This window comes from Oncorhynchus clarkii, chromosome 23 (genome assembly GCF_045791955.1).
Source record: "Oncorhynchus clarkii lewisi isolate Uvic-CL-2024 chromosome 23, UVic_Ocla_1.0, whole genome shotgun sequence".
In the NCBI taxonomy this organism is placed as follows: domain Eukaryota; kingdom Metazoa; phylum Chordata; class Actinopteri; order Salmoniformes; family Salmonidae; genus Oncorhynchus; species Oncorhynchus clarkii.
The window spans coordinates 2,281,878-2,391,484 of NC_092169.1; the positions used below are offsets into that span (position 1 = coordinate 2,281,878).

At 41.4% G+C, this 109,607-nt stretch overlaps 2 protein-coding genes across 5 annotated transcripts; both read right to left on the reverse strand.

The window, feature by feature from the left end:
• Window positions 1–19,267: 19,267 nt before the first annotated feature.
• On the reverse strand, window positions 19,268–31,912 carry LOC139381560 (PDZ and LIM domain protein 1-like). Its single transcript, XM_071125195.1, has 7 exons — window positions 31,820–31,912; window positions 29,675–29,826; window positions 25,270–25,354; window positions 24,196–24,383; window positions 23,474–23,610; window positions 22,037–22,151; window positions 19,268–21,109 (listed from the first exon to the last, which is right to left on the reverse strand). The coding sequence occupies exons 1-7, from the start codon at window positions 31,910–31,912 to the stop codon at window positions 21,025–21,027; spliced, it is 855 nt and encodes a 284-aa protein (XP_070981296.1). The 3' UTR covers window positions 19,268–21,024.
• Window positions 31,913–37,374: 5,462 nt separating this feature from the next.
• LOC139381175 (sorbin and SH3 domain-containing protein 1) lies at window positions 37,375–107,753 on the reverse strand. Of its 4 annotated transcripts, XM_071124566.1 has the most exons (26): window positions 107,620–107,753; window positions 82,728–82,770; window positions 81,309–81,404; window positions 80,502–80,618; window positions 79,330–79,439; window positions 78,849–78,993; window positions 77,713–77,867; window positions 77,251–77,311; window positions 77,019–77,096; window positions 75,306–75,341; window positions 74,986–75,082; window positions 73,528–73,642; window positions 71,851–71,934; window positions 64,489–64,538; window positions 61,093–61,268; window positions 54,115–54,191; window positions 53,643–53,816; window positions 49,112–49,158; window positions 48,593–48,707; window positions 48,023–48,148; window positions 47,582–47,776; window positions 46,786–47,343; window positions 45,871–45,969; window positions 45,036–45,232; window positions 44,596–44,702; window positions 37,375–42,368 (listed from the first exon to the last, which is right to left on the reverse strand). In XM_071124566.1, the coding sequence occupies exons 3-26, from the start codon at window positions 81,340–81,342 to the stop codon at window positions 42,301–42,303; spliced, it is 3,021 nt and encodes a 1,006-aa protein (XP_070980667.1). In that variant the 5' UTR covers window positions 81,343–81,404; window positions 82,728–82,770; window positions 107,620–107,753; the 3' UTR covers window positions 37,375–42,300. The 4 variants fall into 4 exon arrangements, with proteins under 4 accessions (XP_070980667.1, XP_070980668.1, XP_070980669.1 ...); XM_071124567.1 differs by lacking the exon at window positions 71,851–71,934; XM_071124568.1 differs by lacking the exons at window positions 82,728–82,770; window positions 107,620–107,753 and adding an exon at window positions 55,564–57,087 and having other exon boundaries at window positions 81,309–81,629.
• Window positions 107,754–109,607: the final 1,854 nt, after the last annotated feature.

Genomic DNA, 109,607 nt, shown 5'->3' on the forward strand with positions numbered 1-109,607 from the left:
ATGAGTCAAGCTAACTTGTAAAATATGGTTGAGTTTGGCTACATTGTGGCGCTGTTGGACAGGAAAAACCATTCATGCAAGCTCATTGGCTCACAGCAGCCATATTGTTTCAGCTAGAGTCTTGGAAAATAGCATGTTTAAAGATGTCCATTCATAGATGCTGTATACCACATTTTGTTCCAATCGGCCCAGCGGTTTTGGAGAAGCTGACGTTTGAAGTAGTTAACATCATTGAAATGGTCCAACATACATCAAAAGCATATTATACTGCATCAACAGTTTGAGTTCTGATGAGTTCTGATGTATCTTTTTGATGTTGAGTTCTGAGATTTGGCTGGCGTGGTAAACAGTACAGAAGTAGCTCATCCTAGACCAATGTGTCCAATTTGTCCTGATCGTGGCACAGTGGGCACACAGCTGAACCCAGCTGCTTGCAGCTTCAATTATTATTATTATACCAGTTCTTGCGAAGAAAATTAACATGCACATTTCTGTGAGATGGTAAGGCCGTGGAGGGTGGAACTTGACATGATGGTAAAGGCCGAAAGTCCACACCCTCTCATGCAATGCCATGCCAATTGGCCAAAAGGTGGCGCAATAAAAGGTGATTCAAATTGCAAACTTTGAAAGATCACAACCCTCAACCCATATGACCTAAAGTCCTGAAATTCAGCGCATAGGTCCCTCTTCTCACAAGGAATACATTTGCCTTATGGACCCAGGTCTGTCATATTGGATTTTCCACCATTTAGAATTTTGTGAATAACACTTAATTAAGGATTCGCTTAAAATGACATACCCAAATCTAACTGTCTGTAGCTCAGGTCCTGAAACAAGGATATGCCCATTCTTGATACCATTTGAAAGGAAACACTTTGAAGTTTGTGGAAACGTAAAATGAATGTAGGAGAATATAACACATTAGATCTGGTAAAAGTTAATACAAAGAAAAAACTATGCATTTATAAAAACAAATTGTACCATCATCTTTGAAATGCAAGAGAAAGGCCCAGCCCAGGTACAATTTAGATGTTGGTCACTAGAGGGCAGCAGTGTATGTGCAAAATTTTAGACTGATCCAATGAACCATTGCATTTCTGTTCAAAATTTAGTATCAAGACTGCCCAAATGTGCCTAATTGGTTCATTAATACATTTTCAAGTTCATAACTGTGCACTCTCCTCAAACAATAACATCGTATTATTTCACTGCAATAGCTACTGTAAATTGGACAGTGCAGTTAGATTAACAAGAATTTAAGCTTTTTGCCAATATCAGATATGTCTATGTCCTGGAAAATGTTCTTGTTACTTACAACCTCATGCTAATCACATTAGCCTATGTTAGCTCAAACGTCCTGCAGGGGACCCACCGATCTTGTAGAGATTTTAAATGACATCTCCGGAACCACTGGGCCAATCCGGATGAGCATTGACATATGACATCCATGGTCCAAGGTCTCTCAATACAATATCTTCCAGACTAGTATGTCAAACAACATGGCTGCTACTGACCAATAAACATTAATGTGGGCATGGTCTGGTACGTTAATGCATATAAATCAGACACAGATATTTGTATTGTAACCAAACTTGGTACACATGTTCCAACACTGTCAAGGCTCAACATATTTAAGCATATTTCGAGAACATGTTTATATCTCTTGATCTGTATGACTCAGAGTGATTACATTTGGCTCACATGCTAAGGGATATGACTCTAGCTAATCTGTAAAATATGGTTAAGTTTGGCTGCATGGGGGCGTTGTTGGATAGGAAAAATCATTCCATTTGCATGTTGCGGCCATATTGCTTGAGCAAGAGTCTTGGAAAATTTAGTGCCGATAGGTCCTGGAGAAGAAGATATTTAAAGCAGTCAACGTTATAACATGTTTTCCAAAATACGCATATTGCATGATCTGTTTAATTTTGAGTTGTGATATTTGGCAAACTTGGTAAGGAGTACAGAAGTAGCTCCTCCTAGGGCGATGTGTCCAATTTGTCCTGATGGTGACACAGTGGGCCCACAGCTTGAACCCCAACATTGCTGCTGGCAGCTATATTTACTATTGTTCCTGTTCTTCAATCACGGAAAATTAACATGCAAATTCCTCTGAGATGGTAACGTTTAGGAGGGTGTAACTAGGCATGATGTTAAATACCCATAGTCCACACGCTCTCAGGCAATGCCATGCCAATTAGCCACATGGTGGGGCTATAACAAGCAATTGTAAATGCAAACTCACCCTGCGTGACCTAGAGTCATGAAATTCGGTACATAGGTCTAGGCCTCACATGAAAAATATTTGCCTAAAGGACTATAAAGTCTGCCATGATGGAGTTTCAACCATTTTTAATTTTGTGAAAAACACTTAAAACGCTACTCCTCTGGCACTGAATGACCGATCTGCAGGAAACTTGATATATAGCATCTATGGACCAAGGCAACATTTTCCAGGCTGGCTTCTCCAATAATATGGCAGCTATTGACCAATAAACATTTACATGGGTGTAGTCTGGCACACAAATGCATGTAAATCAGACACGGTTATTCAAATCATAACAGAACTTGATGTACGTTCAAAACACTGTACTACATAAAGCCATGAATACATGGAATCTATTCCGCATCATGTAACTCATGCAAGAAATAAAATTAGGAAACAAAAACTGAGAAAAATACACCTTAATGTAACAGCGGGGACTGTGAAGCAACACAAACATAGGCACAGACACATGCATACAAACACACGATAACATACGCAATATACACACACGTACACATGGTTTTGTGTTGTAGATATGTGGTAGTAGAATAGGGGCCTGAGGGCACACAACTAATGTGTTGGGGGAGATGTCGCAGGAATACTATCCACCGGTCCTGGGATTCATCATTACGCATAACTGGCACTCATCATTACGTGCACCTGTTAATCATTATGTTTCACACCTGGTCTTCGTTACCTTCATCATTTCCTCCCCTTTATACGGTTGAAGTCGGAAGTTTACATACACCTTAGCCAAATGCATTTAAACTCAGTTTTTCCCAATTCATGACATTCAATCCTAGTAAAAATGCCCTGTCTTAGTTCAGTTAGGATCACCACTTTATTTTAAGAATGTGAAATGTCAGAATAATAGTAGAGAGAATGATTTATTTCAGATTTGATTTCTTTCATCACATTCCCAGTGGGTCAGAAGTTTACATACACTCAATTAGTATTTGCTAGCATTGCCTTTAAATTGTTTAACTTGGGTCAAACATTTCGGCTAGCCTTCCACAAGCTTCCCAAAATACATTGTGTGATTTTTGGCCCATTCCTCCTGACAGAGCTGGTGTAACTGAGCCAGGTTTGTAGGCCTCCTTGCTCGCACATGATTTATCAGTTCTGCCCACAAATTTTGTATAGGATGGAGGTCAGGGCTTTGTGATGGACACTCCAATACCTTGACTTTGTTGTCCTTAAGCCATTTTGCCACAACTTTGGAAGTATGCTTGGGGTCATTGTCCATTTGGAAGACTCATTTGCGACCAAGCTTTAACTTCCTGACTGATGTCTTGAGATGTTGCTTCAATATATCCACTATAATTTTCCTACCTCATGATGCCATCTCTTTTGTGAAGTCCACCAGTCCCTCCTGCAGCAAAGCACCACCACAACATGATGATGCCACCCCCGTGCTTCATGAGTTGGGATGGTGTTCTTCGGCTTGCAAGCATCCCCTTTTATCCTCCAAACATAACGATGGTCATTATGGCCAAACAGTTCTATATTTGTTTCATCAGACCAGAGGACATTTCTCCAAAAAGTACAATATTTGTCCCCATGTGCAGTTGCAAACCATAGTCTGGCTTTTTTATGGTGGTGCACTTACATGCACTACACAAAAACATGATCCCACAAAGCTCAAAGGGGAAATGGCTTCCTAAATATGACCTCCAATCAGAGAATGATAAACAGCTGCCTCTGATTGGGAACCATACCAGGCCAACATAGAAATATAATTACCTAGATGACCCACCCTAGTCACACCCCGACCTAACCAACATAGAGAATAAAAAGCTCTCTATGGTCAGGGTGTCACAGTACCCCCCCAAAGGTGCGGACTCCGACCGCAAAACCTGACTCAATAGGGGAGGATCCGGGTGGGCATCTACCGTCGGGGGCGGCTCCGGTGCAGGGCGAAGTACCTGGGCTGTAGATCGGCGCCGGAGGCTCCGGACCGGGAACCTTCGCCGGAGGCTCTGGACCGCAGACCGTCGCCGGAGGCTCTGGACCACAGACCGTCGCTAGAGGCTCTGGACCGAAGACCGTCGTTGGAGGCTCCGGACCGCCGACCGTCTCTGGAGGTTCCGGACCCGTGGACAGTCTCAGGAGGTTCCGGACCGTGGACCGTCTCAGGAGGTTCCAGACTGTGGACCGTCGTTGGAGAACTGGAACTGTCGCCGGGAGCTCTGGACTGGGAACTGTCGCCGGAAGCTCTGGGCTGGGAACTGTCGCCGGAAGCTGTGGACTTTCAATTGTCTTGGGGCACAGTAATTCACTTAATTTACTGCCAATGTGCGGCTGCCTGCTGGAATAATGCAGTAGCCAATTGATTTTGTGGGAATGCTCACAGCACATCAATTGTTTTTGCTGCTGGTGTTATGTTAAACTATGCTGGGTTTCATAACATGGGGAGTTATACTATTCCCAGAATAGTATTGGCCTGATAGGAGCATTTATATGACACCATAGAGGCCTACATGACCTTTCAATGTGTGCCATCCCAATGTAGGCTATCTGCCACTGTTCTCTGACGTTGATATCCTGAGCCATGTTCAAGAGGAACAACAATAATGCCACCTACTGGCCTTACTAACACCATTACAGCAACTTGATAGTAAATAGTCTCCCATGAGAGTAAACAACCAAGCCAGGCCATATTGCTAGAGACGCAGAGAAGTACAGGCTATTGATTCCATAACAAATCATTAGCAATAAAAATATACCCAATTAAATCTATTTGCATTTTTTTTCCTGGTTATTTGAATTTGCAGGATTTGGTTACAAAAGCAACGAAAGTTTGGATTTTACAGTCATAATGATTAAGTCCTTTTCACAGTCGCCCTTATCCTAGTTTGATTTGGTAGGACTACAGCTCAGTCAATTTCAAGGCATATCAAGCATAATCCATAAACATTTCAGATGTACAGTACCAGTCAAAAGTTTGGACACACCTACTCATTCCATGGGTTTTCTTTATTTTTACTATTTTCTACATTGTAGAATAATAGTGAAGACATCAAAACAATGAAATAACACATTTGGAATCATGTAGTAACCAAAAAAGTGTTAAACAAATCAAAATATATTTTATATTTGAGATTCTTCAAAGTAGCTACCCTTCGCCTTAATGACAGCTTTGCATACTCTTGGCATTCTCTCAACAAGCGTCATGAGGTAGTCACCTGGAATGCATTTCAATTAACAGGTGTGCCTTGTTAAAAGTTTATTTGTGGAATTTCTTCTGAGCCAGTCGGTTGTGTTAGGACAAGGTAGGGTTGGTACTGTATACAGAAGATAGCCCTATTTGGTAAAAGACCAAGTCTATATTAAGGCAAGAACAGCTCAAATAAGCAAAGAGAAACAACAGTCAATCATTACTTAAGACATCAGTCAGTTAATCTGGAAAATGTCAAGAACTTTGAAAGGTTCTTCAAGTGCAGTCTCAAAAACCATCAAGCGCTATGATGAAACTGGCTCTCACGAGGACAATCACAGGAAAGGAAGACCCAGAGTTACCTCTGCTGCAAAGGAAATATTCATTAGAGTTACCAGCCTCAGAAATTGCAGCTCAAATAAATGCTTCACAGAGTTCAAATAACAGACACATCTGAACATCAACTGTTCAGAGGAAACTGCGTGAATCAGGCCTTCATGGGCGAATTGCTGCAAAGAAAACACTACTGAAGGACACCAATAAGAACAAGAGCCTTTCTTGGCTCAAGAAACACGAGCAATGGACATTAGACTGGTGGAAATCTGTCCTTTCGTCTGATGAGTCCAAATTTTAGGTTTTTGGTTCCAACCGCCTTGTTTTTGTGAGACGCGGAGTAGGTGAACAGATGATCTCTGCATGTGTGGTTCCCAACGTGAAGCATGGAGGAAGAGGTGTGAAGGTGTGGGTGTGCTTTGCTGGTGACACTATCGTTGATTTATTTAGAATTCAAGGCACACTTAGCCAGCATGGCTACCACAGCATTCTGCAGCGATACGTCATCCCATCTGGTTTGCGGGACTATTTTTTTGTTTTTCAACAGGACAATGACCTAACACACCTCCAGGCTGTGTAAGGGCAACAGTATTTGACCAAGAAGGAGAGTGATGGAGTGGTGCATCAGATGACCTGGCCTCCACAATCACCTGACCTCAACCCAATTGAGATGGTTTGGGATGAGTTGGACCGCTGAGTGAAGCAAAAGCAGCTGACAAGTGCTCAGAATATGTGGGAACTCCTTCAAGACTGCTGGAAAAGCATTCCAGGTGAAGCTGGTTGAGAGAATACCAAGAGTCTGCAAAGCTTCCATCAAGGCACAGGGTGGCTACTTTGAAGAATTGATTTGTTTAACACTTTTTTGGTTACTACATAATTCCACGTGTTAATTCATAGTTTTGATGTCTTCACTATTATTCTACAGTGTAGAAAATACTCCAAATAAAGAAAAACATTTGAATGAGTAGGTGTGTCCAAACTTTTGACTGGTACTGTAAATAGAATAGAGAGACTATTATTACAGCTATATCAAATTTACTGTAATGGAACACTTTTGTTGTGTAGAAAGTCTAACAAAATCGTCGTTGTTTTTTTTACGTTGTATGTTTTTGTCCATCGACTATGGACAAAACCCCATGATAAAGATCGACCAGTATTCGTCAAAACACTATTCCATTTAGATTTCAAACCGCAGGGCCTCAAACCTGTACAAGCAGACAAAATAACTGTATTCATTTGACCCTGAGACCACAAAGAACATGTTCAAGTCGGTTTGCTATTCCTCTATAATTGGTGTATTGTCATCAAAAGCTATAGGTATTGGAACACATTAAATAGCATGTGAAAATAAATCTCCAAAGCACATCAAAACCGAATTACTTCTTGCGATAAGTGTGCTCAGGGTCATTCTGGTCAAGATGCGCACACCTCTCCAAAAGCGCACGCGTCTCCAAAGGCGCACATACTACTTTCTAAAGGAGAGACATTGTTAGAATATACACAAAAAGGTGTACATATGGCCTCCGGGTTGTAATTAAATGTTTTTTTAAAGTTGTTTTTCTTTCTTAGGGATGTTTCTCTTTTTTCTCTATATGCAGCCCCTTTTCGTGTCTGAACAAGAGGGGACAAATTAAATTGGTTCGCCGCGAGTTTGTACCAAATGGATGGCAACAATCTGGTCAGCGAGTTTTTAGACTTTGATTGCCCTCTCCAAAGGTCCTTCAAACAAAAGCTTAAGACGAAAATAAAGCCCCACCTGGTACTTCTGTTTGCTAAAATAATAATAAATAGATTTCGTTTAATAAATAATTACAACAGATGTAAAGTGAAGTAGTAGAAGTGTTAATCACGAGACTGGGGCAGGTATCACCTGCTCTCGAGCTAGCTTAGTTTATTGTTAAATATTGTTAAATCACTTTCGTACCAACTCTTTCCCGATATCTCCCATTTCCACAGCAACTGGGCTGTCTATGTTTGCCTATACTTTGCATAACAAGCAAGACACTACACAACACTGATAAAAATCAAGGGGGAAGACTGACAGCTCACACCTGTCCATTGTATCCGAATATGGATTTGGCATCAATGATTATTTGTAAAGCGGTAATATTTAGTTTACTTTGGACTTTTCGTGCCTTTTATAACAGCAAGGCAACATCTCCTATCTACTTGGCATATTTGTCCATTTTATTGAAAGCATATGGTTATCAGAGTGCTCCCAAAATACATATTTAGATAGAAAGTTAAGGTTTGCTTTTGTGTTCACTTGTAGGCAATCTAAAATGATAGCCTATACTGTTTGTCTTACAGGGCTACCAAACGCTTTCTCTATATCATTCACAGAATGGGGAACATATATCTTGATAATGAAGATACAATTGAAGTATGTTTTAATTTTAAAATGTATTTTTATTTTATAAAAATAGAATGCGCTCTAGATTTTCAGGTGATACAGTTTTTTTTGGCGATGTCAAAGCGCACAGAATCACTACCACGTCAAAGCATACACAACGCTTTTATGGACTAGACAAAGAGATAGAACCTTTGTCTTGTCACCACAGACCAAACGTTTCACTCCTTCAATAATTGTTTGTGACGTAAGCCTCCGCGTAATGTCGCGCAGCACAACACCTGTCCAAGCGCAATCTCCTTCAAAATGTAAATATTCGAAAGCACATTTGTGGATTAATTCTTTGTGGGCACACATGCCGTATCATATAGATTATTGTGAATGTGCATTTTTTTTGTCATTTTTGTAAGCGCCAAATTGTTCGAAAAATAAATCAGAACTGCTAGAGGAAAGCTGTTGTTTGTCACGGTTCAACTAAAGTGCCAAATAGTTTGGCGCACGGCCCCTAGTGTCTCCAAGCAAACCCAGTGATCAAATGTGAAGGGTTTAATGATGTTTGAGATTTTTGGGGAATTATACAAGAAATTACAGTGAAAATCTGAGAACGGTTGTGCTGTATATTAATCAAACAAATGATTATGAATAAATCACCATGTATAGGCATATGTAGGCTACCCATCTGTGTCCAATTGATCCAAACTGAATGAAATGATATGGTGTGGATGATATTTGAATAGCAATTATGTTCTACACTCACAGATAAAATCACGAAAATGTGCTGAAACTCGAAATTAACGATGGCATAGCAGAGGGAATACTCTTATTTTGCTTTGGTCGTGTGCGTATTAGGAGGAAAAACACTTACCATCAGTTTGTATCCAAGTGGAGTAATTAAATATATCACTTTATTGGAACATAAATAATTGTATTGGTCACATACACATATTTAGCAGATGTTATTGTGGGTGTAGCGAAATGCTCGTGTTCCTAGCTCCAACAGTGCAGTACTATCTAACAGTATTTACTGGTTTTAGATTAAGAACCACCCGAAAACGTTGCTAAATAGCTGCTTAAACTCATTTTTAGATGTATCATTAGGGAAATGCTTTATACATCTCCAAGCAATGCAAATTAGGCTACTTGGCAAACTTGGCAATTTAGGGTACTTGGCAAATTATGCACTTGGCAGCTGCTGTTGATCCAGGCGCACTCTATACAGACAGATAAGATAAAGGGGACATAAAATGGCAGAGTTGCGCATCAACTCTCCATTGTCCGCAGCACTTATATAGCCTACAGAAGGCACAGAAGAACCCTGAGATGAGAGAACGGACGCCTGTCACAAATTAATACAGCCAGGCAGTGCATCAACAAAGTGAAGCCAAAAGACACCCGACTCCTTCCCACTCAACCCAAGCTGTATCTGTCATAGGTAAGTGATGTATTACATCAGGGCACATATGCATTTTTCCTCATTAGTATTTGGGATTTTGTTGATAAACACTTCCATTTATTTTAGTAATAATTTAATGTAGGCCTAATCTCATTATTTTCATGATCTCGTTTCAATGCCATATCATGATTTTATTTTGCAGAATGTCACCCAAATTGCTGTACGACTCTGTTAAGCGGTGCCTAACTAAAGAAGCAGTGACGGCTGACGTAAGTTCTCCAGAGGACAAGCCAGAAGAAGAATTCACTGTGGTAAACATCAGTAACTACAGGAAAAAAATGACACATCATGGGGAAAAATACAAAAATCGAATGAAATCAAAAACGGGGTTAAAACTTCCCAGACAGAGGGTAAATCGCAGGACTAAAGCAAACAACAGGGAAAGGCATCGCATGCACCGTCTTAACTCCGCATTGGATGTTCTGAGAAGCATCCTTCCTGCTCTGCCGGACGATGCTCAACTGACCAAGATTGAAACGTTGCGTCTTGCGCACAACTACATTTGGGCACTGACTGAGACTTTGCGCATGGCTGATCACTTCGGTGAAATTCCTGACTACCTTCTCCACCACCATGAGGCGTACTTACCCGTATCACAGGTTTGCATGGAACATATGGGGAGTCCAACAAGCGTGAGCTCACCTGAGTGCGATTCAACATCCACATCGTCCACTTGGCATGGGAATTCAGCGGACACGTGGGTGGATTTCAACCATCGAGAACATAATAAACAATATTGGGATGAGTCAAACGGTTTTTACAAGGAGGAATCCAGCGTTTTTCCTTTTGCATTTTAGCTCACAATTTTAGCTCACAATCAATGATCGATGAAAGACAATGGCATCTAATCAAACCAAAGCTTGATTTAATCTTTAATTGTAATAATTTTAATTTTAAAGCTTGATTTAATTGTAATTATATATATTTGATTAGCACTTAAATTACCAATATTTTTGTACTTGTTAGTGTTAGTCTCTCTTGCACTTAGCAGAGGTAAATTGGTTGTAGCCTAGAAATGAATCTGGACAGAAATACCTTATAACGCATGTAAGCCCTAGCCTTGGTAAGTAAATACCTTACATAAGATCATTAAAAACTCTACAGGATCTGTCCACCCCCCCCCCCCGGACTGATAAGCTAATGGATAATGTCATTAGCATGAGGTTGTAAGTAACACGAACATTTCTCAGGACAATTCGTGTTAATTTAATTGCACTGTCCAATTTACAGTAGCTATTGCAGTGAAATAATACCATGCTATTGTATGAGGAGAGTGCACAATTATGAACTTGAAAATGTATTAATAAACCAATTAGGCACATTTGGGCATTCTTGATACAGCATTTTGAACAGAAATGGATCAGTCTAACACTTTGTACATACACTGCTGCTATTTAGTGGCCAAAATCTAAATCAGGCCTGGGCTGGAATAATACATTATGGCCTTTCTCTTGCATTTAAAAGATTATGGTATAAAAAAACAAACAAAGAAACATGTTTTTTTCTTTGTATTGTCTTTTACCATATCTAATGTGTTATATTCTCCTAAATTAATTTCACATTTCCACAAACGTAAAATAGTTTCCTTTCTTTTTTTATATATATTATATATATATATATATAATATGTTTATTATTTTACAATAAAAAATCAAATAAAAAAGACAGCAATACTAACAATGACATTCATTGTACTGTTGAATGGGATGGCCAATTTAAAGGCCATGTATAGGAAGACAGCATATAGTCATTACAAGCAGTGTAGTTAAGCCAAAAATAAATATTGAGTGGAGTACAGCACAGAGTAGCAGCAGATCGTCAACCCAGTTATGAAGCGGGACTAGACCATTTATCCAGTATCGGCTGCCATATTCTATAAAACATTGGACTTCTATTGGAGGTATTGTATCGAATCTTTTCCATATGTATTACATTTCCTAAATCCTGTAACCACATTTCAAAGGTAGGTACAGTCTCCAGTTTCCAAAATTGCAATATGAGCCTTTTGGCTAATAGAGTACAAAGAGAGACAGCTTTCCCTTCGTGATTATTCCCATCAACTGTGCCAAACAGAGCGGTCAATGGGTCTGGGGCTAGAACTCTATCAAAGGCTCTAGATAAATAATCAAAAATGAGAGACCAGTAAACATGTAACTTAGGACATGTCCAGAATAAGTGGGTCAACGTCCCCTCATCCTGCTTGCACCTCTCACACAGTGGTGAGGTGTCCGGGAATATTTTATGCAGTTTTACTTTTGAGTAATGTAACCTGTGTATCACCTTAAACTGTACAAGGTTGTGTCTGGCATTCACTGAACTGTGGTTTATATTCCTGAGAGCTTCTACCCAGTCCTCATCTGACATTTCTGAGCCAAGTTCTTGTTCCCAAGCCCTTTTAATGGTGTCTGTGGATACCTCTATGTGGGCTTGTAGCACATCATACAGTCTAGAGACCGACCCTTTTGAATGGGGTTTGACAAGGATCAAGCTATCTAATGTAGGACTATTTGGCTTCATGCCATACTGTGGGATATGTGTCCTTACGAAATTCCTGATTTGGAGGTATCTGAAAAAATGTGTTGTTGGCATGTTGAACTTTCCCTGTAATTGTTGAAATGAAGCTAACTGACCATCTATGTATAGATTACCAATTGTTGTGAGCCCCTTCTCCCTCCACTGTGAAAACACCACATCATCCAATGCGGGGTAGAAAGCATGATTCAGGCAAATCGGGCTGTCAATGTATACAGTGGGTATGTTAAGAAAATACCTAATTTGTTTCCAGATCCTAAGCGTATGACAAATGACTGGGTTAGAGTCATAAGTGGATATTTTCACATATGATGGGCTATTAACAAGTGCAGGGAGTGAGGAACGTTGACAGGAGGCCTGCTCAATCAAAAGCCATGCAGGCATATCCTTCTGTCTCATCGCAGGTAAGCTTTCCCTCCAGAAAGACACAATGTTCAGATTAGCAGCCCAATAATACAGTTTAAAGTGAGGAAGGCCAAAGCCCCCCTCTATTTTGTACTTGCATAAATGCTTCTTTGAAATTCTGTCTGCCTTGTTATCCCATAAAAATGGAGTTACTATTGAATCCAGCTTCTTAAAATAGCTTTGTGGTATGAAATTGGGTAGACATTGGAAGAGGTAAAGAAACCTGGGTAAGACAACCATTTTAATAGCGTTTATACAACCAACCAAGGAGATAGGCAGAGTTTTCCAAAAATCTACATTTTGTTTAAGCTGATATATTTTCATGTCCCAATTCGCTTTCAATAGCTGATCAAGGTCTCCTGTCACTACAATGCCAAGGCTTGTGAACTTGTCCATCACTGTTCTAAACGGGGTAGATTGCAGAAATTGCATATCCACAGGCCGTGATATTGGCATCAACTCACTTTTTTGCCAGTTTATCTTGTAGCCAGAGAAGGAGCCAAATGTGTTTATCAAGTTAAGTAAGGGTGGAATAGAAGTTTTAGGCTTGGACAAAAACAAAAGAACATCGTCTGCATATAGGGAAATTTTGTGCTGTGGGTCCTTTATTTTAACAGAAGCTATATCGGCACATGCCCGAATGCGAGTAGCAAGGGGTTCCATGGCTATAGCGAAGAGAGCAGGCGAAATAGGGCACCCCTGTCGGTACCCCTTGAACAAGCGGAATGACTGCGACATTTCAAAATAGTTTCCTTTCAAATGGTATCAAGAATATGCATATCCTTGCTTCTGGTCCTGAGCTACAGGCAGTTATATTTGGGTATGTTATTTTAGGCGAAAATGGTGGAAAAAAGGGCCGGATTAAGGAACTTGTCTGTTGGCCCTGCATTAAAAAACAAAATTGGTTAAAGAAAATTGTGATAAATAAAAAAAGTATACAAGTTTCGTTTAAGGATGAAACATTTTACAGCTGTGCCATATAGAGTGCAAAATAGTTGGGAAGAGATTTTCGATGTACCGATTATATGGCACATGGTTTATGAACTGATACACAAAACAAAACTGGATTGATAACTTAGAATTTTCAATTGAAATCATTACACAAAATTCTTGCAACCAATAGAATGTTATATACAGAATGGGGGATACAACCATCCCAGCTCTGCAGATTTTGCTGTGAAGAGCCGGAACCATTAGGTAATTTGTTTTGGTACTGTCCATATCAAGCTTGTTTTTGGTCGCAGGTCCAGGAATGGTTGAAGAAGTGCAACATTTACCTGGAGCTAACTCTGCAGATAGCACTACTAGGTGTTTTGAAGAGTCAATTGATCAATAATATAATAACACTTTTAGCAAAAACAATTATCTTTAATTTACAATCTGTAAACTTTTGTGAACTTTTGTGAACATCACAGCACACAGTTGAAAAATATATGGCAAATAGAAGATGGATGGTGTTACGAGATAGATGGGAGTGGTTGAGTTAGCTGAAGGATGGGATTAAAACCAAAAATATAATTAAATGTAAAATATACTGTGACATTAAAATGTACATACAGTGCCTTGCGAAAGTATTCGGCCCCCTTGAACTTTGCGACCTTTTGCCACATTTCAGGCTTCAAACAAAGATATAAAACTGTATTTTTTTGTGAAGAATCAACAACAAGTGGGACACAATCATGAAGTGGAACAACATTTATTGGATATTTCAAACTTTTTTAACAAATCAAAAACTGAAAAATTGGGCGTGCAAAATTATTCAGCCCCCTTAAGTTAATACTTTGTAGCGCCACCTTTTGCTGCGATTACAGCTGTAAGTCGCTTGGGGTATGTTTCTATCAGTTTTGCACATCGAGAGACTGACATTTTTTCCCATTCCTCCTTGCAAAACAGCTCGAGCTCAGTGAGGTTGGATGGAGAGCGTTTGTGAACAGCAGTTTTCAGTTCTTTCCACAGATTCTCGATTGGATTTAGGTCTGGACTTTGACTTGGCCATTCTAACACCTGGATATGTTTATTTTTGAACCATTCCATTGTAGATTTTGCTTTATGTTTTGGATCATTGTCTTGTTGGAAGACAAATCTCCGTCCCAGTCTCAGGTCTTTTGCAGACTCCATCAGGTTTTCTTCCAGAATGGTCCTGTATTTGGCTCCACCCATCTTCCCATCAATTTTAACCATCTTCCCTGTCCCTGCTGAAGAAAAGCAGGCCCAAACCATGATGCTGCCACCACCATGTTTGACAGTGGGGATGGTGTGTTCAGGGTGATGAGCTGTGTTGCTTTTACGCCAAACATAACGTTTTGCATTGTTGCCAAAAAGTTCAATTTTGGTTTCATCTGACCAGAGCACCTTCTTCCACATGTTTGGTGTGTCTCCCAGGTGGCTTGTGGCAAACTTTAAACAACACTTTTTATGGATATCTTTAAGAAATGGCTTTCTTCTTGCCACTCTTCCATAAAGGCCAGATTTGTGCAATATACGACTGACTGATTGTTGTCCTATGGACAGAGTCTCCCACCTCAGCTGTAGATCTCTGCAGTTCATCCAGAGTGATCATGGGCCTCTTGGCTGCATCTCTGATCAGTCTTCTCCTTGTATGAGCTGAAAGTTTAGAGGGACGGCCAGGTCTTGGTAGATTTGCAGTGGTCTGATACTCCTTCCATTTCAATATTATCGCTTGCACAGTGCTCCTTGGGATGTTTAAAGCTTGGGAAATCTTTTTGTATCCAAATCCGGCTTTAAACTTCTTCACAACAGTATCTCGGACCTGCCTGGTGTGTTCCTTGTTCTTCATGATGCTCTCTGCGCTTTTGACGGACCTCTGAGACTATCACAGTGCAGGTGCATTTATACGGAGACTTGATTACACACAGGTGGATTGTATTTATCATCATTAGTCATTTAGGTCAACATTGGATCATTCAGAGATCCTCACTGAACTTCTGGAGAGAGTTTGCTGCACTGAAAGTAAAGGGGCTGAATAATTTTGCAGTTTTTGATTTGTTAAAAAAGTTTGAAATATCCAATAAATGTCGTTCCACTTCATGATTGTGTCCCACTTGTTGTTGATTCTTCACAAAAAAATGCAGTTTTATATCTTTATGTTTGAAGCCTGAAATGTGGCAAAAGGTCGCAAAGTTCAAGGGGGCCGAATACTTTCGCAAGGCACTGTACACAGTGCATTTAGAAACTATTCAGACCGCTTGACTTTTTCTACATTTTGTTACGTTACAGCCTTATTCTAAAATGGATTAAATCATGTTTCTTTCCTCAATCTACACACAACACCCCATAATGACAAAGCAAAAACAGGTTTTTAAAAATAAAAAACAGAAATAGCTTATTTACATAAGTATTCAGACCCTTTCCTATGAGACTCGAAATTGAGATCGGGTGCATCCTGTTTCCATTGTTAATCCTTGAGATGTTTCTACAACTTGATTGGAGTCCACCTAGGGTATATTCAATTGATTGGACATAACTTGGAAAGACACACACCTGCCTATATAAGGTCCCACAGTTGACAGTGCATGTCAGAGCAAAAACCAAGCCATGAGGTCAAAGGAATTGTCGTAGAGCTCCGAGACAGGATTGTGTCAAGGCTCAGATCTGGGGAAAGGTACCAACACATTTCTGCAGCATTGAAGGTCCCCAAGAACACAGTGTCCTCCATCATTCTCAAATGGAAGAAGTTTGGAACCACCAAGACTCTTCCTAGAGCTGGCCGCAGTCCAAACTGAGCAATCTTGGGAGAAGGGTCTTGGTCAGGGAGGTGACCACGAACCTGATGGTCACTCTGGAAAAGCTCCAGAGTGCCTCTGTGTAGATGGTGGAACCTTCCCGAAGGACAACCATCTCTGCAGCACCCCACCAATCAGCCTTTCATGGTAGAGTGGCCAGATGGAAGCCACTCCTCAGTAAAAGGCACAGCCCACTTGGAGTTTGCCAAAAGGCTCGCTCAGTCTGCGCAAAATTATTACCTCAGAATTTCTCAACAAGGACAGTGTTTCTGATGGTGACAACCTGCTGACTACATGCTGCTTCAGAGGACCAAAAAGGCTGGAAAGAGAACAATTTCTTTACCATGTATTTGTCTTTATATGAGTACATATTGTTAAATAGGAATAAATAATTGAAGCTGTTGTTACATTGACGTTGCTAGCTACTGTACTTAGTTATATACCACAGCCTGCCTAGTCAGCTAGCCAGCACAGTAGTTAGCCAGAGTTGTATTTAGCTAATGTTAGCTAGCAAGCAAGCTACAGTGACTGCTTTTGCAGCTTTCTGTTTGTATGTAGCTGGCACTTCAATGGCATCCCTCGAGGAGATTCTTCTTTTCTCTTTCCAACCAGGCAAAGTACTATGAAGATGTAATGGAATTGTAATGTTTGTGCGTTTCTTTTAACTAATTTCTGTATTCTATTCATGTGCTGTTCTAATAACCAATTTATTTGTTCATGCAAGTGGCTGACTGTACAAATCCTCACTTATCAGTAGCAGTACGCCCAGACCTTGTTTTGAGAACAAACTAAATATATCTCAGTTTCAAGGTCTCAGCTTAGAGAGAAAGAAGCCCTGTGAGGTATGTGAGGAGGTATGTGAGGTATTGGTCTGTCACATGGATGAAACAAAATGATAATGATTCATTAATTATGCCAAATCATGCAAATATAACTTGTCTGTGTATCTTCGTATGTAAGACAACTGCTGGGACTGCCCAAAGAGAGCTCCTGATTGACATGTGTACTATGGTGCATTGAGTTGGTTAGAAACACCCCAGCGGGCTGACAATAAACAATGATTCATTTAAGATTGACTTCGAGTGTCCCTGTGTAAGAATTTCCACGACAAAGACATAACTGATCTCGACAAGAGGCGCAACATTCAGAGAAATTCACAATTCAGGGTAACATTAAGCAGTTAACTTCAATTAGGTAACTGGACAACCATTTTTCAACAATCATTTTCCAGATAACGCTAGCTAGTTGCAAGCTGTCATATTGACGTGTCTAGCTATAAGTTAAACCTGATCAATCAAATGGATAGGTGTAAGCAATTATGGTAATTCAAAATGCCCTTAACGAGTTGTCTTCGCCAGACAGACATGGGGGGGAGGAGGGGTATTGATGAAGAGGAGAAGGAGGCAGTGCTGACCGAGATGCATGCTGGCCATTTCGAAGCGCATGATTGCCTTAATCAACCTATGCTTCATCTGATGGGGAATTGTCAAGGAGGTGGACAGCTGGGCAAGTGAATTAACCTTTTGTTTATCAATCACATTCTATTATATCTGCAATGATTATGATTTCAATGAATGTCATATCAGTTTTTGCTTAAAGGTCAGTACCCTGTCTAGCCTGCCAGAAGTTTAAGATGGCGAAGACTGTGAAGTCGGAGTTGAAGCCCATCAAAGTTGTTTCACTATGGAACATGATCAGTAAGTGTCCCAATTCAAATTATGCCCTGATAAGTTGTTTTGTAATGGTTTCTTTATTTGACCACAGCAGGGTTCAATATTATAGAATGTGTGTTTGTGTCAGTATCCTTACAATTATGAAAACCTGCATACTGTATGACACAGATACGGGTCGACCACTGGAAGCTCTGAGGCCTTACACATCAGTGAAGCCCAGTAGACAAAGTAAGTTAAGCTTTGGTTGACATCTGAGGAAGCAAGAAATGGGAGTTACGCTAAGGTTATAAAAATGTACCTCTTCAATTTTCCTCTCCAAATGACTTTTGGACCATCGACTGTCCGAGCCCCCCCAGGAGGTAACCCGTCCGTTCACCAGAACCAGTGAGTTCAGATCAGTCTGATTCTCTGTGCTCTGAGTCAGAGGGGGGCCAGCTTGAGGTAGGCTATACCTTCCAAAAGGGTTGAAAAGTACATACCTCCCATTTATAACACTGCACTAATCCATCAAACTCTCTCACAGTAAAGTGTGTTTGCTTGTTTGCGTCTCTGTCTCCTACCCTGTTCCCTTTAACTCTGCTCCTGTTCTTCAGGACCTAGGGGTTCTACCCAACACCCAGACATGGATCCACCTGATGTCCTCCATCACCAATCACCCTCCAACTTTTCATTACATCATCTACAGCTACTGTTGTCATTATCTGTTCAGAATGTTTTCTTGCTATATCATACCGGGCACATAATATGTGAGACACACAGATGAGCTAAAAACACTAGCACTGCAAACACTCAGAACAAAGAGAGCAGCAGTAACTGGACTTTGCAGTCTCCTCTTCAAGTCCCCCTTCTGAGACTGGCTGTCTGTCGAATTTTCTTTTTCTTTTTTGGCTGATTGCTCCCAACTCATAGGAATCCCCACCCAGTTGGCTTTTTTTAAATGGTTGAAGCCCTCAATGGCAACTTCCATGCTAAAATGGATTATATCCACGATGAGTCCTCTATCTCTATGACAACAGGCACAACTCATATATAAAGTTTTTTAAAGTTTCCGAAACACCACGTGAGATCACAGTGAGCTCAAAAAGTATTGGGACAATTACACTTTTTTGTTGTTGTTTTGGCTTTGTACTCCAGCACTTTGGATTTTAAATTATACAATGACTATGAGGTTAAAGTTCAGACTGTCAGCTTTCATTTGAGGGTGTTTTCCATCCATTTCGGGTGAACTATCGGGTAAACCGTTTAGAAATTATAGAACTTTTTGTACTTAGATCCATCTCCCCCATTTTATTGGACCAAATTTGCTTATGTGTATTAGAGTAGGAAAAAGTTAAGTATTTGGTCCCATATTCATAGCACACAATGACTATATTAAGCTTTTGACACTACACATTTGTTGGTTGCATTTGCTGTTTGTTTTGGTTGTGTTTCAGATTATTTTGTGCCCAAAGAAATGAATGGTAAATAATGTATTGTGTCATTCTGGAGTCACTTTTATTGTAAATAAGAATAATATGTTTCTAAACACTTCTACATTAATGTGGATACCTCCATTATTACAGATAATCCTGAATGAATCGTGAATAATGAGTGAGAAAGTTAGAAATATCACACACCCCAAACAATGCTAACCTCTACTGTTATTGTAGTGGTGAGAGGTTAGCATGTCTTGGGGGTATGATATTTGTGCATTAATAAACAATACCATGCTGAGGGGTGATAACATTCAAATAAAATCCAGCCCTGAAATGACATCTGGGTTGAAAATGTATACATTCTTTAAAAATGATAATGTCATATCATAGGAAGACACCACATTCACACAGATTTGCATGAAGTGGGAAGTTCAGATGTCACTTCAAGTCCAAATATATCATACTTTGACTAAAACAATGACTCGACTTAAGTCGTTGTGCAACATCATGGGTAAGCTCTGGCCATCGTCTTTCAGCTCTAAAAAGTGGATATCTACTGGTGTGGGTGTTGAAGTAGGATGGGATATGTGGTGTATTGAGGTTGTGCCGCAGAGCATCATGGGGCTTGGAGGTGTAGAGATGAGCGCGTTCAGATAAATGGTTGAACTAATTCCTGTATCCCATCCATCATTATTGTTTGTTATAAAACCCACGAGACAAAGGCACAAACCTGTTGTGACTATCACCATGCTTACATGATAGAATGAATGTCCTGTAACCTGATGTTATAAGTGACTTAACCAAGTGGCCAATCTGTTACCGTTATCAATGCAGTGTGTTTACATATATTTTTATGTACATATTCTTTATCCCTTTACACTTGTGTGTATAAGGTAGTAGTTTTGGAATTGTTAGGTTAGATTACTCGTTGGTTATTACTGCATGGTCGGAACTAGAAGCACAAGCATTTCGCTACACTCGCATTAACATCTGCTAACCATGTGTATGTGACAAATACATTTGATTTGATTACCTTCAATTCACATTTCCACTTCAAAGTGTTTCCTTTCAAATGTCACCAAGAATATGCATATCCTTGCTTCAGGGTCTGAGCTACAGATATTAGTTATATGTGGGTATGTCATTTTAGGCAAAAATTGAAAAAAAAGGGAGGTATCCCTATTAACGGCAGATCATGTGCAAAAAAAACCACTTCAGAGCAACAACAAAAAAAAATCTGATCTGAGCATTCAGATTGAGGTCGCATATGAAACGAAGGAATTGCATCAGGTTTGAGAACCACATTGAATGTGGAATAAATCGCAACGCAAAAGATCAGATTCCATGTGGTTTTTGCTGTTTACACATTTGGGGAAAGAAAATATCAAATATGCCAATAAATCAGAATTGGCTGCCTGTGTAAACGCAGCGTATGCGACAGGGAGCTCTATTTTAACAAACCTAACACAATGGTAAATCTAATCACTGTCGGTCTAAGTACTGGTGGTAGCGATATAGGTTCGGGGGTGTGTCAGAAATATTTTTGCTATTTTCACAGCCGGTATTGGAAGCGCAATAGCTGGCGCTAGAGTGAAAGTGCTGGGTTTTGATGAATAAACAAGTTGTAGGTGTGACAAGGGCTTGGCCACTCACTGGCCTATCAAGGCACTCCATGGCTTAATACTGCATTTGTTCATCTCAAGTTCGGTAGGTTATTGACAGTCTTTGCACGGTCATCAACTCCAATTCTGCTGGGGGCATGGAATAGTCTTGTCCTAGTCCACTGTGGATGATACTACAGTTTAATAAATGGCATAGGCTACATTAACGAGTGATCGCAACAGTAATAATACAATTTAAAAAATCATCCAGTGTTTGCTTGGTGTTGACAGTCAACATTGAAATTGGCTTGAACCAGCCTTCATTAAAGTAGGGTAAGTGTAGCCTACCACCCTTACCTACAGGAAAATAACACATGTATCTAAATTCGAGAGTCACCGAAGATGTCCACTCACTGTTTTGTTGCTGCCAAACTTGAGCTTTTAATAAAGCTTTGATGATTAAGATTTATTTCAAAAGGGGTCTCACAAGCCAAACCCATTATCAACCGTCTTGGCGAATGCATTGGGCAACAGCCCTTCTTGAGAAGAGAGGAGGCTTTGCTTGTTTTTTTAATCCATTGAAATGGGGACTAAACAAGTCATGTTTCTAAATACGAGGTTTACGGGCACTAAATCTCTCGTTCCATGTGCATTATGCATCACTGCTGGATAGGCCGTGCTTCCGCTGTCAACATCCATGCAATAACTAAATGCGTTACCGCTAAGATCAGCTTTCAGTTGGTCTGAAATATCCCACCAGTGCATACTGAAATTGGCACTTTGGCACACGTTTTTAAGGACACACCTCAGATATGCCCACCACAGCGCAAGCAAGTATGTAACACAGGTAAATGACCCATCCTGGCGCTAGCGATTGAAACTAGAAGAGCGCCGGCTTTAACAGGACGAAATTGCAAAGGAGCCTGTGTTTGACAATTATGCGGGCTTCACGCCAGCCGAAAGTAGAGCCCAGGGCCTGTGTTCAAAAAGCATCTTAGAGTAGGAGTGCTGATCTTTGAACTCCTCGTCAAATCACTGTGAGCAAAATGAAAAGTTTACAACATTATCATGAGATCACGATTGTTTGACTAATCATACGTTATGCTTACACAATCCCTGATCCACATTTGTCACAGATTGGTAACTTGTCTGCATGTCTCACTGTTGAACCAATTTTTGTGGCAGGCGCTTTCACACTCTTAAAACCAGAGGTCTTATCAGGATCTGCAATCAAGAGAAGACACACATTATCATGTTTTGTTAAGCCACAACACTGCCATTAAATATTTGGAAAACCCTGTAAAATATGACAAAAGCTCTTTTAAGAAAGAAGATTCTCTGGTCTGATGAAACCAAGATTGAACTCTTTGGCCTGAATACCAAGCGTCACATCTGGAGGAAACCAGGCACCGCTCATCACCTGGCCAATACTATGCCTACGGTGCAGCATGGTGGTGGCAGCATCATGCTATGGGGATGAACAGAGCAAAATAATAACAGATCCTTGAAAACCTGCTCCAAAGTGCTCAGGACCTCAGATTGGGGCAAGGTTCACATTCCAACAGGACAACAACCCTAAGCACATAGCCAATACAATGCAGGAGTGGCTTCAGGACAAGTCTCTGAATGTCCTTGAGTGGCCCAGCCAGAGCCTGGACTTGAACGAGATCAAACGTCTCTGGAAAGACCTGAAAATAGCTGTGTAGCGGCGCTCCCCATCCAACCTGAGAGCTTGAGAGGATCTGCAGAGAAAATGGGAGATACTCTCCAAATACAGGTGTGACAAGCTTGTAGCGTCATACCCAAGAAGACTTGAGGCTGTATTCGCTGCCAAAGGTGCTTTACTGAGTAAAGGGTCTGATTACTTATGTAAATATGATTTCAGTTATTTTGTTTGTCATTATGGGGTATTGTGCAATGATTGATGGGGGGGGGGGGGGGGGACGACGACTATTCAAACCATTTTAGAATAAGGCTGTAACGTAACCAAATGTGGAAAAAGTCAAGGAGTCTGAATACTTTCCAAATGCACATGCAATCCCCCTTTTCCCTCAGAACAGCCTCAATTTGTTTGGGCATGGACTCTACAAGGCATCGAAAGCATTACACTGGGATGCTGGACCATGTTGACTCCAATGCATCCCACAGTTGTGTCAGGTTGGCTGGATGTCCTGTGGGTGGTGGACCATGCTTGATACACACCGGGAACGGTGTGAAAAATTCACCAGCGTTGCAATTCTTGGCGCAAACCGGTGCGCCTGGCACTTACTACCATACCTTGTTTAAAAGGCACTTAAATATTTTGTTTTGCCCCTTCACCCTCTCTGAATGGCACAAACTATCCAGTGTTTCAAGGCTTAAAAATCATTTTTTATCTTGTCTTCTCCCCTTCATCTACACTGATTGGTGGATTTAAGTGACATCAATAAGGGATCATAGCTTACAACTGGATTCACCTGGTCAGTCTGTCATGGAAAGAGCAGGTGTCCTTAATGTTTTGGACACTCGGTGTAAAATATCAGCTGCATGTGTGTGTGAATAAGTACCTGACTCCAGAATATCCTGCAGCACTTTGAATGAAGCTGACTGTCGAGGAGGCTCATCAGCCTCTTGGTTTTCCTGCAGCATTTTGTAGACCTCAGAGTCTGCCACTATTGGTGGTAGAATACCGGACGGATCTGAGCTGAAAAACAAATGGCCACAATCAATACAATGAGTCCAATAGTACACAAGCATAGTCAAATCAAGGACGAACAAATGATGATGGCGATGGGGCCTCACACATCGCTATGTTTCCTTGAGCCACAGCTGAAGTTCAGTTCGACTTACTGTAACACATACCGTAAGCATTTAACAAGTGAAAGTGCAGTACGTTCTGCGACAGTAAGACACATGTCACTTGAAAAACAATACCCAGCGGGTAAAACCAATAGCTCCCTGAAATATCAGCATTGACCCTTTTCGCACTAATCTCTTTTGACTCATCACATATGTTGCCGTTACGGTTTATAATCCATCCAGTTGCCTAGTCACTTTATCCCTACCTACATATCTACCTTGTATCCCTGCACATTGACTCTGTACTGGTACCCCGTGTATATAGCAAAGTTATCTTTACTCATTGTGTATTTATTGCTTTTTTTTTTCTCTCTGCATTGTTGGAAAGAGCCCATACGTAAGCATTTCACTGTTAGTCTACACCAATTGTTTACGAAGCATGCGACAAATACAAAAGACGTTATTATAACCAGCTGGGATAGATCCTTACACGGTGCTGGGCTCATTAGCAGCAGTGCCGATGGTTTTCACGCCATCCACAGTCGCGTTGAAGTCCTTGATATTCTCTGAGGAGTACAGACCGGCAGGGTTGTTGTACTGATTGGTTACCACCTTGGGGCCGAACCCAGCGAATGGCAGGGCGCTCCTGTTGTGGGCGGAACCTATGCGTTTCACCTCCTGCAAGTTGTAGCCGGGGATACAGAAAGTAACGCGTACTGGGAAAAAAATTTTATATTCTAAATATAACTCAACTTTCAATGCCATCGCTCACACACATGCCTTGATAAAAATAGTATGACAGTTACTTGACTAATTTGTGGATATTAGAGGTAAAGAATAGCATTGTCAAAAGGTTATTTTGGGTAACCCCTCAAAATCATAATAGTGGTAAACAAGGGGCCGCCCGAGACAAAATATGGTGACATGCAAGCACACCATTACCGTACGCAGTCAGTGAAAACAAAATACCTTCAAATCTAGCTCATGCTCCATGCATATTTTCACAAAGACATAACAAAAGAAAAAAAAACTGGCAATTTGGCACACTGGCTCCACACAACAAATAAATGCATCACACTGCTTATCCAATGAAATTATTTAGAGGGGCGAGTTACCCGAAAGCTTTGTAGCACACCAGTGCTTTATTTGCCATGTTTTGCTAATTCACTCACACATCGTTACTCTCACATCTCAGGGGTGTGTGGCTGGGTTGTCAATAAAGAGAGAAATAAAGTGGGCCATTACATAGGCCATTACATTCTGGAAACTCACCCCATTTAAAACAGCTTGAATGCATATTTTTTTTTATTTTATGTATTCTGTGATCAAAATGCACTAGGTTTGACAAAGCACATGCTTCCTACATTAATTCACACTGGTCTCAATTTTCCATTCAGTACAGCAGGAACTGAGTCTTGCATCAGAACTTGGCTGATAAAACTATGGTCTCCTAGGAAATAATCTGTTGAGAAGTAAACAATGACAGGGACATACCCATAAGTCAACTTAATGCCTAATTTCCTAATGCTATCTTTGAGTGAGGTAGGATGTAAGGCAGACATACCTGCGGCTCAGATGCAAGATTCATCTTGTAAGAGTTGGTCTTTCCTTCCTCAGAAGAGAGCGGTGACCACATTTTAGATTCGGATCTAAAAAGACAGTCAAACACAGTATTCAGACCTGCAATAAACAATATTCAGACAATGAATAGAGATATCCAAAATATAATAAAAATGAGTACGGGGCAGTCCTCAAACGTGTTGATGGGACAACAACCATTTCTAAATAACCTATTTTGAGAAAGCACCACTTCACAACAGAGTTATGCCATGTTATAAAACTACGTTTGGTTGATAGCCGTTAGTTATTCACGATAATTAACTCCAAAATGCCATGATGTCATAATTACATTTCAAGTATCAACTCCAACTCCCCCAGAAAAAAAGCATCTCGACATTATTTCCCCATGTTTCTTGCCTAGTATTTTGTTTGGTTAATATAATCCTCTTGCTGTGTGCCTATCCAGCATGTTTCAAGTTTTATTTGCATGCATACGAACGTGACGAGACTGACAGCTTCTCTTCTCGAATGTATTTCTCGGGATCATTATAATGGAAATGAAGGTAAGAAAAAAAGGAAGCGCACATACTTTGCTATCATTTCAGCTGCTTAATGCGATTGTGTTTGCTTGATAACTAGCCAACTAAAGCTAAGGAGAAGTAATGTTAGTTTAGCTATCCTCCATAAATATTTTATTGACAATCAGCTGGTTGTTTCCCATTTATACATTTATTAAATCTTTAATTAAGTTCTTGTCTGCCATCATTGAACCTCTACTAGCTAGCTACATGCCAATGATTTGTTTAGCATTGCAATATGGAATTAATAGAATGAACAACTGGTGGAAGGATCAAATAAAACAAATGTACTCATTCAAATAATGCTAATGAAAACATGTTTTTTTATTGTGTTGCCAACCATTTTATAAAAGCAATAGATGGGTTAGCTGACAAGTCACGATAACGATGTGTGCGTTTCCATGGGGCAGATGTCAGCATGTTTTTGTGATTCTGGATGGCCAGATTGCTAGCAAAAATGCCAAGAAACTGATTTGTGGGGAATCGTCAGTGGCTCATTTCAGAACGTTTCATCTTGTTCTTTATAACATGTCTTGTTTTGAAGTGTTTTGACTGATTTCATGTCAATGCTAATATGGCCATTTTTTTTAATTTTATTTGCTAGCTAGCTAACCAACGACTAATGATGTATTTGAGAGACAATGCTCATTGTGCAAATGTATGTTTTCAATAAACATTGGGAGACGAAATAACTAACATGTTGTCAACAATTTAAGCCAACCCAGTCTGATTTGCCCCATCGTAGCGCATGCATCAGATTTGTCGCTAAACAACCAACCCATCTATAAAGGGATGAGAACCTGGGAATTATCGTGTGATGACTCCCTCCAGGAAGATAGCGCTGATGAAGATGGCAGCATCGCAACTAGCATCTAGGAATCTTTGCAGTATTTTCTTTTTTTTATGTACCACCCACCGCTTCCGAGTAGATTATTCGCTAATGTTCAGTCTTTGGATAACAAAGTTGATGAGCTTAGAGTAGGAATTTCATTCCAGAGACACATCGGGGCCTGTAAGATACTTTGTTTCATGAAAACATGGCTCTCTCGGGATACTCTGTCGGAGTCGGTAAAGCCAGCAGGATTCTCTGTACATCTCGCAGACAGGAATAAATATCTCTCCGGGAAACAGAAGGGCATGTTTCATGATTAACGACTCATGGTGCAATTCTAGGAACTCAAGTTATTTTGTTCACCCAACCTAGAACACCTCACAATCAAATGCTGACCATATTATCGCCCAAGAGAATTCTCCTCCGTCATTGCCACAGCCGTTTTACACCCCCCCCCCCCCCTCAAGCCGATACCACGACGGCCCTAAAAATAACTTTTGTGGACTTTATGCAAACTGGAAACCACATATCAGGAGGCTGCATTTATTGTAGCTGGGGATTTTAACTAAGCAAATTTGAGGACTAGGCTGCCAAAGTTCTATCAACAGATCGACTGTACTACTCGTGCTGCTAAGACTCTTGTAAGCACTTCCCGAATGCTTACAAGGCCCTCCCCCGCCCGCATTTCGGCAAATTTCATCACGACTTCATCTTGTTCATCCCTTCCCATTAGGCAGAACCTCAAACAGGAAGTACCCGTGCTAAGAACTATTCAACGCTGGTCGGACCTATCGGAATCCACACTTCAGGATTGTTTTGATCACGTGGACTGGGATATGTTCCGGGGTAGCTTGCGAAAATAATCTAGACGCATACACGGATACAGTGACTGAGTTAATAAGGAAGTGTATAGAAGATGTAGTACCCACTGTGACAATTAAAACCTACCTTAACCAGAAACCGTGGATAGGTGGTAGCATTCACACCAAAACTGAAAGAACGAAACACCGCATTTAACCATGGCAAGGTGACTGGGAATATGGCAGAATATAAACAGTGTAGTTTAGTAGGCATATTCAATCTCTCCTTATCCCAGTCTGCTGTCCCCACATGCTTCAAGACGACCACTATTGTTCCTGTCCCCAAGAAGGCAGAGGTAACTGAATTTAATGACAATCGCCCCGTAGCACTCACCACTGTCATCATGAAGTGCTTTGAGACTAGTCAAGGATCATATCACCTCTACCTTACCTGCCATCCTAGACCCACTTCAATTTGCTTACCGCCCCAATATATCCACAGACGACGCAATCGCCATCAATCTGCACACTGCCCTATCCCATCTGGACAAGAGAAATACCTATGTAAGAATGCTGTTTATTGACTATAACTCCGCATTCAACACCTTAGTACCCTCCAAGCTCATGATTAAGCTCGAGGCCCTGGGTCTGAATCCCACCCTGTGTAACTGGGTCCTGGACTTCCTGACGGGCCACCACCAGGTGGTGAACATAGGAAACATCACCTCCACACTGACCCTCAACACTGGGGCCCCAACAAGGCTGCGTGCTCAGCCCCCTCCTGTACTCCCTGTTCACCCATGACTCCGTGGCCAAGCATGCCTCCAACTCAATCATCAAGTTTACAGATGACAACAGTAGTAGTTGATTACCAACGATGATGAGACAGCCTACAGGGATGAGGCGAGGGCTCTGGGAGTGTGGTGCCTGGAAAACAACCTCTCACTCATCAACAAAACAAAAGTAGATGATTGTGGACTTCAGGTAACAGAGGGTGCACTCCCCCCCCCCCCCCCCATCTACATAAATAAAACCGCAGTGGAGAAGGTGGAAATCTTCAAGTTCCTCGTCATACACATCACTGACAAACTGAAATGGACCACCCACACAGAGACAGTGTGGTGAAGAAGGCGCAACAGAGCCTCTTCATCCTCAGGAGGCTAAAGAAATTTGGCTTGTCACCCAAAACGCTCAAACTTTTACAGATGCACAATTGAAAGCATCCTGTCGGAGTGTATCACCGCCTGGCACGGCAACTGCACCTCCCGCAACCACAAGGCTCTCCAGAGGGTGGTACGGTCTGGCCAACGCATTACCGGGGGCAAACTACCCACCCTCCAGGACACCTACAGCACCCAATGTCACAGGAAGGCCAAAAAGATTATCAAGGACATCAACCACCCGAGCCACTGCCTGTTCACCCTGTTATCATCCAGAATGTGATGTCCGTACAGCTGCATCAAAGCTGGGACCGAGAGACTGAAAAACAGCTTCTATCACAAGGCCATCAGACTGTTAAACAGCCATCACTAGCACATTAGAGGCTGCTGCCTATAGGCATAGACTAGAAATCACTGGCCACTTTAAGGATTGGAACACTAGTCACTTAACAATGTTTACATATCTGGTATTACTCATCTCATATGTATATACTGTATTTCGCTCTGACATCGCTCGTCCATATCTGTATCTCGTCTTAATTCATTCCTACTTAGATTTGTGTGTATTGGCTATATGTTGTGTAATTTGTTAGATTCATTACTTGTTAGATATTACTGCACTGTCGGACCTAGAAGCCCAAGCATTTCACTGCATCAGAAATAACATCTGCTAATCATGTGTATGTGACCAATAAAATGTGATTTGATTTCCTAAAGGCTGTTACCCACTTTTGCCTCAGGTTTAAGAACAGCTCTTAGGCGTTAGATATCACACGATAATCCCCGGGTTCTCATGCCTTATTGCTTAAAACACATACATGAAGTTGGTACATCAATATTTAAGCTCAGACCTAAACAAATCCAAGGTGGGCCCTCCCTCCCCCTTCAACAATTTGAACCACAGAAATCTGTATCCCTTACATAGAACTACATCAGGTGTAAAAGATTCTGTACTTTTGCTGAGTTGGTCCATGACTCAGTGCTTTTTAAACCCATCTGAGTCTATGGAAAACTGCAACATGTCCATGCAACTCCCTACCTGTCAATAGAAAGGACCATTTCCTCTAAGCAGCCCTTGATCTTGTTCTGTGCCTGCAGGTGAGTCATGTTCTCGGTGGGCTCTCCATCTACGGCCAGGATCTGATCCCCGATACACAGATTGGCCTGTGCAGCCATACTGCCATGAGTGACCTGAAACATACAGTACATCATAATCATCAGCATCAACATACTTATCAAATTTGGAACGGAGTATTCTGGGATTAATCTACGACATTTCAGGAGGACAAGGATCCTTTGTCCCATGGCAGGTTGTTATGTGGTAAACATGGGTGCAGTTGTCAGAAATAATTTGTAACACATGATAAGTATCATGGTGACTAAGAATTCAAAAGGATGTCTATGAGAAATTTAAGAAATAGCAAGAATCTGTTTCACAAACACACCCATGGTTGGGTAGGTTAGGTTATTTTCTAAATGTAATCCGTTACTAGTTTCCTGTCCAAAATACTAATCATAAATGTTACTTTAGTATTACCCAAACGTTTGCATTACTTTTCCTATAAGAGGCATTTGAAGACGACAAAAATAATCCATCAAACGTGTTTGGTTTTGGCGTTTTTCTTCATGAATCTTGTTCTGGAGGCAGCTCTGCAGTGGTCACTAGCTGGCACAGCCACAAATTCATAAAATCTGCTTTTAAACCTAACCCCACTGCTAACCCTAATGCCTAACCTTAGAATGATACCAAAAAGCTTTTTTTATTTAGCCAATTTTGACTTTCCAACTGACCGATCTGGTGGAAATCGCTCAGTTCTGCCTCAAGAACAAGACTCATCCCAATAAACGTCAACCTGTGAGTCATCATAGTGGACTGATTTGTGGCCAGACTTGCTTGCTCAGGTAGAAAAAAATTACATTTGCGCTATTTTTTCAATACTGAATGTCATTGACAAAACAGGTGTCATAATGTATTTTTCTGCAAAATTCTTTCAGAATTCAAAAGTAATACAATAAATAATCAAAAATGTTCAAAAGTATCAATAATCTGATTACAATATGTTTTGCTGGTAAATTAACGATTAAATCATACTTTTTTGTAATCAGATTACATGTAATCAGTTACTCCCCAAACTTGAACACACCTAACCATATTGTTTGTGGTCAAAGATAAGAGTTTGCATAGCTGTCATTCATTTGGTTACATCTACAACACTTCAAAGGGTTCATGTCCTTTATACTTAAACCCTCAATACACTTTGCCAGTGTTTCTTCAATATGTACTTCTGAGACAACCATGTGCCCAACGTTGAGAACAAATATTGACATTTTAGTCATTTATCAGACAGAGTGATTTACAGGATCAATTAGGATTAAGTGCCTTGCTCAATGGCACAGTGGCAGATGTGTCACATAGTCTGCCCAGGGATTCGAACCAGCAACCTTAACTGCTAGCCTACCTGCCACCCAAATATTATTTAGGTTGGGGAAGAAAATCTAGGAGAAACACTGCAGTCTCAAGGGATGTGATGTCAAGCTCTTCAGTTTTTCTGTGGGTGTCAGAGTAGACAATCCATAGGTTAAGGCTGTACATTGCAATATGAATGCCAATATGCACAATAGGCTGGACAGTGAGGTAATTTCCCACAGTCAAAGTAAGAGCTACAACGCTAATATTTGTGTAAACTCTTTAAAGTTATGTTCTGTTGGTGTCACGGAGTAGACTGATACCACATTTCATTCATCCACAAACATAGTAACCGGATGGTTGCAAGTTCAAACCCCCGAGCTGTCAAGGTACAAATCTTTCGTTCTGCCCCTGAACAGGCCGTTAACCAACTGTTCATAGGCCGTCATTGAAAATAAGAATTTGTTATTTAACTGACTTGCCTAGTTAAATAAAAGGTCAAATAAATAAAATGTAGGCTATTCGTGCGCTCTAACCAGCAGACAGCACTGTTGGCTAGAACGCACTTGGCAAAACACCAACTATATGATTCAATAACAAAAACATGTGGGGAAAAAAAACATCAATAGAGTTAAATGTGATGGAAACACCTTCAAATTAGATTATTTTCTTTCGGTACATGAGAATTTAACCGCAAAATGTATGTATATGCACCACCGGACAAGGTCAGATGCAGTTACATTGTAACAAAAGTGACAGATTCGCTGAAACACTTACCCGCGAGATAGTCAAGGGTTGTTCAAAATCTTTCCCACCAACTAGACGGAATCCCCAAGGTCCAGGACCTTGCACGACAACTCGTAGAGGCATAGCCTACTTCCAAACTGGCCGAAACCGACTAATAAAATAAAAATTGTTACAGCCTGTCAGATATGATATTTGTTATCAAAATGAACACACTTCGAGGAGGCTACTTTGTAGCTAGAAGGAACCGTGGCAAAGCCGAGCGAATAGTTTTGGAAGTTTCCACGCTGATAAGTGCGGATCTCCTAAATTTGTTCAAGGATGCACGATAACGTCGTCACACTATATGCAATTGTACCATTTATGGTTGAGCCATATCACAGGATGTGGGATGTGCCACTCCCATAATTTGAATTCCTGCCATTCGCTCCACTTAGTAGGCTACTGCCGACAAACTGAAACATGTCCCCGTGAGTGTAGGCCTATTCTAGACTGTTACATTGTAAGTCATCAACAATGTGAGAACATCATTATATAGTCCAAGTAATACCTGCCAAATTGAAGGTGATATGTTAACTTTTTTATGAAAGCATGGAACTTGGTACACTTGCTGCTTTTTGACTTAAGTGTTACACTGGCGCGAACGGAGAAAATGTAATGGCATCAAACGCATGGAAACCGTAGCTGGTTCGAATAGTCATACTCGCTAGTATGCTTATTGGTCATAGTATGAATATAGTTAGTATGCCAAAACTTCCCAGGTGGCATACTAAATTCACCAAAATACGAAGTATTCATGCAGTAGACGCTATTTCTGTGCTTTTAGGGCCCTAAATGCAATTCTTCAGAAAATGGGCGTGACTTCATAACTTTTCAGATATGAAGAAAATGGCGGAAAATATGCAGGCGAAGTCCGAGGATGGGATACACATTCATTGCTTTGGCCGGTAGGGATATCCTTGCCTCATCGCGCACCAGCGACTCCTGTGGCGGGCCGGGAGCAGTGCACGCCAACCAGGTCGCCAGGTGCACAGTGTTTCCTCCGACACATTGGTGCAGCTGGCTTCCGGGTTGGATGCGCCCTGTGCTAAGAAGCAGTGCAGCTTGGTTGGGTTATGTTTCGGAGGACCTTTGACCTTCGTCTCTCCTGAGCCTGGACGGGAGTTGTAGCAATGAGACAAGATAGTAACTAGTAACAATTGGATACCACGAAAAAGGTTGGTAAAATTCAACATGTGCAGTTGCAAACTGTAGACTGGCTTTTTTATGCCGGTTTTGGAGCAGTGGCTTCTTCCTTGCTGAGCGACCAATCAGGCTATGTCGATATAGGACTTGTTTTACTGTGGATATAGATACTTTTGTACCTGTTTCCTCCGTTATCTTCACATGGTCCTTTGATTAGCACTTTTCGCACCAAAGTACATTCCTCTCTAGGAGACAGAACGTGTCTCCTTCCTGAGCGGTATGACGGCTGCATGGTGTTTATACTTGCGTACTACTGTTTGTACAAATGAACGTGGTACCTTCAGGCATTTGTACATTGCTCCCAAGGATGAACCAGACTTGTGGAGGTCTACAATTGGTTTTCTGAGGTCTTGGCTGATTTCTTTTGATTTTCCCATGATGTCAAGCAATGAGGCACTGAGTTTGAAGGTAGGCCTTGAAATACGGCCACAGGTACACCTCCAATTGACTCAAATGATGTCAATTAGCCTATCAGAAGCTTCTAAAGCCATGACAATTTTCTGGATTTTTCCAAGCTGTTTAAATGCACAGTCAACTTAGTGTATGTAAACTTCTGACCCACTGGAATTGTGATACAGTGAATTATAAGTGAAACAATTGCAAATGATTGTTGGAAAAATGACTTGTGTCATGCACAAAGTAGATGTCCTAACCGACTTGCCAAAACTACAGTTTGTTAACAAGACATTTTTGGAGTGGTTGAAAAATGAGTTTTAATGACTCCAACTTAAGTTTGCAAACTTCCGACTTCAACTGTATGTAGTATACAGTGGGTTAGTATGGATTTTCAAACATGTATTGGACACCATTCCACCCATTCCCGCTCCTGCCATTACCACGAGCCCCTGTGGTTTCCATAGGGGTAGATGGGAGGCCAAATGTAAGATCAGAGCCAGTTTGATAGATGTGTGGCAGAAGAGATGAGACTGAGCACAAGGGCCGGCATTTAACGCCCCATAGCTCTCACTTCTGTCATCATGAAGTGCTTTCAGAGTCTACCTTACCTGACACCATAGACCCACTTAAATTTCCTTACTGTCCCAATAGATCCACAGATGATGCAATTGACATTGCACTGCACACTGCCCTATCCCACCTGGACAAGAGGAATACTTATGTAAGAATGCTGTTCATTGACTATAGCTCAGCCTTCAACACCATCATACCCTCCAAGCTTATCAGCGCAACAGTGCCTCTTCAACTTCAGGAGGCTGAAGAAATTTGTCTTGGCCCCTAAGACCCTCACAAACTTTTACAGCTGCACAATTGAAAGCATCCTGTCGGGCTCTATCCCAGCCTGGTACGGCAACTGCACCACCTACAACCGCAGGACTCTCCAGAGGGTGGTGCGGTCTGCCCAACGCGTCACCGGGGGCACACTGCCTGCCCTCCAGGACACCTACAGCACCCAATGTCACAGGAAGCCCCAAAAAACCACCAAGGACTCAACCACCCGAGCCACGGCCTGTTTACCCCGATATCATCCAGAAGGCGAGGTCAGTACAGGTGCATCAAAGCTGGGACAAAGAGACTGAAAAACAGCTTCTATCTCAAGGCCATCAAACTGTTAAATAGCCATCACTAGCCGGCTACCACCCGGTTACTCAAGCCTGCACCTTAGAGGCTGCTGCCCTATATACAAAGACATGGAATCACTAGTCACTTTAATAATAGAACACTAGTAACTTTAATAATGTTTACATACTGCTTTACTCATTTCATATGTATACTGTATTCTACTTTACTGTATTTTAGTCAATGCCACTCCGATATTACTCGTCCTAATATTTATATATTAAAATAAAATGTTATTTGTCATATGCACCAAATACAACAGGTAAATGCTTGCTTACAAGCCCTTAATCAACAATGCAGTTTTGAGAAAAATACACACAAAAAAAGAAATAAAGTAACAAATAATTAAAGAGCAGCAGTAAAATAACAATAGCAAGGCTATATACAGGGGGTACCGGTACAGAGTAGGAAAAGGCACCACCGGTTAGTCGAGGTGATTGAGGTAATATATAATATATATAATATATCATATATGTGGGTTGAGTATTTAAAGGGACTTAAGCATAGATAGTAACAGAGAATAGTAGCAGCATAAAAGAGGGGGGCAATGCAAGTAGTCTGGGAAACCATTTGATTAGATGAACAATAGTCTTATGGCTTGGGGGTAGAAGCTGTTTAGAAGCCTCTTGGACCTAGATTTGTCGCTCTGGTACCTCTTGCCATGCGGTAGCAGAGAGAATAGTCTATGACTAGGGTGGCTGGAGTCTTTGACAATTTTTAGGCACTTCCTCTTACACCGCCTGGTATAGAGGTCCTGGATGGCAGGACGCTTGGCCCCAGTGATGTACTGGGCCGTACACACTACCCTCTGTAGTGCCTTGCGGTCAGAGGCCGAGCTGTTGCCATACCGGGCAGTGATGCAACCAGTCAGAATGCTCTCGATGGTGCAGCTGTAGAACCTTTTGAGGATCTCAGGACCCATGCCCATCAAGAGACTATGACTCCGATGGCTTAGCCACAATGTTACACAGAAGGCCCCAACACACCCAGTGACTATTGTTTGTGCTTTTTTATTTCTATGGACTTATGTCCCAATATGGATAAAGTTGATCTTTGCCGGCATATGTGGACTCTCTGGCTAGAGGGTCTTGTACACTCTGATCTACTACGACCCTGATAGTCATCCATGCCTTGAATCTTGGTGACATACTGTATACTAGACCATACTATCTTGCCTAAATTGACCATTTGTCTGGCCTAGATGGTCATATGCACTCCAACCTTCTACTCGGTACAGCTAAAAGGGTTTCCGTCCATCTTTTCTTTGTTTCTCCTTTGCTGCTGCTGCTTGCTCTTTGGGGGTTTAAGCTGGGTTGTTGTTAAGGACTCCATGACAATCGTTGTGAAAAGGGCTATAAAAAGAACATTTGTATTCCTTGATTTTGATGTGCTGCACCAATGCATCATTTGTGGAAGGATTTTCTCCTTTTCTGTTCCTTTATTCATGATCTCAAAATGAGCTTGATTGATGTTGTCTAGACTGTTACTACAATCATAAACGAGAATTGTGAATTGCTCCAAAATGGAAATGTTCTCTTCTGAAATATAATTTGAGGATTGGTGAGTGGCATTTGGCACCCACAAGCACTTGAGGTACACTGTACGTGCCCATGATATCACCAAGTCCCTGGGTCCAGACAATTTCAAAGGCCTTTCTGTGTTCCATGAATTTACAGTGTCATGTCACACAGTCTCTACATTCACAGCCAGGGGAAAGACGACAGCAGTAGACTGTATGGCACAGAAATAATAATCGGAACTGTTTATGATGTTGTACATGGCACCGTTGTAATCATTGACCATCAAAACGTAGACATGACATTTTCTATGTTATAATGTTTGGTTCAGGAGATATGATGCAAAATACATTATTTGGTAATGGTGGAAAATGTGTCGTTTCTTTTGCGATGGCTCCATATTTGAAAATGTTCAGGGCCCCAAACTGTGCAAGTGTAACAAGTTTCATGATTTAATGAAAAAGTTTACATGTTCACATATTGGACTATATAAGAGTAAGATAGGAGACAAGCAAATGAATGTAGGCCCTACACAGAAACTGTCCTACTAGGCCTACTGTATCGGGGCCTCTCAGTGCATGATCGAGTAGGCCTAACAAAGCAATATAAATCATTTGAACTGTATTGATCACTTTCAAATCAGAGGTTCAATTGGGATGTTGTTGGTGGTGTCGGACTCACTGTAGCCAAAATTGTTTACTTTTCCATGATCATTGATGTGAAACATACGGCCCACAGATCGGATCCGGCCCACTAAGGGGTCCAATATATTCAATATACTTTATTAGAATGACTAAAACTAAACTGTGTAGGAATGATAATGGACCTACATTTAAACAGTTTCTTGACTGTGTCCAGCTGGCTAATAATCATCCCAAAAAAATAAATATAGACAGTCGGGGAGTATTGAAAATTCCATAAACGATGGATAGAGCACTACAGTTTCCAAATTGTGACAGCGAGGAAATATAAAAAACATTTCAGTGCGGCCCTTCGGACCTCGTGGAAGACCGAATGCGGCCCCCGCGGCAAAATGAGTTTGTGCTGTCTCCTATCTAGCACTGATTATATAATCAGCGTTATCCATGACATCTCAGGTTCTCAGAAGTATACCTGCGTCTGTGAGTCTGTTGTGTACAGTATGGGCTTTTGAGAAAATGATCAGAATAAGCTTAGTCAAACAACATTAAATACAACTGAACCCTTCAGTTGTTTGAAAGTTAGACCTATTAAATGACATGAGACACATGGTACTTCAGGATGCTTTATATAGTTTTATTAAATATGGCATAATACCGAAATCACAGCAGTAAATAGTGTTGTCTTCATTTTAATATTGACACTGAAACAGCACTGCAAAAAAAAAAGAAAAAAAAAAGAAAACAAACAGGTTGCAGGTTGTGCATCTTGGCAAACTAAAGAAAACAAAATATATATAGTATTGTCACACACCGGATAGGTGCAGTGAAATGTGTTGTTTTACAGGGTCAACCATAGTAGTACGGCACCGCTGGAGCAAATGAGGGTTAAGTGCCTTGATCATTAATAATATCTTTGAAGCAGTGTCACACTTTAGTCAAGGTACTGGTACAGTAGTGGTACCTAGTACATCTATTCTCCCATCAAGGACTAAATCTCATGGTATAAACAATAGTAATATCCTTAAATATGACATATGGATACATTTCTGTGATCATCAATAAAAGCAAATGAAAATTAGGCACAATTTGTATCTGAAATAAGGCATTACGATCCTCACAAAAATGGCAGCGTAATGTTACTTCATATGCATCAAACTGTCTGTGCTAAATAACTCTTCACTCTGTGCTTTGCCCCCCAAAAAATCATTCAGGTAAATAAGCCGGAACAACTGATAGAGCTTTATGTGACTTTTCCCATCACTTGGATTCCATACTTCTTTATTATACATATTTACAATCCTTATTGTGCCAGGCTGTTTTAATGGTTTACATGTTAATTCAAGCTGAAAGCACGGATCCTTTTTACATAATGTGTGTATACAGTACTCCACAATCATACATTCATACATCCTGCGATGTTTCATGGAGCACATTATCACATCAACATTCTACACTGACTTGTAAAGGCTATAATACGATAGCACAAGAAGAGCGATTGCTTGTTGCCAAAGTCTATCATACAGCCAGTTTGACATGGAACAGACCTTTCCTTATTAAATTGTCCCTGGATCTTATAAGCTTTGTTTTGACTTCGGATGTCTGTGTTGGAGAAGGGTAATATCTATAGTGCAAGTGCTAGCATGGGGGAACCACATAATTAAATAGAACACATTGTGTTATACTGTATCTCTATGTGGTAAACAGCTCACAGCGGAGTCATAATACAACCACCACTCAGGTTATCCTTCAGAAACATAAGTTATGGCCGTTATGTACAGCAGACCAAGGGGAAATGTAAGAAACACTACTTACAAACACATGAATGGCCATACAGTCGGACCACATTAGGCTGCTGAGGGGATGACGGCTCATAATAATGGTTGGAATGGAGTAAACGGACTGGTATTAAACACATGAGAACCATATGATTGATGTGTTCGATATGACTCCATTGATTCCGTTCCAGCCATTACTACAGCCCGTCCTTCCCAATTAAGTTACCGCCTGTGAGTAGAACACCTCATCTATGCTTCACTGTTGCCGCAAAATACTTCTTGATAGTCATATGAATGATTTAGAGACAAACTCAGCACAATGTAACTGGTTTGGTAAGAACAACTGTCACACAAGACTATTCTCATCAATGTTGGATGTTGGCTGTAAAAAAGCTAGGGATAAACGATGTCGGATGTTTGAGTGTTGTATCGTCTCATGTCAATGACAAACATTGTAACAGCTTGACAGAATGAAGCTTTCTATTCCTTTCAAGTACAACAGACAAATTAGTAAACAGGCAGAGCTGTACTTCATTGTAGAATACATATCTCACAAGGTAACATGATAGGGGGTAGCCACTTAATAACTCCAGACCATGTCCCAATTTGGTCAATGCTAATCATCACTGCACTACTGTAGCTAACTTCATCAAGTGGATAAATAAAGATATGTAACATATAAATAATCTTAATCAGTATCACTCCAGGAACTAGATTAGTATTACTACTGTAAAAAAGGTAATAATACTGGTTAGATGTTGATAGTCTAACTGATATACTCTAATTTCAATTATACTGCCTAGTGAACCTAGACTGTCACTCATGACATTTAGGATTCCGCTGAAGAACACATAGATAGCAGTTAGTCATAAAGAGGAAGAATTTGATATGAGTTAAGAGAGAAGAAAGGAGAGCTGCCACAACATAAGGCGTCCTTTTTTTCAATCTACCAAGTTTTCAGAATATACAGTATTCTGACATGGTGCATGCCTTTTACCAGTTTACAAATCTGATGAAGCTTTGAAATTGGGGACCTCTGTCCTCACAAGAAGACTACTTCGATGCTTTGATATCCGATTTCAAAGCAATCTTCCTCAAGGGAGTAGTCCAGCTCAAAGATAATTAGTCATGTTTTTCTTGTTGTGCCTAGACCTCAAAATAATGACGGCACTAACCTTTTTAACGCGAAGAAAATTACATGTCGGATAAAATTAAAAATAATTTGTCGGTAAACTTTCCAATGTTTTTTTGTTGTTGTCAGTCAAATTAATTATGCAAGAAATGGCGGTGGAAATACCTTTAGTAAGAAAATATTGATATAATATCATATTGAAGTTAACTTGGGAGTCATGTGATATGTTGTGTGGTTGTCCCACTACAACTCGGGAAAACATGCAGTTTATTAAGCTATAGATTGAATAAGTTATCATAAACTTCACAGGGTGGTGAAAGTGCAAGGAGATGAGCTTAATGCTCCATTCCAATAAATATTCTCGTGACATGATAATTGATGCTTAGCTGCTGTTTGACAATTCAAATAATCACATAATGTAGGCTAGCCTACCCGCACTCTATCTGTGAACTGTTGGCTAAAAGCGCACGTGCCAAGACCAAAGTGGGCATATTCTCTATATAACACAACATTCTTGTGACAAAACCATCAGTAGCGTTGAAAATGCGATGGAAACACATTTCACTTTTTTGGGGCATGGGAATTTGACCGCAAAAAAGTTATATTTATGTGCACTACGTCATCACGCAGAGCCTTTTCTCCACAACAAGTCCATTTGATTCAAACACATCCCTGGTGGGGAAATGTGCATATTGTTTTCATGCGGATTGTCGAATATTCGCATTCAAATCTATCGCCAATTAGATGGAAACCTAGCTATTAATACAGTTAAGTGCTTAAAAAAATAGGTGGCATACCACGCCTTGTCCTGTGGTTCCACTGGAGCCAGTCTAGTTTAGGCAGCTGTCTGCCACCAGCTACCTCACAGGAATCACAGAAGATCACGCACACTCACCCATTAGCTCATACACACACACACACACGCAAGCTATCTTCATCAGGTACATACATAGCACAGCCAGTCTTCCTGATTGCATTCATTACTTCATCTGACAGAAAGCTTAGCTAATATGTTTGATCATTGGGATTTCTATCATGCAGATGAACGTGCTCGAATTATAGTACAGACCTTGAATAGAAACCAGAGGCAATACTAAAATGGCATTGGAAGCTTTTGGACTACACCGAGGTAAGAGTGTTCTGCTATTTTGTATAAAGACTACAAGCCTAACATTGTCACAAACATAGCTTTCTAACTTTTAGTGCCTTCTGAGCTAACAAAATCAAGCCATTCCATGATGATACACATTATAGCAGGCCTATAAATTTGTTGCTTTAAGTTCGCTGTCAGGTCAATGGGTTTTTGATATTTAAACCCAAGGAATATGGTCTGTTGGACACGGTCCAAGTATGTGCCATCACATACAGGCTGGTACCTTCATGGTATGTCCAACCAAACACTACATGGGTTTTCCTAGAAAAAAAAAATGTATTCTAGACAGCTTAGCAAGTCATGTCAACCTTCAAATATATCTGCATTCAACGTTAAATAAAACAACTTTTCCCAACATAGGTCCTGGAAGGTACATACAATGAATAACAGCTCCTATTTCTCTAGTGCAGCAACTACACATTTGAGCCCTCCTGATCCATCATGGAGGTTGTAAGAACCGCTCTCTTGATCCATAAACTGCTCTGCTACTGCCCCCTCATATAGATAGACATTCATGTGCTTCAAAAATACTTTGTATAGTAGTTAACAAATCACAAGGACACACCGCAAGTACTATACCTACTGTATAAGAATATACAGTGTACAAAACATTAGGAAAACCTGCTCTTTCCATGACAGACTGACCAGGTGAATCCAGGTAAAACCTATGATCCCTTATGTCACTTGTTGAATCCACTTTAAATCAGTGTAGATGAAGGGGATCAGACAGGTTAAAGAAAGATTTTTAAGCCTTGAGACAGTTGAGATATGGATTGTGTATGTGTGCTATTCAGGGGGTGAATGGGAAAGACAAAAGATTTAAGTGCCTTTGAACGGGGTATGGTAGTAGGTTCCAGGCGCACCGGTTTGAGTGTGTCAAGAACTGCAACAATGGTGGGTTTTTCAAGCTCAACAGTTTCCTGTGTGTATCAAGCATAGTCCACCACCCAGTAGACATCCAGCCAACTTGACACACTTGTGGGAAGCATTGGAGTCAACATGGGCCAGCATTCCTGTGGAACGCTTTTGACACTTTTGAGTCCATGCCCCGATGAATTAAGGCTGTTTTGAGGGTAAAGGGGGGTGCAACTCAATATTAGGAAGGTGTTCCTAATGTTTTGTACACTCAGTGTATGCTGCAGTTTGTGACATTGAATTGTTTTACTAAAAATTCCATTGTTAGAATATCATATGATAAATTCAGCCATGTACTGTGCAGGACGTGGTTAGGGTATGTGTACACCACACTGACGATTGGGCAGAGGGTCAACAGCTAGCTTTCTCCTATTGTCACCTCATGCACCTTAACATACCTCAGACCAAACTGATCACTTACATTAGACAAACGTATTCACTTGACTAAATAACTGTCCTAATTTAAAGAGTCAAGAGTAACAGTAATTATTTCCCAACACTCAACAGGCAACCAAGGGTTAGAGCTAGGTTCTCCTCACACTATAAATGTTTGTTGACAGGTTATAAGTTGACCTCTTTTACGTAATTTCCTGGAAACGTGCCAAACTGTTTTGTCCTCTTCGAGGTACCTGAGAACAAAACAACAACAACATTTGTTAGTCTTTGCAATCAAATGTGCCTACTTATGTGACATAATAGCAACCACTACTATTGAGTACATAAACATAAACACATGTTTTGAACTCTACGGGCTCTATTTTTTAGGCCAAACGCACGCTCATTGGCAATTCCCGAGTTGTTAAAAACCAGCGCTTTGCTATATATATCAGCTCGCTTGCGCCGAGGTGGAAGGGGTGGAAATATTTGATGTGTGTCATTAAAAACGTGCCAATTTCAAGTAGCGCTACTGGTGATATTTAAGACTCACTAAAATCTGGTTTAGCAGTAATCCAATTGGTTATGGCATCGATTTTGTCAGCGGAGGCACACAGTAGCCTAATCAGTAGCCTAATCAGTAGCCTAATCAGTAGCCTAATCAGTAGCCTAATCAGTAGCCTAATCAGTAGCCTAATCAGTAGCCTAATCAGTAGCCTAATCAGTAGCCTAATCAGTAGCCTAATCAGTAGCCTAATCAGTAGCCTATAACCAATGTTTTATTAAAATATCTTCCGCAGCAAAAGAGTCAACTGCCATTACCGTATTTCTTTATATTGGACATTATTATTGTCCATGCAGCTTCTGGGAAAAGTTAGGACTCAATAGGCCTATGTGAGATACCCATCGAATGAAAGGTGCCAGTGACTGTAGGAAGTCTGTTTAGAAACATCATGTCATTACAATAGACTGTTTATTGTTTTTCCTTTGTAATTTTGTTAAAACAATTGTATCTTACACTTTCATCTCTTGGACCTAACTGTCCAATCGCAGGAATTCCAATCGCTGTGCTTGGTGCAGAATCTGCTTGTAGCCTAGGCTATTTGCCTGTTCATTTGCTTACCTTCCACGTGGCAAAGCCACTAACAGGCTATATCAACGGCAATGGTAGGCTAATCTTATTATAATGGTTGGGCAATATTCATTTGTCCATGGCTCGAACATGCAGTGCATTTTTGAAATGCAAATGCAATGTGTGTAGATAAATATTTGAAGCTCGTGGAAACATGTAATTAATGAATTTGATACCGTTCCACCTTTTCCGCTCCGGCCATTACCACGAGCCCGCCCTCCCCAATTCAGGTGCCAACAACCTCCTGTGGTTGGTTGGTTTGCTTTATGTTCATGGAACAAGAGATGCGATTTATGACATCATGCTTCTGACCCGATCCTATTTAGAAATATTGTTGTTGTTGAAAAAAAACCAAACAGATGAATTGCTTTTCATTTCATTTGATTAAAAACCAAACTTATTATAAAGATTCAACGACAATGGGTTTATGTTGAGAATGTACATGGCTATTTCTGGAGAAGTGCAAGTATGATCAGTAAGATGGCCCCATGACGTTTATAAAACGTTACATTTGGGAGCAGATTAACAGTGAGAGTGGACATTCCCCCTTTCTCTTTATATTCAATCTTTGTCCAGCTCCTGTGAAAAGTTTGGATGTGCGTAAAACCCCCCCATTGTCTAAGTTGCCTTGTCTGTATTATAAGCCCACGGGGAGTAATTATGGTGCCTGTAACTATTTAGACAGCCCCATTTTTATTCGAATTATACACTGCCTTTTTAGGCCTCATCAATAGCCTAGTGAATTTAATCTTGCTTATTGACTACGTTTGGCATGTCCATGTCCAATATACAGTAGGCCTATCCCCTACAGCCCCTACAAAACAATGTATTTCTATATTGAAGCAACGCAATTAGAACAATGTGGACTGCAAACATATTCAACGTATTTAGCAAATATGGGGGAGGCTATTTAACGACTAGGAGTTGATGACAACGCAATACATAAAAGACCGTAAATACACAACTTAAAGTGACCACATATTTAGCCATGGAGCACGTTCTGATTGGCCAGTGAGGTGTCAAGCCGCGACGCACCCACAACTTCTTTATTCATCAAGACCCAGCTACCGCCTGCTACTGCGCCACTAATTCCGGTTGTGAAAATAGCTCAAATATTTTTGACACCTGTAGCGCTACTGCCAGCGCTAAGATTGACCATTGTGTTAGGTTTGAGAAAATAGAGCCCGATGTGTTTGAACCTCCTCTATATGCCAATTTCTGAGAAACTACCCACATGGCAGTTTTACCCTCTGCTGTCACTCTGCTGTCACTCTGCTGTAACCCTATATGGATGAATGTGACTATGACCATATCTTTGGGGAATCCATCCTGAGCCCCCAGGCACATACCAACAAACCAGCCATCATCGCACTTCTCCATGACACTGACAAGATCTCCCTCCTGCAGCTCCAGCTCATCTTCATTCTGTGGCACATAACTGTACAAAGCCTGGAAACTGTAGGATAACATTACATGAAGTTAGAACTACAACCACAAAAGGACTTGATAGACATAGTATCAGAAACGAAATATGAGACGTATTTACATGACCAGGGTAGTGTTCAGTAGGCACCAAATGGTTTAAAACCAACTGAAACAGGGAGCGACTACTGGGACTCATTTTCGTTTTCTATTTGCAAAGCATTTTAAAATCTTTTCCGTGGCATGCCCTAATGAACATGACTCGGTTGAACTGGGGCCTTAAGTCAGAGTACAACAGTAAAACAGAAACCAGAGTATCCAGGGCTCAGACTAGACGTAGGGACAGACGTCAGACGGCCATACTCACATTCCACAGCTGAGACGGCTTGGCTCCGGGCTGCTGCTGTGGGACTGGGGTTGCTGGGAAATGATGAGAGATTGTTTACTGGGGTGAAGGGGGGGCAGGAGTCTGTGGAGGACAGAGTCATTGGGGTGGGGGGAGAGGGTGCTGCAGTACCTCACCGAGGTCTCGGCTATATTCATGATCTCATTACACACCGCCTCCTAGTGACAGTGGTCAGGTCAGAAGTCAGTCAGAGAAAGAATTCCCAGTCAGCCCAGAAGGAGAGATGAAGGAGTTGGGTAGAGGGGCAGGGCAGGGAGTTAGAGGGTGCACAGGAAGAAGGAAGGTAGGAGGTCCAGTGAGTAGCAAGGCAGAAAGGGAGGGATCCGTTAGAAACCAGGCAAAACCAGGAAAGTCGTGAAACACCAGAAGAGATGGTGGTGGAGTCCGGCCGAGGGGTAAGCATGGAAGAGCAAGACACTAGAGTGAGTGGCATATAGAATGAACACAGTCACAATGAACTATTAGTTCACGTCTGACACTATTCAAAAGATGATATGCACAATTAGTGGGGAGGAAAAGATGACAGCAAGGTCATGCAAGAATGCTGTCATCTTCATCTTATTGACTTGTTCTTCACAGAAACTCAGAGTAGCAGTCTAAAGCTGAGATGTGGGGTTCAGGATAAACGATTAGTTAAGTGAGGAAGTTCAGCTAAATGAACAGTGACGAGTTAAAGCAAGCGACCATCATAGATCATGATAGATAAATCCCCACCACATATTTCTTATCCAGAAATACCAGACATATTCATTTTCAAACATTATTGTCGCCCACAAAAGGCAAATCAGCACCTTACCGTGAATGAGTTAGCATTCATGTTGTTGTCCTGGATGTCAAACAACATGACAGGGCTTCTGGAGGTTCTTCCATGGTAGTCACTGTCATTCTTCAGCAGCTGTAAGAGGAACACACACATTAGACTCTATGGCTCACAAATAGGAGTTCCCCACTGGGCACAGATGTCAATTCAACGTCTATTCTACGTTGGTTCCATGTAATTTCATTGAAATTAGACGGTAAGACACAGAAACAACGTTGATTCAACCAGTGTGTACCCAGTGGGTGATGTCTGGAAGATGCGATTCATTTCCAACAGCGTGCCATAAACACAATCGTAGTGGAAGTCAATTTACACAGTTAGAAAAATCCATAGACCTATCTCTCAAACAAAAGTTATTTTCTATAAAAACATTCATACATTTGTTTCAGATTGTTCACAAACCAGTCTTAATCCTCAAATAGTAATCAAATTGGCTTCTCTATGACAATATTTTCCAATCTGATGGTATAATTGTGGGGGTCAAGAATCTGCAACCCCTCTGAATCATTCAACACATTAAAAAAAATACAATGATTTAATCATGCACGGTCACATGGTTTTCATTCCAAACACCTGAGATAAATCTTCATATGAAAACTCAATTCAACACTCAAACATGTGCATGTTAGTAGCGCACACACAAACAAAAAAAACATGCAGACCAAAATATGACACATGAGTCGTGTAAGCTCTGCTGACTGCATTGGAGGAAGGTCAACTTTAGGTCAACATTACAGTTAGTTGTCATTCACTATCTATTGCACAATTATCTATCTAGAGGCAGCAACAACGGAAACATCCTATTATTGTGGCTCATGGAGGGAAGAACTCCAGTTCTAACCACAGTGAGCCCGAGATGCAACACTGCACACCATGCAGTTGATCAGATACCTCTGCAGGGCTATTTCGCCAGCTGCCCAGGGCTTCGCGGCCAGTGCCCCTGTCTCCCTCTGCCCCCTCCCCCTCCATCAACTCCCTCTCCAGGATGCTCAAGGGGCTGGCCCCTGTCAACCAGCTCTCCAGGCCTGCCCCTCCACAGGGGCTCAGGCTGCGGGACAGACGAGGAGAGGGAGGGGAAAGAAGGAAGTCCTCCCCCTGGGGCGGGGTGAAGGTGAGGAAAGGGGTGGCCGAGCCAGGGCGGGGCGGGTAGGGCGGGGGCAGGGGGGAGGCAGAGGGGGAGGCCATGGGAGAGATGCAATAGGGGCTGCCGCAGATGGGGGGCACGGGGCTGGCAGACTTGGAGGGGGGCAGGTACTCGCCCCAGCGGTAAGACACAGAGGGGAGCGGGGGTAGAGGAGGGGTGGGGGCAGTGGGGGGGCTGGCACCCCCTATGGTCAGGGAGATCCACTCAGAGGAGATGGCATGGACCTCGGGGGATACAGAGCGGCGGGGGGAGCGGGGGAGGGGCAGGGGGGCTGTGGTGAGCCGGTTGTTACGGACACGGTTCAGCTTATAGACCAAAATGACCATCCAGAGAGAGGGGAGGACGAGGGACATAAACGGAAAGATTAAACATTACACATGAGTATGAATAAACAAAACACAAATAATAAAGTTAAAATAAATAGCAATACTAGGCCACAAAAGTAAACAAAAAAAACTGAGGCAAACTTGAAGTGTACAGGTTGTTGTATTCCTGGACAGACAGCTATACCAGAGAGTGTGTGTGTGTGGAGCGTGTCATTACCTGAGGGGAAGCATTGAGGCTGCGGTGAGGTGATTGGCCAATGGGGGGGTCTGGGTAATCCAATCCATTCTTTACTCTGGGTCGTTTGTGCACCTCTATGTAGGTGACTGGGAATATACCCTGGCGATTGGTGCCAGAGACTTTGCCCTCGTACCAGTTCTCATCGACCCTGCGAATCAGGATGATCCTCTCTCCCTGTAGACATACATCGGCATCCCAAACCATTATATAAGATAACATAGTATAACATTAAAGCAAGCACAAACTAAACACCATCAGCTCACACAAGATTTCTGATAAGCATACTGTATTTCCTGTATCCTGAAACTATGATGGTACTATGTTGCAATACTTGTGATTTCCATCTGTATTACGTAAAAAGAGGAACAAATGTTACAGCTGCTCCGAACCTCAAAACCCTTAACACCTAGTTCTTTTTACCTTTCTGAATGACATCTCCACCACCGTGTCCCCTGTAAAGTTGAAGCGTGCAATGGCCTCTCCATACTCCAGCACCTGCACTGGGGCACTCTTCTTTGGCTGGGCCTTCTCCGTGGGGGGAAGGAGCTGGAGAAAACATACACGCAAAGCCCAAAATACAAATCGGTCAATGTCAATGCTAGGATCTAGTGTCAAGTTCAGGAGGCAATCAGTCAAAGTCAATGATAGGTACTGTAACAGTGTCACATTCACGAGGGCACACTGTAGTACAACATTTTGCAACAGGAAACAAATATCTGTGCTTTTCCATGGACAAGGTGGCACCTCCCTGTTTCAAAACAGTTTCTTCCTACTGAACACGACTCCAGTGAATACCAATACTGGGCCTCTTCCACTGTTGAACTTTTCAACTGACTGGTGTCATAACCCTGAAGAATTGACTTGTGTCGTAATAACACTGCAATGACTGGTCAATTTGGCACATCAGTCTGTACCGTACTGTAGTGAGTTCCATTTTGTAACGAAAAGGTCAGAGTTCATTTTCAGCTACAATATTGTAACGGTCTGTACCTCAACATAACTCCGCGGGAAGATGCCGACTCTGCCGTGATGCTCTCCTTCAAACCAATTATTATCCACCTGTCGAATGATGTACACAATGTCTCCCTTTTGAAATGGTAACTCCCTGAAAAAGAGAGCAACAACAAACATATATGTTAGCTGTTGGATTCCACAATATGCCAAGTTAAAAATAGGAGCATTCTGTCAAAAGGCATATGAGCAATATGACAAAGGCAGAAATATGACCACACATCAACCACATGAAACATTTCACTATGAGACTCAGAATGAGGTCTACCCACATGGAAATTGCTATGTGAGAGTGGAGATGAATATAAACCACCAGCCAGCCAGCCAGCCAGCCAGCCAGCCAGCCAGCCAGTCAGTCAGTCAGTCACACGAATGCCTATATGGTACAGTAACATGATGATTACAACACACCAATGCTTATATTTTGCTTCAGCTTAACATATTTTGTGCATGTTCTTGAAATCACTCGTGAGATGTGCGTCAATGCGTTTTACCCACTTTAGAGTCTCCGCTCTGAAGTCAAACCGAGCCAGGGCTGGAGTTCTCTGTAAAACAAACAAAGCAGGGACTGTTAGAAAATAAGGATGGATAAAGGAGCCTGGACTCCCATGCCCTGTGGCATGTACTGAACATTGGTTATTCAGTTCAGGCTGGCCTTGCAGGCCAGGTTCACACAAAACTATCTTTTAATTTATCTGCACGTGAATTACTGCTGGTGGTTACAGTATATCTTTATACCCTGTAGTAAGACATAATTTATTCATAAAAGTTGAGGCACATGTCAGGCTGCAATAAACATTTGTGTTCTTCTCAAACTAACAATAACATGATAACATAATATGATTCCCGAATGTATAAAAACATAAACACTATAATCCAGAGTAACAATTTGTACTGGTCGGTAATTAGTTCAAATGCTTAAATGTTTTTGAGTGCTACATTTAACTTCTGAGCTCATCTGGTTGTTAGTTGTGCCCTTTCAGTGTCCCTGATCCACTGAGAATATTCTAGTAATGACAGGAATGAAACGACTCATGTGACTGTTTCTGTGCGGTGGTGGTAAATACTGAGCTACTGTGGACTGCAGTCAAACAGATGCCAAAAGAGCAGGCAGGCCAATCAAAATGCAGTAAATGTGTGTGTCAGGGAAAACAGAGTGAAAGGCTAGGATCATGATGATATACAGTATTTTGGGCAGATTTATTTAGCTGGTCCCTGAAAATAGAGTAGAGTAGAAAGCATACTCTTTGTTGTCCGGGTTTGGCCGGAGTAGGCCATCATTGTAAATAAGAATTTGTTCTCAACTGACGTGCCTAGTTAAATAAAAGGTTTTTAAAATTATAATTGGAAGTGTATGGTATTGTAAAAAGGTATGTTGAAACGATAAATCACAAACATATTGGGTGAAAAAAACTGTAGAACCTATATTGTGCTAACCTGTACAAAGCGTTATGTTGAACCTTGGAATGTGTTTATAGCTACAACTACTATCCCAATAGCTTCATTCATCCATATTCAGGCAAGCAAGGTCAAATCATGATGTAAGTACATTTAAATCGTTGTAGTCAGAGGAGTCATGCTCATAGGGGGCACAGGGGCACATGCCCCTCAGATTTGTACGGTTTAAAAAATTCAAACTACCCAAAAATATTTGGGGTTGTTGTTATTTCTCTGTAATACTACTAGCCATCTAGCAATTTTATGAAGTTGGCTTTAGCTCACCCAGATAGGTTCCCAATCTCCCAACCTCATAATTACAGTGCCTTCAGAAAGTATTCACACCCCTTGACTTTTTCCACATTTTGTTGTTACAAGTGGGATTAAAATGGATTTGTCATTTTTTTGTTGTCAAACTGTAACTCGGCCACTCAGGAACATTCACTGTATTCTTGGTAAGCAACTCCAGTGTAGATTTGGCCTTGTGTTTTAGGTTATTGTTCTGCTGAAAGGTGAATTCACCTCACAGTGTCTGGTGGAAAGCAGACTCAAATCAAAATGCTTGGTAAACAACAGGTGTAGACTAACAGTGAAATGCTTACTTTACAGGCCCTTCCCAACAATGCAGAAAAAAAATACAAAAACAGAAAAAGTGGAATGAACCAGGTTTTTCCTGCAGGATTTTGCCTGTGCTTAGCTCCATTCCGTTCCCAGTCCTTAACAATTACAAGCATACCCATAACATGATGCAGCCACCACTATGGTTGAAAATACAGAGAGTGGTACTCAGTAATGTGTTGTATTGGATTTAACCTAAACATACACTTTGTATTCAGGACAGAAAGTGAATTGCTTTGCCACATTTTTTGCAGTATTACTTTAATGCCTTAATGCCTTATTCTGTACCTGCTTCCTTCTTTTCACTCTGTCAATTAGGTTAGTATTGTGGAATAACTACCATGTTGATCCATCCTCAGTTTTCTCCTAGCACAGCCATTAAACTCTCTTAAAGTCACCCATTGGCCTCACGGTGAAATCCCTGAGCGATTTCCGATTTCCCTGAGCGATTTCCTTTCCAGCAACTGAGTTAGTGGAAGGACGCCTGTATCTTTGTAGTGACTGGGTGTATTGATACAGTGCTCAAATGGATATGCCAATGTCTGCTCTTTCTATTTTTACCCATCTACCAATAGGTGCCCTTCTTTGCGAAGCATTGGAAAACCTCCCTGGTCTTTGTGGTTGAATCTGTGTTTGCAATTCACTCCTCGACTGAGGGACCTTACAGATAATTGTGTGTGTGGAGTAGAGAGATTGAGGTAGTCATTCAAAAATGTTGTTAAATACTATTATTGCCAAGAGTGAGTCCATGCAACTTATTATGTAACTTGTTAAGCACATTTTAACTCCTGAACTGATTTAGGCTTGCCATTACAAATGGGTTGAATACTTATTGACTCAAGACATTTCAGCTTTTCATTTTTTATGAATTAGTTTATTAGTTATTGTTCAATTGAATCCATTTTAAAATCAGGCAGTAACACAACAAGATGTGGAAAAAGTCAAGGGTTGTGAATACTTTCTGAAGGCACTGTAGCGACCTACCAAGAAGCCATTCCAGGCTATCAATCAAGTTAAAGAAGCTATACTGAACAAAAATACTGAACAAAAATATAAATGTAAAGTGTTGGTCCCAGGTTTCATGAGCTGAAATAAAAGATCCCAGAAATCTTCCATATGCACAAAAAGCTTATTTCTCTCAAACGTTGTGCAGAAATAAGTTTACATCCCTGTTCGAGAGCCTTTCTCCTTTGCCAAGCTAATCCAGGCACCTAACAGGTGTGGCATATGAATAAACTGATTAAACAGCATGGCACAGGTGCACCTTGTGCTGGGGACAATAGAAGGCCACTCAAATGAGCAATTTTGTCACACAACACAATGCTACAGATGTCTCAAGTTGAGGGAGGGCGCGTGCAATTTCGCCCTTTTGTGGGGAAAAGCTTATTCTGATTGGCTAGGCCTGGCTCCTCAGTGGGTGGGCTTGGGCCCATGCCCTCCCAGACCCACCTATGGCTGGCACCTGCCTAGTCATGTGAAATCCATAGATTAGGGCCTAATTTATTTATTTCAAATGACTGATTTCCTTATATGAACTAACTCAGTAAAATCGTTGAAATTGTTGTATGTTGCGTTTATATTTTTTGTTCAGTATAGCTTGTCTAATTATCTTAGCTGGCATGCCTGCTAGCAAGGCTGGTATACTTAAAAAAAATGACCACCATAGACAGCTCATGATGTATGCTTAGATATGCAGAAAAATACTTATTTTTTTGACATAGAATTAAGCATAACGATTATGGCTCTAGATTGCAGGAAAAAGCTATTTCAGGTGTTTGAAAAATATTTTTGGGGTGCATGACACCCCTGGTTATAGTCATCATGGGTGTTGACCCATGTTGAACGTAATAAGCAGTAAAAAGGCAGAACAATGATTCAAGTCAGAGTTACTAATGCCCTAATCACCGTAACATCTGACTCAAATGTACAACGTTTGCTTCAACCCTTTGAAGTCTGGTTACAGCTGACAAAACCATCTGTGAAAGCAGGAACCCGACTGTCTCTCCTCCCTTCACACACAGTACAGTACACTACACACACTGGTGGATTTAGGTATAGGCGAAATGGGTAGCCTCCCAGGGCGGTATCTTGCCGGGGGCGGCACGGGGCGCCCGCACAAAATAAAAAATCGGAACGGTGACATTTGCGAGATTGGTTTTCTATAGCTCATTTGCACATCATTTCAATGATATCATATCACCATGTGGGACTGTGGGTCAATTAACCATGTCGGAGTGGGTGCCCTGATTCTAGTTTGTGAGCTAGGCAGGCTGCTGCCTGGGAAGGTCTCCCACTCAGAAGTACAAGATGGGAGGGGGGCTGGGGTAGGTAGACCTCAGGTCTCTCCACTGGAAGCCCGAGGTAGGGGGAGCGGGGGAGTCTATCAAATAGCGCACCTCTAACTTGGATTTTACTAATTGCATTAGTACTGTACAGTCACTCTACGAAATGCTACCAAATACACCACAATTCATTCATAATACTGTGAATATATTGTTTCACAGACATATTGTTGCATTTCTTTCTGGTTTGTGCGAAGTCGTTCAGAATAATATAAAACCAGTCTGCACACCACCAAGGTGAATTGGTTTAGTCTTGACTCTTGGTTGACAGTGTTGGGGGATGGGTAATGTAGTTTTGACTCTTGGTTGACAGTGTTGGGGGATCGGTAATGTATTGATGCTCGAGTGACAAATCGACACACATTTGTTTCTTGTTCTTGTTGTCTTTGTTACTTCTTTTTGATATTTGAGTCTTGTTTTTTGTAAATGTTTTTAAATGTCATGATTATTTATTTTAGTTGTTCCAAATGTCGGAATAAAAAATTACAGTTAGTGCAGAATGTTTTTTGAGTGTTTTTTTGTGGTGGGGGCTGAAGGTGGGGTTCGCCATACAAGCTAGATCCGCCACTGCGCACACACACACCAAAATAGCTGTCATTTTTTACAATGAGAGGGATGGTACTGTGTTGTACCTCTGATCCGGATTTCCTCTTGTCTGCGTCATTGATGTTGATGTTGAGCAGGTCTCCGAAACGTTCGTTAGTGATGAACTGATGGTGGGTGGGAACAATTCCCGTGTGTCGCCTCGATGCTGTGTCAGCCTCCTCCTGCTCCCTCTTCAGCCGCCGTTGCTCTTCCAAAATTTTCTGCCAGGAAACATACCATTATCTGTCATTTATTTAGCGTTTTACTTGTTTTTGAATGGCACATGAAAAGTTCTAAGGACCACAGACACTCCAAGATGGAGGATGGAAATGATAGGTAAAAGCAATTTGAATATTGGGGAAATATTTCACAGTTTTAGTATACGCTGAACAGTTTTTAGTAATATTTATTGTTCAAAAGGAGAGCGAAGCCCTATCAGATTTTGTTGAGAGAGGACAACAAAAGAAATGTTGCAGAAACAATAAACAAACCATAAAACAAACAATAAAGAAACATTACCTCTTTATCTCCATGGCGTCTCCTGACCACCTCATCCAGGCCGTCACCAAGGTCTCCTTGGGTCAAGGACTCTGAATCTAATACAAAATAAATACATCAATTATGTCCTGAAATTCTCCGAAGGCATTCAACATTTTCCCATAACAGAGTTCATCAATAGTGCTGCTTTCAATATCTATAATATTTCAATTAAAAAAAAAGAAATGTCTCTAACCCTATTGCAATACCACTATTACAATAGAGCTGTACAACGTATTTTGACAATGCAAGGGAACACTGTAAAATATAGAGCTAGACATGCTCCGAAGAAAAGGTGTCCATTGCAGTATGACAAAGGAAAGATACACACACCGAAGGGGAAAAAAAACATATTCCCACATGCACAAAAACAATAAACACAGTATGACACAGCTTTATTTAGCCTGTTTTTATGAAAAAAATACTAGAGGTGGATGGCTATAGAGAAAACAAAATACTGTACAAAACATTCAGATCAACAACAAAAAAAGTGACTTATGATATGGTTGATGTACAATGTAAATGCATATCACCCATCACCAATGAGTCATCTGATTTCCACACTGACATGTTTAATTACTTCATCCCAGTTATCCCTAACTCTATCCCTAAACTCATCTTGCTTGCCAGGCAGCCATTAGCAATAGACATTTCACCATTCCTCAAACCAAACACCATAAGAAAACCCCTATAATTACCAACCTCTGAGACATAAATCCATGTATTATTACACAGAATATACACAGGAAGTACCAATACCAGCTATAAGGAAATAAGAGGGAAGCACATAGTCTCTCTACTTGAAATTCCAGTCTTGTCAGAATGATAAAATGGAGGATGACAGACGAAAACAGACCCCTGACACAGCACATTTGCTTATGCCAAAGCTGACAAAAAACCGAAAGCACATAGCCTTGTAAAAGATATGGCAACGCATTACTTCAGGGTGTATACTGTATGCCATATGCATTGCCATAACAATAGCCTACACCAACAGTACATGGCATTTTACATGAAGATCAATACATTTTTATCTAAATGAATCCCTTTCAGCCAATCTACTTTAACACAATTCAGAGAAGTGTCATGTAGGCCTCGGACATGTATAACTCCTTAAGACGTGTCACTGAATAAATGCATTACCAAAAGTTGTCAGAATGCACTAAAGTTACAAGTGTTTTGCGATGGGTTGATGGAAAATAATGTTTGTCAGGCAAGACAATTTAACCAAACACCGCATTGTTACTGTGACACACCACACAGACAAAAAAATATATGGAAGGTGGTAGCATCACGTTGTGAAAAATACAGATAGAATGCAAAGAAGAAAAGCTTGGAGAAAAAAAAAAACACAATGAGTGGCCATAGAGATCGGCACGGGTGTGTGGGAGAAGGGACACTCAGGTGAAAATATGGAGAGGAGATAGCCACCTCTGCGGTGAGCTGCTAGCGGCTGCAGAAGATTCCCATTGGCGTCCAAGACTCCCCTATTAGTCAGGTTGTTGTCACTGTCGGACGCTGCACCTTCCCCGTTGCCCAGCTTCTCCAGCAACTCCAAGGAAGAGAGGCGCGGTGGAATGAGGGGCCTGGGATCATAGACATTTGTCTGTGACGTTTGACCTGCCATCACCTTAGTGGCTGAGAGAGTCTTTTTGGCCTGGTGAGACCGAAGAGGCCTCTTCACCCTGAACGGTGCAGGGCCCATGAGGAAGAGGTTCGAGGGGAGAGTGGAGAAGTTCTTTATTTTCTCCTGGGTAGACAGTTTGTCCTGCTGGGCCGTAGCCTGCTGCTGCCTCTCGTGCCTCCGGATAGTGGTAAAGCGGGTATAGGAGGCAGGGCAGGAGCCTTTGCACTTGCTGCTGGGTTTATGGTGGTGGTGGTTGTGGTGGTGGTGGTTGTGGAGGTGGTGGTTGTGGATGTGGTGGTTGTTTGGGGAAGCGGACGGGGTGACTGGTGCTGGGGGACTGTTTGAGGTTCTGGAGATAGTGACCTTTGGGGGTTTCTCTGTTGGTACTGGGGCTTTCTCTGTTGGTACTGGGGCTTTCTCTGTGGGGCCGTGCTGCTCTGTCTCTGACTCAGTCCCAGAGAGGGACTCGGCTCTCAGTGTGTCACTGTACTCAGAGGATCCCACCATCTCGCTGCCTGACAGAAAGGCCTTGTCTCGGGCTGCCTTGCCGTCTGTGTCCTCGAGAGGGCAGCCCTCTGTCTGCCCAGTGTGCCCTGGGACAGTGACAAGCAGCGACTCAGCCGAGACAGCGGACGCCATGAAGAGGTCGGCGGGGCTGTGGTTGTGGGTGAGGCTCTGGCCTGTGGGTAGTGTTGGCATGGAGGAGGAGCGTGTGGGAGACGGGCTGGAGCGCTGGATGATCAGCTCAAACTCTGACACCCGCGAAGACACGGTGTCCCGTCTGGGAATGTTCTCCCCTGCCTCATCCCCCTCCCCATCAGTTCCATTGACCCCCACCTTCTCGAACAGGGAGGTCAGGCTACGGACACTCCCGTGGGGGCTGGAGCCCACTGAGCAGGATGGCCTCTGGATGCTGTGCATGTTCCGGTACAGGGTGGAGAACTCAGATGTGCTCCTTCTAGTCGCAGGGCTGCCATTATTTAAACCAGCCTCAGAGTCAAGGGGGAAACCATTAGAGTTTTTGTGTGTGTTTGAGTTTAGTCCGCTCTCCTGGGCCTCTGCGCCTGTGCTCCCTGTGTATATATCCTCACAGCTGTGTGCCTTTGGGTGCCTGGCAGGCGCAGTCCTCCTGTCCTGGCTGTCAACACTAGGGGGTATCAGCTTAGGTTTGAACTTAGAGGGGAGGATTTGGGGTATGCAGGCTTTGGCAGCAGATAAGGGCTTCTTATTCTTACACTGGTAACCTAGGGCATTACTGGCAAGAACTGATCGACTATTTACAGAAGAGCATGGTGAAATTATATAGCCATTCCCACCTTGATAATCCACTGGCAAGCATGCAGGACAACAGAATAAACAGCATATTAGGTTAATGGTCACAAATTCACACACACTGAAAATAACACAGGGTCAACACATTTCTACAGTAAAGACAACGTTCATCAAAAGTTGATGAGGGAGAAAAGAACGTGATGCATTTCACATCAAGTAACAAAATGACTTTGTTATACTATTAGTAATGCCACTTGTTAAATGCTTCGTTTTAAGTGGAGAAGTGAACATGTTGATTCTGAATAGTGCTAGAAATGCATGTTAAGTGTCTTGTAATTTTCACTGGATCACTGGATGTTAATTCAATCACAATTATTCATAATTAAATGATTAGTGATCGTAAAGCAGTAACATAAAAGAAGTGAAACAACAGAAAGGGCAAAGAGCAGGGCAGTATGTCATGCATGAAATGCTATGTGATGTAATGTTGGTAAGCTTGCTGTTCGAACATCAAATTAAATAACAGATTACATTTTCAGATTACATTTTCACAGTAGCTTTGATATCAGTATAAACTAAAATGATGCAATAAAAGAGCTCATAAGAGTTCATAAGAAACACAAACTACTCTATAAGCCACCGTTGCCCATCTACGCACTACTTACGAACTAGGCCTCAGCATTGAGGATTTGGAATGCCCTTAACTTTTTGCAGCTAACCCAGAAAGCCCTTCCAACACCAGGGTCCATCACAGGACAGTCTCAAATAGAACTGTCAAAACAGCAAGGTCATACACGCCCCTGTGAGCGACTACAACATAATATTCTGGAAGACACACCTGCTGGGATGAGTAGTCATGGTTGACTCTCACCTCTGAGTAAGATATGTGCTAGTAATTCCACATACTGTATGCGCTAGTCCTACCACAGTAAAGAATGACACAACCCAGTAGGGAATGATGACACACAACCGCCACCAGCTGTTGTGATAGCAACTCTACAGGGATGTTGCCTACAGCAGTAAATGCTCATTTACATTATGCTAATGAGGCTGTCTTTTTTGGCTCAGTCACATCTACCCTCAGTATCCTGTTTAAGCAACTCCTCACTGTATAAGTTGAATACTAATGTTATTTCCATGAATATGTCATTATAGGGTGGCTTGCGAAAGTATTCACCCCCTTGGCATTTGTCCTATTTTGTTGCCTTACAACATGGAAATAAAATAGATTTTTGGACCGGTTGTATCATTTGATTTACGCAACATGCCTACCAATTTGACGATGCAAAATATTTTTTTATTGTGAAACAAACAAGAAATAAGACAAAAAAACAGAAAACTTCTGCCTGCATAACTATCCCCCACTAAAGTCAATACTTTGTAGAGTCAACTTTTGCAGCAATTTCAGATGCAAGTCTCTTGGGGTATGTCTCTATAAGCTTGGCACATCTAGCCACTGGGATTTTTGCCCATTCTTCAAGGCAAAACTGCTCCAGCTCCTTCAAGTTGGATGTGTTCCGCTGGTGTAGAGCAATCTTTAAGTCATATCACAGATGCTCAATTGGATTGAGGTCTGGGCTTTGACTAGGCCATTCTAAGACATTTAAATGTTTCCTCTTAAAAAAGTTGAGTATTGCTTTAGCAGTATGCTTAGGGTCATTGTCCTGCTGGAAGTCCCAGTCTCAAATCTCTTGAAGACTGAAACATGTTTCCCTCAGGAATTTCCCTGTATTTAGCGGCATCCATCATTCCTTCAATTCCCACCAATTTTCCAGTCCCTGTTGATGAAAAACATACCCACAGCATGATTCTGACACCACCATGCGTCACTGTGGGGATGATATTCTCTGGGTGACGAGAAGTGTTGGGTTTGCACCAGACATAGAGTTTTCCTTGATGGCCAAAAAGCTCAATTTTAGTTTAATCTAACCAGAGCACCTTCTTCCATATGTTTGGAAGAAGTCTTCCACATACCTTATTTTTTTCTTTCAGCAATGTCTTTTTTCTGGCCACTCTTCTGTAAAGCCCAGCTCTGTGGAGTGTACGGCTTAAAGTAGTCGTATGGACAGATACTCCAATCTCCACTGTGGAGCGTTGCAGCTCCTTCAGGGTTATCTTTGGTCTCTTTGTTGCCTATGATTAATGCCCTCCTTGTCTGGGCCGTGAGTTGTGGTGGGCGGCCCTCTCTTGGCAGGTTTGTTGTGGTGCCATATTCTTACCATTTTTTAAATAATGGATTTAATGGTGCTCCGTGGGATGTTCAAAGTTTCGGGTATTTTTTATAATCCAGCCCTGATCTGTACTTCTCCACAACTTTGTCCCTGACCTGTTTGGAGAGCTCCTTGGTCTTCATGGTGCCGCTTGCTTGGTGGTGCCCCTTGCTTAGTGGTGTTGCAGACTCTGGGGCCTTTCAGAACAGGTGTATATGTACTGAGATCATGTGACAGATCATGTGACACTTAGATTGCACACAGGTGGACTTTATTATGAACTAATTATGTGACTTATGAAGGTAATTGGTTGCACCAGATCTTATTTAGGTCCTTCATCGCACCACTTTTCAATTTTTTCTTTAACAAGTTATTTTTTAAATTTCACTTCACCAATTTGGACTATTTTGTGTATGTCCATTACATGAAATACAAATACAAATACATTTTAAATTATAGGTTGTAATGCAACAAAATAGGAAAAATGCCAAGGGAGGTGAATACTTTTGCAAGGCACTGTAAGGGGACGTTACAATTATAGCCACTAGAAAGGCCTGCAGGAAGCAAAGTTCTGCGACAACAAAGTGTGCCATTATTGTTTTAAAGAGCATGAAGCAGGACCACATGATGAAGCTCTCTCTGCACTTTATCTTGCTCTGTTGTAATGTACTGTAACGGAGTATCCACAGAGCTGAGGTGGTGTGTCTCTGGTAGGCCATAATGAGAGAGCGTGCTAGTCAGTTGACTTTGGCTCAAGATGACTCTGGGCAGAATTCCCTTTATAGCAGTTTCCACATTTTATGGAAAAGGGACTTCAGTCAAGACTTTTATAGGATAGGGATTTGAACTTCAGTCAAGTTATCTGGTATCTTTGTTTCACGATACAGTACTTGACAATCTAAAATAATTCTGTAGAGAACAAATATTTATTACTAATTGAGGAGCGCAGACAGCTTACATAAACTAATAATACCTCTACAAACAATACATTTGTGCATCTGGCAAAAACAAAAACAAACTCTAAACGGACTGGCGCAAAGGTTAATTCTCTTACTTTTAGACTTCAGGACTAGGCCTTGCTTGGCCAGTTGGAATTCTGGTTATGTATTGGGGCAACATTGCCACACGGTGCCCGATCTGTCCCTTCCTTTCTCCTCCCCTTCCCTCCTTTCCTCTCCCCTCCCTCACATTTCTCTCCCCTGGTCATGTGCGCAGGAATTCCATCCTCTGACCTCCCTTTGACAGCTGACTTCCCCATGCCTAACCACCCTGCTGTGTCCCTCTTGTTTATCTCACCCCTGTCTGGCCCAGCCTAGAAAACCAGAGCCCTGTTAACCCCCCCTTTCCTCCCCATTAGTCCCCTCGCCTGGACCTTTGCTCCCTGGCTTTAGAACACTCTGGAGCCCTGCCCCTAAGCCTCTCCAACGAATGCCTGGTCTGCAGAGGCAGATAACTGTAGGGTGAGGGCACAACCCAAGGTTAGCTTGATAGTCTCCATTGATTTAGCAGGAAAACCTTCAGCAGCCTAACTCTCGATGGATTTCCAAGCGGATATGGACAGTTTGGTGAAACATCCATGATATCAATGATTTAAAGAATAAACGGCTGAGAAAAGATTTATGCTGAAAGATGATTGGCCTCTGGTGTGATAACCTGAAGCAGAAACACATGTGGATTTCAACACATAGTCAAAAGGAAACACATGTATCCCTAACAGATGCTTTTAGAATCCAACATCCCAATAAGTCATTTGGTTCCATCTGAGTGGTAAAAAACCCCTTTCAGAGTCCCACTGTGAAGCCAGTTCAGTACCCCCTCTTCACTGGCAGCATGTGTGGAGTGGAATCCTACCTTTGGAGGAGGTGCTGGCATGGCGCTTGTTGATGGCCCGCAGACCTTGCAGGGGAATGTCGCCGCCCTCCAGGACGCTCTTGTAAACATGGCGGTCACATTCTGGAGCCGCTGGCTCGCCGCTGGATGATCCTTCGTCCTTCTCCACCTCGCTGTGTCCGGCCTTACACCCGGAGCTAGAGCAAAACATTGGAGAAAATATTCAACCTAAAAACAGCTTGACTCAGAAAGCCTGATTTAGGACGAGACGATATGTTCACACAGCCAGCTAGCTAGAAGAAAGCATGCAGTAATTACATGCCAGTGTTGGTAATTAAGTGCAGTTTAATTGAGTAAAACAATTAAGAGTAACATGCATTTTATGAAAAGACTTTTGTGAGTTGCCGTAGGGTTAGACTTATCTTACACATTCTGCGGTTGATTACTTGTTGATTCGGCCGTTTTGTTCATTTTTATTAGGGGAACATGAGGAGTGTAACGACTTGGACCTAGACGTAAAATAAAACAGCACTCCACTGCCCTTAACTTTGCACTCCACGGAGGCCAATGGGAGAGATTTCAAATATTATTGTCTGAACGTTCCTACATGTTACTCTGCTATGCATCTGTACTTTTTTTTTTAGGGTTACTCTACTTCAAATGCCACTGTCTCAGGAGAGGGTTTGGTGCCTCCCTGTCGTTATATTTATGCTGCCATGCATGAGTGGAGGCCATTTAAACTAACAACAATTTCCAGTAACGTAGTACATGTGGAAAAATTTAACAAAGACTGAAAACAAAGTTTTTGAGCGGAGTAAATTCAGCACAGTGAATTACTCCACCCACCCACAGTATCTCTACAGGGTAACACAACAGTAGTCTATAGTCCCATTGCAGGATATTCCACTTTCCTGTGCTGTAAATTAACAATAAAAAAACATTTGCAGACACAATAGACATCTTTGAGACCAGAAGTGAAGTACAGCGAGGCGTGAGGAGAGTAGCAGGTTTTCCCCAAATGAGTTTGGCCCTCTGACATAATGCCTGGTTTAAGTGTAGTTCCTGCAGTTGAACAATCAGAAGCACCCTCTAGTGGCCTAATGGGTGAAATGTTATGTTCATAATTAATCAACATTATTTAAAAAATGACAAAATCCAGTGTTTCTATATCAAATGGTTGTTATATTGGGATGCAAACTCAAAATTGAATACATTTCAGCTCTATACTGACATGGTACTAGTCTTATTTAAAAAAATTTAAAAAAAAACATTTACCCATAACCATGTTAAAACGACCATGTTTAAGGCCAAGAAACACTCTGTGTGACCCTGATTTAGCCCACTGCAGTAAAACATTAAGAGAAAGAGCCATGCCTCCTTTTTTTTGTTTATTTAACCCCCTCAACAATAACCTTTTTCATAGTTCTCAGAATAACCAGCCATTTGGGCTACTGCATTCATACTCAATAATAACCTGTACTTTATAGGGTACATGCAGGTATTCAAATAAGGTACCCCGTATAACACCTTGGAACCATCTCAGATGGTTTCCTGGGAAGAGTCTATGTGAGGTCATAAGACATCCCATTGCCTGAGAGGGAGCCAGTGGCCCCACAAGTAGGCTATGGAGCCTAGCTTCAGTTGCATAAGTTGCATAACTTCAGTTCTTATCTGAAGATGGTCTTACCCAACTGCATCTAACCAGCAGGCATCAATGTGATACAAACGTATTGGGGAAGAGAGTTTGATCATTAATGATGGATAATATTGCAAGGCTAAGAATAGTTTGATAGTAGCTTACCCTGTTTGTAAATGGCAATATTGGAAATATAAGCCTACTCCTGATACTATTCACATTTGATTGAGATGCTAACAATTGAATACTGTCTGTACACATGTCTGTTGCTAGCCTATCTTGAACTCAGCCAAAAATATATATGTTGGTCCCTTGTTTATACACGTCTGTATACAGTAAGCAATGTGGTATACGACAATGAGGTAAATGTGTACTAGAAAGTTCTTGAATGTAGACTAGGCGTTTCATTTCAAAGAAACCCCAGTAAACTCTCACCCCTAAACATGTGTCTCGTAACCCTTTGAGGGAAGCCTGTGGGACTTATGGCTTCATCCCAGGAGTTTACCATTTTAAACACATTTCTTAAACAGATGATAGGATTTGTACACAAGCTGCTGTGATGCAATACTTGCATCATAAACATGAATAAACATTATCAAATCAAAACCAGTTTGGGCCAATGAAGCAGTCTGATTATTTTGTAGAAAAAACATTAAAGTCATGTGCAAATGTGAATGGATGTTAACCAGAAACAGTTTTAGCATATTTTAAATGCCCATAACAACTTGGTGGCAGATGATGCGACAAGTTACTAAACACATTTCTTAGACTTTTACAAATAAATGTACAAAAAGAAAAGGGAAAAAAGTCTTTAGACTGATTTAATGCTTTCAGAAATCCATCTAGACTATTGAAATAAGTTCAAACATGCAGCATTCATAAACATTATGACATAATATAATAAGTGCACAGACAGACGTATCTGTTAATGAACTCATTCCAATACAGTGCATGGCATTATCAGTAACCTGTGTTACTTAATATCCAATGAGCTGGCCACAATTGAACGACGTCAAAGATCCTTGAGAAAATAAACTACTTAAAAAGAGTTAGGGAATATCATGCTGTGTAATCCAAATAGAAGTTTCGGGAGAGATGGGAAAGTTCCAAACAGAAATGGTGGGAGAACTTTCTGCCATTGGACCACAAGAAAATTCGCCATGGCTAGGGCTAGGATTCCTTACGTTTAATTCCAGAAACAAAATGAGCGCAAATAAATCTCTGCTGACAAAAAAACCCCAAAGAGATCAAAGTCGTAACGCTGCTGGTTTGCTTATTGATCGAACACCCACTTTCATACCAAAGTTATTCTTGCTATAAGATACAGGCTGGCGTCACACACCCACTCTGGGAGATAACGGATAAAATTACGTAGCTGTAGGGTGGAATAGAGCGGAGTTCCCTGTCTCTCTCCACTCACAAATGTCATCCAGGTTTGACTCTGGGGCTGTTTGCTTTCAGCTTGAAATAAATCGCCATATAGTAGCCATATCCCCACCACCACTACCTCCCAAAACCTCTCCAGACAGAGGACACACTGTACTGGCAGCTTTTACACTCGTTAATAGGAACCTCTCTCTTTCACTGTCCCCCCTCTCAGGAAGCAGCAGGAGTTTCCCCCCTTTCCCTAAAATGGGGAAATCTCCACAGGGTGTAAAAATGCTTAAAATCCCCTGCTGACAACACTCCTAAAAACGTGCCCTAAAACACAGACAAACACACATTTTTGGAATGGATAAGCACAAGACAGAAGCATAGAGGTAAGAGAAGCATGGACTTACTACTGCTGTAGTTCGGCGGGTGTTTCCAAGGGGCTGAAAGAGGGGGCACTCTGCAACAGACCAAACAAAGAAGTCATTGATAAATCCACAGGAAGGTCTCTTCCGACTAGAATAGAAGCAGGAGCATTAGCTGTGGTGACTGGCTCTCTTTTCTCTTTCTCGAAGTGTCTGTCTGAAGTGTCTCCAAAGCCTGGGATTGTTAGCTCTGCTGAACGAAGCTTTTACATGGAGGAGCAAGCGTGTGTTTTGGCACGCTTGCAAGTTGGAGAAAACAAGCGGCAGTGAGGAGGGGGGGGCGTGCATCGGTCAGGGGCGCCCATGCGGGGAGGGGGCTGTCACTAGGCTCAGCCAATGAGCTGGTGTCCCTCACAGAGGGCCTCTCTTCTGTCTGGTATTGAGTCATTATCATTACCACTGGACTAGACCAGGGGACAATTAACCAGCTGGTGGTGCAAGCAGGCCAAATTACACACACACACACAAATATCATCACAGTATGATGCTGATAACAACAATCCCAAAACACAATAAAAGCCTTTGAGAAACACAGTCAGAGGCATTACAATATCACACCAATGAAGTAAAACTGACACAATGCCATGTAGTATAAGCACAGGCCGACATACACAAACAAACAAGGAAAGGGTGAGTGAATACGTTTGTTTACAGGACTTTGCCGTGCGAGCTGACAAAACACATAGTTATCTAATTTGATGTTATTCTAGGGCGGTTCCTAAAACACAGAAGAGCCATTCGCTGGTGGGGCAGCACCCGCTAGGCACTTTGAATGGTTTAGAGCTGGCTAATTTTAGACCACTGTTTCTGTTGCTTTTCTCCAAGCGGACATCACAGAGTGTAAAAATAACAGACATGACAGGCAGGCTATGAATAAAAGCATAAGTGTTGTTTGCAAATAAGATTACACAATCCCAAGCTCCAGCCTGGCCCTTCTAAAAGCACCTCTCCCCCAACCATACATGTCCACCCCTGCCCCATCCCAAACAGATGACCATACCAGACCAGTAGCATACCGCACGCACAAGCTCATTTCCCACAACATGCCTTCCCTCTGGTTGCCAGGGAAGGAGGATCATTAATAACCTTTCAAAATGAATGCCTATCTTTATAAGATCAGAATTCAGCCTGGCAGGTATATAGACTAATCTATTTATAAAGCCAAATGTTCCACAGGCGCCTTACCCCTTCTTCGAGAACATGCCACCGCCACTGAATTATCTGTGCCTTTTCACTCTCTTGTCTTCCTATCCCTCTCTGTCTGACAGAACTGGGTTCAAAAACTTTTGGAAAACATTTCAAATACACTAGCTGGGCTCCATTGAGCTTGCCTGGCGTAATGGAGCCAATATAATAGTTGCAAATCTGCAAACCCCACACATCTGGCACTACAAGAAGGCTAAAGTAAACACTACAAGTATTTGAAAGACCATAAATAATATTTGAACCCAGGTCTGCTGACTGATCTCCCGGCCCCTCTCGACAGGGGATGAAATGGATGGTGTCCCCTGGTACTTGTGAGCAACTGAGCTGCCACTACACTGCTCGGATGGAAAATAATTGTGACATAGGAGTGAGAGACTTATCTGAACTAAAGGAAGGGGGATCTCATTCTGATTATTTACAAGAGATCTACAAGCCTGAGCCAGCGATCTTCATTACATGTATGGGATATGTGTTTAGTGTATGTCAGGGGAAATAACAATTACAAGCTGAAAAGATGTCATGCAAAGGTTCACTCATATCCTTGGGGTGGAAAATATGATTTATTCTTCAATGTTAAACATTCCATATGAAGTGGGGCACAAAATCATATTACTAACGTGCATGAACAATTGTCACTAGCATGCCAAGATCCCTGAAGTCAAACAAGGACTTCAGACAGATATTGCCGACATCTGATGTCTCTTTGTGTGCAATTGTGTGGTTTCACTGGAAATGAAGGGACACGTAACATATTTAAAGCTGTTTACGAATCTAGGCGGATGAAGGTGCTGTGAATTCCTTTCTCTTGACCCGTCAGTGGAACACTGCGTTAACAACGTTTGCACATTTTCCAAACAGGTGTCTGTGATGACTTTGCTGCAAGGTGATATATATAGGCCAACATTGCAGGTTGGGGATCTGGGTGCTTTGTTTATTCACATTCAAAAATAGGAATCATGAGTGTAATGGGAGCCTTTCCCTTCCAAAAGTAAATGCTTATTTGTTTAGACAAGTTCATATAACAAAAAAATCCGCTCCCCTAGCATGTTGTTACTGTTATAGCTATATCTTTATCCCCTCAGCAAGGTTAAGTCTATAACTGAGGTTAAATATGAAAACAATGAGCTGAGGGGATTATGGGTTACTTCCGGTCGAACATTAAAGTCACGGAGAGGTTCATAATGGGCGCGTCCCACATGGCACCCTAGTCCCTATATAGTGCACTACTTTTGACCAGGGCCGCCGTTTGGGATGCCCAGCCATTCAGTGTATGAATCCATACAGAGACTGTGGTCAGAGTCCGACACTGTATTAATGACCCCACATGCAGCTGCCCTCTCAGTGACAGCTTACGCCAGACAGACTAGTCACTGACGCAGTCACTCAGTCGGGACACAGAAGGCCAAAAGTTTCTTCCTAACCATAGATATGTATGGTATTTTGCTTCCGTTTCACCTTGTATGTCCATGGAGCTGTGATTGAATGTGACTGTAATCATGTGAATTTCCAGGCCTTTGACTGTGAGCTCGTGCATAAGTCGTGACCTTTGTGAAGTATTAATATGGTTGAAGTGATTAAACAAGAATGACAATGCATCGATCTGGTTATGACCATGATTTTGGAGCGACAAGGATTGTGGTCATAAGACAATGCACTACAAGTATAACAGGTCAGAAAACCGCTTTATCTATTGTTATCTATTGTTAGATACGCTGTCAAGAAACCATTAAGCTCCTGGACATAGGCAAAATAATAATAACAAAACAAATATATATATATATATACACAGAACCAATCAAAAGTTTGGCCACACCTACTCATTCAAGGGTTTTTCTTTATTTGTACTACTTTGTAGTAGTATGTATGTAGTAATGTAGTAATGTATGTATGTAGTACATACAAATCAAATAAGTGTTAAACAAATCAAAATATGTTATATTTGAGATTTGTCATCGAGGCAAAGTAGCCACCCTTTGCCTCGATGACAGCTTTGCACACTCTTGGCATTATCTCAAACAGCTTCACCTGGAATGCTTTTCCAACCGTCTTGAAGGAGTTCCCACATATGCTGAGCACTTGTTGGCTGCTTTTCCTTCACTCTGCGGTCCAACTCATCCCAAACCATCTCAATTGGGTTGAGGTCGGGTGATTGTGGAGACCAGGTCATCTGATGTAGCACTCCATCACTCTCCTTACACAGCCGGGAGGTGTGTTGGGTCATTGTCCTGTTGAAAAACAAAAGATAGCACATTTGGACTCATCAGACCAAAGCACCGATTTCTACCAGTCTAATGTCCATTGTTCGTGTTTCTTGGCCCAAGCAAGTCTCTTCTTATTATTGTTGTCCTTTAGTAGTGGTTTCTTTGTGGCAATTTACCATGAAGGCCTGATTCACGCAGTCTCCTCTGAACAGTTGATGTTGAGATGTGTCTGTTACTTGAATTCTGTGATGCATTTATTTGGGCTGCAATTTCTGAGGCTGGTAACTCTAATGAACTTATCCTCTGCAGCAGAGGTAACTCTGGGTCTTCCTTTCCTGTGACGGTCCTCATGAGAGCCAGTTTGATCAGGCTTTTGCGACATCACTTGAAGAAACGTTCAAAGTTCTTGGCATTTTCCGTATTGACTAACCTTCATGTCTTAAAGTAATGACGAACTGTCATTTCTCTTTGGATATGGACTTGGTATTTTACCAAATAGGGCTGTCTGCTGTATACCACCCCTACCTTGTAACAACACAACTGATTGGCTCAAACGCATTAAGAAGGAAATAAATTACACAGATTAACTTTTAATAAGTCACACTTGTTGAGAGAATGCCAAGAGTGTGCAAAGCTGTCGTCAAGGCAAAAGGTAGCTACTTAGAAGAATCTCAAATATAAAATATATTTTGATTTGTTGAACACTTTTTTGGTTACAACATGATTCAACATGATATGTGTTATTTCATAGTTTTGATGTCTATTATTATTATTATTATTATACTATTATTGTACAATGTATTAAAATAGTAAAAATGAAGAAAAACCTTTGAATGAGTAGGTGTGTACAAACTTTTTTACTGGTACTGTATATACTGTGAAAGAATACTCAGGTTTCCTCCTGAGGTTGATCGTCATGTGTTACATGGACATACATGGAGTCACTAGACCTTCTAAGAAGGAGTCATCATCCCATGAGCACTAAGAACTCATAGAGGTTACAAGCAGCCTGTAGAGTCACCATAACCAAGAAGAGATAAAGATATGCCAATCAAACCCCAATGTGCCGGGATGTCTAGCCCAACCCTTGAGGGTCAAATACTACACATACCAGGTGTAGCAGGAGCTTTGAGTTAGTCAGACATCAAATTGAGCTCATCTGGAAACCATCCTACTCGGAGGCCAAGTTTTTAGTACTACCCCCTCCTATTCCTAATATAACCAACCAGGAGTTGCAGGACAGGAGTTGCTGGAGTCTGAGTCAGACAATACTTTCCATGGATAACACTGACTTAAAGACAACGTTGGGAAGATGAGAGATTCTTAAGCCTGCCCTGTGTTCAGCTGACGTGAGAATATGATCTCATGTAGTCAGTGGTTCCGCATCATATGATCCAGGGTGTGGTTTCCAGGCAGACTCCGCTGCGGAGGTTGGCCCTGACTGACTTACAAAGCAGAAGGCAAGGAGACAGAACATCTGTTTGTGGGCAGCCAGTGAGTCTGAATACTTGTCTGGTGCCAACTGGAGCCCAAGGCACGTAGCCTAGCGGTATTTGTCAAGCTGCCTACTGTATATCAAACTTAGTATTCAACTTTGACAACATGCCCTCACTTGGAAAAGGAACTATAGTAAATACAGTGCATTCAGAAAGTATTGAGACCCATTTGACCTTTACCAGATTTTGCTAGGTTACAGCTTTATTCTAAAATGTATTAAATTAAATGTTTTCCTCATCAATCTACACACAATACCCCATAATAACAAAGCGAAAACAGGTTTTTAGACATTTTTGCAAATGTATTAAAAATAAAACACAGAAATACCTTATTTACATAAGTATTCAGACGCTTTGCTATGAGACTCGAAATTGAGCTCAGGTGCATCCTGTTTACATTGATCGTCCTCGAGATGTTTCTACAACTTGATTGGAGTCCACCTGTGGTAAATTCAATTGATTGGACATGATTTGGAAAGACACACACCTGTCTATATAAGGTCTCACAGTTGACAGTGCATGTCAGAGCAAAAACCAAGCCATGAGGTCAAAGAAATTGTCCGTAGAGCTCCGAGACAGGTGCGGTAGGGTACCAAGAAGGGTACCAAAAAATGAATCAAAGAACACAGTGGCCTCCATCATTCTTAAATGGAAGAAGTTTGTAACCACCAAGACTCTTCCTAGAGCTGGCCGCCCAGCCAAACTGAGCAATCGGGGAGAAGGGCCTTGGTCAGGGAGGTGACCAAGAACCCGCTGGTCACTCTGACAGAGCTCCAGAGAAGCATGATGGTGGCAGCATCATGCTGTGGGGATGTTTTTCAGCGGCAGGGACTGGGAGACCAGTTAGGATTGAGGGAAAGATGAACGGTGCAAAGTACAGAGAGATCCTTGATGAAAACCTGCTCTAGAGCGCTCAGGATCTCAGACTGGGGTGAAGATTCACCTTCCAACAGGACAACGACCCTAAGCACACAGCCAACACAATGCAGGAGTGGCTTCGGGACAAGTCTCTGAATGTCCTCGAATAGCCAAGCCAGAGCCCAGACATTAACCCGATCGAACATCCCTGGAGAGACCTGAAAATAGCTGTGCAGCGACGCTCCCCATCCAACCTGACAGAGCCTGAGTGGATCTGCAGAGAAGAATGGGTGTGCCAAGCTTGTAGCGTCATACCCAATAATACTTTTTTAGAATAAGGCTGTAACGTAACAAAATGGAGGAAAGGTCAAGAGGTCTGAATACTTTCCGAATGCACTGTAAACCAGACTAGACAGCACTCCTTGATTCAATAAGGCCTGTCATGTAATGATTGTGTGGGCACTGTAATACTCTTTTCACACTACCGGGTTGAGCCAAGCAGAGCCAAGCTGTATTGTGCTGGCCTGGTTTTATCTACTATAGTTGTCAGAGACTCTAATGGAAATGACCACGTGAAAGGAAAATATCTGAGCCAGCACAATACGGTTCGTGTCAGCATGAATGTGTGAAAAGGGTATAACAGTCTTGAACTAAAGTATTACCCACAGTTGAATCACCTTGCCCAGTCCCGCTGGGGTATGCTATGTGTCCTCATTTGCAGGGTGCCCATAAATGCTACAACAAAAAGAGTTCCACATGGGTGCTGAGTTAATGACATGGCACAGGCGGCATGGTGCCAGTGTTGGCATAGCCTTGAGGATCCTGTTGTAAGGGACAAAATGCAACGATGGCCAACTGCACCGACAACAGCTGTAGCATTCATTCATTATTCTTTATCATCATAGACAGTAGCAGTAGGACACCTAACCCAAATTGGGTATATAATTAGCCTAACATATGGTCAATGTTCAAAAATGTAAATCATCTAATGACCGGACAGGAGACACTTCTACTGTAGTTCGCCATACAATGCTCAGCTGCCAGCATAGTTGATATAGCTAAGTTACAATCCAAACACAGCAAGCCTCACAGATGAAGAGCAGTCACCAAGATACACAGCATGGAAGGGGATTTTTAAAAATATAAGACAGCATACTTCCAGGGGTTATTGAAGTGGAGAGATGGAGTTGGTATTCAATGAATAAAACGTGCCAAATTAAAATAACTAGCAATGATAGCATAACAAAACAATTAACTGCATTTCGTTGCCACAGACCCACTCCCGACTGATAGTAGAAAGAAAAACATAACAATGGGTTGTGTATACAATGATAGAGCTATATCTAGAGTTGATTGACTACCTAGAGCTGGGAAAAGAGATAGCAAGCAATAACTCAAGGTAAAGGCTCCATTACGCAGGTTTTTAGGAGGGGATAACGTTTTGGTTAATGTTGAGTCAAGGTTTGCAAAAGTTGTTGGAGTAGTCCTTACGGACAGACATAGTTTGTTTAGGCATTTAAACATGGATGTTATTACCACATTGCATTGTTTAAATACACCGTCGCTTCAAGACTGTGACCACTTACCGCTTCATCAAAATCCATCTCTGAAAAGAATCTATACCAAGGCTCATTCTCTAAATGTACATCTTCTGGACTTATGTCCTGAGTCTACAGGGCCATGGCAACAAGGAAAAGAGGAGAAAGACAAAGAGAAGACAGTTCAGACAGCACATCGTTTACAGACACAGGCAATGAGGCTATGACACATTCTTGAGGTGATCCAGACAACATTCCCGACATAATGAATTTCTAAACAAGAGTTCACAATCAGAAATAATTCCTAAAGATTTGTCTTTATGTGCCCGGTGAATTATCCAAGGTGATAAAAAAGAAGGACATTTTGGAATTAGGATCATATACTTGAGGATCTTGTTCTCTCTAATTAGGATCTTGTTCTCGAATGTATAAAGACATAGAAGGCACATAACATGTGACTTCAACAAATAATATGAAGCAGTCAGCTGAATCGTACTCAACTGTAGTGTGCAGTGTGTGCATACGTGTAAGAGAAGATAAGCAGGTGTAATACTACATATTTTGATGGGTCCCATCTGCTTTTGTATTCTTATTTGTGAAATAGTCTTATTTTACTTATTCTAAATGTCAATATAAATAGTCTACTAGCATGTCAATTTGATTTCGATTTGTTCACATCAATCATTGAGCCACAATGGCAATGAGAAAGACAAGAATGGACAGAACTACAGCTACAGTATAATAGGCTAAATGAAAGTAAGAGACCGTGTAGCCTGCCGCTAATGCTGCCAGGAACCTGACACAGAACCACTGACCATGGTCTGTAATTACAGAGACTGTCACGTCACATGCAGTGTCTGTCTGACCACGATGGACAGCATGAACAAGGCCCTGTTCCCTACTGTTCAGTATATGGTGCCACTGGGATTGGTCCAGAACCGCATCATAACCCTTAATAGCTTACCATAAAAGACAAAACAATGATTGCATTATGATATAATCAAATAACTATTCTACTGTAGAGGAGATGCAACTCTATTCTATTCTGTATGAGCCACACAAAGAGGCTGCTAGCTAAACCAACTGTCAGCTTAAACAATATATGCAGCATTTATTTAAAGGCCTACTCCTTAATGAATCTCACGAGGCATTTCTAAGTGATACTCTTTAAGAATCAATGGTTGCATGCCATTGAAAATGACTGTAAATATCACAGTGGGCCTTTAATTCCTCTTTGATGGAGTTGATTCTATAATTTCAATTGAAACCTGGTAGTGCACACTGTATTGGGACAATCTACCTACCGGTATTCATGTTGTCAAATGTAATGTTGTCAAATGTAATGAAAAAAGAGACCCCACAAGGACATTGCCTGATGTCACAATATCCATTGCATTATTTATTTTTACAGGCATTTGTCCGACTCCTTTCCCATCAAATTCAAGCCAATTCAAGCCGTTGGTTGAAACACTGCAAGACAATGGCCATGGCTTGAAAGTGATACCTCCACACCGCCAGATAGGTCATCTGTCATTGTAATAGGATCCCCCTTTAGGAATGTTGTACACATGGAAATTCAGTCTATACATACGTTGCCTACTAGAGCTGCCCTAGTTAGTGAAGCAGCCACCCTAAGCTCTTAGAGGGAAACAGCTTACACAACATGCGTAGTATAGAGACTGCAGAGGCAAACACAGAAACACACAAGTGGCACGGCTGTCGTACCTTTCTCTCCAGTTTCAGCACCGATGATTTTCCCGGCTCATACTCAAAGATGCTTTTGGGCTCGGCACGGTACTTCCTGGTGTCTACCTTTTTGTCAGGGGGCTCCCACTCGTTCCTGCAGGAGGGAGGGGAGAGCAAATCCCTATCAAGTCAAGCAGTCTCCATGGCAACCGGCGGGGGCTATTTTTTTGGGTGACAGCTCTATTATCAACAGCGTTTTCCCATACAGTAAAGCTCATGCCCCTCCCACTCTCCATCTCTTTTTCCATGTCGTTCTCTCTCGTTCTCGCTCTCTCCATCAGAGCTGTCTTATTCTTTTTTATATAAATAATAAAATATACAGTCATGTCAAGGCATGAATCAAGTCATGCTAGCTAAGTAGACTGAACCAAAGAACCTAGCTGCATTTCCTGAGAGATTACACCACAAGGTGTGGTCAATTTGATCTGCTTCAGGATATAGAATTCCACAATGGTTCCTTTGGTTCCACCTTGGTTGCACTATGATTCCACTGGGAATAAGCAGACTAAAACAATTGGGCCTAGTGTTGCATTGAATATTTTTACGTAAGTTTGAAACACATGCTTTCTATTACACCCGTTAGTTACGGATCAAACAGCCTATTGTAGTGGGAAAATCCAGGTATTTCATCAAAAGTTATACTTGTAAAAACAAGTACAAAGAGCAGAGAGTAATTACTCTCAAAGAGCAGAGAGTAATTCACAAGCGGTCAAAAAACTCAAAGCGGCCCTCAGAAGGTTCAAACGCTAGAGGTACAGTAACTAGAGGAAACATGTACACACCAAGGAAGGCGCTAGAGCCAACCAGGCACGCCGTCCTCAGCTTCCGTGCGCAACAGTTTATCCTCTATCACCTGTCTTCCTTCATTAATTAATCACTCATTCCTCCACACGCCTAGGAGAGTGGATGTTCTTTGTCAGGGCTAACATTAAGGGGAGAGGTGAGGAGGTTGTTTAGTCACACCTAGTATGACAACAAGCACCTGAGGTAGTAGAGGTCAGAGAGGACCTAACTGGAGGTTACCACAGTTACCGCGATTCAATGTCAGAGGTGAGGAACAGATGTACTGCTCTGTACTCGTCTACTTCTAATTCCTATAAAAAAATAAATCATCTACTATAAACACAACATTTGAATTCTTGAATCTTTGACAAGCATGTGTTCAAGTGTGTCGGTTACATGTTACGTGGTGCGTGAACACTGTACCTCATTAAATATTCACTATCACACCAAACATTAATATAATCGTATACCTCTTACTGTATCTCATTACAGTCCCTCACGTAAAAGTGCTACCAAAAATGCATCCCCTTGTGAACTGCTCTGCAGAGGCAATGAATATATTATGAAGAGTGAGTTCAATGGGTTAAAAGGTCGTTGCAGATACACTATACTACTATCCATGTTAAAGGGAAGCAGCAATAGAAAAGGACTTACCTTTTGGAAGGTTTGAGGGAAGAGGACCGGGTTGGCACAGGCATAGACAACCTATGGTCAACTTCAGCAGCACTTTTTGACCGTGGGACCCCTTTCACTGAAAATAAACACACAAGAACAACAGACACTGCTGTGAAAGCAGCCTGTAATGTTTAGCTTAAACTTAAATAAACTGAAATCTCTTGTCAGTGATGAAAGTGTCTACTGTACAATTTGATTGTACAGTAAATGTAAAAATCCAAAGATCATGCTATTGAGATCACAATATAGATATCATATTCATTTCTCAATCTATGAGAATGACAATTGAAGAAACTCACCATCTTCCACAAAACCGTAGGGGGAGGGGCCATCATCTGAAAGAGAGAAAAAAAAAACGTTATTATTTATCGACTATAAACATGTACTTACTAACATACACAAGGTCAATCCACTGGCAGTTCCACTTGTATAGGGTCTAAGCTATGCAATGTTAATCAAGGGTGACCCAATCTATTGTCTGTTAAATTAGCTTGTTATAGTGGTGCTACATATGTAGACACTCAGTATAACCAGTAGAGGTCACTTTGGTAGCAGCCGTGCCACACTATAATAACTGCTTATTATAGGACCGAGATTGGGAAACCCTGCCCTAACGCACGTTCTAAGTTATATAGAACAGAAGTGTGATTAAGAATAAAAATAGTATAAAAAATGTACATTTTTGGGGGGGGGGGGGGGGATTACAGACCAAAAAGGCACGTTATAGCAATAACATGCATCCACAACAATAGCTTTCCTGGAGGGGCCATATTTTTTATTATAAACATCTAATCACGAATTCAAATACATTATGCTGATATATACAGTATGTATTTCAGCTGTAACGCAGGGTATAGCCAGAACCTTATATCACATTTAAGGCTATAAGACCCTTCATAAGGCTCTTCAAAGGGCACAGTAAGTATCTCTTCCTCTTCTGTAATTGCCCAGTACAGTGTGTCCTTTATTGCATTAGTTCAGACATTTATATTTCTTCAAATACACTGTAAATAGAGTCCTTTTCATAGGTTGTGTCAGTCAAAACCCTTTGGAAGAAGCATTACTTCTCTAAAAATGGATCCAATCGATTAACATCCTTATGAATAAGTAATGCTCTTCTTGGAAATCTCGGAATAGTCTACACATTTCGTACAAACCTTCTTCGATCAACTGTTTGATTTATTGCTCAATTGATTGATCGATTCAGTGAATAACTAGACATATCAGCTTGCCTGGAAGCAGACATGAGCAGAAACAAAGGGAAAGGAAGTAGATCTATACACAGTACACACTGTACAAAACGGCATGCGCAAGGGCAGTTATGATTTAAAAACAACTGTCAACTGTTAGATAGATAGTACGAACAGACAACTGTTAAATAGTACAAACGGCTAAATAACTATTATTTCAGTGTGTCAATGCAGAGTAACTGAATACACATACGCACACAAATAGAGCGTTTTTACACCGACTAGACCGATTTAAACTAGTCTAGTGTAAAAAAGGCTAACAATATACTGTAGATGGAACACAGGCCGTGTGGTCTACTACTGCCTGGACAGGACATACAAAGCCTCTCTGTCGAGCTTGTTTGTTGTAATCCATGCACTTGAGCACCATCTAGTGGCTCAAAACTAGCTACAGTACTGCATCTTTTGTTCAGGAAGAACTTGGGACTTGCCAGGAAATGTCTGTACATAAATATATACATTTTAAAACATGAGCAGAGCGTCCAATCCATTGTGTATGGATTAGTTCATGCGAAATGTTATGCTTTGCATTCGTGCTAAATATCAAACAGTTAAAGTGTATTCGCAGTGTAGTTTTCTATTAGTCTCACTCGTAGTTTCGCTAAGCAATCAAGTGCTCAATTTACTGACCCACTTTCAATTCTATCAAGGCAACGGTAAGTAACAAAAGGAGAGTCAAATGCAGTAATAAGATCATTATAAAGAAGGAGTTATACATGATTAGTCAAGTCAGGAAGTGGAGCCATGATTGCAATTGGGTACCTGTGGTTTTCATCTGTCTAGGATCATAGAATTCAGGGAATATGTAGGTGGGGCGGTATGGGTTTTCCTCAACAGGTTCTGAGCGAGGCGACGGAGACACAAAACACACACAGCGTGACAGCAATAAACACACACGCAGAACTCACAAAGACAACGGCTTGACAGAAACAACTGATATCAAGTCAAACACACACGGGAACGGTGAGTTTGATTTTCATGATGATCCCCTTACCTGGAATTCGGTGTATTTGTTTAAACATGTTCTTGTACCAGTCCTTGGACTTCTCTGTGTTCTGAAAATAACATAGTCATGGTTTTTGCCATATCTCAAAAATAAACAGGGGTTATGACAAATATATGGGTAAGAGTGGATTGGCGATTGGCGGTCAGGCATATTGATTTTCAACACTGTACTCCAATAGCTGTAGGAAGTAGGGGTGCTGATAAATCAGAATTTTTAAAAAATATAAAAAAAATATCACAAAAGTACTATACTGGGCCTTTATTACTCCTGTATGAGCGGACCAAAATAGCCATCAGCAGCACGGGTAGAACCCCCCCCAGCCCTAAACATCTTCCTGTGGCCATGTGTACTCCTCAGCATCAAATTAAAAATGCCCTGTGAAGATTATTTTCAAAAGGCACAAAGTAGATTACAATGTTTTTGGGCCTGTACATAGGTTTGTGTTCTTACCCGTACTGGCAGGTTGGGCTGGTTCAGTGGGCCCAAGACAGGGGATTGTGAGAACCTCATCCTCTTGCCGTCCATATCTGGGTGTTGGCTCTGTTCTCTCTCTTCCCCAACTACAGGTCCTGGATCAGACAATTTGTCCCTCTCTGGGGTGGGGTCTGAAAAAGCCAACATTGCTGTGTCAAAGGGAAGAGAAGCTGGGTTCTACTAGTCAAAATGTGTTTCCCTTGATGAGTAGATGCACTGTACTATAGGTCTACATAAATGGTGGCCAACCGGTTTACCCCATATAATCCACAAGCATACTATGCAAATTATATACAGTCATTTCAATGGTGAAACATGATTATGAACAGATTACCTACAAAAACCACGGCAATGAAAATACTTAGTTTGAGATACCAAATTATATATCAAAGTAATTGATCAATAAGATATCATTGAGTACTCTCCATCCGTGAGGTTAAAAAAAATCCAATATCTCAGAACAGGGGCATGAAACGTTGGCGCATTGGGCCGACATGAGGCTGATGGCAAACATATTCAGCATGCTGTGCCAATATTCAGCATGCTGTGTCAATATTCAGCATGCCGTGCCAATATTCAGCATGCCGTGCCAATATTCAGCATGCCGTGCCAATATTCAGCATGCTGTGTCAATATTCAGCATGCTGTGTCAATATTCAGCATGCTGTGCCAATATTCAGCATGCTGTGCCAATATTCAGCATGCTGTGCCAATATTTAGCATGCTGTGCCAATATTCAGCATGCTGTGTCAATATTCAGCATGCTGTGCCAATATTCAGCATGCTGTGCCAATATTCAGCATGCTGTGTCGACTGCAAAAAGCATCCCAGACACATGAATGCACAAAAAAACAATGCAGCAATGTCTGACGACTAAACAGATATTGATAACAAAACTGCTATTGGCACACAAAGTGAAGGACACTGAAGCATTGTTGTACCTGATTGATCTGATGTTCCATACTTTTGAGTTATTTAAAAAAGCTTTCAGTGTCGGAACTTTCCATTTAAACAGATCAATGGAGTCCATACTTCACAGTGTGGTCAACTGTTGGCATGGCAATTTCACCCATAACCCACATACAGTGCTACCCAGAATCAGAGGTGCTTACCTCTGTTGTGTTGTAGCAGAACTATGGTTGGGTTGACCGTTTTGGTGGTGGATGGGTAGGCAGAGGGAGCCTTTGTCGATGTAATATGGTTCTGAATGTCAAAGGCACGAAACTGTCGTTTTTCTGTGCTCACAGGAGAACTTCCCTGGTAATAAGTGAATAAAACACGTAAGTGATGCTGTTCATCTTTATTGATGAAATTGTAAGTGATGCTGTTCCTCTCTTACAGAAGTTTGGAATAACAACACTAAACTAAGTAAAAGGCCAAGAAGTTGCATATTAATAAATTCTGGTTTTGCAAAGAAATCATAACTTCAATTGACTCGCAACAGCAAAAATACACCAAATTTAGCTATTTCTATCACAGTTAAATCTGGTTATAATCACATTAAACAAGCATAGCATTATCCAATTTACAGTATTATCCCATAAAATAGGGGAAATTAACAAAAGCTTATTCACTGATTAGATAATTACATACCTGGGGTTGAGTTCTGTTGACTGTAGGTAAATCAGCTGTGATGTCGTGGAAGCATCCCTCAGCCAATCCTGTTAGAGAGCTGTCTCCATTGATCTGGCCGATCCAACTACCTGAAATTATCCCAAAACAATCTCATTTTGGCCAGGGAATAGCAGTGCAAGACGATCCTCTCAGAAACCTAACAATACTGAAAGATACACAAACTACTGTACTCTTGGCAATATTTGTATTTTGGCGATGAACCTGTTTCAGAGATTAACACCACAAACTACAAACAGGAAACAATTAATCCTCAATTAAATAAATCACTGGATAATCCTGCAGGGACAAAAAGCTTCCCATAGTGCTTTTCCCGTACATAGATGCTAATATCCCCATGGATAAATAAAATAATGATTCTCCCACAATCTGTGAACTTTGTTATCAGAACAAGGCGCCTATTCAGTGGTCTGTAAAGGCTGTTTGTTCCAATGGCCTTTATATTCAGGCTCGCAAATAAAGCATCTCCCCAAAAGCCTTGGCCAGTCTCCAGCCCAGTTCTAACATGCTGAACGCAACAAACAAGTCCACAGTCAAGGCCCTGGTTCCAAAGTGCAGTGTGGGTAGGTCCGAACAAAAGAGGTCTTTGACGAAACACATGGAAATATGAGCAATCATGGTCAATGATTCTGTGTTGTGCTGGGCAACCAAATATAAATACACTAAAATGTGTCAAGTTCTCACTTTTAATATCAAAACATACTGAAATATGTGTATAAGTGAGCCCAGCGGAACTTCATGAAGTATATAAAACATTTTAAGACTTCTATGAACAGAAAAGCTCGTGAATACAGTGCATTCTTCTCCATATCCATCAATATCACTATGGAAAACAAATGACTAAATAGTCATTAAAGTTAGTGATTCATACTATGACATAATCAATATATTACAATATGCTATTTTGTTAACGGGAACATTTCCTTCCACTTTTAAATAGTTTGTCTCATCAGCTATTTCTCCAGCTAGACATCAGCTCTCTAACCTGACCACTTTCACAGAGCGATGCTAGCGTATCACTCGACTCTGTATTAGAAAGAAAACTCAACATAATATCAGAGATATTAGATATAATGCACATATGATGTAATATCTAAGACTTGAGAGCAGCTGTAGCATTCTGTTTGACTTACTTGGTGCTGTTTCGACGTTGGATTCTTTACTGACACAGTCCTCGTCGTCTATGTGTACCAGAGTGGCCCTCAGAGTCACGACCCCCTTCCCTTTACACACCCTTGTAGGGTCCAGCTCTATAGACAGATAGACAGGTACACGCAAGGATGTTACCACTAGACTGACCTACATTGGATGCCCATAGTCACTCATTCTTCAATGCCAAAATGTGTGAGACAACCTCACAATTCTACACTCTGTTTGAATCTATTCTCAGTAAGCTTCAAATCACACAGCTCTATTGCCTCAGGTCCTGAGGGAATCCATGTTACCTCAATCCCCAAATTATAAAAAATAGAATGTAAATGTCAAATCCAGACCAACACTAATACTCCCCACATCCATATCATTAATTATAATGCTAACACCATCAGTCTGTCATTATATCCAATTAGTACAGCGGTGGTGCAGCGGTCTAAGGCACTGCATCTCAGTGCTAGTGGTGTCACTACAGACACCCTGGTTCGATTCCAGGCTGTATCACAACCGGCCGTGATTGGGAGTCCCATAGGGCGATGCACAATTGGCCCAGCGGTGTCCGGGTTTGGCCGGTGTAGGCCGTCATTGTAAATACGAATTTGTTCTTAACTGACTTGCCTAGTTATATAAAAGTGAAAAAGAGACACTGTATAGTAGCTTACAGTTGTTTAAAGTGAAGGCACATCGTTAGCAAGTGAGTATTGAAAGGAACCTAGAGTACAGGCTGATGAAAGATAAATGAGACGGAGGATTGGAGGTGTGGAGGAGGAGTTAATGAGTGTGTTCACCTGCAGTCGGAATTAGGTCAGGAGAGCCTTTCATGCTTGTCAGAGGGGTGATTCTGACTGCAGACAAACAGCGAGGACCTGAGGAGACCGGAGGAACTACCAAAACAACAGACAGTGTACAGGTGGGGACAAATTGTGAAAAGTGAACAGGGGGAATAGTATACAGTTGCATTGACATGGAGGGGTGTTAGGTGTATTAATTGTCAAAATCAAGGTAGCCCTTTCCTGCAGTCAATGACCAAAAGTGCCCTCTTTGGCCTCATGGGTGGAATGTTATTAATATTTTTCAGAATTTCATAATAAAAAAATATTATTTCGAAAATCCGGTGTCTCTGTCTCAAACAGTTTTGTTATATTTCACTTCAATCTTTTGTGATGTATATAAAGTGTAATATTGGGAACTCAAAATATAATACACTTCAACTCGATATCTGCCATTGTACTGTACAGGTGTCTTCTTTTTTAAAGCCCATAACCATATATGTGAGGTGTATTCTTTGTTTCAAAGTAGATTTGTTTAAGACTACCAAGAATCACTCTGTGTGACCCTGATTTAGCTCACTGCAGTAAAAGCTTAACAAGAGAGAAGCCGTCCCCTCTCACACCCCCTCCATTCGATCCCTGGGTGTAAACAAATGTATTTACCTGAACCTCACCAAGTATGGGGTAAGCCAAATAGTAAACCCCTGTCTTTCTGTATTATACAACAGATTTGAGGGAATTTGGGGCCGATGAGCACTGCAATACTTAACATTGTAGACATTGTAGACAGTTATTACATACACATCATCCTCATGAAAGAAAGGTGAAGTGGAGCTGGAAGACAGATTGCAGAAAGGAGCAGATCGCTGTAACAATGACCTTTGGAAACATAAAGGACAGTGGACCACTGTACTTTTGACTACAGAGAACAGAGCTACAAGTGTACAGTAACAGATGTTACGGACAATTGTTGTTTAACTATTTAAAATGATGTGTAGGCTACATCACATACAGAATGGTGATGAAATCTTACATCTTACCATGTAACTTTCCCTCAGATGAGTAGACAGCATTTGTGTGCCCCTTTCCCCTAAACTGCCAATGCCATAAATGCATGCCATCTCTAACTCCACCCACTCAAACATATGTATGTTAGCCCTCCCTCATAAAATAGCACTTTTGTTGTTGTTCATTGCTTAGTTGATTGACTAGAATGTATGGTTAGTGGTGTAACAATACGATAGGCATATTTCTGGTGTTGATTATGCTGCTTCAATTATCAAAATTAGCTTGATCATTACAGTCAACCAAATGCACAGGCATTGTGATCAAAGGTATAATTGAAGACCCTAAACATCACTAAAGCCTTCTGGGACCACAGAACTGAGCTATGCAGTATAATGAGAGATATGAGAAAAATAAGGGGATGAAACTTACTGTAGGATTGTTCAAATCTCACACTGCCCTCTGTTGGTCAGCCCTGGAACAAAAGAAAGTCAGAGTTATTGTAGAGGAAAGCAGATTTGAGCAAAATACATTAATTTACAGCATAGTAGTCCGTTTTTTTATTGGCCATCATGGGAGACGTTTGAGCAGCAGTTTGTTTCTAGGCAGGAATAGGCTGGGATATAGTCGAAACTGACAGTAATCAGGGATGGCGGAAAATACTTATTTTGACAGGGAATGTGGGACCTCTTATTTGCGCACGCACAATTTATTTATGAGCATAATAGTAAAGGCATGTCATTTAGCTGTAAATGTATTACCTTTAAATATGGTATGAACACAGCCAGGCATGATGTTTTCATCTGATTGTCAAGCGAATCACTTAAAAAAATAGGCTACCTGTGCACGTTTGATCTACTCTATGGTCATGTTATCCTGCTCAGAAGTTGCATGCATCTGACTGATCGCTATAACATACTGTATGATGTGGTTAGCTGATACGTAAAAATACCTATCCAGGTGTTGTAAGTATTTGACATGCGTCAAAGGAAAAGGCAGAGGAAAGCGCATTATAATTGACGTGTCCACTGATGTCCGCATGCGTCACGGTCCTGGAAAGTCATCTTTGCCTACTCAGGCTACTGTTACCTCTGTTTCTGATATTTTTCTGCATATAATTTCCAACATTTGGTAGGCTATTTGTTAGCCAACTTGTCTAGAATTAGATAGGCCTACATGCATCTTCTATTCTGTCATTACCTGCAGACTTAGTAATTTGGAGGACACAGGCAGAGGCCAGTCTTCAAAAAATAGGTTACCTTTGCACGTTCATCCAAAAAATTCCAGCATTCAAACAGTCCACTGTGCACCCGCCAACTTTCCTTCAATTCACAAGTGGCTGAAACTATCTCAACAGAGAAAGCATCCAAGCAGCGAAACAGCGCCCCTCTGTTTAACTAAATGTAGCCCATGCATCTGATGCTGTCTGGAAAAAAAGAGTATGACATGCCACTCTTTTTGGCCAGACAGCATTAGATACATGGGCTACACATACACCGCATTCGTAAAGTATTCATACCACTTCACTTTTTTACACATTTTGGTACGTTATAGCCTTATTCTAAAATGTATTAAATTAAATGTTTTCCTCATCAATCTACACATAATACCCCATAATGACAAAGCAAAAACAGTTTTTTAGAAATGTGCAATATGTGCCATGTAAGAAAGCTAACGTTTAAGTTCCTTGCTCAGAACATAGGAACATATGAAAGCTAGTGGTTCCTTTTAACATGAGTCTTCAATATTCCCAGGTAAAAAGTTTTAGGTTGTAGTTATTATAGGAATTACAGGACTATTTCTCTCTATACCATTTGTATTTCATTAACCTTTGACTATTGGATGTTCTTATAGGCACTTTAGTATTGCCAGTGTAACAGTATAGCTTCCATCCCTCTCCTCGCTCCTACCTGGGCTCGAACCAGGAACACAACGACAACAGCCATCCTCGAGGCAGCGTTACCCATGCAGAGCAAGGGGAACAACCACTCCAAGTCTCAGAGCGAGTGACGTTTGAAACGCTATTAGCGCGCACCCCGCTAACTAGCTAGCCATTTCACATCGGTTACACAAGCCTAATCTCGGGAGTTGATAGGCTTGAAGTCATAAACAGCTGCTGGCAAAACGCACGAAAGTGCTGTTTGAATGAATGCTTACGAGCCTGCTGCTGCCTACCACCGCTCAGTCAGACTGCTCTATCAAATCGTAGACTTAGTTATAAAATAATAACACACAGAAATATGAGCCTTAGGTCATTAATATAGCCGAATCAGGAAATTATCATCTCGAAAACAAGACAATTCTTTCAGTGAAAGACGGAACCGTTCTGTATTTTATCGAACGAGTGGCATCACTAAGTCTAAATATTGCTGTTACATTGCACAACCTTCAACGTTATGTCATAATTACGTAAAATTCTGGCAAATTAGGCGGCCCAAACTGTTGCATATACACTGACTCTGCGTGCAACGAACGCAAGAGAAGTGACACAATTTCACCTGGCTAATATTGCCTGCTAACCTGGAATTATTTTAGCTAAATATGCAGGTTTAAAAATATATGCTTCTGTGTATTGATTTTAAGAAAGGCATTGATGTTTATGGTTAGGTACACATTGGAGCAACGATACGCACCGCATCGATTATATGCAACGCAGGACACGCTAGATAAACTAGTAATATCATCAACCATGTGTAGTTAACTAGTGATTATGATTGATTGATTGATTGTTTTTTATAAGATAAGTTTAATGCTAGCTAGCAACTTACCTTGGATTACTGCATTCGCGTAATAGGCAGTCTCCTCGTGGAGTGCAATATAATCAGGTGGTTAGAGTGTTGGACTAGTTAACTGTAAGGTTGCAAGATTGAATCCCCCGAGCTGACAAGGTAAAAGTCTGTCGTTCTGCCCCTGAACGAGGCAGTTAACCCACCGTTCCTAGGCCGTCATTGAAAATAAGAATGTGTTCTTAACTGACTTGCCTAGTTGAATAAAGATTAAATAAAGGTGTAAAAAAATTACTTGAAATCGGCCCTAATTAATCGGTCATTCCGATTAATCGGTCGACCTCTACACTCTACCATAAAGGCCTGATTGGTGGTGTGCTGCAGAGATGGTTGTCCTTCTGGAAGATTCTCCCATTTCCACAGAGGAACTTATGGTTAAAAGCCAAAGAACCCTTATTCGGCACTATATAGAAGAAAAACAATGTGTGTAGAAAGAGAGGAGAGGGAGAACAGGACATGTGTTAATCTGAGCTGCATCAGTGGAGCATGCAGGAACAAGGCCACATAAAAAGAGGCAGTGAAACACTTCCAGGTTGTCCTCCAATGTACATCGGCAAGAGGACTGATTTAAGAGGCACTCAGAACACTCCCATTTATATTGTCCACTGCAGAAAAGGTTGCAATTGAGTTAAGACGCAAACAGAGAAACATTTGCTCTCTTTCTCCCTCTCGTTTGTTCACACGCTTGCACGTGAACTAGATGTCAACCGATTCATCGGAATGGCGGATTAATTAGGGCCGATTTCAAGTTTTCATAACAATCGGAAATCGGTATTTTTGGACACCGATTTGGGCAATTTTTTTTTTTTTACACCTTTATTTAACTAGGCAAGTCAGTTAAGAACACATTCTTATTTTCAATGACGGCCTAGGCACAGTGGGTTAACTGACTGTTCAGGGGCAGAACGACAGATTTTTACCTTGTCAGCTCCGGGATTCAATCTTGCAACCTTACAGTTAACTAGTCCAACACTCTAACCACCTGCCTCTCATTGCACTCCACGAGGAGCCTGCCTGTTACGCGAATACAGTAAGAAGGAACCACCAGCTTTCATATGTTCTGAGCAAGGAACTTAAACGTTAGCTTTCTTACATGGCACATATTGCACTTTTACTTTCTTCTCCAACACTTTGTTTTTGCATTATTTAAATCAAATTGAACATGTTTCATTATTTATTTGAGGCTAAATTGATTTTTATTTATGTATTATATTAAGTTAAAATAAGTGTTCATTCAGTATTGTTGTAATTGTCATTATCACAAATATATAAATAAATAAATATCGTCCGATTAATCGGTATCAGGTTTTTGGTCCTCCAATAATCGGTATCGGTGTTGAAAAATCATAATCGGTCGACCTCTAACGCGAACCCACGCGCACTGTACACAAACACACACAGACACACAGTTGGGGTTCGATGACATCCTCCTGAAATTAGGGTAAGTCTTTTAAAACACTGAATCATAAATCTCCCTTGCAGACAAAAGAGAAGACGTGAGAGCTAACAGTGTACACTACGCTAGGTAAACACATCAGTGCAGAGATCGTTTTAGTCCTTATTAGGAAGAGGGATGCCTCCGAACAGAGAACGTCAGTAGTCCAACGAGAGAGAGAGAGAGAGAGAGAGAGAGAGAGAGAGAGAGAGAGAGAGAGAGAGAGAGAGAGAGAGAGAGAGAGAGAGAGAGAGAGAGAGAGAGAGAGAGAGAGAGAGAGAGAGAGAGAGAGAGAGAGAGAGAGAGAGAGAGAGAGAGAGAGAGAGAGAGAGAGAGAGAGAGAGAGAGATTTGAGAGAGAGACACAGCAAGAGTGAGAGAGACACAGCAAGAGTGAGAGAGACACAGCAAGAGAGAGAGAGACACAGCAAGAGAGAGAGATAGAGAAAGATTTGAGAGAGAGATAGAGAGAGAAAGATTTGAGAGAGACACAGCAAGAGAGAGAGAGAAAGATTTGAGAGAGAGACAGCAAGAGAGAGAGAGAAAGATGTGAGAGACAGAGAGAGAGAGACACAGCAAGAGAGAGAGAGAGAGAGAGAAAGATTTAAGAGAGAGACAGAGAGAGAGAAAGATTTAAGAGAGAGACAGAGAGAGAGTGAAAGATTTGAGAGAGACAGAGAGAGAGAGACACAGCAAGAGAGAGAGAGAGAGAGAGAAAGATTTTAGAGAGAGACAGAGAGAGAGACACAGCAAGAGAGAGAAATGGAGAAAGATTTGAGAGAGAGACGGGGAGAGAGTGAGAGTGAGGGAGATAAATAAAGCCCCAATAAAGCCCCTTGAATTGAATTGAGAGAGAGAAATACAGAGACAGGTCTAAGCACATCTGTGCAGGGACAGCCAGCAGTGCTCAGGCCAAGATCAACAGGAGACTGCGATAAGCTGTATTCAAGTAAACCTCCAGTACTGAGAATCTCTACCTAAATGCACATTCTCTAGATCTGGACAATTTGAAATGATTTTAGAGCCTATTTAACCTATTTAACACAAATACAGGTAAATTTGCCTCAGTGACATGCACACTGAAGAACAAATAGATATTGTACTAAATTGAGAAACTCAAAACCCAATTCCCACTCAAATTAATTTTGGCAGTCTGTTTAGATGATAAATGATAGTACTCTGCACTCAGATATCTAATGAGAAGTCTGATATAGGTCATTAGCTTAAAGAGGCCATGAGGTGGCTTCCTGACAACTGTTTCCCGCCACACTGTGACATCAGTAAGACCTCTGGACATTGGTCATTCATTAGCTAAACAGGGGGAGGGGGTTGAGTTGGGAGAAAGAGGCTGAAACCTGACAACAGACGAATTGACAAGAATGAATGGATATTTCTGCTGAAGATATGATGAATCCACTGCCATTCTATAATGAGGTAACTTTCATTGCGGTATGTAATTCCCTGCACCAAAGGGACTTCATTACCAATTACTAAAAAAAATAATAATAATTTTATCCAACTCCTACCGCCTCTTGCAGGTAGCTTAGCGGGTAGGTGCTTTGGGCCAGTAACCGAAAAGTTGCGAGATCGAATTCCCAAGCTAACAAGGTTAAAATATATTGTTTTGCCATATATTGTCTGAGCAAGGCAGTTAACCCACTGTTCCCCAGACTAGGTATCCCTCTTTCCCTTTCCTCTTGAGAGAGAATGAACATAGAGCTCTGTTTATTAAAAAAAACAATTTAGTAAGTCACTAAATATGGGCAGATTTTTTTGAAATACAGTACCAGTCGAAAGTTTGGACATACCTAATCATTCAAGGGTTTTTCTTAATTTTTAATAGTGAAGTCATTACAATTATGAAATAACACATATGGAATCATGTAGTAACCAAAAAAAATGTTCAATTTGAGATTCTTCAAAGTTGCCACCCTTTGCCTTGATGGCAGCTTTGCACACTCTTGGCATTCTCTCAACCAGCTTCACTTGGAATGCTTTTTCAACAGCCTTGAAGGGGTTCCCACATATGCTGAGCACTTGTTGGCTGCTTTTCCTTCACTCTGCAGTCCAACTCATCCCAAACCGTCTCAATTGGGTTGAGGTCGGGTGATTGTGCAGACCAGATCATCTGATGCAACACAAACATCTGGGGCTGTATTCACAGACTCTCAATGGCAGTGCAGTCCATAGAATTTTAGTCATTATTATTATTATTCATTATTCACTCCTTCTCTGAAATGCTTTGCTTTATAACATGCATTATGACATCACATAATTCCATGGCAGCAGATTGACTGATTGCATTATGGGTAGTGTAGTCATTATACTGTTTTCCAAATTGGCCTACAAGTGCATACATCATATGCATTGTGACAGCACTGTTAACTGTAGCAACAGGCATTCTACGGTATTTTTGCCTAAAATGAAGGAAATCGAAACAAAATTGCAGGAGCAGACCCTGTCACAAGGTTGTGGCTTATTATAATTTAGCAGTGCTGTTAAGTACTGTAAAGTAGTTTTTGGGGTATCTGTACTTTACTTTACTATTTATATTTTGGACAACTTTTACTTTTACTCCATTACATTCATGAAGAAAAGAATGTACTTTTTACTCTATACATTTTCCCTGAGACCAAAAATTACTCGTTACATATTGAATGCTTAGCAGGACAGGAAAATTTTCCAATTCACGCAATAAACAAGAGAACATCCCTGGTCATCCCTACTGCCTCTAATCTGGCGGACTCACTAAAATGCTTTGTTTGTAAATTATGTCTGAGTGTTTGAGTGTGCCCCTGGCTATCCGTAACTTTAAAAAACAAGAACAATGTGTTATTTGGTTTGCTTAATATAAGGAATTTGAAATAATTTATACTTTTGATATTAAAATATAATAAAGTATATTTTTGCAATTACATTTACTTTTGATATTTAAAGTGGAATTGACAACATTTGATCTACTTTGCAAATATGAAACAAGCAGACAATCATAATATCAGTAAAAAAATGTCAAATTCCCAGTTTATGCTGCAAAACCAACTTTGAGGTTTTAAAAATAGGTTATATTTGACTTAAAATTCCATGATGTACAGTAAGGCATTGTTGGCAGAAGAGATGGATGCAGTTCAATGCATGATTAATATAATTCACAAATAGATTTCTTGGTAGTCCAAAAAATATTGCTACCAGGTTGTATATCATAGCTGGCCTGGTACATTGTTTGCTGCCTTCACCCATTCGGGATGCACTATTTCAGTTTCAATGACTCAATATTTTGGACAAACAGATGAATGTAACTAAGACTGGGAATGTCAATACAATCAATCTAGCAAGGACAATGATCACAAGTCAGTCATAACATGGCTAATAGGCTAGCATGTCTATTTCTGTAGCTCTTATTTAGAAAGCTAAAAACACAGAGCCTACCATTAGCTAGCTAGCTGCTGGGAGGATGTTATGTCATTAGAGGAGTGGTTGAGTGATCGACTTTTCCCCCTCATATCGTTTTTCTGTATGGCTACAGCTAGATGCAGGTGTCATTTGGTTACTAAGCAAAAAAATGGAATCGGTTTGCCAGCTAGCTGAACGACTATTATCCAATTAGCATATCTCTTGCGTTTGTAAATTGACTCTGGCTATCTACTCTGATTTCAGAGCACTCTCATCTGTGTGTGCCAGAGCGCAGAATAACTGATGAATTTACTAACGTGTACAACACCCACTGAATATGACCGGTGTCAAAGAAAAAAAAAGTAACAGTTAGTCACGAAAGAGAACATGTAAACAGTTGCTACTGCCTGTAAACACACATTCTAGTTCAACGTGAATGATAGCAGGCCCATGTGGCAAATGGCTTATTTGCATGAAGGCCTACAGTAGCTCTGATTGGCTATGGCGCACCGGTCTGTCTAGACTCCGGTCCTGGACGAGAAAGATGTTCTTATTAGGTTTTATTTGCTGCAGTGTCTATTAATTGTCTATACGCACGGCCGCTTTCCCACTTTATAGTGCTATAAAATGTTCACAAATGCCTTACTATACGTCATTGACAAACATCCTAAGAATTTATGAAAACATGAAAATTAACATATATAAGTGCTCGCATGTCAGAAAATGTACAAAAAAGTGTAATATTCTTCCTCAAGTAGTATTTTACTGGGTGACTTTCACTTTTACTTGAGAATTTTCTGTTAAGGTATCTTTACTTTTACTCAAGTAAGACAATTGGGTACTTTTTCCACCACAATCATTTAGATTACATATTTACATTACATTACTTGTGTTAAACAATTTCAGTCCCTACAGGATTTTGCTGAAATTTGTTGTGATATTTGCGGCAATTCTGTCATTTTGCATGGCAATATGCAGATGATTTTGTCCAATTTGTCCCGAAAATGTGCTGATGAGGGAAAGGTTTGTTAAAGTATGTCTTGATTGTGTCATGCCCTGATCTGTTTCACCTGTCCTTGTGCTTGTCTCCACCCCCTCCAGATGTCGTCATCATCCCCAGTGTATTTATCCCTGTGTTTTCTGTCTCTCTGTGCCAGTTCATCTTGTTTGCCAAGTCAACCAGCGTTTATTTTCTTAGCTTCTATTTTTCCCAATCTCTGTTTTTCCTAGTCCTCCTGGTTTTGACCCTTGCCTGTCCTGACACCGAACCCACCTGCCTGACCATTCTTCCTGCCCTGACCTCGAGCCTGCCTAACGCCTTGTACTGTTTGGACTCGGACCTGGTTACTGATCCCCTGCCTGTCCTGACCTCGAGACTGTCTAATGCCTTGTACTGTTTGGACTCTGAACTGGTTTATGAACTCTCGCCTGTACCCGACCTGCCTTTTGCCTACACCTTGTGTTATAATAAATATCGGCGCTCAACCATCTGCCTCCTGTGTCTGCATATGGGTCTCGCCTTGTGCCCTTATAGATTGAACCATATTATGCAGTAAATGTGCCATGAAATTGTGAGCCCTCTTTCTGTACGGCGGTGATGGATCAGTTTTGTGCGATAATACCGCAATGAGTTGACTGTTTTATGAGGAAATAGTGGGTTGATTGGTCAAATTTGAAAGCTCTCACATAATATGTGGGAGATTGTTGATTTTGCAAAAAATAATTGCAATCGCAGGATCCTGGAGGGACTGCAAATTGACATTTACATTCCATATGTTTATACAGTGGGGTCTGAAGTTATTTACACCCTTGATAAATATGTGGAAAAATGACTGTATAGAATAAATAATTTTAAAGTATTTGGACATCTTAGTGGATTAGACTATTTCAGACACACCCATTGCTGTCAGGTGTATGACATTGAGTACACAGCCATGCAATCTCCATAGACAAACATTGCCTGTAGAATGGCTCGTACTGAAGAGCTCGGTGACTTTCAACGTGGTGCCTCCCGGGTGGCGCAGTGGTTAAGGGCGCTGTACTGCAGCGCCAGCTGTGCCATCAGAGTCCCTGGGTTCGCGTCCAGGCTCTGTCGTAACCGGCCGCGACCGGGAGGTCCGTGGGGCGACGCACAATTGGCCTAGCATCGTCCGGGTTAGGGAGGGCTTGGTCGGTAGGGATGTCCTTGTCTCATCGCGCACCAGCGACTCCTGTGGCGTGCCGGGCGCAGTGCGCGCTAACCAAGGTTGCCAGGTGCACGGTGTAGCCTCCGACACATTGGTGTGGCTGGCTTCCGGGTTGGATGCGCGCTGTGTTAAGAAGCAGTGCGGCTGGTTGGGTTGTGTATCGGAGGACGCATGACTTTCAACCTTCGTCTCTCCCGAGCCCGTACGGGAGTTGTGGCGATGAGACAAGATAGTAGCTACTACAACAATTGGATACCACGAAATTGGGGAGAAAAAGGGGTACAAATTATATATAAAAAAAATTAAAAAGACTTTCAACGTGGCACAGTCATAGGATGCCACCTTTCCAACAAGTCAGTTTGTCAAATTTCTGCCCTGCTAGGGCTGCCCCGGGTTGCTGTTATTGTGAAGTGGAAACATCTAGAAGCAACAACGGCTCAGCCGTGAAGTGAAAGGCCACACAAGCTGGCATGCCAGCAACAAATGCTGACACTACACATCCAAGTATAGTAAAAGGGGCACAAGAAATAAGAAAACCCATCAAAACAAAGGAGAAAACATCATTGCTTTTTGAAAAGATTTGAAAATATTTTTTTAAAGATAACGTTTTTTAAATGATAGATTACTCTCCATAAGGTGTGATTCAGGACTAACAGAGAAAGTCTTATTCATTATACAGTAAATATTATCAGCAGAGGTTCCACAGCACAGAGAGCTACCCTTCAGCAGAACCTTTTTCAAAACCAAGAATCATCTCAAAGCCGGAGCAAGTTGTGTAGATAGATAAGATGCTTGGAAGATGTCATGTGACAAACTCATCCCTATTATAATATTTAAGGAGCCCAACACAACTGCTTCTGGTGAATTTCCCATTTTAGAAGAGAACATTGTTTGCCAAAGGAGTACATGCCACTGTGTATATATACTTATGGTTGTAGAAAAGACATACAGGAAAAACACATCTTCTGCATCACTTCAATTTTTCCATCACTAGATATGTTCTAGGGTGTTTTCAACACTCACTTTAAGTACACACACTTCCCTTAAAACCCTCTCCTAAAAATAGGCATTTCGAAAAGACACAAAACTCTGCAAAAACATCACATTAGGATCACAGCTTACCAACAAGATTATTTGCAAACCAGATCAACCAGCCTTGAGTAGGTAGCTCTCTCAGACAGTCACAACAGCCTACAAGACTCCAGACAGTCCCTCTTTAAGATCTCTCTCTCTCCTCAGTCTTCTGAGACTAACTGGGTGAGGTGATACGGACTGGCCCCTGCACCCTCTGCTTTAGGTGCCCAGTTCTGACCTTGAACCAGACCAACAAGGGGGTCTGGTTGCTTTCAGCACAAGGCGTACCCAGATGGACCCGTCATCGCATGCCACCTGGGAATGTGGCACCCACTCAACAGCTGCAACAGATAATTTCAAAACATTTGGGCCCTCATCCAAATCCAGTCCATGCAACATAGACTGGACATTACAAGATGTTTGGAATTATATACTGGACAATCCTTGGGCTTGACTCACAAGCTCCCTTACTGATACACTGGTCAGTCATACTGTGTCATTTCACTAAGTTCATTATCAACAACTATGGTCTCATTAAACTGTAAAACTGTATGGTGATTAATAGTCGAGAGGAATGTGATACTAGTAGTATGTACTGTGGCAAGAAGAAGTACATGAACCCTTTGGAATTAGCTGGGTTTCTGCATAAATTGGTCATAAAATTTGATCTGATCTTCATCTTAGTCACAACAATAGACAAACACAGTCTGTTTAAACTAATAACACACAAACAATTATACGTTTTAATGTCTTTATTGAACACACCGTGTAAACATTCACAGTGCAGGGTGGGAAAAGTATGTGAACCCTTGTATTTAATAACTGGTTGACCCTCCCTTGGCAGCAATAACCTCAACCAAACGTTTTCTGTAGTTGCAGATCAGACCTGCACAACGGTCAGGAAGAATCTTGGACCATTCCTCTTTACAAAACTTTTTCAGTTCAGCAATATTCTTGGGACCGCTCTCTTGAGGTCATGCCACAGCATGTCAATTGGGTTGAGGTCAGGACTCTAACTGGGCCACTCCAGAAGGCGTATTTTCTTCTGTTGAATCCATTCTGTTGTTGATTTACTTCTGTGTTTTGGGTCATTGTCCTGTTGCATCACCCAACTTCTGTTAAGCTTCAATTGGCAGACAGCCTTACATTCTCCGGGAAAAATGTCTTGATACACTTGGCAATTTGTTTTTCCGTCAATGATAGCAAGCTGTCTAGGTCCTGAGGCAGCAAAGCAGCCCCAAACCATGATGCTCCCTCCACCATACTTTACAGTTTGGATAGGTTTTTCATGTTGGTCTGCTGTGCCCTTTTTTCTCCACACATAGTGTTGTGTGTTCCTTGCAAACAACTCAACTGTAGTTTCATCTGTCCACAGAATATTCTGCTAGTAGCACTGTGGAAAATCCAGGTGCACTTTTGCAAAAATGTTGTTTTTTTTTGGACAAAAGTGGCTTCTTCCGTGGTGTCCTCCCATGAACACCATTCTTGTTTAGTGTTTTACGATACGTAGACTCGTCAACAGAAACTTAACATGTTTCAGAGATTTCTGTAAGTCTTTAGCGGACACTCTAGGATTCTTCTTAACCTCATTGAACATTCTGCGCTGTGCTCTTGCAGTCATCTTTGCAGGACGGCCACTCCTAGGGAGAGTAGCTACAGTGCTGAACTTTCCCCATTTATAGACAATTTGTCTGACCGTGGACTGACGAACATCAAGGCCTTTAGAGATATTTTTGTAACACTTTCCAACTTTATTCAAGTCAACAATTCTTAATACGAGGTCTTCTGAGATCTCTTTTGTTCGAGGCATGGTTTAAATCAGGCAATGCTTCTTGTGAACAGCAAACTCAAATTTTGTGAGTGTTTTTTGAAGGGCAAGGCAGCTCTAACCAACATCTCCAATCTCGTCTCATTGATTGGGCTCCAGGATAGCTGACTCCTGACTCCAATTAGCTTTTGGAGAAGTCATTAGCCTTGGGGTTCACATACTTTTTCCAAACTACACTGTGAATGTTTAAATTATCTACTCAATATAGACAAGAAAAATGCAATCATTTGTGTGTTATTAGTTTAGGTGTGTTTGTCTGTTGTTGTGACTTAGATGAAGATCAGATCAAATTGTATGACCAATTTTTGCAGAAATTCAGGTAATTCCAAAAGGGTTCACATACTTTTTCTTGCCACTATATATTTTTGCAGTAAAATGATGTAATGAAATAACTCCTGTAAACTCAATGTCACTGCCAGTGACTGAGAACAGCTGTTGTGTGCTGTAGCAATCTTTTAGTCTCCGCATGTTTGAGAACTGCTCTCTGTTTGCTTTTTAAAAAATAAACAAAAGGTCAACGCTACCAAGTTGAACTATGATACACCTCACACAGTCCTGGATCCCTACTATATTTCTGAGTTTTCCTTAAATGTGATTAGTGTTCATTTCCAAAAGCTCTCACCAAGAGATCTGGTGTACTACATAGAGAAAGACAGAGAGCTGTTACATAATATAGTTGACTTTTGCTTTGTCAACAAACGGCAGAGAGGAGAGAAGCTGTCCAGCGCTCAGTGTGGATCTCACCAAACAGCTCCAAACATGGATAGAAAGGCCCGCTCCAGAGCAGCTGCTTAGCCCTCTAATTGAGAGGTCCTCCTCTCTTCCATAAACAGCATCCACACAGGCGGTGAGCCAAGGCTTCTACACATTCCACACCACAGCCATTGGATGTTCAAGGGCTAGTTTTAAACAACTGCAACCTAAAAGGAAATGTATGCAACTTGTACATATTCTAGTGTTTCTGGGTTTCTAGTCTTTCAGGAAAGACACCGAGTAATTGTCGAGAGGGAAAATATGTCCAACACATACCTATTGGACTGGAGTAGTCTTTTAATCCTACATAATATATTACACGAGAAAATATGGATAAAGTTAAACACAATAGCAATGAAAATAACTGAAATCCACGTAAGCACTGAAGGAGAGTAAATCTCTATTTGAAAATAATAAGCACCCACTAAAATGTGTGTGATGAATAGGGAAAAATAGGGCAGCTTTACAGTATGTTTGAGCGGTGGGGCTAGGTGTCATCCTTTTTTTGGAGAGGATAAACACCCACCCAGTGAGTTGGTCTGGCCAGTGAAAGGTTATGGCTTCTGAGGTAGGAGGGTAGTTGTTGCTGGTGCTGCGGCAAGTTAGCATGGCCGTGAAAAGGACTGACAGGGAAGGCACTGGCATACCACATGGACACAACGTCTCACATGGACATTTTTAGACAGGGCACAACCTGACCGCTCAGTTTTTAGAGCCAGTGTAATAAGAATGTCACTAAACTGACAGTTTACCAAGGACGATACGGTTGTTTCACAAGGACTCTAGACTTTCCTCCAAGATCACTTGGTAGAGAATACACAGAGAAGCACAGAGAGAGAGAGAGGATGAACAATGAGACAATGTGAGGCGCCTGGCAAAAAGTATAAAACAATACAAATATGAAAGTGGGATTTTTTTTATCTCTCAAAAATGCATTATCATTCTTAAACATAGAAAACACTACAATGGACTACATGATAATACAGATTAGATACCATTTGACTGACACATAGAGTTCATTTGGTAATTCTGTAACTGGAAGACCTCATCTACACTATCACTGCCAGAGGACAAGACTCACCTTAAGTGTAGGAGGTGGGTTCCTATTGGCTTAAACATTGGAGAACCTTAACATGTTTGTGGGACTGCTGATGACTGTTCAGGTTATTTCTTGAGAGAGTGTTGAAAATGTCACCTTATTTCAGGGGGATGTTTTGACTTGGACATGGAATACAAGCTTACTCTTCAGTGTGTTGCATATTTACTCCCTGAGTGGCTGTGTGACCAGACTACTTGATCATTTTGTCATAGGATACAGTAGCTACACATACCTAAAAACAGCTATGTCATAATCCAGTAATTTCAAGTGCTTTGACAAGGTAGGCCCATATGAAAACAACATCTCTAAAAATGTATCAATATCTGCCTATTTTAAGGGTGCCACCCCTATGTCTGTCTATCCCTTTACCCTGACACAAGCACTAAAGGGCACTAATAGCCTATTAACTGGCAGCTCCAAGAATGATAACTTTATTTATTTGGATAAGCAGGCACTCAGCTTTATCACTACAGCACACTACACATGCTTGCCTTAACATTTTTGTTGGGTATTCTATCATGGCTGGATGACGCTGAGTGGGGCACATAGCAAAACTGGATGTTTTTGTCAAAACGACAACCAACAATGCAGGTAGCCTAGCGGATAGAGCGTTGGGCCAGTAATTGAAAAGTTGCTGGATCAAATCCCTGAGCTGACAAGGACAAAATCTGTCGTTCTGAGCAAAGCAGTTAACCCACTATTCCCCGGGTGCCGAAGATGTGGATGTTGATTAAGGCACCTCTCTGATTCAGAGGGGTTGGGTTAAATGTGGTAGACACATTGTGGACTTGGTATCCCCCTTTCCCAATGGTTTGTTTTCCTTGTTTTTCCATCACCACTTGCAGAGCCAGCGAGAGGGTGACTAGAAATCAATCCCCAAACAATAAATTGTCTATTCACTTTCTTGTTTACTCGCTTGCATTGGTGGGCTTCTCTTTGTGCACACCGACCTTGAAAAGCATAACGCTTCAAGCGGCACAATCCACTTTGGCTAATGGGAGCAGATGGAGAAAAGGGGTAGGGAGAAGGTTGCTAAGCAACAAGCAGTCACGGGATGGAAACAGAAACATTTCTGGTGTCTCTGGCAGAAATCGGCTTGCCCAAAGACCCATCAGTTATTTAGAATAAACAGAATGTTGTGAACTTTTGCTTAGACCATGGTGTTAAACCATTGGTCTAAATTGGTTAGCTGCTAGCTTTTCTTATAGGCCAACCTGGCCAAATTAGCCATGATGCTGAGGATGGCCAGCTGAGCAGGTAATTATATCCGGTAACAAAATAATGAATCACCTGTCAGAGACCTTAAACTGTAGAGCCACCATCCAATCACATTTGGTCAGCAGGTCAATTTGGCCACCAGAAGTAGATTGTCAAACCATCCAATTGGTTGGTTGAATTTTTTACCCATCGTCTAAGTAAAGTGTGCCAATATATTTTTGCATGATGCTTCCTTGACTAGGCTACTGATGTCATGCAAAATTCCAAAGGGTTGTCACAACTTCTCGTTGTTCGGGCGGCGTTCGGCGGGCGACGTCACCGTCTTCTAGCCATCGCCGATCCACCTTTCATTTTCCATTTGTTTTGTCTTGTTTTCCCACACACCTGGTTTACATTTCCCTCATTACTTGTGTATTTAACCCTCTATTCCTCCCATGTCTGTGTGTGAAATTGTTTGTTGTAAGTGCTTGTGCACATTTTGACTGGTGCACGACAGGTTTTGTACCCATATTTTGTTATTCTGGATGCCGTTGGTTTTGATAATTAAACTGCTCCGGTTATTACCCAGTTCTGCTCTCCTGCATCTGACTTCCCTGCCACCAGTTACGCACCCCTTACAAGGGTTTTCGGTACATTAACATCTGTAATATATGATGTTACACCAAGTCGTGGCTGAACGATGACATGATTAACATACAGCTGGATGGTTTTAAGCTTTTCGACAGGATAGAACAGCGGCCTCTGATAAGACAAGGGGAGGCGGCCTATGCATATTTGTAAACAACATCTGGTGCACAAAATCTAAGGAAGTCTTGAGGTTTTGCTTGCCTTAGGTAGAGTATATCATGATAAGCTGTAGACTACACTATTTACCAAGAGTTCACATCTATATTTTTCATAGCTGTCTATGTACCACTGCAGACTGATGCTGGCATTAAGACAGCACTCAACGAGCTATATACGACCATAAGCAAACAGGAAAACGCTCATCCAGAGGCGGCGCTCCTAGAGGCCGGGGACTTTAATGCAGGAAACTCAAATCAGTTTTACCTAATCAGCATGTTAAATGTGCAACCAGAGGGCAAAAACTCTAGACCACCTTTACTCCTCACACAGAGGCGCATACAAAACTCTCCCTCTCCCAGATCGAGGGAGATTATCAGTGGTCTTGTATGTCTTCCATTTCCTAATAATTGCGCCCACAGTTGATTTCTTCAAACCAAGCTGCTTAACTATTGCAGATTCAGTCTTCCCAGCCTGCTGCAGGTCTACAATTTTGTTTCGGGTGTCCTTTGACAGCTCTTTGGTCTTGGCCATAGTGGAGTTTGGAATGTGACTGTTTGAGGTTGTGGACAGGTGTCTTTTATACTGATAACAAGTTCAAACAGGTGCCATTAATACAGGTAACGAGTGGAGGACAGAGGAGCCTCTTAAAGAATAAGTTACAGGTCTGTGAGAGCCAGAAATCTTGCTTGTTTGTAGGTGACCAAATACTTATTTTCCACCATAATTTGCAAATAAATTAATTAAAAATCCTACAATGTGATTTTCTGGATTTTTTTTCTCATTTTGTCTGTCATAGTTGAAGTGTACTTATGATGGAAATTACAGGCCTCTCTCATCTTTTTAAGTGGGAGAACTTGCACAATTGGTGGCTGACTAAATACTTTTTTGCCCCACTGTACATACCCCAACCAGAAGCCATGGATTACAGGCAACATCCTCACTGAGCTAAAGGGTAGAGCTGCCACTCTCAAGAAGCAGGACTCCAACCCAGAAGCCTATAAGAAATCCAGCTATAGCCTCTGACAAACTATCAAACAGGCAAAACATCAATACAGGACTAAGATTGAATCATACTACACCGGCTCCGATGCTCGTCGGATGTGGCTGGGCTTTGAAACTATTACAGACTACAAAGGGAAGCACAGCCACGAGCTGCCCAGTGCCACAAACCTACCAGATGAGCTAAATTATTTCTATGCTCACTTCGCGACAAGTAACACTGAAAAATGCATGAGAGCACCAGCCGTTCCAGACGACTGTGTGATCACGCTCTCGGTAGCCGATGTAAACAAAACCTTTAAACAGGTCAACATTCACAAAGCCGCTGAGCCAGACGGATTATCAGGGCATGTATTCAAAGCATGCACGGACCAACTGTCAAGTGTCGTCACTGACATTTTTAATCTCTCCTTGACCGAGTCTGCAACACCTACATGTTTCAAGCAGACCACCATAGTCCCTGTGCCCAAGGAAGTGAAGATAACCTGCCTAAATGATTACCGCCCCATGGCACTTACGTCAGTAGCCATGACGTGCTTTGAAAGGCTGGTCATGGCTCACATCAACAGCATCCTCCCGGACACCCTAGACCCACTCCAATTCGCATACTGCCCCAACAGATCCACAGATGATGCAATCTCAATCGCATTCCCTTTCACACCTGGACAAAAGGAACACCTATGTGAGAATGTTGTTCATTGGCTACAGCTCAGCATTCAACACCATAGTGCCCACAAAGCTCATCACTAAGCTAAGTACTCTGGGACTAAACACCTCCCTCTGCAACTGGATCCTGGACTTCCTGACGGGCCGCCCCTAGGTGGTAAAAGTAGGCAACAACATGTCTGCCACGAGGATCCTTAACACTGGGGCCCCTCAGGGGTGTGTACTTAGTCCCCTCCTGTATTACCTGTTCACCCACGACTGCGTGGCCATTCAAGACTCCAACACCATCATTAAGTTTGCTGACGACACAACAGTGGTCACCGACAACGATGAGACGGCCAATAGGGAGGAGGTCAGAGAACTGGCAGTGTGGTGCCAGGACAACAACCTCTCCCTCAATGTGAGCAAGACAAAGGAGTTGATCGTGGACTATGTGAAAAGGTGGTCCGAACAGGCCCTCATTAACATCAACGGGGCTGTAGTTGAGCGGGTCGAGAGTTTCAAGTTGCTTGGTGTCCACATCTACAACGAACTATCATGGTCCAAACATACCAAGACAGTCGTGAAGAGGGCATGACAAAACCTTCTCTCCCTCAGGAGACTGAAAAGATTTGGCATGGGCCCCCAGATCCTCAAAAGGTTCTACAGCTGCACCATCGAGAGCATCCTGACCGGTTGCGTCACTGCCTGACCGTAAGGCGCTACAGAGGGTAGTGCGAACAGCCCAGTACATCACTGGGGCCAAGCATCCTGCCATCCAGGACCTATGTAATAGGCAGTGAGGAAAGCCCATAAAATTGTCAATAAAACTCCAGTCACCCAAGTTATAGACTGAATTCTCTACTATCGCACGGCAAGCGGTACCGGACTGCCAAGTCTAGGACCAAAAGGCTCCTCGACTACCCCCAAGCCATTAGACGGCTGACCAATTCATAAAAATCACCACCGGACAATTTACATTGACCCCCCCTCTCTTGTACACTGCTGCTACTCGCTGTTTGTTTGTTACCTATGCATAGTCACTTCGCCCCTACCTACATGTACAGATTACCTCAACTAGCCTGTACCCCTGCAAACTGTCTCGGTACCGGTGCCCCCTGTATATAGCCTCGTAATTGTTATTCTTATTGTATTACTTTGTATTATAACTTTTTATTGTAGAATACTTGGTAAATATTATCTTCTTTTTGAACTGCACTGTTGGTTAAGGGCTTGCAAGTAAGCATTTCATGGTAAAGTCTACACTTGTTGTATTCGGCGCATGCGACAAATAAAGTTTGATTTGATTTAAGTGAGTCAGGCTGTTGCTGAGTGAGTGAGTTGTGGGGAGGGCCGGAGGGGGGTATGTGTTCAGAGAGAAGCATGCAGCTCAGTCCACTATTGGCTGAGTCATGTGAGTGAGCAGAGACAGAGCAGCATGCGCACGCTGTGACAACTTTTTTACCAGTTGTAGGTGGGCTATTTAACTTGTAATTATGCAGGAGTGGAAATTTAAAATGGAAGTCGTGTGCTTCTGTTATGGGGAAAAGTCCTCAATGAAACTGACATTAAATGTGGAGAATGATACATTTTGCATCTGTTGGACATCAACTGTATATGCCATTGTAGGCTACAATAAATATGTTGAAATTACTATATCACTGGAGTCATTGAAAATAAATCTGTGCCACTTGTGTAGCCTACCTGTAGCTGGCAAACAGATTTAATAAATAGCTTATAACTTCAGTGTATTGTTGTTTTAGCCTTGTGTTATTCTGCCATTATTAATGGCCATGTTTAGTTATTTAAATTGCCGATGAGTTGCACGCATTAGATTGACTGTAACAGTCAGTCAGATTAGGCTACAGGTATTTATTTATTTTTATAAACACTGGCTGTTGTTGACAAGAATATTCAGTACATATACATATTATTAATGTTTAATTCAGTGATTGAAATTGCGACCCCGTCCTCGGTAGCCTATTCCAGCAGGATATTTGAAAACACAAGCACGTCTTACCTCAAAATTGCTAAGCTAATCATGTTGAAATCATTTGTCAGACGAGTTAAATATTTGAACTAAGCAAGCTGCTAAATCTTTCAGTTTACATCGTGCCTAGGCTACTGTAGCCTGTTTTAAATAAGATGTAGGCCTATCAGTGGCTATAGGCTACCTGCATCTACAGTAAAACTGTTTTCCCTTTGTCTTTATGGGGTATTGTGTGTAGATTGATGAGGATTTGTATTTATACATTTTAGAATAAGGCTGTAATGTAACAAAATGTGGAAAATGTCAAGGGTTCTGAATACTTTCCCAATGCACTATCTAAGTAAGACATGGCAAAGTTGAATTACAATCATAAACCCAGATTTTATTCTGTAGCCTATGCCTACTGAAATGACAATTACATCTTGCAAATGGTCTTAACATCTGGCACATAATAACAGCACAATTGCCAGAAAATAGCCTAGCATTCGTTTTTTTGTCCAAGTGTTTTCTTGCGCAGAGATTTCAAGATCCTCTGTCCAACTTTCATCACTCAAACACTCCTGGTGGATTTATCTATAGTTACAGTATGCACATGCTCAAAGGGGATTTATTTACAGATATGAACCGGGTTTGAGCCCTGAACGCTGATTGGCTGAAAGCAGTGGTATATTAGACCGTATACCATGGGTATGACAAAAAAAAACTTTTTACTGTTCTAATTATAATGGTAACCAGTTTATAATAGCAATAAGGCACCCCAGGGTTTGTGGTATATTGCCAATATACCACGGCGATTTGCTGTATCCAGGCATTCTGCGTTGTGTAATGCTAAAAGACAGCCCTTAGACTATATACCATACCCCCTCATGCCTTATTGCTTAATCATAGTAGTCAGACGAGTTAAATCAACATCCATTGATAGAAAATGATCTTGCGAGTTTAATAAGGGCAAATTATATTTTCTCTTGCAACATATTCAAATTTATTACATCATTTCATAGTTCGCAATAATAATAATCTTGATGAAAACCGAACTTTGCTTCTAATGTCGTTAGGTTATTGTATACATTTGGCAACTCTTCTCTTGCTGTGGAAAAAAAATTTGGGCAAATTTTGAGGCCAGGTTTTCAGTGGTCATTGTTATAGAAAGTTTAGCTAGACCTGGCAACCCTGTTTATGTGGAAGTGTTTTTTTGTAGTTTTTTTTTTACCTTTATTTGACAAGGCAAGTTAGTTAAGAACAAATTCTAATTTACAGTGACGGCCTAACAAAAGGCAAAATGCCTCATGCGGGGACGGGGGCTGGGATTGAAAATAAAATAGAAATATTGGACAAAACATACATGACAACAAGAGAGACAACACTACATAAAGAGAGACCTAAGACAACAACACATGACAACACAGCATGGTAGCAAAACAACATGACAACAACATGGTAGCAACACAACATGGCAGCAGTACAACATGGTAGCAGCACAAAACATGGTACAAACATTATTGGTCACAGACAACAGCACAAAGGGCAAGAAGGTAGAGACAACAATACACCACGCAAAGCAGCCACAACTGTCAGTAAGAGTGTCCATGATAGTCTCTGAATGGAGAGATAAAACTGTCCATTTTGAGTGTTTGTTGCAGCTCGTTCCAGTTGCTAGCTGCAGCGAACTGAAAAGACGAGCGACCCAGGGATGTGTTTGCTTTGGGGACCTTTAACAGAATGTGACCGTCAGAACGGGTGTTGTATGTGGAGGATGAGGGCTGCAATATATATCTCAAATAGAGGGGCCTAAGAGGGTTTTATTCAATAAGCATCAACCAGTGGGTCTTGCGACAGGTATACATACAGAGACTACCAGTTTACAGTATGGAGTGCAGTGATGTGTCCTATAGGGCCATTTTTATTAAATGTTTTACCTTTATTTAACCAGGTAGGAAAGCAGTGCGACAAAAACAACAACACGGAGTTAGTTACACATGGGATAAACAAATGTACAGTCAATACCACAATAGAAACATTTGTATACAGTGTGTGCAAATGAAGTAAGGAGGTAAGGCAATAAATAGGCCAATAGTGGCAAAGTAATTACAATTTAGCAATTTACACTGGAGTGATATATGTGCAGATGAGGATGTACAAGTAGAAATACTGGTGTGCAAAAGAGCAGAAAAACAAAAACAAATATGGGGATGATGTAGGTAGTTGGTTGGATGGGCTATTTACAGATGGGCTGTGTACAGCTGCAGCGATCGGTAAGCTGCTCTGACAGCTGATGCTTAAATTTAGGGAGGGAGATATGTCTTCAGCTTCAGTTATTTTTGGAATTCGTTCCAGTGATAGGCAGCAGAGAACTGGAAGGAAAGGTGGCCAAAGGAGATGTTGGCTTTGGGGATGACCAGTGAAATATACATGCTGGAGCGCGTGCTACAGGTGGGTGTTGCTATAGTGACCAGTGAGCTGAGATAAGGCGGGGCTTTACCTAGCAAAGACTTATAGATGACTTGGAGCCAGTGGGTTTGGCGACGAATATGTAGCGAAGACCAGCCAACGAGAGCATACAGGTCGCAGTGGTGGGTAGTATATGGGGCTTTGGTGGCAAAACATATGGCACTGTGATAGACTGCTTCCAATTTGCTGAGTAGAGTGTCGAAGGGTATTTTGTAAATGACATCACCGAAGTCAAGGATCGGTAGGATAGTCAGTTTTACGAGGGTATGTTGGCAGCATGAGTGAAGGATGCTTTGTTGCGAAATAGGAAGCCGATTCTAGATTTAACTTTAGATTGGAGATGCTTAATGTGAGTCAGGAAGGAGAGTTTACAGTCTAGCCAGATACCTAGGTATTAATAGTTTTCCACATATTCTAAGTCAGAACCGTCCAGAGTAGTGATGCTAGTCGCGCGGGTGGGTGCGGGCAGTGATTGGTTGAAGAGCATGCATTTCGTTTCACTAGCATTTAAGAGCAGTTGGAGGCCACGGAAGGAGTGTTGTATGGCGTTGAAGCTTGTTTGGAGGTTTGTTAACACAGTGTCCAAAGAGGGGCCAGATGTATACAGAACGTCTGCATAGAGGAGGATCAAAGAATCACCCGCAGCAAGAGCGACACCATTGATGTATACAGAGAAAAGAGTCGGCCCGAGAATTGAACCCTGTGGCACCCCCATAGAGACTGCCAGAGGTCCGGACAACAGGCTCTCCTATTTGACACACTGAACTCTGTCTGATAAGTAGTTAGTGAACCAGGCAAGGCAGTTATTAGAGACACATCAAGGTTGTCGAGTCTGCCGATAAGAATATGTTGATTGACAGAGTCGAAAGCCTTGGCCAGGTCGATGAAGACGGTTGCACAGTACTGTCTTTTATTGATGGCGGTTATGATATTGTTTAGGACCGTGAGCATGGCTGAAGTGCACCCGTGACCATCTCGGAAACCAGATTGCATAGCAGAGAAGGTACAGTGGGATTCAAAATGGTCGGTGATCTGTTTGTTCACTTGGCTTTCGAAGATTTGGTGGCAGATAATTTTAGGAAGAGAGGGTCCAGATTGTTTAGCCCAGCTGATTTGTAGGGATCCACATTTTGCAGCTCTTTCAGAACATCAGCTGTCTAGATTTGGGTGAAGGAGAAGTGGGGGGGGGGGGGGGGGGCTTGGGCCAGTTGCTGCGTGGGGTGCAGAGCTGTTGGCCAGGGTTGGGGTAGCCAGATGGAAAGCATGGCCAGCCGTAGAGAAATGCTTATCGTAATTCTCAATAATCGTGTGGCCGAATGGTAAAGAACATCTAGCCGCTCGAGAGCACCCTTACCTGCCAATCTATAAATTACATTCAGGTCACATGCACTTAATCAGGAAGCCAGCCCTGAGGCCGATTTGTCAAACAACTGTCTGAACATGGAGGTAACCATTCAGTGTGTCATAACTATTGTACATTCAGTCCCTATGGGTCATTCAGTTGCTTTCATGTCTATACGTGGCATGTGGATTTGTGCAGACAATCACTAATAGCATAATCCATAGCATTTGTCCAGAGGTTGTCGTTCTCTGACCATGAGGGGTCTATTGTTTGTTTCTTATTTAGCTCATACAGTGAGTTGGTTATGCAGTAATCATATTTGTGTCCAACTGCAGAGCACAGTACGGAAGGTTGAGACAGCAGTATCTTATTCATTGTGTCATTTTTACACATACAGACTAATTACAGAGAGAACCGGGTTGAAATATAGTGTACAGGGGAATGCAATGTACTAGAATGGACATTGGGCATGCAAGAGATTATAATAAGAATGGGAATTTCAGAATTTCGCTCACACAGCCTATTCACACTCACATTTTGAGATGAATGCTAGTTTGTAAATAGACAACCATCCATCCACCCACATGTCATTATACTGTACAGTACCTTTTGTACAGTAGCCACAAATCAAGTTAAATTGGGGTTACCTATGAGTGCCGCATAATATGCATTACATTATGCCCATACATACCACTGATGTTATTCATGTATTTACCTACATACTATGTTGCCATATGTTGTTGCTACTATAATGAAAACCGCTACAATATTCTGAACCATTTAAGAGGAAACTAAGAAAGAGTTCAAGTGATGTTGTTCAATGTGCAGTAGGCCAATAGTAGACTATTGTCTTTTTGTAACCAGATAAAACATGCAAAGAGCGTTCCATGACAATAATAAACGTTACGTTATTTCGTTCCATGATTTGGAATACTTAATTTTACAAAACTATAGACTAGTGTCTAGTCTAGTGCGACACAAGGATGAGCAGCGGTCGTGTGTATGGTTGCAGATATCAAATGGATGTGTCTTTACTGCAGTATAGCTTCAACACAACGACTGTACTGCCGTCTGAAGACAAAGTCCCAGGCCATTTTGGTCCCACTTGGAATCCAATAAAAGCCCACCAATGTAGGTAATAGGCTAATATTAGAATTACAATCAAACACTCGAGACATTACCGCAGGTCCCTCGTGCCACAGAATCATACACGAATTTGTCAGGGCATTTGTTGCCAAGGGAGTGAAATTATCCAACATGGGCATGATGCAAATTGGCTTTTGTAGGCTATTTACAGTATCTGACGTGCAAATAAAGTAAGAGACAATAAAATGGCAAACGTTTACCTTTGTTGCAATCCAGTGTTGTTTATCAATATCGCTCCCACACACAGCAAAGAGGTATGTGCTACAATGTACAGTCAGGACAGTGAGCTACACAGCACCCACCAATCACCCCGACAACGCAATGTACCTCACTCCTTGCTCATAAGCTACATGCGTATTTCCCTCCTTGAGGACAGGCAAAGAGAGGGAGGTGGCTTCAGGACTCATTGTCATATAATGGGATATCTTCAAAACTCTTACATTACAGGCTTCTTACACATTTATGATCCTTAGAATGTTGATGGATCATTTAATTAAATACATTATTGTCAAATAGGAAATTCATGTAAGATTAAATTAATGCATTTGTTCAATTGCAGCGTATGAGGTGGTTGTACGTTTGGTGAAGTTCAATTGTATTTCTGACCACTGTGCATAGAGTGACTCAGCAACAGGTGCAAATTTCAGAAATTAATACACCATAAGAGTAGCCTATTGGATCTGTCTTGGGTTTGTCAGTAAAGCTACATATGGTACTTGCTGTATGAAATACACATAAATGTAAGAAAACAATAATGTGTTGTGCTGTGCAGGTTGACAAAGACACTAAACATCAAAGCACTATTTCATAGTGTATATATTATAAAATATAGAAGTAATTAAATATTTTGAAATATAGCCTAGCATGCCAAACATCAGCAAACAAAACAGTGTATCTCATGTACAGAGTGCCACCAAGTGGCTGATATTGTACCATACAGTATGTACAGTGTGCAGTGTAAAATGCTTGTCTAGGAAATGAATGTTCATATCCATGTCTTGCAGTACACACCAAACATTAACACAACCAGTAGCGACCCGTCATGCTGGGCAGGTGGGGTTCTGTTTTGAGCCCCACCTTTCTATATAAAAATAATAATAATAACAAAGCCGAAAACAAACATGGTCTCTTTTTTGCTTTCTTGAGTAAGGCAGCTCCAAAATGCAGGTGTTACAGCCTAGCTCAGTGCTTTCTGTGGTGGTGGGGCAGCCATCGGAAAATACTGAGCATAGGGGTTGGTAATGTTCTCTAGTTCCGTCGTGATTGGCTTAGTGTTCTTTCACTCATGGGGACACTACGTCACCGCCAAATCTAAGGGTAGAGCTCAAATATTCAAGCCCCTTGGATGCTGCCATAGAGTTGTTGGCCACATATAAAAGGAAGTCAAATTAAGTTATATCTATAGCAACATTAATTGGACTCATCATGTCAACGTCATACTTTCAAAATCATCATGAATCACGTTGACAATCTACTGCAAATCATTTTTAATCCTTGTCATATGAAGATAAATAATAAAGAGAAATTATAGATAAAACGTTCCGGTGCTCTTCGGCCATTGGACATAAACATTACGCAACAAGTTGGAAATCACAAATTCAACAATGAGTGATTTGGAAGGAATCATTGGATAACTGCAAGCATTGCAAAGCAATCACTAGCCTGCTATTCAGTGGAGTGGGTGTGCGGTCCAAGTCTGGGTTTAATGGTCTCTTTTCCAAGCTTAAAAGGGTAAACATTCAACATTGGCCATGGTGTCATTCCAGCATGACTTTTCCCGAGCTCAAAACAACTGGAAACTCAGAATTGGAAATCTGATTACAGTGAGTTCAAGACAACTGGGAACTCTGAAAAAAAACTAGCTCCGACTGGGAAAATATGTTTTGAACGGTCATCCAAATAGGAATTGCGAGTTTGGAACTCGGGCCTCTTTGTCACGTTCTGACTATCGTTCGTGTGTGTTTTCCTTGTTTTAGTGTTGGTCAGGACGTAAGCTGGGTGGGCATTCTATGTTGGATGTCTTGTTTGTCTATTTCTATGTCTGGCCTGATATGGTTCTCAATCAGAGGCAGGTGTTACTCGTTGTCTCTGATTGGGAACCATATTTAGGTAGCCTGGGTTTCACTGTGTGTTTGTGAGTGATTGTCCTTAGTGTCTTGATGTCCTTGTTCTGTGCTAGTTTACACAA

Excerpts from the sequence above, each read along its gene's own strand:
- LOC139381175 (XM_071124568.1), bottom strand. The coding sequence starts at position 81,486 with ATGTCAATGCAACTGTATACTATTCCCCCTGTTCACTTTTCACAATTT. Across the intron at positions 78,994-79,329 it reads TCAACAGAACTCAACCCCAG|GGAAGTTCTCCTGTGAGCAC; the intron begins GTATGTAATTAT and ends ACTTATTACCAG. Across the intron at positions 48,149-48,592 it reads TCCCGCGGAGTTATGTTGAG|CTCCTTCCCCCCACGGAGAA; the intron begins GTACAGACCGTT and ends TGTTTTCTCCAG.
- LOC139381560 (XM_071125195.1), bottom strand. The coding sequence starts at position 31,912 with ATGCCTCTACGAGTTGTCGTGCAAGGTCCTGGACCTTGGGGATTCCGT. Across the intron at positions 25,355-29,674 it reads ATGGTCCTTTCTATTGACAG|ATCCGAATCTAAAATGTGGT; the intron begins GTAGGGAGTTGC and ends CTGTCTTTTTAG. Across the intron at positions 22,152-23,473 it reads GCAGGATATTCTGGAGTCAG|ATCCTGATAAGACCTCTGGT; the intron begins GTACTTATTCAC and ends TCTTGATTGCAG.